The sequence below is a fragment of the Amphibalanus amphitrite genome, unplaced genomic scaffold (assembly GCF_019059575.1).
Source record: "Amphibalanus amphitrite isolate SeventyFive unplaced genomic scaffold, NRLGWU_Aamphi_draft 000021F_arrow, whole genome shotgun sequence".
Lineage (NCBI taxonomy): Eukaryota > Metazoa > Arthropoda > Thecostraca > Balanomorpha > Balanidae > Amphibalanus > Amphibalanus amphitrite.
The window spans coordinates 1,748,390-1,881,015 of NW_024881517.1; the positions used below are offsets into that span (position 1 = coordinate 1,748,390).

Sequence of the window (132,626 nt, forward strand, 5' to 3'; positions counted from 1 at the left end):
ATTTTTTCTACACCGATCGTCCGATCCGATCCGATTTGACCTTTAAGGTCAAATATTTTTAAAAAGGTATATATTAGGGAACTCGAGATTCTGACCATAGCTATCGAATGCGACCATCAGAAATCGGATCGGACGATCGGTGTAGAAAAAATTGGGGGACTCAAAATTTAAATCCGTGATTTGACCTTTAAGGTCAAATATTTTTAATAAGGTATATATTAGGGAACTCGAGATTCTGACCCTAGCTATCGAATGCGACCTTCAGAAATTGGATCGGACGATCGGTGTAGAAAAAATAGGGGGACTCAAAATTTCAATCCGTGATTTGACCTTTAAGGTCAAATATTTTTAATAAGGTATATATTAGGGAACTCGAGATTCTGACCCCTAGCCATCGAATGCGACAATTAGAAATTGGATCGGACGATCAGTGTAGAAAAAATAGGGGACTCAAAATTTCAATCCGTGATTTGACCTTTAAGGTCAAATATTTTTAATAAGGTATGCATTAGGGAACTCGAGATTCTGACCCTAGCTATCGAATGCGACCATCAGAAATTGGATCGGACGATCGGTGTAGAAAAAATAGGGGGACTCAAAATTTCAATCCGTGATTTGACCTTTAAGGTCAAATATTTTTTATAAGGTATATATTAGGGAACTCGAGATTCTGACCCTAGCTATCGAATGCGACCATCAGAAATTGGATCGGACGATCGGTGTCGAAAAAAATAGGGGGACTCAAAATTTCAATCCGTGATTTGACCTTTAAGGTCAAATATTTTTAAGAAGATATATATTAGGGAATTCGAGGTTCTGACCCTAGCTTTCGAATGCGACCTTCAGAAATCGGATCGGACGATCGGTGTAGAAAAAATTGGGGGACTCAAAATTTCAATCCGTGATGTGACCTTTAAGGTCAAATATCCGTGATTTGATCTTTAAGGTCAAATATTTTTAATAAGGTATATATTAGGGAACTCGAGATTCTGACCCTAGCTATCGAATGCGACCATCAGAAATTGGATCGGACGATCGGTGTAGAAAAAATAGGGGGACTCAAAATTTCAATCCGTGATTTGACCTTTAAGGTCAAATATTTTTAATAAGGTATATATTAGGGAACTCGAGATTCTGACCCAAGCTATGGAATGCGACCATCAGAAATTGGATAGGACGATCGGTGTAGAAAAAATAGGAGGACTCAAAATTTCAATCCGTGATTTGACCTTTAAGGTCAAATATCCGTGATTTGATCTTTAAGGTCAAATATTTTTAATAAGGTATATATCAGGGAACTCGAGATTCTGACTCTAGCTATCGAATGCGACCATCAGAAATCGGATCGGACGATCGGTGTAGAAAAATTGGGGGACTCAAAATTTCAATCCGTGATTTGACCTTTAAGGTCAAATATTTTTAATAAGGTATATATTAGGGAATTCGAGATTCTGACCCTAGCTATCGAATGCGACCTTCAGAACTCGGATCGGACGATCGGTGTAGAAAAAATCTTGGGGACTCAAAATTTCAATCCGTGATGTGACCTTTAAGGTCGAATATCCGTGATTTGACCTTTAAGGTCAAATATTTTTAATAAGGTATATATTAGGGAACTCGAGATTCTGACCATAGCTATCGAATGCGACCATCAGAAATCGGATCGGACGATCGCTGTAGAAAAAATTGGGGGACTCAAAATTTCAATCCGTGATTTGACCTTTAAGGTCAAATAATTTTAAGAAGGTTTATATTAGGGAACTCGAGATTCTGACCCTAGCTATCGAATGCGAACATCAGAAATTGGATCGGACGATCGGTGTTGAAAAAATAGGGGGACTCAAAATTTCAATCCGTGATTTGACCTTTAAGGTCAAATATTTTTAATAAGGTATGTATTAGGGAACTCGAGATTCTGACCCTAGCTATCGAATGCGACCATCAGAAATTGGATCGGACGATCGGTGTAGAAAAAATAGGGGGACTCAAAACTTCAATCCGTGATTTGACCTTTAAGGTCAAATATTTTTAATAAGGTATGTATTAGGGAACTCGAGATTCTGACCCTAGCTATCGAATGCAACCATCAGAAATTGGATCGGACGATCGGTGTAGAAAAAATAGGGGGACTCAAAGTTTCAATCCGTGATTTGACCTTTAAGGTTAAATATTTTTAATAAGGTATATATTAGGGAATTCGAGATTCTGACCCTAGCTTTCGAATGCGACCTTCAGAAATTGGATCGGACGATCGGTGTAGAAAAAATAGGGGGACTCAATTTCAATCCGTGATTTGACCTTTAAGGTCAAATATTTTTAATAAGGTATATATTAGGGAACTCGAGATTCTGACCCTAGCTATCGAATGCGACCATCAGAAATTGGATAGGACGATCGGTGTAGAAAAAATAGGGGGACTCAAAATTTCAATCCGTGATTTGACCTTTAAGGTCAAATATCCGTGATTTGATCTTTAAGGTCAAATATTTTTAATAAGGTATATATTAGGGAACTCGAGATTCTGACTCTAGCTATCGAATGTGACCATCAGAAATCGGATCGGACGATCGGTGTAGAAAAAATTGGGGGACTCAAAATTTCAATCCGTGATTTGACCTTTAAGGTCAAATATTTTTAATAAGGTATATATTAGGGAATTCGAGATTCTGACCCTAGCTATCGAATGCGACCTTCAGAACTCGGATCGGACGATCGGTGTAGAAAAAATCTTGGGGACTCAAAATTTCAATCCGTGATGTGACCTTTAAGGTCGAATATCCGTGATTTGACCTTTAAGGTCAAATATTTTTAATAAGGTATATATTAGGGAACTCGAGATTCTGACCCTAGCTATCGAATGCGACCATCAGAAATCGGATCGGACGATCGGTGTAGAAAAAATTGGGGGACTCAAAATTTCAATCCGTGATTTGACCTTTAAGGTCAAATAATTTTAATAAGGTTTATGTTAGGGAACTCGAGATTCTGACCCTAGCTATCGAATGCGACCATCAGAAATTGGATCGGACGATCGGTGTAGAAAAAATAGGGGGACTCAAAATTTCAATCCGTGATTTGACCTTTAAGGTCAAATATTTTTAATAAGGTATGTATTAGGGAACTCGAGATTCTGACCCTAGCTATCGAATGCGACCATCAGAAATTGGATCGGACGATCGGTGTAGAAAAAATAGGGGGACTCAAAATTTCAATCCGTGATTTGACCTTTAAGGTCAAATATTTTTAATAAGGTATGTATTAGGGAACTCGAGATTCTGACCCTAGCTATCGAATGCAACCATCAAAAATTGGATCGGACGATCGGTGTAGAAAAAATAGGGGGACTCAAAATTTTAATCCGTGATTTGACCTTTAAGGTCAAATATTTTTAATAAGGTATGTATTAGGGAACTCTAGATTCTGACCCTAGCTATCGAATGCGACCATCAGAAATTGGATCGGACGATCGGTGTAGAAAAAATAGGGGGACTCAAAGTTTCAATCCGTGATTTGACCTTTAAGGTCAAATATTTTTAATAAGGTATATATTAGGGAATTCGAGATTCTGACCCTAGCTTTCGAATGCGTTCTTCAGAAATCGGATCGGACGATCGGTGTAGGAAAAATCGGGGACTCAATTTCAATCCGTGATTTGACCTTGAAGATGACCTTGAAATTTGAAATGAATACGATATTCGGAATCAGCGTTCCAAACTGCATCGGATAGGTTGGGTTTAGTTGAAATTCGGACTCGACGCTGAATCCGTCGCGGAATACGACGCTAACTTCACGCACGTATCGTAAGGGCCCTCAAAAGTAGTCGTAAGGGGCTTCAGAGGTAATCGTTAGGGCCATCATAGTCCAGCGCGGCCAAACAAGCCTCCGTGGTGGCGTTCGAAGACCACTGTGGGACCCTTATAGGTCTTCATGATGCTTGAGGTCCCTCGAGCCCATCGTGGGGACCTCAGATGCCAGCGCGGCCCGTGGAGCCAACGTGGGAGCCCTCAAAGGATGTCGTGAGGGGCCCTGGAGCCAATAATGGGGCCCACAGAGGCCGTCGTGAGGGCTCTCAGAGTCAGATGCCGCCCAAAAAGTCGCTGTGTGGGCCGAGAGACCGGCATGGGGAGCACCCGACCGTACTGGACTCTCGATAGTCCCAGATCGGCTTTTGTCTCTCATCACAAGTATGTAATAAATGATTTGACGGGCTGCTTGAGGTACAGCCTACGGATTTAGGGGGGGGGGGGGCGTCTTTCCCCATCAGGATAGGGGGCATCTTACCCCAAGGTACCGAAGTAACATTAAATCAGTACAATTTGTTAGCCATAAAACTACACCCTGAAGCAAACTGTTTGGGACACAGTACAAGCATGTTAATGTATCACGACTATAGCAAGGGACGCAAAAATTATCTACCTTCTTTGATATTTGCAATGTTTTGACACCAAAATATTTTTTGAAAACAGCAAATAAAAAACATGCAATCACCAGCCAGCCGTTGCCCAACTGAGCTTCGCAAATTTTTGTGCAGTTAACAAGGCAGGCTTCCGCTTCAAGCTAAGAACATTAATTTCAAGGTGCGATTCTTTGTTTCGTCGCTAGAGGGGGTGGGGCGTCTTTCCCACCCTGGGCATCTTACCCCACTCTCCCCTACTTTTTGTTCGGGTCAGGTCAACTTAGGGTGTTGACCTTAGGTCAAGGTCAGGTCAGCACCCTAAGGTCACGAAGTTGGTCGAAAGAGGTCATATCGCATATCATTCGATTCGGCAGGTCTTCCTGAGTCCATTGGTGGCTTCCACGACTCGCTAGCTCAATTTGATCAAGAGTTATTGGCGAAAAACTAATATGACCTTGATGACGTCATAAATGACGTCACGCAAGGTCAACATTGCAAAAGTGACGCATCTAACCTTGCAAGGAGTGCATCAAATCACGATTCTGTGTGCTTGAGATAGTTGGAGATCGTTCCCGGCGCCAGAATAGCAGTTTCAATTTTTCCCCGTAGACTTATAATGGTGAGGTCACGAAAATGACCTGACCTCATAAGACCTTTAGGAAAAATCCGAGATATACAAGTTGTGAGACTCATAATGGATACTAGATCCTGCAAGTTTCATTTCCCTGTGACATCTCCTCTGGCAGTGAGGGCGTTGCGAAGTTGCGACATCTGAAGACCGTGCAGAGGTATAGACTGATATAGACTGATATAGCCCCGTCTCGGTGGACTGGCGCCGGCCCGCTATCACCGCTTACCAATGCCAACTGTCGCGGCAGCCGACCTGACTCTCCGCGGCCCTGGATTGGACCGTACTCATTTATTCTGTTTACGTTACCAGGTGGTGGTGCCTCGATTTAAGCATCAGCTTTTGCACCACCACCTGGACTATTTGCTTATTTCCATTTTATGTTTAATAAATGTGTTTTGTTGTTGTTGTTGTAGGTTCACTTATGACGTCATAGGTCAGTGACCTGACCTGACCCAAAAATGCGGTTGGTGTCAAAAGATCGGACTTGAATCAAAGGTCAGGTATGCCAAGTTTCAGCTCTCTATCGCCAGCGTGTTCGGAGCTATCGCGAAAAAACCCTATGGGGGGGGGGCGGCACCCGCCCCCCCCCCCCTCGGCCGGCGAGGGATATATATGTTGACCTCGAAAGGTCAAGGTCAAAGGTTGACCTCAGGTCACGTGACCTCGAGGTCATCATGTATATCATTCGATGCGTCTTGACGAGCTGAACACAATGAGACCATCCGCGCGGCTGTATCTTGTTCCTGTACGGATTTATTGGCAAAAAACCTTTGGTGACCTTTGATGACGTCACATGACCTTACAGCTGCCCAACAGCAAAACAGACCTGAAGGTAGTGAAGGTGGATCGTATATGAAGTCATGTATGGTATATGGGGCCATTCCGACCCGTTTTAGTGGTAAAAACAGGGAGTTTGATTTTTTCCCCCATTGACTTATAATTAATGGGGAGGTCGAGAAATTGACCTGACTTTAGGTCACCGATATCAAAATTCCGAGATAAACAAATTGTAGCTACTAATGACCTAATAACATCCTGCGACTTTCAAAGGCCTCCGACATCTACTGAGCTCTGGCACGGTGACAAATTTGCAGAAAAGTGACTTGAGGTTGGGTCATTCAAAATGACCTGGTGACCTGACCTTGAAAGTTAGGAGGTTCAAACTTGCACACCATGTGTAAAATTGATGAGAAAATAGTCGTACCAAATTTCGCGGCGCTACTCGCCGCGGTTTTCCCGCTATTCGCGAAAAACCTCAGGGGGGGGGGGCGGATATCCACCCCCCGTCGGTGCGCGTGTTAACGCCCTTTCTGAGTAATTCTCTCAGATTTGACCCAACGTCAACGGTTTTGCCTGCAGGGGGCAAAAAAAACTGAAGAAATAGCCGATTTTTCCGAAAGCAGTTTTTCTGCAATAACTTTTGACCCAAGCCTTGTACGAGCTTACTTTTACCGGCATCGTGTTCCTCTCGTCAAGACGCATCCAATTAATTATAACTTGACCTTGAAAGGTCAACTTGAAAATTTGACCTCATGTCAAGGTCATGACCTGACCGGAAAGGGTCATGTTGCATATCAGTCGATCCGTATAGTCGAGCTGAACACATCTAAGACGTTTTCATCGCTCTAACATGCCTCTATCAAAAGTTATTCGCGAAAAACTGTAAGATATCATTCGTGACCTGAGATGACCTCAGGGACATAAACAGGGGTCACGGACACCATATTCATGTTCAGTGTGTCTAAAACACTTGTAATTCAGTGTTTGGGAGTGTTTATAATGTCTTTCGTCCAAAAGAGGCGCATTTCAATTTTCTCCCATTGACTTATAATTTGGGGAGGTCGCAAAATTGACCTGACCTTAGGTCATCGATATCAAAATTCTGAGATATACATTTTGTACATGCTATTGCTCTTAGCAATCGCTGAAAGTTTCAAAGCGATCGGTCACTCGGTGTAGCTATGGCAGACATTGAAACTTGTTATGTGGTGACGTCACTTCAAGTGACCTGGTGGCCTGACCTTGAATGAACCTGGTCTGAAATTTTGACAACATGTGTAGAATTGATGTATGATAAGGTGTACCAAAAACGGCGGCGCGTTTTTGAGATATTCGCGAAAAAACACGGGGGTGGTGTTCAGACACCCCCCCCCCCCCAGCAGGGCGCGGGATATAAGATTTAGCCAACTACCATGTTCAATCTTTAATTTAACTAGAGTATGGGGCTTATTGCCCCAGGCCGTGGGGTGCTTTGCCCTGGGGTTGGGGCAAATTGTCCCTTTTGCAGCTGCTTCGCAAATCACTTCCTACCTGGGAGTCCTATGACAGACCTATGACGTCATTAGTGAACCACTTCAGCGTGCACGGTTATAAAAGTCCTAACTTCGCAACACTATGTGCCAGAAAGTCTTTTACAGGGAGATAAGACCTACATGCAGAACTCAATAACCTACCAAGTCTCTTGTATAACTCGGATATCTCTCTCGGTTTGCACCTGAGGTCAGATCGGCCAGGTGACCTCACCTAGGACCTAAAGGTCAATGGGGAAAGTGAAAATTGTTATTTTGGCGTCGGTCGTCGGACATGAGCTAGTAGGACTATCTCAAACACACTTGGAAGCGACATTTTATGCACGGCTCCTTGTAAAGTCCAGGGACTGTTTGCACTATTGGTTTTGTGTGACGTCCATCAGACTTTTTGTCAATAATTTCTGCTCAATTTATACTAGCGAGTCGGGAAAGCCAATAGGCTCAGAAGCGCCTTAAGCGGAGCGGAAGGATATGCGATATGACCTGCTTTTACAAACAAAATCACCTGAGAGGCCGTGGCCTGACCTAGACTAGACCTGAGGTCAACACACTAAGTATCTTTCCTAAACAAAAAGTAAGTACCTATGTCATTCGACGCGCCTGATCATGACAATCGACGGCGCCAGAATCGTGACTTTACGACCATTTTTGGCAAGGTTATTTAATATTTACCATAAGAAACCTGACATAAGAGTTCAGTGGTTGACCTGAAACACTAAAATCGAATACCGGTCGCTGCGTCTCGTATACATATAGGCCGACGCACACGCTCGTTTAGCTTAATATAGGTCGTTTAATAGTAAGGTAAAATCACACGTATTTCAGTCTAACTTTGGCGCAACGACACAAAACTAGCAGCATATGTTCATTGAAATATTGTCTAGAAATTGGCTATAAGCATTTATTAGCATGTCTCTTCGGCCAGCCTCCCCAGCCTTCGGAACTCGAACCTACATCCAATCACCGTTCAAGCGCACGTGCCTATCCCAGCACTCCACCCGGTGTTGAAATCCTGCTTAGAAAACTCCTTATTGCTATTCTAAAGCCATGTCTTGATTATTTTCTTGATTGCCTGATCAGTAAAGATTTCAAAGTACACAGCAGGTTTTCCGGTGGTCCAAACAGGTTGAAGTGGGACGGCGCCAGATCAAGGCTGTACTTAAGCTTTTCTGTACTGTTAAAGCAAAACCGATCCCACACTGACGCCTCGTTGGGCGTCCTTCTGTTGTTCAGTGAGCTCTTTCTGTATTAACCTTCGCCCCAGTGGGGGGGGGGGGGAGATATGTTACCACCCTGTTGCGTTTTTGCGTCTGAATAAAAAACCGTGGCGCGTAGCGCCGCGCCGCTTGGAGTAGCTTTTAGCCTTTTTTACATCAATTATGGACAATGTGTGAAATTTTTTATCCCAGGTCATGTCAGGTCAGGTCACCAGGTCAAGTTAACTGAACAAGCCTAAAAAAGTTTGCAATCATGTCCAGCCTGCAGTGTTTGGCAGAGAGGTTTTAAACTTGCATGATGCTATGGGCGCCTATAGTTTGTATATCTGGGATTTTTTTATATACGTAACCTAAGGTCAGGCCAGTGGCATGACCTTTCCATTATAAGTCAATGGAGAAAAACGAAAATGCCTCTAGATCCGTGTGTACGCATAGGAACAGTCCAAATATTTCAGAATCACAATGATTTGGACCACCCGTGACGACCAAGGTGTCTTTATTGCTGATAGCCTCTAGGATGGTCATCCGAGGCCATTTGAGGCTACAAACATATTTTTGCCAGTAACTATCGATTGGAAAGAGATAGAACGCTGAAGATGGCCTCATTGTGTTTGTCTTGCCAAGACGCATCGACTGATATCCAACATGACCTTTTCCGGTCAGGTCATGACCTTGACCTGAGGTCAAATTTTCAAGTTGACCTTTCAAGGTCAAATTATAGTTTATTCGACGCGTCTCGGCGAGAGGAACACGATTCTGGGATTAGAAATGTCGTGGCTTTTTAGTCAAAAGTTATTGCCGAAAAACACATTTCGTAAAAACAGCTATTTTTGGAGTTTTTGCCCTCTGGAGGCTAAACCGATGACCTGAGGTCATTTTTAATGATGACTCTATCAAAAGAAGCTATCGATTGCGTTTCCATGCGTTTTTCTAGCTATCATAACTCCCTGAGATAATGGCATATTTTCTGAAAAATATAATGACAATTCGCAAATTTTGACCTTTGATGACCTCTGCTGACCCCAATATTGCTCTAAGATGAAAAATAACCAATACTTTCAAACGTACGCATTGAGAGCTATCGACTGCTTTTTACCGCGTCTTTCTAGCCCTCTTAGTTTTTGAGTTAGATGTGGGTGGAAACATATGCCCCCCTCCCCCCACTAGGGCGAAGTTGGCTGAGACCGCCACTGGGGCGCGGGTTAACCTCGTGAAGACCTTGCAAATATCAAGCAATCTAATGATGCCTAGAATTGTTTCGACATAACACTTCACTCTGTAAATGAAAGCAGTCACGCAGATGCTTTGGGTCTCCATAATCAGCTTTACAGATTGTGCCAAGTCCAGAGAGGCCTGCGGGCCCTGCTCTAGAACTTTGTCTCTTACACTGCTGTGTTCTTCTTGAGATCGTCGTACCAACTGCTCACCAGCAAGCATTGCTAATGGCAATATCGTCATCAGGGTCAGCTCACTCATTTTGAGATGAATTTTGGCTCGCCTGACAAACCGGGAATTTTTAGAACGGAACTTTGCTGCATCAATGTTTTCATACCGACCGTGTTCGATCAATAAGCCAAACTCCTAAAAACAGTTTCGAAGGTTGTGCAGAAAATTTTCAAAGATTCAGATGGCATATTTTATTTTGCTTAAATTCTTCATAGAGATCAACTATGGTACATTTTACCTTACTTATTGAACGACCTAGTATATAAACGCGGCAAAACGCGAGGGTGTCCCACCACCACCAATAGGTACCTACCCCTGGGCAGGAGTGTACAGCCTACCACTAAAGTAATGTAGGGTTTTACCAATCTCAACGGTTGGCTTTGAATGGCGATTGTTTAATGCGGAGTGATCGAAAAGAAGATGTCAATAGCTAAAGTTGCAGCTGCAAGGGTGACGATACATATAAGCTACATTCAAAGTTTCATTGTAGTCTGGCTAATCGTTCTTAAGCTTCAGAAGCAGAACATACCCATGACTGAAACCCCACATTACTTCTGCTGTGGACTGCACCTAGGTATATGTAAAAGCAATAGGTCCAGCGAGGGATAAGTTCGAGGATTATTTGATATCAACGTTCTAACAATGACTTAGAAACATTTTTGTCCATTTTTTCTCATGATCACGACTTTGGGAAAAAACTTGAGTCCACCGAACTCCCTCCCCTCCATGATCCCTCCAAGCAGGACCAATTTCCGCCTGCAGGGCTATCAGAGTTCTCACGTTCCCGACTTTTCGTCCCCACGACCTGCGAAAGGTTGAGAGGCATCGGAAAATGAGATCAATCAGCTTTGGCATGCTGGTGGTGGGGATTCCGCTGTGCCAATCGTCTGGTTCACAGTAGTGACTGGCGGTACCATCAGTGGCACAATGCGCTGGGGATGGCCGTCCCAGCCATCGAATTCTCCGTTTAAATAACCCAAATACCTTCCAGAATCCTGCTCCAGATGAAGTAGGTATGCCACATGAAGTAGGAGAAATGACTTTTGATTACCATCCAAAGCGCAAATGCCTGCATCAGGCACCAGCTCCCGGTATGTCTAAATGCTCTTCTTTCGACGAAGTTATATGATAATCCGAATGGCTTTTGGGAACTCGAAACAATGGGGACTCGAAGCACTATAGATAATGCAATTAAGCTAAACACGTTCGTACTTATTGGGTTCGGGTCGAATAGCTGTTCAAAATATTGTGGCACACGTGTGTACTTTATTGTTAAATTTAGCAAGTTTTTACTTGAGCTTGTCTACAAGGTGAAGGTCTCATTCCAACCAGTGGTCGATAAAACTTCCAACGTGCCAACGCTCGTTGGAGCAAGATATTAGCAATACTTGGAAGAGCTGGAGACAGTCCGCCCGTCTACATGGATGCTTCCTTACGCTTAAAGTACAGCATTGACTTATGACTTACTAATCGTCCGGTGCTGTTATCGGCTGCTCGGTACCGCGTGTATGTTCCCTCATTCACTCCTGGTCACCCTTCGGTCACCCCTCACTGGGTCGGGCCAGTCGGCTATTTTTATCCTCTTTCCGGCTAGGCCACCCGCTGAGCTCCCGCCGTGCCGCGCCGTCTGCGAGGGACCTGACCCTTCTGCCGGCAGAGGTTTCTCCAGGTGTCTCCAAGGAGCCATCGTAGCGCTAAGGGTGTGCTCCGCATACACATACATTGATTTTCGCCCTTACTAGCAGGGCCGCTGGCACGCGTTGGCAGCGCCCTGCGGGCATTTTTTCGCTTAGGGTCATTTTGTGGTGAGGAGGATCAGAAAATCACCCTTCCAACTTTCTCCAGGCCTGGGTGTTTTATCGAGCGCGCCTGAAAACGCACAGTGGACCGAAATCACACTTCGATTGCGTTACTTCGTATTAGGTAATATGATAAAAAGTCCGCTCTTTTCTCAATCAATAAGGACAAGTGCGTTAAAGCACACATATAAACTTTTAAATTAAAAGCTTTAAAATGCTAAATTTCAACATTTCTAAGCTGATGATAATCGTTAGTTGTTTCAGACTTTGGCGCGAAAACGTAGGCATTCAGATCCACCGTGCGACCGGTCACCGTATGCAGTAGTGTGATGGTGTGAGTTGGGGAATCAAGGCCGTATGGGGAGAAGGTGAGGAGATACCGGTGTGCCGACGCGGCGGATGGCAGTGAATTTTCAGGATAGGTAGCAAAAGGCTCATTCCCAGACGTTGTGCCAAATTTTGCGGCGCTACGCGACGCCAACTTTTACGCTATTCGCGAAAAAAACTTAGGGAGGCTGCCCCCCCCCCCCGCCAGGCGAGGGCTAAGTTGGAGACAGTGATGGGACTAAGATGTTCGTTGGAGCAACTCCAAGCATTTTATCGACCTCTGATTCCAACACCGCAAACATTCAGTGCTCGTGACATTTGGCCGCCCTGTCCGGGTCACTGGAGATTGGTGTCAGATGTGAGTTCTCGTCACGCGGTTCGCACCGTCCTGTTTACGCCACGGGTCCCTGGTCTGTGGCAATGGCTCCGACTATCGGACTAGGACGGCTGAGACGGTTCCGGCGCGGCGGGAGGGCGGCCTGCCGCAGTCGCGGCTGGGACAGCTCGGTGCGCCGCGACCACGTCCACCTGTCTGCTGACGCCGCCCCGCGCGGCGCGCGGCCGACCGGCGGGTCCGACACCAGGGCCCGCGCACATGTGCGACAGCATGCGCCAAAATAAATACTAATTTATCACTAAAACGACTAGTGTCGCTAAATTATACCCCCGTAAACTCTGCTGGCTTTCATTTTATGCAGTGATTCTCATTCACGGCCGATGATCCCTGCGCCCTCGGTGCCAGCCACCTCATGCCGGAAGGAAGAAAAAAATAGGTAGAAAAAGGAATTCGGCTGAGTTTTAACACACGATTGGTGAGGTTGAGCATATTGTACAATAATGATTAGGGGAGAGTGGGGTGGGTTGTATCAGTTTTTACTCGGAGACCCATAACCTCGTAACTATCCGTGATAAACTCATTATTTCCATACTATCTCCTTCCTTGATTCTTCTGCTTTTTGTGCAAAGTAACTTTTCCGCTACCTCTACCAGTTTTTTCTTCTACGGTCTGCCGAATAGAACAATGTTTTTGATACAACTTGCCCCATGGCTTGGGTGAGTTGTATCACATGGTGGGGTAATTTGTATCACTAGGTATTTCACGTTTCAGGGAGTGTGCTTGCTACTGGTTTTGAACATAACAGCAACATTAAATGGTATTAATACAATGTATATATGCTCAAAGGCTTCACTTTTATTAGACCAAGCTTAGGTCAATGCAATCCGAACGAAACATCGAAACGAACGAAACATCAACAGACTAGATGCAAAAGTGGCCCGTTAAGAGCAAAGAAGCCAACACATTGTGCCGAAATGGAACGAGTATTGACTAGCTACCTACAAACGCGAGACAGGGCTTAGCTTTCGCGATCAAAAGCAACATACCCATACATACATACATGTTACAACATACCCCACCCGGCTCTGATACAACATGTACCTCGCCGTCATCTTGGAAAAAAACATCCTCGTGCTCAAAAGCAGCGGACAGCTGGAGAAATCCATTTTCACTCACGCAGCCTTAGAACCTACCCTCACCATGGCTGCGGAGATCTTTCAAATTCGTGCACATCTAAATGCCCAAAACACACATTTTCTTGCAACTCATTTTTTTTAGAATGACATTAAAAAACATAAAATCGGCTCTCAACTCGAGACGCGTCCACCCAGCCACACGACAGAACAGGGAAAGATGGCGCCCGGAAAACATCGTCGGCTGGTCGTGTCACGAGCGCTATCTATTGGATAAGTTTGGCACAATTCGCCCTGATACAACTTGGACATGATACAACTCTCCCCGCTCTCCCCTATCGGAATATTCTGCAGTCATTGGAGGGGATTCACTGGAGTGGAGGGGGCTATTTCATGTTACGTTACTTATCGTATTTTTTTCTTCAACTATGATGTCAATAGCGTAAGTTGTCAAAAAATGATCACTATCTAGGCATTAATAATTAAATAAAACAATGCACCAAATATCTTAGAGCTTCATGCCTAAAACCACATTGCATCGGTTTTGGGTTGGACGTACGAGCACTAACCCGATCTTCCTACACATACGTGTAGGAAGACACATACGACGTACATACATGTATACATGCCCCGCATCTTCTGCATGCAAATTCGTGTGACTTGCTTTGGAGGTGATTATTAATGGCTCAATTTTCAGCATGACAAATGAGATAATATATAAGTACACAGTTTAATTCATTCATCGTTGGCCAACCTTCCCTTCTATAATTCATGCCATGGTCTCATTTATTGCATCGTGCATCGTGCAATTAGTTTTTGTGCGGTTAACCAGACAAGTTTCACCATGGCCGTCACTGCGCCAATAAAATATCTCAATTAGGCAATTTATAGTACCGCTTAGAATAGAATGATTAACTAAACTGTGTCATATACCTATGACAAGCCTGTGCATCGTTTCTTAGCGGAGCCATATTGTAAATAGGTAGGTACACGTAGTTATGCACATCGGGTCTTCCCCCACACCTCTTCATTCATAATATTAATGCACGTGCACTGGGAATGGAATGTTTGACGACAAAAAAGGCACATTACGAGGACTTACAGAATGGATAGGCTTAATTCTAAAAGTCGTTTCTTCAAAATGCAAGAGCCACTTTCCAGCGCATCTACGTTTCCTTGCGAGATAATTGATCTTCCCCATGTCTTGGTCTAACTGGCATATAGACGGGCACCTGCAATTGAAAACAGTAGTCTCACTACCAAATACAGCGCCTTGACAAAGTCGGGATCACAGACACATGGCATGGAGGTTTATCAGCGGGATTCTTTTTCAGACAAACGAGCCGGCAGCTGGCAGGGACTCGGGCTGCTGTTATTGCGCTTCTCCATATGCGGTGGGAGAAAGGCTCAGCAATGCACTACCGTAACAGTGCATGTCATGTCCTGGTTAGGTCTCATGAATGCTGTTCAGAAACTTAAATCTCAGAGCCATTATAGCGACACTGTCAAATACGTACAGCCAGCAGCAGCTATTTGGCACTTGACTAATGGATACAATTATGTACCTACCTACCTATTATCGTATGATGATAGTGCAAATGCAGTGTAGATAGCCTATACCTAAAAAGAGTATAGATATTTAGGTACACATTCCGTGCCATACCTTTATGCATGTCACACGACCATGAAAAGTTTTTTTCTAAATTGTTTCTAGAATTTCTTTCTAGAAATCTTTTTTAGAACTAGTTGTTGAGAGCTAGCCCGGCACCGCCTGGGCTATTTCCGTACCCACGACAGCCTGGGGGGGGGGGGGTCGGATCCGACCCCCCCCCCCCTGTTATCTCGAGAACCAATGGTCGTATCGAGCCCCGCGAAGCGGCGTTCGAAAGGTCTCTACGAGACCTTCCAAAAACACTCTTAAGATTTTAAGATTGAGGTCAACTTTCGGGTCAAGGTCAGGTCAAAGGTCAAATTCTGGGGTTTTGCATGATTAGGCTTATGGACAGCGGAATCGATAGCTGCTGCTCGAAACTCACCAAAAATGACCTCAAAGACCTAGTGAAGGTACCATGTGCATTGTGCGTATAGGGGTCATACTAAGCACGGGTCAAGGTCATGTCAGGTCACGAAAGGTCACGGTTTTCACTTTCTGCTACATGGGCGTGCGACATATGTTTTATGGCTTATGTTTCTCGCCGAATCCGATGGTAATGGTTATATGTGACCCCAAGTCACTGTGCTGGTGATAAGTGTGCATGGAAAGCATAAAAATCGTTTATACCATACATAACTAAACGAGGGCCAAGAAAAAGTCAAATTTTCAACTTTTTATTTTTGACATAAAAATGCTTTTTTTTCTAGACGAGCTTTGTCCCAGGAATCTAGTGGTGCCATTTGAATTGTTTTCACATGCGATGTTCAAAAGTGCCTCTAATTCACGAAAATGATTATGACGTCACCATGCCCTATGCATGTTGGAGCTATTTTTTTTTACAATTTGGGGGTCAAAAATCAAGATAGAAAGTTGAAATTTGGGACATCAAATGTTCTAACAGAACTCTATAACATATGTTCCCGTTTTTAGAAAATTCTCAAAATTTTGGATTTCATTAGCTGTTTTCCAAAAATATAGTTTTTTGAATTTTTGGGTGAAAAACGCATTTTATGGAAAATCCGAGATAGCCATTTGAAAGAACTCGTTGAGCTGCATCTATTGATGTTCCTAATTTGTAATTTGCGTTAAACATTGATTTATGGCGATTTTAAACATTTACCACTTTTTGACTAAAAACTTCATGTAGTTACATCACTAAAATCGATATATCTAAAAAAGGGTTGCATTTTTTTTTTAAATTGCACAGAAGACGTCAAATTGATAGGCGAGAAGGTATGCCAAGTTTCAAGTTGATAGCGTAAGCGGTTAATGAGTTATTCAAGAAAAACGGAGGAGGGGGTCGGATCCAACCCCCCCCCCCAGGCGGTCGCGGGCGGCTAGGATGGGTGACTGGCATGACCAAGCGCTTTGTTTTCCATTGATCAGCACGCTGAAGCGGCAGTCGCGAGTGCAGGGACCACGGAGGTGCCCGTATAGCGCTGTTTGCTCAGCAGTGGGGCCAGTGTGCACCTCTCAGTCCCCGAAGAGGTGGGAACGACCGAACAGCACGCCTATATTAATAATGTTATATGTACAGATAGTTAGTTGTAACTCACACTTCCCTGCAGGATTAAGAAAACTTTAACCCGCGCCCTGGTGGGGGGGGGGCTATTTTTTGCCCCCCCCTCCAGACTTTTCGATATATCTCCAGAACCGCTGCGCCGATCGTCACCAAACTTTCAGTACCCTCCCGGACATCAATTTTACGCATTGTGACCAAAAATTTATCCAAAGGCTATGATAGGTTGGCCGGAAATGACGTCAGAGTGACGTCATGTTCTGCCGTTTTCGACCCAAAAAAGGGTTTCGCGGGAAGAGCTGTCAGGCCTATAGCTTTGCAAATACAGAAAAACGATAAAGACATAAAAGCTGTAAAATCAACAGGGCTACAAAACTGCTATCTCGGATTTTTGAAATTTTTTGATTTTGACTCCCAAAAATCAAAAAATAGATTTTTTTATTATAATAGCCGAAAAATCCAAAAAGTTTTTTGAATTTCGAAAAAACCGGAATATATGTGATAGTCCTTACCGCCTTCTATCTACATACCAAATTTGAGATCGATACCTCTTTTTTTGGCCAAGTTACAGCGAAAAAACTGTTCAAAATTGATGACGTCAAATTTTCAAACTCAATTTTTTTGCAATTCTAGACCTCGTAGCGCAAAACAAAGACCACCATTAGACTCCCCGTGACGAGCTGCATCGAATCAATACCCATTTTATGCAAAAATATCAACTTTGAAATTTGACCTTTTTTGACCTGACCTTGACCTGACCTCCACCAGAAAGTGGCCTAAGCCGTACCTGATAGTCTTATAACCAACACCATTGAGTTGGAAATGAAAAATTGGCCATAAAACATGCATCGCACAACCTTAGTACCTAAAGTTAGGTTCATGTGACCTGACCTGTGACCCTTGGTGACCTGACCTGTGACCTGGTAATGTCAGTGACCTCTTATAGCAATATATGTACTAGGCAACTGACGCCCTATCGCTGATTCTCGACAAAATGCGTTTTCTTCGGTGTTATAGCGCATTCCCTAGATGACCCGTGAACGGTGAAACATTGCATCTTTGACCTGACCTGTGACGTCATCGGTGACCCCGAGGTCAATGAAATTTGGTTTCCCTCGACAAATTTGACAGGCCTTTCGAACGCCGTTTGAATTTTGCGGATCCGTCCAGTAGTTTCGGAGATACGAGGGGGGGCAAAAAATAGCCCCCCCCCCCCACCAGGTCGCGTTATAAACAGACCCCACCAGGGCGCGGGTTAAGAAGTAATTCGTCGTAGCATGATCATCAAGTGATAGGTCTTGAATTCAGCCAGAGAAATATTGAGCGATGTCGAAGTCAATATACTCGTAAATAATTCAAATAGCTTCAAAGTTCTGCTTCACTTAGTAAAATATCTTTAGTTGAAGTACTTTCGTGATAAATCAGCAAGGTATCCGTTGCACAACGCCATAATAAGTAAAGGCATCAAGGATTAGTTTGTTTGTATACGACGTTTATTGGTTAACTAACAAACATCGGCAGTTTTATTACACCATACAAGCATCTTTACGCAAAACAGGATAATGTAACAGCATAACAGATGTTCAAATACCTAACTGATATGTTTCTATGCAAAGCAAGTGTATCCATACACGAATGAGTGTTGTGTCGCACTGGTAATTGCGGTACACATCCAGAGCACCGTTCGATTACGTCGACCCGTGTAAATTTAGCGAAATTTTGAGCTCACGCTGACGGCGGCGGCGCCATTTTCGCAATCTGTCAGTTGTGCGCCGGGGACCGCGGGGGCCGGCGGGGGAGTGCTGTGGCTGCAGTGCGCAGAGTGGGTTTGTCCATTCTTGTGCGATCAGTGAGATAAAACAGTGCTATGGTGTTTATCTAGTTGGATAATAAGCTGAGTAATGAGTGAATGAGTGAATAATAAGGTCATCGTCTGATAACTGCAATCAAGAACGATTCTGAAATCTGAAGCGGAGCAACATTAGAGGAGCTCATGCTGGAAATTATCCAGCTTTGTCGGAGTGCTAAGGTGGGCTTGCAATTTTTCAACTGTCGTGTTATTTTTTTTATTTTTATTTTTTTAGAAATTTTGTCCGAATGGATGAATGGATGGCTATGGGCCCGGGTGCCCCGCTAAGCAGTGCTTGTTGCGAATGACACCACGGACCCACCACCGAAATGAAAATAATGGATGCACTTTCATGCTTTTCTATGGTTAATTAGGTATAGGTATGCTAATATTTTGCCAGCTAGGCAATAGAGAGCCGATAGCTAATGAAACGAACGATAATTTTGGCACAGTGAAGTAGTGCGTACAGATGACATATTTTTCATTTATTAATTACGGGCAGTTGACGGGAAACGGGCGGTGGCTGAGGCCTGTAGCGGCGCCCATGTGTTGTGAAATATCAGCTTATGTATATGATAAGGTTATGCTTTTGCGCTGATCTAACTTTTATTTCCGTCAAATGTGATGTCAATTCTTATAAATAAACGACAAACAAACAAATAAACGTGTTTGAAGCAAGGGGTAGGCATTGAGCATCACAATGTTTCGTTCCATTTAGCTATAGCTAAATAGGCTCGCGGCTGGCGACATGAACGTCCCGCCGCGTGTCGCTTCCTTCACAAATTTAGCGGGCCGAACATTAGCTTTACCAGAAAAAATCGTTATGATAACCGTCATATTTGTGTAAATTTACCGCCATGAATTTGTGTACGATTACCACGCGAGTGTTCCTTTTGGTACTTTTTACCAAAAACACATATTTGTGCGTTAACCCTCGCATGTGTGCGGCGTTTGCCAGCTTCTAATGTGTAGGGGGGGGGGGGGGGTCGGTTGGACCCCCCCCCCCTTGCCGTTTGGCCCCTGATCGAGCTAGAGCTTCGCGGAAAAAACGAGCGTGTTGCCCGTGACGAGAGGAAGCCGATGATACCCAATTTTAAGGTCCTAGGTCATTGGTTGACCTTCCAGGTCAGGTCAATGACCCAAAGTCGGGAAAATCGGGACCTGTTAGAAAGTCGTAAAGTGTGGCTGCTAAGGGTTTTTTTGGGGTGCTGATCACGAATATCGTGTTAGTTTTGATCACAGATGATGTCTTGAAGCATTTAGACCAGGTCGGGTCAGGTCAGGTCAGGTCAACCAGTAGGCGTCGTGACGGGTATTCGTAGTACGTGTCAACCGCCTCTGACAGCTTCGTAACATGTTACGAAGTCACCAAAACTACTTCGTAAATGTTCAAATGGTTGCTAAATTCGAATTCAGCTCCAAAAACTAGCCTAGAAACATGTAAAACTCGAAAAAGTGACCCGAGGTCACCCGAGGTCACCAAAGGTCAATGACCTGATCTGACCTTCAGGTGACCTTGACACACACGGGAGTAACATCAAATCACATGTTGGAACGTTTGAAACCACGAAAAGCTTGCAAACACGCGGCTAGTGCGAGCCAACATACGCGAAATCGCGATTCCGGCCAAACATGGTCTCGGAAAAGAGGTCAAAGGTCAAAGGTCATTTGGGTCAGGGTCATGAAATTTTCAGGGTAGGTGTAAAATTGATCAATGCGAGGGTACTGAAAGTTTCGTCGCGATCGGCCGCTTTTTACGCGAGTTATTCGCGAAAAACCATGGGGGGGGTCCATCCGACCCCCCCCCCCCCTACACATGCGAGGGTTAATGTAACGCGAGATCCGTGGTAAGGTTACACTGAAAGCGGTTCTCCTACACAATAGTGAAACACTCCGAAGCTAGCAAAACACACATATCACTGTTCTTTTAGCCAGAAAACAGAGTAATTTTATACCAAAAAAATGTTCCTTTTGGTACTTTCAATTACACCGTTTTTCCGCTCAATATTTCTGTGTGTGAGGATTACTTCTGAGACTCACTGGCACAAGTTGCCGGTCCCGTAGCTCAATTGGTAGAGCGTTGGACTCCGCGTGGTGAGAGCACGCGTTCCCGGTTACAACAGTCCGGGTTCGAAGCGCGACGGGCGCTTGACATTTATGGGCCTCCTGACAGGTATGGTTGCGGTTGGTGGCAGGCCGTAGCCAGGCGAAGTCAGTGAGGGGACCGGCCGTGCGCGGCTATGTGCGCACGTTAAACTTTGGACTCTAAATTCTGCCATAGAACTGGAGTTACGCGATCGGAGGGTAGAGGGCAGGGTCACCGCAACAAGTTTCGCTTAGCGGTGGCTCTGTCCTTGTGAATCCTTCCTAGCAAAAGGTTCGGACTAAATTTATAAAAAAAAAGTTCATGCACCTGTTAGTGCTGCGGACAAGGAATGTTGTTAATAATCGCCCACTTATAGGAATTTACGTCAGGGGATGGACATTTTTTACGCCCTACAATGAGAGGAGGGATTATTTAAGCTACTCTTCACTCAACATACGTTTGCCATTCGTTTACATGATCTTGGTTTAAGCACGTTCTTTGTAATCTCAGTGCTAGCTATTTTTGTCCTAGATATGCAAAGATAATCATTATCGTTAGAAAAAAATCAAGTAGGTAATCATACATGCTTTCAATTTTAAGTGATACCACTTGCAACATTTCTCTGATAGAATCACTAGATTTTGTTTATTGGTGAGCTTTTCTTATACATCCATTAAATGGAGCTAGCTAATACCCATCACTTATCGTAATTCACCTGCTATCTTTTTTCACCATTTATCCCAAACACTTTATCCCGGTTCATTAAATTATCAAGATTCGATTATTTTGCCAGCATGACGCCTCATTTCCGATCAAGGTCAATGCGGGGCTGGGAGCGTGGCGCGACCTTGACACTGGCGTTGGTCACAGTCGGGCCGGGCCGGTCCCCGGGGATCCATCACGCAGCCGCCAGCCGGTCGGGCTGTCGGCGGCCGGAACGCAGCACTGCTGACCGGGGGACACGCGGCGGACCGACCGGCCGCTGACAGCACCCAGCAGGGGGGGGGGGGGCTGACAGACGGGCCCACCACAGGAGGCGCAGTGTACTCAGAGCACACAGCCAACAGGTGCACACTAAATGCTGGATAGCGAGATAATGAATGAGCCTTGCTGGATACATATCGGGATTTACCGTTAGTAAAGCGATGGATGAAAGCTACACCAACAAGGCCAGGTAGCAATCCAAAGAGGCACCCCAACCTCGGAACACCGCTTGGAGATAAACCCGATAAGTGCAACGAAAAAAACGAGCCGAGTCGTCTGCCTGCCGCAGCACTGGCCGCTCGTTGGCTGGGCTCTGAACGGACGCGCTATGACCGTAGGGAAGTGAGTCGAATCACGCCAGTACCGTGACGCCGGCGCTGATCTATGGCCCGATGGATCATCTCTGCGTCACGATCATATGCCGCCCCGGGCGCGCTGGGCCGTGCTACACGTCAATTTCGAACACCGGTCTGTGGTTCGACGGCTTCTCGACAGAATTGTACGTCATCTGGAGCATTGACGAGTCATGCTGTGAAGATGTGACGCGATCGATTATGTCTCGCAGTTGTGGTTCCTGTCCCTGATGACACTTCACAGCCACTCAGAGACATTCCGCTCTTCAAAAGAATAAACAATTCATACTGAAGCTGAGGCGTGTGAACTGCGATGGCAGCTGGAACGGCGCCGGAGCTATAAATAAAGAAAAAACAGCTTGTAACAATGCAAGCTCTAATCTATAGTCAGAGCCCAGCAGAACTCCATAAGCGCATTGAAACGTTCCCTTCCGACTTTTTGTGTATGAAAATAGCGACTTCTGGATAGGTAGGAAGTACATTAGGCACATTCTGCACCCTATCGTCATATTATAGGGTTTCCTTCATGCCTAAATCACAAGAAAATACAAACTGCATTTTTCTTTTAACCCGCGCCCCGTTGGGCTCTGCCGAGCAACGCGCCCGGTTGGGGGGGGGGGCCATTTTGACCCCCCTAAGATCTCGAGAACCACGCAACATAGCGACAAGCGGTAAACGGCGTTGGATAGCCCCAACGGGGAACTACCTTGTGACCCAATTTTATTGACCTAGGTCAAACTGATGACGTCACAGGTCAGGTCAAAGGTCCAATTTTCACCGTTTACAGGCATTTCAAGAAATGCGTTGTAAAATCGAGTAAAATGCATTTCATTGAAAATAATCGATGGGTTCTTCAAACACATATTTTGCTATTTGAGGTCACTGATACCAGGTCAGGTCACAGAGGTCAGGTCACGAGGGGGTCACAATATGAAAGTGTCGTGTGATACATGTTTTATGGTCCATTTTACATGACAAATGCGATTATGTGGGTCAAGCAGCCTTTGGGGCCAGCTCAGGTCACGTTTTGGTCAAGGTCAGGTCAAGGTCAGGTCAAGGTCAGGTCAAATGAGGTCAAATTTCAAAGTTAATATTTTTGCATGAAGTGGGTATTGAATCGATGCAGCTCGTCACGGGGAGTTCAATGGTGGTCTTTGTTTTGCCGTACGTGGTCTAGAATCGCTAAAAATTGAGTTCAAAAATTTGACGTCATCATTTTTGAACAGTTTTTTCGCTATAACTTGGCTAAAAAAACGAGATATCGATCTGAAATTTGGTATGTATATAGAAGAGCGCTGGGACTATCACATATATTCCGGTTTTTTCGAAATTCGGAAAAATTTTGGATTTTTTTTAGTTTTTCTAAAAACAATCAATTTTTTGATTGTTTTTGGTCAAAAACCAAAAATTTTGAAAATCCGAGATAGCAGTTTTGTAGCGCCGCTTTTTGTCTACTAGACCATATAAAGAACTTTGAAATTGCTTGATAACTGTAGATTTGGTGAGCGTTTCAAGATTGCATGTTTTTTGCTCATTTTTGCTCGAACATGACCTCAGTTTGACCTCAATAACTCCTGACCTAAGGTGACCTAAGACTTCAAATTTGGTGTGAAGGTGTCAAATTGATGCCCGGGAAGGTACTGAAAATTTGGCGGCGCTGCGCGCCGCCGTTTTCCTTGCTATTCAGGAAAAACCACAGGGGGGGGGGGGCAAAATGGCCCCCCCCCCCAACGGGGCGAGGGTTAAAGCTGGTGATGCTCAGCTAAACCAATTGGTAAGTTCATATTGAATTGCATTGGCTTTGTCATGTTTCGCTGTTCACAATCAACAATGCATGATTTGATTTAGCTCGTAAAATTAAAAAGAACGGTCAGAATAACGACATTGTGAAATAAGTTGCACAAAAGACAGTCTACTTTCATCATGACGTTGGTTTCACAGTTGAGTGTTCAATGAGAATGAGGGTAAAAAACCATAATTTTTATGAGTGTCTGTCATGGCCACATTAGTTATGCTAAAACAACAATTCCTGAATCATTACAATGATTCTTAACTATAGTTAGTTTCATTGATTCCTATATAACTGCTCTCTTGTGACCATAAGAACTGCACCGTCCCTGCGGTGCTTGTGTCACGTTAGGCCGACACCGGCCTCTCCCGACCGGGTGAAGTTCTGCCCACAATCCGATCGCCCGATGAGTCCTGTCAGCTTCTCTCTGCGCCGCTACTGCGGACTGCGGACAGGCGTCAGAGAGCTGTCATCTCGGGGGGGGGGGGGGGACGTCGGCCGTGCCCCCCCGGAGGAGCTGCGGCCGCGCGGTGGGGCGGTACCGCGCGCGACGCTGGGCGGTGGGCGCCGGTGGCGGCGGCGCGCGGCGGCCGGGCCGGCCGGGCCGACCCGCCGGTGAACGCTCAGTGTGCGCCGGTGGCTGCCGCTCGCCGCTGCCGCCGCCGCTCACCGTCGGTCGCCGGTCGGCAGTCATGGCCGAGTGCGTGACGCTGCTGCCGGACGTGGTGGCCCAGTACAACGCCACCGTGTGCGGCGGCGCCGAGCAGGGCGACGAGCCCCAGTTCCCCGTCTACGTGCGCGTGCTTGTGACGCTCACGTGCTCCGTGATCCTGACTGTCGGCATCGTCGGCAACGTGCTGGTGCCGCTGGTGATCTGGCGGAACCGCGAGCTGCGCAACTCGACAAACTTTTTCCTGCTGAACCTGAGCCTGGCCGACCTGTGCGTGCTGCTGCTGTGCATGCCGCAGGTGCTGGTGGAGGTGCACACCCGTCCGGAGGTCTGGGTGCTCGGCAAAACGATCTGTGAGTACCGCGCCGCCCACCCCGGCCCGAGTCCATGGGCGCTCGGCACAACATTCTGAGTACCGCGCCGCCCCCTCACCCGATCACCGGACATGGCTCATCGCCTGACCTGCTCACCTGACCTGACCTCACTGGATCTGGCTTTCTCACCTGACCACACCGTATCATATTATCTCACCGGATCCATCATCTCACATAAGTCGCCTTCAGACAGGTCGGCAGCGTAACACGGCCCAGACTTGCGCTTGCCTGACGGGCTCACTCGGCAGTATGGGTTTATAATGCAGCGCCGCGGGGTTTATTTTGCCTTGCGAGTGTTTGAGCTCTTGAGGACGCGCTCTGCCGACCGCAGCGGGCACGGCATTCCCCGGCGAGGTACTGATGGCTTCAGGAGCCCTGGAGAGGCCGCCCGTCAGTTACCAGATTTACTGTTCACTGTTCTAGGAGAACCCCTCCTCGCTGGCCTACGAGTCTATCAGGCTCACTTTTAGTGGCGTCATGTCGCGGCGTAAATGATGGCTCCAATATCAGTAAAACTGAGAAACTTATGGGAGAGGTGCCACATATCACAGAAACTGCCCTGCTCATTTATCACGTCCAACACATTGCCAGGATGACTTGGCAGCTTCACAGCGAGAGGACGCGTATAGGTGGCGCGAACGGTAGGAGAATCGGCGAGTTTTACCATTACCGGTGGTTCCATTGGCTAAGATTTCAGAAATAAAGGTAAAGAAGGTTTTCAGTGGTACACACCTGCAAGGTATAAGCGATAAAGTATAAACATCTATGGTGTCAGGAGCCTTTTATAAATCAACTATACCGCTTCCTTTTATCCGAATATCATTGACTACGTTATACCTGCTCATAAATAAGAGTACTTGGTGCAAAATGTGAAGGGATGCCTTGTCACCACCTAATGATTTATATTTCATTTGTGCTGCTTGTTGTTTAGCGTGACGCAATATTGTCATTTGCCCGATTGATTGAAACATTATTATATACCAACTTGCCGAGTAGCTGTCGGACAATTGTTTCCATCTAAAAGACCCTCAAGTCGAAAACAATCGAGATGCCGATCTATAGCAGCTTCTTTTCTGGTTCTAATTGCGCAATGATGCTGGTTTAGAAAAGCGTGTTTGCTAATATTTGTTTACGTTAGGCTGCTTGAAGATGGTTTTATTGTAATCCTTTTATATTTATTGCATTGGTAATTCGATCTGTGGAAGGACGCGAAGAACTTCTTTTGTGCATGTTCATTTATCATTATTTTTGCAATAGTTGTGCACTTTTGGAAATCACGATTAAGTTACTCGTGAGACAGGCTGCTTTAGACTGTAATTGAACCGAAAATTGTTTTATTATCATGCTCAGCTCCCAGAAGTTTGAGGCCTTATTTGATTGAAACTATTCGTTAATTGATTCCGTAATGACCAAACTGACCGACAAGTCTCCCAGCAACAGATAACTCCTGCAACCATAATTACCTCCCTCACAGATAAGTCATTTCTCGCGGACATTGGAGACGAATCAAAAGGCTGCTACCTTATCCGACATGTCTCTCTCACCACACATAATTTAGTGTTGCGGTTTCTAGTTCCTACGCAGTTGAATTCTGCTTCACCCCACTTTTTAGGTAAACTTTGCACCGCCACAAACTGTAGCGGCGCCCGAAGTTTCGGACGATTCTGTCCCAAACTGCAGCGTTATTTACGCCGGTCGCCTGCTCTATATCGTCACGGTCCCAGCTGTCGGGGCTGTTGGGCCCGTCTGGGGACCGGCCCGCATCGCCGGCCGCGTTCCACTGAGAAGAGACTGCCCTCCGCACTCACAGGTCGCCACGCGGGGACAAAAACGACCGCGGCACGCCGCGCCAGCCGGTGTGCCTCCGCGGCCGGCGGCTGTTTATGTTTGTTTTTGCCGGGGCATGGTCACCGCCGAGAAGTGTTCATTTCCTGACGGAGCGCAATATCTGCATATGGGGCGGCCTGTGCCGACACCCCCGGCAGTGCGATCTCAGCCAGCCCGGCTCCCGTAGGATGGTATCAGGCGGATGACGTCATCAGTCCCATCCCGGCGCGGTGACGGACGCCATTCTCGCGCGGCGACGGGGGACCGCCGTAATGGGCTGTCGCCGTATCGGAAAGGCGGCCAGCGTGCCGCGGCCGAGTCCGCCGGGCGCCGGCTAAACGCGCCATCGAGATTCCTGCGCGAGCCGCGCGCCGTGTCAATACCGCTGTGCGTGGCGCGCGCGCGGCTCATTCTGTCGCGTCGTCGCCGGCGGCGTCATCGTCGACAGTCGGCGACGGCGGAGACGCGTCGGGAACGCGTCGAGGCGGCCGCGAGCCGCCGCTATCGGTACGTCCTGACGGCGGGCCGGGAGGCTGGACGGTTCTGTCTCTCCGCGACCAGCGCAATCGCGGAGGAATGTCGCGCGCGGCGCCGACCGTCTCGCTAGGAGCGGGAGTAATGAATGGTGAGCGGGCTCCCAGGATGGCTGAATAGGACGGCGTGATTGCATAGTTCGGTATCGGTACAAAACAGGGCAGGTGATAAATGGTGGCATTATTGATCACTATTGGCGGGTCAGGGAACAATCTCCGAGCATCGTGTACTTAAAGGAAATAGTTCACTTTCACGAAATTATTTTTTTTGCAACGATTTATGATTTTTTATGTTCAAAATAATCAGCAAAGAAAATAAAACCTTTTTATAACAAAAGATTTTTTTTCTATATTTTGATATAGGAAGAACTTTTCAGTTTCTGTAAGGCACACGCGATCCAGTATGAAAAGAGCATGGGTCCCGAAAATTCTTCAGAAACAGAGAAATTATCGCAGCCACCGGCATTTGGGCGATCTGCTCGATCTGATAATGTTCCCCTGAATGTCCTAATTGATCAGTACGAGAATTTCTCTAGAGTTCTCGTAGATAATCTCTCTAGTTTCTGAAGAATTTTCGGGACCCATGCTCTTTTCATACTGGATGGAAATATATGCAAGGCACACATCCTCACCGCAAGACACCTTTTTCGGGACGAGAAATAGAATATCTTTGCCTAGGGTGATCGTTGGGCTGTAAAAGCTCCTGATTTATGCTCGTCTCAGCCCAAGCTACGGAACTGCTATTCCAGTTCAAAACCCATGTTAAAAAGTGAACTATTTCCTTTAATGAAGCGGTCAGGCTGACCGTCGCATATTGAATTGGATGGCCATGCCGTGTTGGACATTACGCGTGTAAGTGCTGTAAGGCGCTTCTCTACACTTTGATCTTAGCCAAAAGGCCGAGAAGTCGCGTTTATGGACATTTGTATATGTTACAGGCAATGTGTAGAATCAGCCATTCTATAGAATCCCTGACTGCTAAGGCATTCTATAGAATGCCTGGCTTAAGCTCCTAGGCATTCTGTAGAATGCCTAAGTATTTTGATTGTCCGAAACACACTTCGAAATATAGGAGTCAGTGGCAGTAATGCTATTTGTTTACCTAATTTTCTTCGTTGGCCTAGGCCGGTCGTCACCTCACACAGGGCAATGAGTTGAGAGGAAGCGAGGGAGAAATTGGGCTATGCCGACCACCAAATGCATATAATGCCAGCGGATGGCCTACAACTCACTTAGAAAAGACATCTCTTGATCTCTGTAATGATCATTTACTTACGCGCCATTTTCAGTAGCATGTAATGTGCCTTTTCATCTAAGTTCATTAAAAGTTTCTTGATTTCTGGTAAATGGAGTAACAGTTGTATAGTTTAGTTTTAAGCTTTCGCCTTTTATGTGACTTGATCGAAATGAACGAAATTTATTGCAAGTACGTGACTGAATACTTCAAATAATTTAGCATACCGCCTTGAAATCCACCTAATCCTTCATCAACCACTATGCAACTTCCATCTTTCTAACAAAGAGCTCCGAGGAGTTGGCCAATCTGTATGCACATTGGCATATGTAGCTCGCATGCGATTAACGTTGTGGAGCGGGACAGGTGACTTTCTCTGTGGCTCGGCCGGCGAGCCGTGTGTCGTCAGTCTCGGCCGTTAAACATCGGAGGCATGCCTGACATTCCGGTCGCCGAAAAGTCACCACGAGGTTAATCGATTGGCCCGAGGCCAGTCTGCGGCTGCCGACAAACCCCACTTTCATCTATCATGGAAAATGGCAGCCAGCACTTGACTTTCGGCAAAGGTACGGTACGGCAATATTCGAGTGTAGTTGTGTCGCCGAGAGTGTGTGTCAAAGAGTTCGCTGTGCGTTATTCCAAATGGGACGTGATCTGGCTGATAACTGTCCGTTTAAGAGGCTTGCGAGAGTAATTCAATGACACCAGACAATATATCAGAAGATATTCTCATTTTGAGTTTTGGAAGCACGACGAAAAAGACGTGTTTTCTTTATAAATCGCATTTTAGCTGGGTTTGATGTATGGCGCCATCGACCTTTCGCCTCTAGCTCATCAACTGTTTGTTTAGGAGATGAGTCACAAAGGTGAGCGGACACGACTCTCCGGGGCGGCCTCCCAGCGCCCGTTCGCGTTTCGGAAACGTTTCGGTGTGTTTGAAGTTGTTTTGAACGGCGGTGCCCGCTTCCCTTCTAGAACTGCACCGCCGGTGGGCACTACTTCCGGCCGCCGTTTCCACGAGCTGTTCTGGTGGCTGTCGCTAGCCGGGGTGGAGGCAAAAATCGAGATGAGAAGCGTTTTTGATCTGCTAGCTCTTCTATTTATTCAGGCGCTTCTAGTCTGGAAATCAGTGAGTCGTCTGGTCCGTCATGGGCCTTCATGCGTCCTTTTGCCTACATGCGTCTGCTCTGCTACGGTAAATCCAGCGGGTAAAGACGTAGGCCAGTATATTCATAAGCTGTTGAATGGTGTGGGAAAGAGAGATGAATGTAATTGATGGAAAGACCGGCAGCAAAATACATTCAAAATGTTTGCCAGTGCGATGCATTTAGCCCACAAAATTGTACGATGTTCAATGCTCATTGCTCATTGTGTTTTTTTTTGTGTGCAATTCGTTTCATCATTGTGTTTTTAGCGCAATTCATTTCATATAAAGTGGAAATCATTTTAACACAGGAGCACAGGAGAGAGAGAGAGAGAGAGAGAGAGAGAGAGAGAGAGAGAGAGAGAGAGAGAGAGAGAGAGAGAGAGAGAGAGAGAGAGAGAGAGAGAGAGAGAAAGAGAGAAAGAGAGAGAGAGAGAGAGAGAGAGAGAGAGAGAGAGAGAGAGAGAGAGAGAGAGAGGGAGGGAGGGAGGGAAGGAGGGAGAGAGGGAAGGAGGGAGAGAGGGAGAGAGGGAGAGAGGGAAGGAGGGAAGGAGGGAAGGAGGGAAGGAGGGAAGGAGGGAGAGAGGGAGAGAGGGAGAGAGGGAGAGAGAGAGAGAGAGAGAGAGAGAGAGAGAGAGAGAGAGAGAGAGAGAGAGAGAGAGAGAGAGAGAGAGAGAGAGAGAGAGAGAGAGAGAGAGAGAGAGAGAGAGAGAGAGAGAGAGAGAGAGAGAGGTGGTGGTGTCGGGTAGGGACTATAGGAGCGTCGACCTCCCTGAAACAGGGCGACCTTGGCTGGCCGTCCTTGGACCCGTCGCCCTGCCGTGGTCGGTCTCCGTTTTTACAGTCCATCGGCCCGGCTACACAGCACATCGTGTGATATTTATAAAAACATTCCTAAAATGTACCGCACTGCGTGCCAGATAGGGAAATATAGTGCGCGCACTGATCATATCAGTTGAGCTGACCGGCTGGCAACCTCGCAAGGCTCCCAGGCACGTCGCCCTGAACAAGGCGATAAAATGCGGATAAGGTTTATAGGAATGTCGACTTGGACACCAAAATTATGCAGTTTAATGGGCGTTAAATTTAAGAAGAACTACTCAATGTGGTAACGGCATTTACATGCTTGTAAAAAGCTGAAGCATTCGCGCTTTGTCTTTCTTTCGCTAACATTTCTAGCACAAAATCCCTGTTATTTATCGAGAGCATAAAATGTTATCCTGTCCAGCATATATCACATTGATCATAGCAGATGATTGCGAAGTGTTGATGTATCTAAAGCTGTTATATTGTCGGCTCCTTTTGTAAACAAACGGAAATATCAAAAGTCCGCGATAAACTGGAGTTAAATGTGACGCATCACTCACCACTATCGAACGTTGATCAGGAAATGGTCCGATGTGTTACCTCCTACATAGAACCCAGGAAGTCGAAAACAAGGTTATCAAATATCTGGACCTCAGCCCTGTCCACTGTCTGCTCGAAAACATGAGTTTCGACACCGTGATTTTGAATTTGCATAGTATTATCGGTAGCACGTCGCAGCAATGTCGACGAAGAAGCCATGCTCTAGTTGAGCTGTTTCCATATCGAGCATATCACGCGGGCACTGCGGACGCCGTATTCGGTCCTGCAATTCGTATTGTGAATATCCCTGAATCTGATGATGCTATGCATGGAACGTCTTCCAGCAACGTGCCTCATTTTTACCGGGACTTGGCTCGTCACAGAATGTAGATTTATTGGATGTGAATATGTGGACATTTGTGATAAACATCCCGGTCCTTGTTCCGACCGCTGACGGATCCCCGGCGCGCCCGCAGGCGTCACACCGTCCATCCGGGCGCCCGGTCCGAGCGCGGTGTCGCGCCGATCGGACACCGCCTGCCGGCCGTACTGGGAAGGCCTCACTCGTCATACCCGCGGCTCGGCCGATCCCGCGTCGTCCGGCCTTGTTGTGATGCAGACTCGGCGGCGGCGCCATCCGTCACGGTGACAGCGCGCACACGGCGCCCAGATTGGCGCCCCGGCCGGCACGGGCGCCGCCGACAGCTGGACCAATCGCCGACATCCATTGCACGTCTGCCGTGCCATGCGTCACCATCAGTGGCGTCACGCGGCATCGGTCTGCCGGCGGCCACCGCGGCGGCAGCGGCAGCGGCAGCGCGTGCCGCGACCTTCCGCCGGGCGTCAGTGGCCGGCCGGTACCGGCGGCCCGCTCTCCGGCCGGCCGGTACCGGCGCGGCGGCCCGCACTCCGGCCGGCCCGCGCTCAGGCCGGTACCGGCGGCCCGCGCTCCGGCCCGCGGAGGGCGGCCCGCACTCCGGCCGGTACCGGCGGCCCGCACTCCGGCCGGTACCGGCGGCCCGCGCTCCGGCCGGCCCGCGGAGGGCGGCCCGCACTCCGGCCGGTACCGGCGGCCCGCTCTCCGGCCGGCCGGTACCGGCGCGGCGGCCCGCACTCCGGCCGGCCCGCGCTCCGGCCAGCCCGCGGAGGGCGGCAGAGCGCTGCGCCCCAGACACATGGCCCGGAGATCCCTCGCCAGGTAGCCGCCGTCGGTAGGAGACCATCGCTCACGCGCTGATGAATGCTCACAGGATCGGCGCCAGATTAGCGGATCGTTAACGCACGCACTCCAGGGGCCCCGGCTGGAAGACGGAAAACGAACAGAATCGGAATATCTCGCGGCTCGGCCGGGAACACGTTCTGGGAAATAGGAGCCCCGGAGGTCTGCTGATAACGTTACGTAGAAAATGTGTCACCTGGGTGGCGCATAATGTTAACAATTGTAAAGTCAAAAGGACGAAAGTGTGCTCAATTGTAATAAGTATAGCTTATCAGTTATCACAAAATGGAAAAGTTCACAGACTTTTTTCATATCGGACATTAAAGGGACCCTCCCACCTTAACATTAGTTTTGAGTTGAGATAGCCAAATTGGTGGCCATGGCCTGCAAATACCGGTTTGGGCACTCACAACATCGATAAATGCTTTAATTCGAAGATATGGAATTTCAAACTTGCAGTTTTCGGATTCTAAGGGGCTAATGCATTGGTATGCCCCCTTAGAATTTCTGACGTCAGCGGAGATCTAACGATTTTTAAATCTTAGACTAAAACCATCGTTTACACGTGGTGGTATACGCTGCTTTGCGCGCAACGTCTGCCGCACTTTAAGGCTGCCAAATTATTGCTTCCAAATAAAGTCGCTAGTAACAGGGAGATCCCAAAAAGTAAACAAAAGTAAAAGCCTAATATCTTGAAAACCAGTGAATATTTTTCGGTGAAATTTGGTAGATATTCGTTTTCGCTCTTTCTGAACCAAGGGACATCACTTTCATGCCAATTCATTAACTTTTTTTTAAGGTGGGAGGGTCCCTTTAAGCGTCTATTGAATTTTGCTGAATCATTCAACACAAAACAAATGTTTTATTTATCAGCACTTTTTAACATTTTATCGTTAGACCACCGGCAAAAAATACCTTTTCAAGAAAGAGAAGCAATTCCGTGTCTGATATTTTCTCACTACAATTATTTTGCCGTCTTTGTACTCCAACAAATCTCCAGTGACATATATCGTCAGCTAGCGTGGCAGAATTGTGACCCTCCGCCCAGTGAAATATGCTGATTAAAACAATAAAGATGTCGTTGACACATCTAAGTGCTGAATAGTTTCTGCAAATGTCACACCAACGCCGCTTCGTCGCAGAGAGTCGGGCCGACGCGTCTAGACGCCCCCATACCTATTCCTGAGCGCGGAAGCATTCTTCTTGTCAACAAGCGGCTATTGTTCAACAGAATTATGCCTTAGTTCTTCTAGCACAGAAATTCTTCATATTATATGCTTTAACCCTCGCCCTGGCAGGGGGGGGGGTCGATGCGACCCCCCCCTAAGGTTTTTCGAAGATAGCGTAAAAACGGCGGCGCGCAGCGCCGCCAAATTTGGCACAGCCTATGGGGCAACCTTTTTACATATGACCTGAAAATTTCAGGTCCGGGTGACCTTGGGTCAGGTCACCAGGTCAGAAAAACCGGTACAAGGTCATGGTCAAATTTCAATTTTATTTTTGCACCTGTCCAACTCACAGTTTTGCACTGATTTCCTTCAAACTTTCAGGATGTGCTAAGGTCACCGAGTTGTATAACATATAGTTCGGGTTTTTTGAGGTCACTGACCTGAGGTCAGTTAGAGGTCATTACGTCGTAATGTTAAGCCTATGGGAAAATACTAAATTCGGAAAATACTGGAGATATCCGCTTCGTTCTATCACTTTTGTGCTTTGAAACCACAGTACTTAACAGCAGGTCACTTGGTGCTTCTTTGTCTGGTGTACTTATCAATGGGTCAGGTCAAATGAGGTCAACTGAGGTCAAATGACGTTTTTGCCAATAACTTGGCACATAATGACGCTAGAGCTTAAAAAATGGTATCATTGTGTTCCTAGTGATCAGCCGAATCGAATGATATGCGATATGATGCAATTTGGTTAACTTTAACTTAATTTATTAATTTAAGTTTACTTAAAATTTAAGAAAAACTTCAAGTACACTTAAGCAAGCTACAAAGTATATCATTCGACGCGCCTTGACGTGCTGAGTTCACTGGTGCTTTTCTTTTTGCTCTATCTTAATTAGATCAAAAGTTATAAGCGAAAAACTTTTGACCTGTTTTTAGCGAATTTTTTACATTTATACCCCCCAAAACCAGGGATGCGGAGCCGTGGAAATTTCAGACGGCTCCGGCTCCGGCTCCGGCTCCGGAGAAAAAAATCGGCTCCGGCTCCGGCTCCGGCTCCGGGTGAAATGTTATGGCGGCTCCGGCTCCGGCTCCGGCTCCGAGTAAAATGGTCCGGCTCCGGCGGCTCCGGCTCCGGCGGCTCCGGCTCCGACTCAGTACATCCCCTACGCAATCAATTAAATACGGGTGGAAGAAAAATTGGATTGGTTATACGCGTTACTCTTTGCCATGACCGCCTCACCGCGTCCCCGCGCAAACGCACCTCGGAGAGAACTGGCAGAACAAAGGGCTAGGAAGCGATGGCATTGGAAACGCAGTCGCCGCGAATCGGAGTTCAGTGAACCATCGTAAGCTGACACCCGTCTCGGCTGCATTGGGGGTGAGGGGTGGGGGGTGTGTGGGATGAGACGGTGCTGGGAGTCGCAGTCCACTGCACTGGTTTGAAAACAATGGCCGTCACCTGATGACTGGTCCTCATGTTCAGGGGATGCAGTAGACGTGGGGGGGGGGGGGGAAGAGCAAACAGGAAGTTGTTTGCGTACTGTGGGATACTGGGGATATTCGGATTTTTTCATTCACTTGATGGCCCATGACGTAAGTACCATATGTTTTACTGCCTTGTACTGTCAAACCGAACTAGGTCAATTATTATTTTTTTTCCTCTTCAAAAAATAAAAAGGAGCCGGAGTCGCCCCCTTTTTTGGCGGCTCCGGCTCCGGCTCCGGCTCCGGGCTATTTTGTTTCACGGCTCCGGCTCCGGCTCCGGCTCCGGGCAAAATATGCCGGCTCCGGCGGCTCCGGCTCCGACTCCGGCTCCGGCTCCGCATCCCTGCCCAAAACCCCCCTAAATATTGACCTAGAGCAACCAAATTTGCACAGGGGCGAGAACTCCAGGGAGCCCACCTACCTACCAAATTTGGTGTTTCTAAGTGCCATAGGAGCCAATCGCGAGGGGGGGTCGCATCGACCCCCCCCTGCCAGGCCGTGTTATGAAAAATGCCCTGCCAGGGCGAGGGTTAAAACGTTTACATGCAATAGGTATACCTAGGTATGCCTTCTCCCTGCCCGCGTGATTGTTACCCATTATACTCGGATCTAAGCCGTAATCGCCACGCCATATGTAGAAGGCTTTTGGATGTCAATACATACATACGTACATACATACCTACATATGTACGTCTTAGGATTTTAAAGTATGAAGAGGTAACTCGGGCAAAATAAGGATAGGTGTTTGGAGTTACATATTTTGTGTACAATCGTAGATTCGTGGTACAGTTATGGTTTAGAATGCGAGTCTAAATCACGATAAGACTATTCCTCCATAGCAAAATGGTAAATCATATGCCGCTTTCTGTACACAGGTCTTGTCTGGAAAACTACAGACAACCCGATTGACGTTGACGATTGACATGTTGAAACTGTCAGCCGTTCAAAAACTTTGACACCAACAAGGCCACGAACAAATTAACTCAAATATGTAGGCTTAGTCTCATCATTCGCGCTGTTTTACCGGCACTTGGGGAGTCAAACCCCTATAATCCCCAGCCCAGGTGAGGACAGGACAGCCGCGGCTCCGGGGCCGGAGTGTAGGACCGCGCCGTGGGGTCGAGGACCGAAGCCGAGGCGGAAGTGACCTCGGCACCTGTCGAGAGTCGGCTGACCCGTCGAGAACAAAACAGGCCGGCCCGTTTGGGTTGGCGCGCGCCGGCCGGCCATACGTTACGGTGCCGCCGCGTATCGCCAATGGCCTGTGAACGGCAGCCGGCGCGGCCGGCGCGCGGCGATTGATAGTGTTTGGGTGGGCCGCCGGACCCGCGGCCCTGCCCGACACAGGCTCGCCACAGGCCCGTCCGGTGGGGGGGCGGGCGCCTGTGCGGAGTCCCGTACACGCCTTATCGGTGATTTGATGCGATGTCTGTCCTCCGATCGAACACGAAACTGTCCACAACTTCCAGCTCCCACCGATCTTTGCGGATTTATTGATGGGATTGGAGATTGTGAAGTGGACTCTTTTCGGTTATGGTTCCGAAGAACATTTAGGTATGAATACAGTTTAGAGTCTAAGACTGGCTCAAGGTCGCTGCGGTGCAGCTGACAATATCAAAATAATCTCTCGTTTAACATTCCTATGAAAATGATTTATGGATTATGCCAGACTCGAAACATTTTTAGAAAATTATGATTCATTTGATTATGCGTAACACGTTTCCATTTCGTCAGATTTACCGTGGAGCTGTTTTCGTGCACAGTTACGATGTAGGTAAGCAGGCCACTGCAGCCAGCTGCACCTTACCTCAGAGGTTTGAGGAATGCATATACAAATGTGGTGCATGCTGAAATCAAATTTACATGGATATGCAAATGGAAACAGAAATATGGTTCGTTATCCACTAGCCAGAGGCCAAGCTGGTCCTTGAGCATTTATTCCGGCTTTGAAGAATATCATGTAATTATAAAGTGGAATATCAATCGATATAAAAATGAGTTGAGCGTGGCTTCATTTCTGCCATATTTTGCTAATGATTGAATTCTAATGAAGGGAAACCCATCTAGAAGTAACCCTTTGAACGACGTAGAGTCATGATTACTGTAAATTAATTTGAATATTCCTTGGCAGAGCTGTTATTTATTGACGGAGCTGTCAGCACCTGCAGTGACCACTGACCAGCTTCGTGATGATCTTGTCGTGTCGTGTCACATCCGCCAGGTGTTTTTCACGGCGATGTGAGACACGGTGCAGGGCACCATATCAGGTGACACGGACGTGTGGTCGGTCCGTGCACCTCTCCCTGGTCACGTGCTCACGGGCCTTGCACCGCCATCTCCCCTCGGCTCTCCTGACGTCTGACAGCTCGATCTGCGCTGTTCTTAATTTCCACCTTAGCTGAGGCGCCTCAGACTGAGGGGACGGACCCTGTCATCCCTCTGCATGCGACAGAGACAGCGTGCTGAAACTGGGCTGAGATGTTCAGCATTGCCAGCCGGACAGAGACCAGTGCTGGTGTCCACAGCACCTGAGAATAGCGCCGAGTCTTATCGCCCGGAGGCCTCTGTCCGCTGGCCAGTCGCATTTTCTGTATCTCTGAATGGCGTCGTTTGGAGGCGCGCTGACAGGTGGTGGCGGGCATTCTCGACAGTCACGGTGACGCAGCGCGGCGCGGCTGTCACACTCTGTGACGTGGGAACGCCTGGAGCCGGGCCAGCATGCATGTGGCAAATCCCAACATGGTGTTAGTTCATCAGTATCTGGGGTCTTCCGTCCATGTGCGACGTCCATGAAGTAATCAGAATTCTATTCCGCACGCTAATTCAACCGCCCTCAGCACAGGCTCCGTGCATTGCGGGTGGACATTGCGACTCTGAAAAAGTGGGGAAGAGGAACCTAATGGAGACATTTAATTACGACACAAGCCCTCAGGCGACTTTATGGCGAGTCGACAGCATTCTGTTTAAGCCACAACAAGGCAGCTGTTCCACTAATTAAATCCGGACGACGGGTTAATGATCAACGTCAGCTCAATGCCACGTTCACATCATACTGAGGGTCGTAAAGAAACCCACTGTCCCTCGACATGAGCAGTTAACAATGGCCATCAACCCAGGGCCCTATTATCTTCCATCCGAGTTGACACTTTTGAAAGCCTTCAAATATTGTGAACAATATGGGAAATTCACAAACATGTCCTTTGCATTATTCCGTCACAATGATTTGCAATCGGCTAAGGCACGTTTTATAAGTAGTTACCTTTTCCAGCCTTGTCGCTGCTGTGAGGGCCAGTCAAACGTCCACGACCACTTGGCTCGCCGGTGGCCGGCTGGTCAAGTGGGGATCAGTTCAGGTGGTCACGTGCTGCACCGCTGATCGACCAGGTGAGGCCGCACTCAGCAGCGGGGAGGTGCTTAACATCGAAACGTCAGCGCACCTGAGGGGCTCCCGGCGGCCTGCAGTAACCGGCCGCAGTCCCTCATTCGGGACCGGAGCGATTCCGGCTGCTCCCCCGACCCGTAACAGCCGTGCGTCTGCAAAGAATCCCCGTCGAGACCTCCGGTCGAGCCAGCGGTGCATCTATTAGGCTTGTTAGAGGGGCTCATAACGTGAAACACAAGTCTGGACAATGGCCTCGCATAACGTGACAGCGGGGCCATCCATTGGCCGTGCCGGTGCCTAAGGAGCGGCGCGGCGGCCCGCGCCGCGCTGACGCCTCTCGGAGGGCGCCGACCACCGCCCACCCGCCGCCGGCTGCGGCAGGCGGCCCGCGCCGCGCTGACGCCTCTCGGGGGGCGCCGACCACCGCCCACCCGCCGCCGGCTGCGTGCCGCACAGGAGCCCTCGCCGCAACGTGGCCACCGCTGTCCATGAGGCATCGATTTCCAATGGTGCCCATGAATGTCCCTCAGCGGATGCTGAAGATGACCGATGATCTCTGCTGACCGGTAATCGGGCGCCATGTCCGCCGCCGAACCGACTCCCCTTCCGACCCCAGTGGCTCTCCGTATTCCCGTCAGTGTCCCAGGAGAACCGCCGATTCCGGACCGTGCCGGATTCCGGGCCGTGCCTTACTGACTCTGGACCGTGTCCCCGGAGTCCGGATCGCTCATCGTGTCTCTTGAGTGAGGATATTCCGAGTCGGAGAGCCGGTATTCCGTTGTCGCGCTCTGGAGAGAGGCGGTGGAGGACGCGCGTGAAGTGGCCCGAGGCTATGCTGGGTGCCCCCCCCCCCTCTCCGAGGAACGGGGCTGACTCGGTCAGGAGGACGAATGAGTTACAATCTCCGGGTAACCGCCTACCGCGGACTGTCCTGCCGGGGTGACGAGGCGGCGCCTGATTCAGTGTCACATCCCGTCTGTGTCCCACTTCGATCGCTGTGTCACGTCACCTCATCATCGCGGCGTCTGTTCAGCCCTCTGTAATCCGGAGAATTCCGCCATATGTATCAGTTCCTGTCATAGGATGTGCGGTTCGTGCATATCCGAGTCCTCGGAACAGTTGTATATGACCTCAATACCAAATCTGCGCTCTGACACCACTTTTTTTTATAAATTTAGTCCGAACCTGATGATGGGAAGGATTCACAAGGACAGAGCCACCGCTAAGCGAGGCTTGTTGCGGTGACCCTGCCCTCTACCCTCCGATCGCGCAATCCCAGTTCTATGGCAGAATTTAGAGTCCAAAGTTTAACGTGCGCACATAGCCGCGCACGGCCGGTCCCCTCACTGACTTCACCTGGCTACGGCCTGCCACCAACCGCAACCATACCTGTCAGGGGGCCCATAAATGTCAAGCGCCCGTCGCGCTTCGAACCCGGACTGTTGTAACCGGGAACGCGTGCTCTCACCACGCGGAGTCCAACGCTCTACCAACTGAGCTACGGGACCGGCGCCACTTGTAACCATTTGGCACCGTCATCCTTTGAGGTGACCTTAGAACGTCACCCCATTCCGTAATCTGACGTCATCGTTAGTTCTCCGGGTCCTGACATCACTCCCCCTCTCTGACGTCACCCATTCCTCTCCCCGGGCTGTTGTTAACACGCGCACTGCAGCGGGTCTGAGCCGAACACGAACTGCAGGGGGGGGGGGGGTTGAAAACAACCCCCCCCCCTGAGATCTCGAAAACGGCGCAACGTAGCGACAAGCGGTAAACGGCGTTGGATAGGTTAAGATGAGATCTACAAGAAATACTAAGATCATTTTTGGGTCAGGTCAAAAACGAGGTCACCAGAGGTCACCGAAGACAAAATGTTACGATTTTCACAACAGGAATTTCGCGGTAGTTTTTCTTGAATAACTTGTCTTACACACAAGATAGAGGATCGATTCGAACGCCATCGTTCTTAGCTCGTCAAGGCGCATCGAATGATATATAATATGACCTCGAAAGGTCAAGTTGAAAATTTGACCTCAGGTCAAGGTCTAGGTCATGTTGCATACCGAAATAGGTCATGTTGCATATCATTCGATCCGCATTGACGAGAAAAACACGATAAACGTCGAACGGAGTCTCTATCTTTACTCAATCTCAAGTTATTGAAGAAAAACCGCTGGTGACCTCAGGTGACCTAAGATGACCTGGAGATCACCTTCCAAAGGTCATAAGTGATATGTTTCGGTGAAATCACCAACAGGGACCTGTAATACTATGATCCTGAGCGTATTGAAGTCATAGGATGGCATTCAGAGTAAGTTGAAATTTCTCCCGTTGACTTATAATGGGCCGGTCGCAAAAATGACCTGACCTTAGGTCATCGATATAAAAATTCCGAGATATACAAGTTGTAGCTCGTGATGACTTTACTATTTCCTGTGGGTTTCAAGATCATATCTCAACAACTGTGGGCTTGGTGGGATTGCAAACTTCGAAATTTACGTTTCGAGGTAGGGTCACTTGACCTGACCTGGTGACCTGACCATAGGTCACCTGGGGTCAAAATTTTTACTCAAGGTGTGCAAAAGTCGTGAGAACAGGTAGGCAAAATTTGGCTGCGCTACGCGCCGCCGTTTTCTCGCAATTTGCGAAAAACCACAGGGGGGGGGTTGAAAACAACCCCCCCCCCCTGCAGTGCGCGTGTTAACCCTGTTTCAGCTGTCGGGTACGTCGTGCGCCGTAGTCGCCGCCGCCGACGGCCAGCTGACGCGCGCGGCATCGCCAGTGGACTTGTGACGTCATCGGTGACTTTTCTGGACCGCTGTTCGGACGGCAGCGTTCGTCTGTCGTCCTCTTTCGCTGCGAATTATTGTCGAGTAGACCGTTTGATCACGGAATCTGCGCGTAACTGATTCCAGTGGTGACCTGGTAACAGCAAACATTGAGCAGCTGACGCAGGTTAGCCGGCGAAATCAGCTCGGCGCTGAGGTTGTCCTTTTTCTATTCGTTTGTCTAGCCAGTGGAAGGCTGCACTGCACAGTGCGACTCTGTTATCAAGAGAGAGTTAGCGTATTTGCTCAGCCTACGCTATGCTGTTAAGTGAACGCTGTAGAAGTGAGCAGTCTAGCAGCGATGAATTAATTAGTGTGCGCGCTGACAACAGGACGCCTGCCATTCGCGATAATGAAAGGGGAATGCCCAGAATAACTTGCCCGTCACTTGTATCTAATTACACCGTACCTACCGCTTGGGAGCAAACAAAAAGCAAATAAAAGGTAAAACTCGTGCGGGAAAAAAGTTGTGTGTATTAAGGCTTAGTTTAGGCTTGCTAAATTTAGCTCACTCCCAGGGCAAACAATGGAGGGCACTGCACACAGTCGACCTGTGACGCGAAGTGCGGCTAATTGGATTCTAATTTCGCCAGCGCCTGAGTTATAAGCACGGCGAGTGGTGGGGCTGCCTCTATTACGCAGTGTGTGCTTCTCTACTCACTCTCCTCTCTGTCCCGTGCGCTCGTGTCCCGTGCTCGCTTACACTGCTGGGAAATAATGAAATTGATAACCGCAACATTGATTCAGCTTGACCGGAAAATAGGTATTCCCGTTTTGCTATATGTGCAAGGTTTTGATTGATTAAATTATACCTTATCGAGAACTTTTAAAGAATTGTATTCCCTCAATCTCTACATTCCATCGCTTTCGACGGCTACCTCTTTAAGCATCCGCTGTCAATCCTCTGCAAATGATAATAAAGTACCTTCAAATATGTCCGCATGTCTCCCCAGATGCCGTGTATTGATGTGAGCTATCAATAGCTCGCTAACTGCCGGACAAACATTGTCGCCTCGTAAATCTGTCGCTGCCCTCGGCCCTCCGTTTGCGGATGGCTGGTCTCCATGGACGGTCGGTCGGGGCGTCGCGGCGGCAGCTCCGGCCGCACGCCGCTCCCTCGCCGCCGGCAGTAAACGGCGGCCGTCGGACCACCGAGTGGGGCCCGACCGGCGCGGCTATCACCGCCAAACGTGCCTGAAGCGGCCGCTCAGACGGCACGACGGCCCCGGCCGACCCGATAGCGCCCGCTAATGGCAACGAGTGCGATTTGATCCTGAACGGATTCCAGCCGTGCTGTCGGGTGGCGGCCCGTTACCGGCAAAAGGCCGCGATGAGCGCCGGAAGCAGTCCGCGACTCGCCATCGACCCGGCACATCGGGGGCTCCGCGCCCCGGCACATGTTGCGCCGCCCGGAATGCGGTCGCGGCGGCAGAGCGCCTGTCGCCTTCCGCGGTCTGTGCGGCGCCGTGACTGCCGATGACAGCGTGAATCACTCCCGGCGCCACCTCAGTGCCGGCGTCGAGATCGTCAGATCCACCGACTGCGGCTGCTGACGTGCCGTAACCGATACCGGCCGAGTGACGCGGCCGATTCGTTCTGGACGCTGATATAGCCACAGCTCGGGACAGAGCCATCAGTTAGCCTGCGCTCCTCAGATACACGAGAAACCCGACGACGATTGGCCAATTACAGATATAATTGTGGCGGTCTCTGCCGAGGGGAATTGCGCTTCGACGATGTAGCTTATGCCGGAGCATTAGCGACGCATAAGCCCCATGCTGTGCTGCCCGTTGGGGAGTAATTGGGGTGAATAACTCAGAGGCCCGTCGATTCTCGTGTATTAACGGCAACACAGCTTATCATAGTTCTATCACATATCATAGTTCTTACATACTCGCTTAGAAATATCGTCGATGCATTTATATGTGGTCGATTTACTTTCTTTATTTCAGGTATGGATACCTGGATCACAGCACTGGCAGCACTGCCATTAGGTAATGATATCACCTCTGCAATATCAATTGCTTTTTATGGAATCAAAAGTAATCTGAAGTTAAATGTCGCTCTTGTTCAATTGCTTTTAGAATGTGCTACACAACAAAGTTATTTTACTCCCTCATTCAACTATATGTCAACAGCGACGGGACAACACTTCATATCTACATGAATATTTTTTATGTAGGTATTTCTATTAACCAAAGCTCCCTTTCAAAACAAATCATGTACACAATAGGCACCTCAACTAAGATAAATTTAATTGAATATGTGTAATCGTATATAGCCAATCTACAATATGAGACAATCTCTTGTTCCATTATCATCAGTGTTTCGCTCGCAAAGGTTTGAATCTCGCCAGATTTGTGGAAGATCCACGAATTGCGAGGACTGCGTGCCTCTACGGGACAGTTCCTGGAGCTGCTACACACAGCAGAGTATTTCAGAGCAGCTTTAATCCGCACCAAATCAAACGAATGACTGCGATCCATCTCTCGCGGTATTTCATTTCACATTTCACTTGTCTGAGCGAGGACCGTCTCAGACTTTCACTCATGCTATTTGACCATAAATACGGAACATATTTCTCTGAACTTCATGCAGGAGGTTCCGTTTCCCTTCTAGCGTACCTTCTTAGTGCTGGCAACCATCTTGAAAGATGCATGAAGCGCGAATGAGAATTAGTGCCAATCCCTATAGGCTGTACTTATATAGTTGGTCAGTCGTATATCAATAACGTTTTTTCTGCAATATTGAATTTATAACGTTTATTGTAGGCATGTCTCATGGCTTAGTGGCAACAGACACAGCGAAGACAAAGGGGCATGGCACAAAGTTGGGTATTGGCTATTCATGTCAAGCACCATTTGACATTCTTCGGAGAATACAATTGATGTGAACACATCACTCATTGCCTTACGTCTGTCAAACATAACTTAAAAGTAGGGACAGAAATGCGGAAAATCAATTGAATTGAATGCTTTTATCGGGTGAAATACAGGATCGGACTCCTTTCCATATAGAGGCCTCGTGCATGAAAAAGAATGAAATTTAAGTATTTATCTCAGTTGATATGCTCACTTTCACACTAAACATTGGTCCATTCTTTCCAAGCGTCCTTCTCCTACCCATCCTTGGCAACTCGACATCCCAGGTGTCTGTTGTTCCGCTTCCGTCCCCGCCCCCCGGCCCCTATACCCGGCGGGAGTCCGCGGCGGCTCCGGGCCGGTTACACGGGCCGCCGGGCCTAACCGCCGAGCGCGCCGCGCCTGTTTTAGTTGGCCGCCGCCGCCGCGCCGGCGAAACTGGCGACACATCGTCACCGGTGGCCGCCCGAGCTCGCGGCAAATCGGTGTGACGGCGACGGCGACGGCCGGGGGACGCGTCCCCTCCCCACCGCCCCGAGAACTATCCGTCTGGGCTGACAGGGCAGGTCGCGGAGCCGCCCCTCCGCCGTTCATCCCTGTGAACGGCCCCGCCTGCTCGTTAAACAGGCAGTTACGAGGTTCGTGCGTTTTTTTGTGAAGAGTCAGAAAAAAGGAGTAATGATTATAACCGTGTGTAAATGTGCTTTCCGGTCCCAAGTATTGAACTATCCAATATCCATGCCACCATGCTAATCCACAGCATGACTAAGGAAGCATTGCATTGTTCTTTTTATTAAAGGGACTATCCCACCTTTAACATGGGGTTTGAGTTGAGATAGCCAAGTTTCCGGCGAGGTTCAGAAACCACTATCTATCTAGGTTGCAACCCCCGCGGCCTCTTGGTGTTGAAGAAATTCGTTCCCTTCATTTGAAAATGGGCCTTGTACAAGGCCCTATCTTCAACATGGAGCGACCGTTAGTGTGACGTCACCTCGTTTAGTCATTCTGATTTAAATGGGTTTGTTCGTTGAAAAATCGCTTAAAACTTGGTCTGAACTTTGTTGTGGTGCCTACAGAGTAAAAAGAATCAGCTTTATGACAGTAATGTGGCCTGGGGAAGGAGGTAATTTTGGGCTGTGACGTCACATATTTGAAAGTTTGTGTTTGGAATATGGGAAGCCTAAGATGTTTAATGAAAAATAAATGCCAGAACCGTGTTCCTGGTCATCCAATCTATAAAGTCGGGCACAATTTAACTGGTTTTAACAACATTTTAGAAGGTGGGATAGTCCCTTTAATTCATAGGTATGTTTGAGATTTCGTATTTGCATCGAGATCGTTGAGTTTACTGCAACTTCTGATAGCAACAAATTTATCAAATAAAAGCAGGTGTTCATATTGCAGCTACGCACTCTGAATATGACTGAAAATTAACTTTGCCGTAAGCTCATCGTCATGCAAGTATTTCTGCATTTATTTATGAAATCGCAAGAGGTGCCGTGGTGCTGTATAGACCTATGCAGTGGCGCAGCCAGGGGGGGGTCAGAGGGTCAGCTGACCCCCCCGAAATTTCTGTCAGGGGCCCGCTCGAGAGAGAGAGAGAGAGAGAGAGAGAGAGAGAGAGAGAGAGAGAGAGAGAGAGAGAGAGAGAGAGAGAGAGAGAGAGCCCTGGGTGGATGGGGCCCGGGCCCCCGTGGATGGGGCCGGGCCCCCGGGAGAACGGGCCCCGGGAGGACGGGCCCGGGCCTCCCAGAGAACTGGCCCGGGCCCCTGGGAGAACGGGCCCTGACCCCCCGTGGATGGGTCCGGGGCCCCGGGAGAACGGGCCCCGCGGTGGACGGGGCCCGGACCCCCGGTTGGATGGGGCCCGGACCCCCGGTTGGATGGGGCCCGGGCCCCCGAGAGAACGGGCCCGGGCCCCCTGGGTGGATGGGTCCGGGGCCCCGGGAGAACGGGCCCCGGGTGGACGGGGCCCGGACCCCCGGTTGGATGGGGCCCGGGCCCCCGGGAGAACTGGCTCGGGCCCCTGGGAGAACGGGACCGGATCCCCTGGGTGGATGGGTCCGGGCCCCCAGGAGAACGGGCCCGGGCCTCCAGGAGAACGGGCCCGGGCCTCCCGGAGAACGGGCCCGGGCCCCAGGGAGAACTGGCCCGGGCCTCCGGGAGAACGGGGCCCGGGCCCCCGGATTGATGGGACCCGGGCCCCCTGGTGGACGGGGCCCGGAGCCCCAGGTGGACGTGGCCCGAGCCCCCGTGTGGATAGGGCCCGCGCCCCCGTGTGGGTAGGGCCCGGGCCCCCGGTTGAATGGGGCCCGCTAGGGTGACCCGCTTGCTCCGCAACGTGAATACGGGGTATTTTCGATCGGTGGGCGTTTGGTTGGTCTTGTGTCCGTGGGTCATGTATCCATTTCGGTCGATTGCTTTTTGGCGGCTAAGCATTTTGGTTTGGGAAAAAATATCCATCGCATCGAGGTGCTCGTGTTGCCGGGACCTCGATAGCAGACAGAATCTACGTCACCACATCACCACACCACAACAAACCCGGCCCAAGGCAATACATGTCCCATATGAGCGCTTTAACCCTCGCCGGCACAGGCCATTCCAGCCATTTTGCGTCCTTCGACGGCACAAGGGGAGGGTGGTGCGACCCCCCCGCGTTTGGCCCAGGATTGAGCTAGAGCTTCGCGGAAAAAAGCGAACGTGTTGCCCGTGACGAGAGTAAGCCGATGATACTCAATTTTAAGGTTCTTGGTCATTGGTTGACCTTCCAGGTCAGGTCAATGACCCAAAAATCGGGAAACTCGGGACCTGTTAGAACGTCGTTAAGTGTGGCTGCTATAGGGTTTTTCGGGGTGCTGATCACGAATAGTTATCATGTTAGTTTTGATCACAGATGATGTCTTTATGCATTTAGGTCAGGTCGGGTCAGGTCAGGTCAGGTCAGGTCAACCAGTAAGGGTCCTGCCGGGTATTTGTAGTTCCTACGTGTCAGCCGCCTCTAGCAGCTTCGTAACATGTTACGAAGGCACCAAAACTACTTCGTGAATGTTCAAATGGTTGCTAAATTCGGATTCAGCTCCAAAAACTAGCCTAGAAACATGTAAAATTCGAAAAAGTACCGAGGTCATCATATGTCAATGACCTGACCTGACCTTCAGGTAACCTTGACACCCACCCTAATGCATGGGAGCAGCATCAACTCACATGTTTGAGCGCTTGAAACCACGAAAAGACTGCAAGCACGCGGCTAATGCGAGCCGGCATACGCCAAATCGCGATTCTGCCCAAACATGGTCTCGGAAAGTAGGGTCCAGGTCAAAGGTCATTTGAGTCAGGGTCATGCAATTTCTATAGGGTAGGTGTAAAACTGATCAACGCGAGGGTACTGAAAGTGTTGTCGCGATCGGCCACTTTTTACGCGAGTTATTCGCGAAAACCCTTAGGGGGTTGCATCATCCCCTCCCCCTGCGCCGGCGAGGGTTAAAACTTCTTGTGAGCGAATTCACGTAATGAAGAAGGATAAAAGGCACAATCTCCTACAGCAGCCAATAGATGATTTAGGACAGGCACATGGAAATACTTAAATATTGTCCGATAGAAGCAGGCAACAGCTCCGTTTACATATATGCTATGCATATTGCGGAAGGGGCGGCCTCGAAAGATTACGTATTCATACCTCAATCCTCATAGGAACATATTTCTGTCATGGTCAATTCGCGTAGAAATTGAACACCGGGTGATTACCGAGCTATTGTTCTATCAAAATTTTCCGATTCAAACTCGCTCAGGGTTATCGTGTGTAGGTAAAGGGGGGCCCGTTCAGCAGAATGCGTATGAAATATGGAAAGATTCTGAAAAATGGGTGGGGGCCCGCACACTAGGGGGCCCGCTTTGGAGGCGATGACCCCCCCGAAACGAAATCCTGGCTGCACCACTGGACCTATGGCACAGTGCAGGGACAACAACGCTGAAAATATTATCCCTGTTAATTTTGAATGTATCCATTCATCATATTGCAAAGTGAGCTGGGTAGGTGTACCTAACCTTACAAGCTGTGTGGATGGATATTCCTACATAAATTGACGCCGCATTCAGTCGCTTCTGCGAAAAATCAGCTTCGTAGCTCGTAGTCGTACCGAGGCTGATGTAATATGCTTCTCAAAAGCCCCGAAGCACTAAAGTAGCGCAGTCGCTTCTCAGATGGCAATATCGATTTTGAGGTACCCCAACGCCAATATAAACAAATCGTCAATATTGAAAGCTAATTGGATTTTGGAAAGGTAAATAAAAGTAATTTCATAGCGTGGTCTAAATACACTCAAATAATAAATGTAACTAGCTTGGGCTTATTGCAAATATGCAATATGTACACGTGACCTGTGTAAGTCCATGTGCATGTGAATAAATAAAAGTGAACTATGGCCAACACTTAACGCTGTAAACATATGTGCAGATTGCACAACACACCAAGCGGTTCACTGGCGTGCCTGCGCGCCATTCATTTACTGAAACGTTTTGCATATCACACTGTGCAACCACAGCTTAATTGTATATAGCACAGTGGTTTGATCGCCTCACGGAGCGCCGTTCCGTGCCGCGCGAACGGCCCGTGCCGTCCGTTCCGTGCCGCGCGGGCGGCCCGTGCCGTCCGCTCCGTGCCGCGCGGGACGGTCCGTGCGGCCGTGGCGTGCCTCGTGCCCAGGTGGTGGTACGCATGATGTCATGACGTGCACGCCAGCCGTGTCGGCCGGCTGATCGGCCGCCGACTGACGGCTATCGGCCCGATTTGGCGCGGGATGCCACCCGGCGCGGCGGCGCGCTGTCCGGGTGCCCCCCCCCCCCCACCGGCTGACCGCCCCCCCCCCGCTGGATGACGTCAGAGGTCACACAGCACGGCCTGCTGACAAACTAGCGGAGCCGGCGCGCCGCCACAGGCGAACCGCAACATTGGCCACCGCGCCGGCCGCCCGGCGCCGGCTCCTGCGGAAACGAAACAGGGGGCGGCAGCGGGATGTCTCCCATACAGAATCTCTGCCGTATACACATACAGCCATGGAGCGAGTTCTCAGTCTGCCGGGCATTGCGGCGATATGTTTAGCGCACTGTTCTCTTCGCTCATTGGCAAAACAAGCAAAACCCTCAGACATCCCTCAGACCTCAGACATGGGTCGGTGCGCAAGTATTTGTCAGCCCTTTTCATTTCGAATAGCGAGCTTTTACTTGCTGCTGAACTGGATGTTGCCTGCCGAGCACTAGTCGATTGGACTGAAACACGTGTTTCTTGTCTTGCAAAGTGCTCCACCTGTGTTCACGGCAGTCAGCCCGTGGCATACGTGTTTTCTTACAAGTGTAGTCGTTTGTTTTAATCCGGGCCGGAATGTCCTAATGGTTTCTATAATGGGAACAGTTTTGCTCGGCGGCTTGTTGTGCTGTGCTGCACAGTCGAGTACAAATGTCTTGTTTGCTTGCATTCGCGGGAAAGATATTACAGCACCGAGCCTGCTCTGTGGGCGATATGCCTCATTCTTGTGCAAAAATTGAACAGAGAGTGGTGCTGGTGTCATATATCTAACTTTTTCTCATGAAACGATTCTTTGGAAACTGAAGGATCGACAGGGTGGTGAAGGGCGGAGGAAGAACAGAACAATTATAGTTAGATAAATTCCAATGCGCGCAGCACATCATCCTCTGGCGCCCATCTAACATCTACACACAACAATGGACCGTATATCACGCTAAGCTAGGTCGGTAGCGGCGCCACTTCTGGTTTTTAGGACAGATAACAAACTGCTTATTGTGGCCGCGCGAGTAAGACCTCATGGTGTGACGTGCGATTAATCTGCTGCCCCGAGCTAAGCTTGGAGTGGGCGTGACGTCACGCGTCCCCGGGCGATACGATCTCGGCAGCATTGTCCGCAGCTCGGCGAACAGACGACTGTGAGCAGTAGCAGCAGAATGGCCGAACACCCGGTGTGTGTGTGTGTGTGTGTGTGTCATGCAGCAGAGAGCTGCCGGCAGCAGCGGAAACAACTAACGAACCAGATGGCCACGTGAAATGAATGGGAGAACTTCCTTCGGCGCAGTTGTATTATTACCTCACAGCTAAATCATTAAAATGGCGAAAAGTTCGAACTGAGCGAAGAACTTTCGAGGCGCTATTTGTGCCTCGTCCAAAGCACGTATGATGAACGCTTATGTTTTCAAAAGGAGTGTGTTTTTGCTAACTTAAATTGGGCGAATCATTGAGAAAACTGGATTCCTAGGTTTTCAGGTCACCCTGAGATGTTTCATTGTGTAGGGGATTTTTTTGCGACTGCCAGCAACTGCCTCAGCGTACTGAACACTGGACTGGATGTTTCACAAGCCAGCACTATTAACCCGCGCCCCGCTGGGCTATTCAGCCATACGCGCCCTGCTGGGGGGGGGGGGCAGATTCTGCCCCCCCCCTGTCTAACTTCCGAACCGATGGTCGTAGAAAGACGGGGAAAACGGCAATCGAAAGCTCTCAACAAGGTGGATCTTAAGAGCCCAAATTTTTTTGCTTAAGTAGGTCAGAGGTCAGGTCAAGGTCAGGTCAAGGGTACAAAATGCAAGTTTCTACAGTATCGGCCTTGCACCGTAGTTGCCGAAGAATGGACTGAGACTGATTGCCCAAAACGTGTTCTTAGACTACCAAGACAATATTCGTTGCACACAATGTCATTCAAAGGTCAAGGTCAAGGTCAGGTCAGGTCAGGTCAGGTCACCAAAAACAAAATATAGAAAAGGGCATGTGCGACACATGTTTTATGGGTCATTTTACTCATGGAATTCAATAGGCACACTCAATAAGTGATATGGACCACCTCTGGATGAATTTCAGGTCGAGGTCAGGTCAAGGTCAGGTCAAGTGAGGTCAAATTCTGAAGTTGGTTGTTAAGGCCTAAAAAGGTGTCTATCCGATGCAGTTTTTCACGGCGAATCGAATGGTGCTGTTTTTGTTTCCGTACGAGGTCTAGAACTTCCAAAAAAAAAATTTTTCAAAAATTTTGTGTGTCGTGACGTCATAAAATTTTGAATAACTCCCACATTTTTGAACTGATTCTTCTAAAAATTGGTATGTAGGTGCACATAGACCACTTCTTTGACATATATTCCGGTTTTTTCGATAAACTCAAAACTTTGGATTTTATAAATATTTTCCCAAAAAAGTCAGTTTTTTGGAAACATTTTGGCCAAAATCCAAAAGTTTCAAAAAACCGAGATAGCCATTTGATAGACAAAGTAGAATCACGTATAACCTTTTTTGTTACGTCTTGATTCCTTTAAAAATGAAGATGTTAGCGGCGTTTGAAATTTTGCCGTTTTTGAGGCGAAAATGGCGAACATGACGTCACTAAAACGTCAATTTCTCAAAACATTTTCCAACGGATTTCGCTCAAATTTTCAGGGAACGTGTCAAATTGATGTATGATAAGGTACTGAAAGTTTGACGTCGCTGGCGTAACGCGTTTAGAAGTTATTGGCGAAAAACGGGAGGGGGGGGCATATTCTGCCCCCCCCCAGCGGGGCGCGGGTTAAATCTCCTTGTGTAAGTAAGTACATGTAATCCGGCGCTGCAGCTCCTGTTTTTGCCGCGCTGTGTGTGCATTAGGGCCTGTAAGTACTGTGCCGGGCTCCCGCTGAGTGGCTGTAGTTTGACACCGGGGTTGAGAAGTGATCGATCCGCCGCCCTCTGCACCGGGAAATGGAGATGGATGAGGTGACTGTCGCGGGCCGAGCCGTGACCTTAGCGTGTCACGGCGGGACCGGAGCGACTCCCAGAAACATTGCGCCGCCGTCGTTATCGGCTGACGTTCTGAGCCGGCGTCTCCGGGCAACGGCAAACACCTCAAAGCATCCTGGCTGATTTCGACATGCTACAACATCCCAGTGAGACAATAACTGATGCGCATAGCACTGAAAACCTGTTAAGTCTAACAGACGTAAATGCTTTATCCTCTGTCTCTGTTATAGTTATTTCGAAACAGATAGACTAGTAATCCACGTCATTTCAACGAATCTTTCAATATGTTCTCGTGCAACATTTGACGCAGTCTGTGGGCACATCGCCTGGAAGGCTGCTGACTGGGAGTGGTTGAAGCTGTCAATATGTTGTCATCGGAATGCATTGCCGACACGATTTAATGAGCAACTCTGTCCGCCGAACACAGAGCTGACAGGGACAGGATTGCACTATTAGGGTGGGTGTAATTGAATTCCTCCTTTGTCTTGTACCGGTATTCCTGCACGTATTGGATATAAATCACGACCTAGCAGATAGACCGGCGTGTGAATCATTCTTACAGACGACCCTAGTGGCTTTCGTTGTAAGATATCATGTATAAATTCACAAACCACGGATTTACATTACCATCTCCGTTAAATTCAGGATGTGCGTTTTTCTGTTGAATCATTGGGATGGCATTGCTACGGTTTAATTATTGATTAGTGCTGTGGCTGAACACTTGAACAGCTTACCTTCTCCTGAAGATGCTTCATATATTTTGTTGAGTACTTGAGTTTATTATTGCTTTGTGCCTAAACCTGGCTGGGCTTAATTCATTTTTGTTTCAGCATCTCAGCTACTTTAATTTAGCACCAAAACGACCAAAATACCATATTTAGCACCGATACCTTATCAGCCATATTTAATTCAGCGTTTAGCAGCCTTATAGTAATCTGGCTTTACCTGGTTTGCTCTACAATCAGTTTCTTTTGCACTTAGATCCACCTTGTGGAATTCTTAAATTAGTGTTATTTTGAAGTAGTATCAAATTCGTATCGCAAGGCGGTACCCAATTTCACTTTATCCGACTATGTAGCATGCGTGACTCGGTCGCAATGACCGACCGGAGTGTGTCCCTTCAGCGGAGAACAGGATATAGCGCGGCTCGAGCGGTGCCCTCGCCGCACCGGCTGGCTCAGCGCGGCGCGGCGGTCAGACGTCGTCCCGACCGAACAGCTCGGGCTGACACCTTGTGCACACAAATAAACACGTTTTTATGATAGCTTTGTGTATCAACTATCAAAGATAGTCTTCTTCTTGACGATGTGTCATTTGATACGTTTGTGATATTAACTAACATGGCATGTTTTGCAAGTATGTTTACACAGCTAATGATTCCCAAACAAGATCTCTTAAAAGCAACCGAAAAACGCTGATCTCAACCACACTTCTTCACGCCTAAAAGAAAGTCCAAACACCTGACGCCAGCGAAGTCGGGGTCGGGGTCAAAAGCACCCACCAGCCGGCGATGGCGGGGTCGCCGCCACCCGGCACGGCGGGCGCCTTCTCTCGCGCCTTTTTGTCGCCGTCGTATCTGGACCACACGCAAGAGTCGATAACCGCCGCACGACTGATCGTGGCGGCGGCAGCGCGCTCTGGCGTCCGGCCGGGCACCCCCTGGCCGGGCCCGACCGGTCCCCTGTCACCCCGTGCCGCCAAAAACGGCGCCGACGCAAAACGGCGACACCGCCGTGGCTGACAGCGACCGCAAAAATGAACATCCGAGAAAAATTGTCACAGAGCATGTTCGACGGCCCCGAAAAACGGCCGGCTTCTGACGCGAGGATCGTTTATAAACTGCGCGGCGAGGTGCCAGTCAGCCTATTGAGTGACAACAAATGTGTCTAATTTACCCAGCAAAAACCCTCTCGCGGCGTCGGCGGCGTCGGCGGCGACTGGGGAGGTGCCGTTTTTCGACCGATACCACCGAGGGTGTTTCGTAAAAAGGTGGCGGCGGCGCGGCCTGGCGCGGCTCGGCTTAGGTCACCGGGGGCCACCGTGGCGCCGCCCGAGGACAGAGAGAGGGGAGCGGAGGAGCGGATCACGTGGTGGGCCCATTTGTGCCCTGCACAGACCCGACGGAGGCGCCATTAGCCGGCTCCGCTTCCGCCCGGAAACTGGCGACTGGTCACGTGACAGGTTACCGCCCGGAGGCGCCGTGGGTCGCCGGTGCCGGCCGAGCTAATGCAGCGCGCCGGGGGTCGGGCAGCGGTCCGGCTCCCCGCTCACCGCAGTGGCTGCTGGAGGTCACCGGTAACTACCACCCGCACCCACCAGACGGACGCGGGCACACCGGGCCCTCCCTCAGCGTCCCGAGAAGTCCGGTACGGCGCCGCTGCCTAAAAGCGGGCCCATTGCGTGCCAACAGGCCTGAGCAGTGGATGAGATCACGGCGTTTTAGCATCCATTGGCGATTGATTTAGACCCCGTGGCATAAGCAGAGCTCTGAGAACAGCCGCTGGTTTCAACTAACTGAGCAGTGGCAGACCCGCTGGCGGCGGCGGCGGACGGGCAGCGGGGGGGGGGGACGTCTGGGGGGCTTGTTTTGGAGGCGGCCGCGGTACACGCGCCGCGGGACCACCCCACCGACCGGTAACGGTTCCCAGTATTTACGGATCGCCGGGGGACCAGGCGGCGGCGACGGCGGCTTCCACAGCTCCGCTCTGAACGGCAGCGAGTGCCGGGGACGGGGGGGGGGGGGGGCAGCTGCCGAGCTGCCCTCTGGCCGAGGAAGATTTGAGCAAAGCGGCGATGAAAAAAACAAAACAAGCAGCATTAAATCTTAAGATAGGAATGGAAGAGATTTAGAAGCATGTTTTTGTGATATAATACCTCTAGCATCATTTTCATCTCATGCCAGCAGCTGACTAACCGTGGGACATGTTATAACCCATTTCCCCCTTGGGAGCTGACATTACGGTAAGGGCAGGGACCACGGGACGGAGGCGCTGGGTGGACGATGAGGACTGGTCCAAATGTCAGACGGCATCCCCGGAATGGCTGGCCGTAGTGGTACTGCCCAGGGACCCGGCGACAGACCTGTCCGGGGACCTGACCGCCCTCCGACGTCTGCCATTGAGCAGCGATGACTCCTCCCACGGCTTCCGGTCGGTTCGCCGTGCACTCACGGAGAATATAGGCTCATGTGGGGCGGAGCACAGCTCAGCGCAGTGGAGGCCCACTGTGACCCGGGCGCCGGAACTATACGGCAATGTGCCTGGTGGTAATGTGGGCAAGTTTCCGTTCCGAGGTGACACATTGAGCAATTTACGTATTTTATTGGTGGTTTGCTTGCGTTAAATTATCATGATAGGCAGTACCTAAAGACGAGCATTGGTAATATATGTTAATTGCTGTTGCAAGTGTTACATGTAAGCCCACTGGCCTGGTTTTCGTTAGTTATTACCGAAAAAGACGATTGAAATTTTAGTTGCATGATGTACCTACATTTATGCTCAACAATAGTCAGTATTTTGATGTTTCCATATAAAACATTTGAGCTTTGTTTGGCTAGCCCAAGGCAGTGTCGCGTGTTCAGCAACCGCAGAAATGCACAGCCTTAACCTAACGACGATTTCAAAACGAGAGCTCCCTTCACACATCACTGCCCACTGCAGAGACTTGTCTGCCGCATTGCAACCGGAACACACTGGAAACTAAAGCAGCGGCCACTTATCTGCCGGCTGTCGGCCTCAGGCGACTCTGTTTGAGCTGTAGCTCTTCAACTACCGAACAATAACAAATGCCATAACAGTGTGGGAGCGGTGTTTGAGGCCGTTCGGCACGCCCCGTTACTAACAGATTGGGTGCGCTCCCGGGACCGGGGAGCAGCCCGCTGCTGACGGCTGAACTGACAACGTTCAGCGGACCGTTCTGCGCTGGTGTATGACCAGCTGCGCCAATGTGTTCTGCTCTGTGCCTTTTCATTGGGCACATCTAATGAGTCTGAGTGCTTTCTGCCATCCATATTGGGTCCGGATGCCTCCGCAAAAGGTCTGAACTTGACTCTGGAAAACTTTCTGCATTTCGCTGGGCTCGAAATCACTGGCAAATTGCTCTGCCTTGTATACTGCCATCTGGACTGCTCCAGTGTGGCCTTATATCCTTATTAATTGGCATGGTCTTTATAAAAGCTCGCGTATCCAACAGCCTTTACTTTATGTGATAGGTTGACCTCAAATGAAGCTATCATCAGATTCCAATTTCATGTGCTCCATGGCGCCCGGTGGCAATCAGTGCTATCGAGCTGTACGGCCGCGGCCGATACGCGGGCGTTTTGTGCCGCTCCCCGACCCGTCGACAGATGGCACGCCGGCCCCCTTTGTCGGTCAGCACGGACCGGGCACAGTCCTGATCACGGCACCCGCACTCCTAACAGTGTTTACCGGACCATTTTCTGACCGAACATAAAAGAGACCCGACAAACAAAGGTGTTGGCGCGATGACCAGTGGAGCGGCGGACTAAAAACGGCGAATGGCCGCACCGTAATTGAGACGCCCGGTTTTTGTACGCGTTTTTCCCTGTCGCCATTTCCGTGATTTGTCCGTTTGCGCGTAGGCATGGGTCGGGTGTTTTTCGGGTGATTTGGACAGGGTCAGGCCATTAGGACCGTGTGTACCTGGCTACACTGATGGATCCTGATAAGGCTGTGCACGTGCCGAACTGCTCACCATGCAGACAGGCGTCCTCCGGTGTCCATATCCGACTGCGCCGTTTGATGATGGGACGTGCCTGGATGTGCTAATGGTGTGCCGCGGTGTCCATGCATCTGCTTTTGTATTTTTCTCACTTAGCAAGTTACTCAGGCGTTTTTTTCTATTGAACCTTCTCATTCTTCGCTCTTCGTTGAATGAGTTTATTAGCCATCCATGTTTGATATACCTACATATAAATAGTTAGCTCACCATACTGCTTTTAATATTTGATGGCAGTATTGTTCCGACGCTACTTTGACACATGTTTAGTTTTAATCCGCTTTGTCATCTTTTTGTCCATGTTATTACCTCGTTTCTCTGCCGCTCCTCTCCACTAGATGTTTCCGTTCCCATCATGCTATTTTCGCCTGTGGCACCATGTCTCGTAACCTCCGGTAGCCGAGCCTCCTCTCCTTTTCTCTGTCATCCGTCTGTCCGGTGACGATGTCAGTCGCGGAGCTCCCTCCGAGACAAGTGTCTGTGTCAATCGATGGAGCCCGTGCAGCACGGCTCCTATGACAGGCGGTGGGAAAATAACCAGGGTGTCGCCACTGGGCGGATATAGACCGGAGTGCGGTGATTTGCGCGGCGAAAATACGGCCACATTTCACCGTGTTTTCTCAGCCGTGCCCCGCGGCGGCCGGGAGGAGCCGGCGAGAGGTGGCCAGGGGAGGAGATGGATGGGTGCCGGCCCTCCTCCGACCGGGCCGCCCTGTAAAGACACCGGCCCGGCCGAGAGCGAGGCGATAAAAACCCAGCTATGCGACGGCCAGCCGGGGAGCCGTTCTGTTCGGCGGATGCGCCGCTTCCAGCATTGTTTGGCGTTCTTCCTGGAGCCATTTGTCGCTCTCAGGTGACTGTGAGAGCTTGTTCGGCTACTGAAACTGTCCCAGAGGTGAATGAACCCCACCGGAGAATGTGGTGTATGCAAATTGGCCTCGCCGCCACACCGTACTTAACCTGAACGCCCGCAACAGACTGTCTCTGACGGAATCTTCCGAGGTTCGCTCGGAATACGGACGCATTTCGCCACTTTGACATTAGCTGTGACTGAGCATTGACAAATATCATTGGTGAGCCTAAAACGAGATACATAATTTGATTCATTGGCTAGTGTCGGGAACGACGATTTTAACATATACCTGAAATAAAGCAGTTCTAGTGGCTACTTTAATTAGAAAAAAAACGTAACTTGTAAGTAAAAATTCGAAACGTAAAATGTAAATAAAATAACAATAAAATGAAGGATGAGTAGGTAAGAAGCATTACAGTGATGAAAAGAGCAGAACTAAGCATGCGTTTTGGACACATTTTATGGAAGAGAAAGCGAGAAAGTAAAGGATGGAGAGAGAGAGAGAGAGAGAGAGAGAGAGAGAGAGAGAGAGAGAGAGAGAGAGAGAGAGAGAGAGAGAGAGAGAGAGAGAGAGAGAGAGAGAGAGAGAGAGAGAGAGAGAGAGAGAGAGAGAGAGAGAGAGAGAGAGAGAGAGAGAGAGAGAGAGAGAGAGAGAGAGAGAGAGAGAGAGAGAGAGAGAGAGAGAGAGAGAGAGAGAGAGAGAGAGAGAGAGAGAGAGAGAGAGAGAGAGAGAATAGAGGGAGAGAGGGGGAGAGGGAGAGAGGAAAGATAGAGAAAACTAGCGAGAGGCGAGAGGAGGGGAAACAGAATGGACGTCTGAATTACGTTTGAATCAGCAGCCAATGTTCTGTGAATCGATTAGAATGTGTTGCATAGATATACAACTTGCCTCTTTATGTCATCTCCAAATCGAAACCACATCATGCATTGCAAATCCTCTATAACGCCTCACACGATAGCATCTGACAACTACCATCGCCTTTGACAGCATAATCTATCTACGATTACGAGCCCCGATCGCTACCGGCGGGGCCGTGGCCGCCGCCGCCGCCACCGTTTCACGGAGATGCTCCGTCACCCCACGACGTCTCTGTAGAGCCCGGTGTTCTCAGCTGTCAGCCGGCTCCTCAGCGTTGTTGACTGCTGTCAGTTACGCCGAAACAGCCGCCCCTCAAACGGCGCAGTACGGAGACCATGACTAATTTATCCTTGCCATGCCAGTCGAAGCACATGTCCACAGGGCGAGGGGTTTTAAGAAGGGGTCTGGAGTCGAGACTCGAGCCAGAATCATTTCTCGCACTTCCCTCACTCCACCGTTGGAAGGCATTCCTGACTGCCACCCCCCCCCCCTCGGCGACTGACGAGACAGTCACTGAGTCGTTACCGTCACCCGGCGGTGGTTGGCAGCACATTCAATCGGTGGCGGGAGCGACGGGAGAGGACCTGTCGTCAGTGCCATGAGTGGCCGACACACGGCCGTCCCAGTGGCTGACACACGGCCGTCCCAGCGGCTGGGGTAGCTGTTGGCCGTCCCGAGACCGGGGCAACCGTCATCGGCCGGCGCCTAGTGCCCTGATGACGGGAGGCTCGCCGGGCGCGCGGACCGCCGGAGCCGGTGACGCCCGCGGGCACGGCGCCGGCCCCTAATCCCAGCCGATCCCTTCCTGGCACCGCCCTGTTGTCGAAAGAAACTCAGCCGTGTAGGCTATTCACGGAGTGGACCATCCATCATCTGACGCCCGCTACCGAGAAGCCAACAGGTTCTCAGGCTGCGCGGCGCACCGATGGCCAATAGTAACAATAGTAAAGATGTTATAAATCTTGCATTCACTTACGTTAATCGCTTCGTTTCTCGGCTAATCAGAGTGAATGTCTGAATAACTGTTATTTAGCCATTCACTAACGCCAAGTCATGATGCCGATGTAGTCATTCGCTGTTCAGTGCTCACCATTAGAGATGCCAATCCGATTTCTTCTCAGAACGATGGCTCTATTTTGCTTTAGCTGCCTGTTTGAATGCATATGATCGGTCAATGTCAACTCTGATGCTTTCGTTGATGTGTAACATCTCTAACCTCGGCTATCAAAGTCATTAATTCGTGCGTTTGTGTGTGTGCGTGTCATGTGTGTGACTTGTGAGTGGATGTTTATTCACATCTTTCACACCTGTATGTATTGACTATCATCGTCTTTGCGCCTTTGAAAAGGCGGGGTTATGTTGGCTCTGTGAAATCAAATAAGTCTATTATGATGGTAGAAAATGACCTTATGCTCATGATACAATGAAATGATATTAAAATAAGTTCAAAAAGTATTATTTGAACTTATTGAACTTTTTGAACTTATTTTAATATCATTTCATTGTATCATGAGCCACCATGAGCATAAGGTCATTTTCTACCATCATAATATTCATAATTATGCTCAAACTAGCCATAGCTCACCTCCATCAAATAAGTCTCTTAGATTTCCGTCTGCTGCCGGGGCTCACCGAGGTTTTCAGATCCTTGGCATCCTTGTGAGTTTGACGTAACCGGCTGGAGAACAGGGAAATTATTAAACTCCTCGGCAGTCAGCGTCTGGTTGACATTTGGTCTGTGGCCAATCTGCATTGGGTAATACCCAGGTGCAAACCACCAGCTGACGTGCCAATCATACCACTCTGAGAGGGTGAGGGTGAGTGACAGTGGCGGCGGTGGGATCTGTTCTCCGACAGCAATATCACAATTGCAGATCAGCTGACGTGGGCGGCGCTCCCTCCACCCCCGAGGTGCCAGTCCGTAGGAGCGCCGCCGTTCGCTGTGTGCACCGATTCGTAAACAACAGAGCGGCGGCGCGGTGGTACCTCACAGACAGCGCCCGTTCGGATCATTATTTACTTTATCAGATCGTTTAGGTGGTTTTACCACGTCAGTTACGTAACATCCCAAAGTTATTGGACTTATTGGAGCTGGAAATTGCGGCGTCTGAAATGTTTGTAGGCTGTGGTGTCTAAAGTTGTTAGGCTGCTAACACGGGATGTGGACAGCTACCCCACGGCCTTAACTAATGCTAAAGGGCCGCAACCAGTAAAATGTAGTACGATAAAAAAATGGTTAGCTTTCACTGCTAGCGTGCGCAAGCAGTGTTTCAAGCTGACAAGAGAAGAGATAAATATGAGACGCTCAGAACCTTTCTCCGTCGGTAGTCCCAGCTCCCGACTCCCACTCATTCAATGAAATACATCACCCCACCTGTCGCTTCAGTCGCTGAGTTCTGAATGCGAGGGAGGGATTCTCGCAAAATATCCCCAATGCACAGTGGGGATTTTTCCGATCTAGCACGTATTTATTCGTAGAGGGCAAACCATAGGTAGAATTGTAGCCAGATTGTGCACATATGTTGGCTGGTGTGTCCTGGTGAGAATTTTACCTGTAAATGTGCATAATCAACATAGTATAGGGGGTTCAATTGCACCCCCCGCTCAGCCGTTTGGCCCCTGATCAAGCTAGAGCTTCGCGGAAAAGTCAAGCGTGCTGCCTATGACGAAATGAGGCCGAATATATCCAATTTCAAAGTCCAAGGTCATAAGCTGACTTTCCAAGTCAGTTTAATGAACCAACTAAAGTTGGGAAATCGAGACCTCTTGAAACTTCGCAAAGTTAGGGTGTTACGGGGTATTTTGGGGTGCTGATCACGAATTTCATGTTAGTTTTGATCACAGACGATGTCTTTATGCATTTAGGCCAGGTCGGGTCAGGTCAGGTTAGATCAACTAGTAGCCCAGTAAACATGCCGACGTCGGCCCGACGTCGGGCCGAGGCTCGGCCCGACGTCGGCCCAACGTCGGTTCAACCTCGGACCGACATCGCCTGGACGTTGGATATGCCCGCATGTTCCGACGTCCAGCCGAAGTCCAGCCGACGTCGAGCCGACGTCGGGCCGAGGTCGTTTGCCGAGATTGACGAGATCGTTTGTCGTTGGACCGACGGGGCCGACGTCGGCATGTTTATTGGGACAACGCGCCAAAAATATCAACCGGCGGCGGGATTCGAGCCCCCCAGTCGCCGACGTCGGCATGTTTACTGGGACAACACGCCAAAAGCATCAACCGGCGATGGGATTCGAACCCTGTGTCATGTGAACGCGAGGTTAGTGCGCTAACCACTACACCACGCAGCCAGATAGCGAATTTAGTTTGTGACACTTATTGGAAAGGGCGACGCCACAATGGATTCATATAGCCACTCTTACACACCTGCACCAACGTTTCCCAAAGTGTCCCTTTGATAAGTGGCACTTTGGCAAAGTGACACTTGCCGACTGGCCTTTCTATATGAACTGGGCCCGGCCCTGGTGAGTTGCCGGGGCTGAGCCTGACCAAAGGATAGGCCGAGCAGCCCCCAAGCACTCACCGCACCCGGCTACGGGCGAGCTCGGCTTACGGGCAATCCCAAATGGGATAAAGTTTCCCGTCCAGTCCGGATCAGGGGGTTGCGGCGTGGAGGAAGATTTGAGTTTCCTGAGGATATTTTGAATACAGAAGCTCGTTATGAAACATGAAACATGTATTTTATATTATTTTAACGGTCAAAACAGCGGCCGATGTCGGTCCGACGTCGCCCCGACGTCGGCCCGACGTCGGCTGGACCTCAGCAATTGATCTCGGTCCGACGTCGGCCCGACGTCGGCTGGACCTCGGCTGGACGTCGGAACATGCGGGCATATCCGACATCCAGCCGACGTCGTGCCGAGGTTGGACCGACGTCGGGCCGACGTCGGCATGCCGATGCCGAGTTGCCGACGTCACCCCGACGTCGGCCGACGTTGGGCCGACGTCGGCATGTTTACTGGGAGGCGTCCTGCCGGCCATCCATAGAAGTGTCACCTACTACTGATAGCTTCGTAGCATGGAACGAAGGCACCAGAACTACTTCGTAAATATTCAAATGGCTGCTAAAATCGAAATCAGCACCAAAAACTACCTTAGAAACAAGTAAAACTCGAAAAAGTGAACCAAGGTCATCAAAAGGTCAATGACCTTGACTTGACCTTCACGTAACCTTGCCACCCACCATTATGCATGGCACCAACATCATTTCACATATTTGAACGTTTAAAACCACAAAAAGACTGGAAACCGCGGATAATGTGAGCTGGCATACGCCGAATCGCGATTCCGGCCAAACATGGTCTCGAGAAATATGCCACAGGTCAAAGGTCAGTTGGGTCAGAGTCATGAAATTTTTAGGTTAAATGTAATATTGATGATCTCGAGGGCACCGAAAGTTTCGGCGCGATCGGCCGCTTTTTGCGCGAGTAATTTGCGGAAAACCATGGGGTTTTATCCGACCCCTTCCCCCTCCCCTCCCCACAAGTGCGATGGTTAATAAGGTTACGGTATGTATAATTTACGCTTGTCATCCTATTCCTAATGAATGTGTCTCAGAAAATATGCATCATATAAATCACGAAGTAAAATTATTCGCCTATGTCCGGAACATACCTATATCGTGCTGTTTACCCTAGCGCTCCTCGAGTGGGGTGTTAAGATACTCTAATGTGAATATTCCGTGTTCAGGCAAGTTTCGGCAGCCAAACTAGGCAATGTCTTGTGCAGGAGAAAGTGGCAAATTCGATAGGATATATTTCGGAGTGGAAAAGTGTGGAGAACATTGTTGATTTCCTACATTTATTTAGAATACCATTCCTTCAATATGGTGTCTGTAAGGGTTTTTTGTAAAGGGCATTTTAGTGACCTTAGTAAGGTTGTGGCATACTTTCTGTTTGCCATTCCATTCCCAATAAAGGTGCCTTTCAGACGATATGCAACTTTAAGACCTCGCAAGATTAAAACCAACAGGACAGGACAATGAAATTGAGCTATACTTTCGGGTCTTGCTGAGCCCATTGAGTAATCACGCATGAGTGTGAACTTTGGGCGCATTTTTCCTAGTTTTGCTGTAGACATACAGATAAAACAATGCCATATATGAAAAATTCAGACATTTCTTAGCCCCACTGACACAAAAAATAAACAAAAATCCGAAAAAGATTTTTTGAATTAATAGGCGCTAGATCGGAAAAATCCCCACTGTGCAATGGCCTGAACAGGTACTCAGCTGCACACCCGCTATGCCTATCATACCTGTGATCGCATGACATTTCACACCGTTCCCAGTCATCCTGTGTGTATACCGCGCCGCGAGTAGTCGCGAGTAGTACGTGGAGTGCCCTCTCCATCCCACCTTGTCACCTTGTCTTGTCACCTCCGGCCGCCCCCCCCCCCCCCCCTCCCCCATCATAACACCGGCACCGTATTACGTACCCCCGGCGACTGGCGCACCGCGTAATAATGAGTTTTTGGGCCGCATCAACAGCGAAAGACCGGCCGCCTCAGAGAAGTGGATGGTGACTCTCATATGGCAGTACTAGTAGACATTGGGATCAAGTATGCTGTCTATTACCACTCAAATAACTGATTATCGGACAAACATAACAAAAACACAAAGAAAAAGCGTCATCTTCAGAAGCTACATATTTAGAAATCCGTAAGCGAGAAATTGAGTCACTGCACTTCATCATGTCGCATATTGATACATGGGGTACATTTTTAGTATAGACCCATGGGATATAGTGCTCGGTATTTTTCAGCCGGGCAAAGCCAGCGGTGGCTGTTCTTTATATCATCAGCGAAAGCACAACAAAAGCTCGTAACTCAGTTCGTTCAGCTGGTAATTTACAGCCAGCCGGGCTGATAAAGCAGTGGCCGCTGACACTCGGTGCTGAGAGGCTTCTGCAGACGCGGCGGGCGACCGAGTCGTAAACTGTGAACCGCTCGGGTTCCTTTTAAGCCGGGAAACCGCTGCATTAGTGGCGCCATCGCGACCGTTTTCCCCTGGAAACATCCGCCGTGCCGATACACAGGGCCTTTCCGGGAAGTCGCCACTGTTTACCGGTGGGAATATGCCCACTGAACGACTGTCTGTCTGGTGCCGACCGGGTGGGTGGCGTCCCCGTCTGCCGCGGGCCGCGGGCGCTACTCAGTGTAGCTCGCTGACGCGCCGGGGGCACCTATGGTGCTAGGTGTCTTGTGGCGGTGAAAAGGTGCGAGTAATTGCATTGTGTGTTTGTGTGCTGCCATGTGTGCATACGCTGAAGTGCGAATACATACAGTAGGCATATAAAATTGCTTTGGAACTCTAATATCATTACACAATTTAAATATCATATAATTTTGGTAACCTGAATGTTCATGTCATTGAGGATTTATTACCTTTTGTTATAAGATAAAGTCAGACAACCGATATAAAAACATCGTTGTGCAAATTACATAAAAAAACATAATATTATGTCCCATTCATCTCCATTATACGAGAAATAAGCTTCATTTTTTATTACAATGCCGACAGTAGCTAAATTTATCTTCATCAATGCAGTAAAACACGAATTCAATATTGAAAGGACTGCAATATTGCCACCGACCCGTCACATGACTGCTCATCATTTTAATCAATTGCCTGATTTGCATAGTAACGTCCAACGACTGCTGGCGGACGGAGTCACTTTCGTTTCTCGGAAGTCTCGCTGATGTCGACGAATAAATCTAGATGCGGGCCATCGAGCGTCGCCGGGTCGCCGAGCCATGCAGATGTCACAGCGGATAAACTGAGACGAAAACCGACCTCCTCGGGTGGCGCCGAGATTTCGGAGGAGACCGGCTGCAGAGAGAGCCGCGCGCAGTAGTTTTGATCGGTGGTGGTACACAGGGGACTGATACAGCGCTCACTGCTGAACCGTCCGCGGGGCGGGAGTGTCAGATATACGCGTCTAACAAATAGCCGCGGGGTTGCCGGGGGCTCAATCATGTGGCCGCCGCTGGCAGTGTGCGTCAGAGGAGGTCCGCCCTCCGCCGCGACCGGCCAGCAGCGCCCCACGCATGATTACGTCGCTCCACATTGGTGTTGGGGCCGGGCGGCGCGGCACATTTCCCCGAGCTGCGATAGCCGAGATGGTCCCGGCGCCGGGGACACCAGAGACGGCCTCCCTGGCGGCTATAGTGCGTCGCAGTGCGTGCCGCGGGGCGGGGAGGTGGCCGTCGGCAATGGAGAGTGGCTGGGGTGTGTGGCGCGCACCCATTGTGCTGCCGCCAGCCCAGGACGTGACCGGTCGGCTGCCGCCGCCGAGACGGCGCGTCACGCTGACTGGTGGCCCGTCGTACGGCGCGCCGGTTCGGCAGCGACAAAAACTCGGCACCGCTACCGACCGTTGTAATGAGTGTGCTGTCGCCCGCGCGGCGTCCCTGTCCGTCCCGAGCGACCCCCGAGTCCCCCGTCCGTCCCCGGGAGAGTCTCCCGTCCGTCTGTCTGACGGTCGGACCTCCCGATTGCAGAGGACTTGGCGGCGCGTGGGGTGACGCTGGTGACGGCAGCATTCATCAGCCGCGATGGCCGCAGCCCTCCGCTCAGCTGGCGAGTTCATGGCCGCGCAGCACGGCGACGGGTCGAAAGCCTGATTGGTTGACTGGTAAATCGTGCCTGGATGGGACTTAATCGTAGTTTACACCTAGTTAGACGCTCGTAATTTGTTGTCTGTCGTCCTAAGTTAACTTTGCAGCTTCCGCCCATTTTCCAGATGAACTTCTGCCTTTCCCTTCGAAGAATTTGACCTCCATCTTCCACGCCATCGGCCGAATTAACGAGCGTGATGCAGCCCTTCCTATTTGAGCCAGCCGCTCCGACACTTCCTTCCATTCATCGCGCTTGGAACATTTTCTCTCGTCCGACGTCCGGCGCTGCCATCATCCGACATGGACGTTCCATGTCTTTCTTCTTGGATCGATAACGCCGTTATGTCCTGATGACGCGCGACGCTGTCGCCGACTTCTGATCGGCCATTCGTCTTGCCGGCTCCGCCCAGGCGCGTGTCGTTTCAACAGATCACACCTGACAGGAGGGCGCACAAAAACCCACCGTCGGCTAGTCAGCTTCCGCGGGAGCCGCGCTCCGGACCGCTCCGGGTAGAGACGTGCCCTGGCCGCCCAGGACCACTCCGGGCAGAGACGGGCCCGCCCGGACCGCTCCGGACCGCTCCGGGCAGTCCGCGACGGAAGGCACCGGACAGACGCCGGCGCTCCGGCAAAAACTCCTCTCCCTTGTCTGCGGCGGCTGCCGGCGGGACCTGTTGGACGCCTGTTCAGCGAGCCGCAGACAGCGCCGACGGCTGCGGATACATCCGCCTGCTCTCCGGGAGGGTCCCAGCAGTCCTGTCAGAGTCGCCGCAGCCGGATGCCCGGGACTGGGGCGGGTCAGCACTCAGGGGTGCGTGGACAGATACTGAAGATGGGACGGAAGGACAGGTACTGGAGGCTATTTTTGCCAAATGGCCAGACACATGCCGCTCCGCCTTTTTCCTGTTCTGTCGAACCATCGCTGTGATGTATCGAATAATCCCACAACGAGCCTGGCATGCAGAGGCCCGAACATACAGACTATCGTTGCCAGGACAACTAGAGCCCGTGCCCCGTAGGAGGGGGGGGGGGGGGGGAGCGAAACGGCCCCCTGTCCTTTTCCTTCAATACAGTGGCGCGGGAACTTCTTCCAGACTGGGGGGGCTGAACCATAATAGAAATCAACCTAGGGTACCCCCAAATCTAGTTTTCTCACCGGTTTTAGGCCACTTATTTTTCAGAACTTGGCCTTTTCAACAAAAAAAAAAAAACGAACATATTTTCAAAAAGGTGAGGTATTCCGTCTCAGCTGAGTGAAGAAACTACCGTTTTGGCAACCTGGAGTAAAGGTTTTAATCTGCCAAATGAGATGCCGAGCCAGTGAAATAGGTGGATTTTTCACTTACATGCTTTCTTCCCTTGTGACCCACAACCCCTAATTTGGGGAGGACAAGCTGCCCAACGGTTCCTGGCCTCATGAAACGTTGTGGGGCACCGCCCCCACGGCCGCAGAGTTGTGGGGGCAAGCTTCCCCCACTGCCCCCTCCCCCGGTTCCCACACCTATGTATGAATCTATGAAATTATGTTGGTAGATTTCCGATTTCGATTCCTCCAGCTGGGGGGGGGGGGGGGGCTCAAATACATTACGAGCCCCCCCAGCCGAAAAGCTGGGGGGGCTCAGCCCCCCTAGCCCCCCCGGTTCCCGCGCCACTGCTTCAATATCTCCTAAACGGCTGGTGATATCGCCACCAAACTTTCAGGACCCCTCTAGGTTGGCCACAAATGACGTCACTGCCATTTTCGACCGAAAAAAGACCTTCGCGAGAAGAGCTGTCATGCCTACAGCTTTGAAGATACAGAAAAATGATCAAACATAAAAGGTGTAGAATTGACAGGGCTACAAAACTGCTATCTCGGATTTATAAAAATGTTGAGTTTTGACCCCCAAAAATCAAAAATGCGATTTTTTGGATATATTAGCCAAAAAGTCCAAAAAGTTTTTTGAGTTTCGGAAAAACCAGAATATATGTGATAGTACCTACCGTCTTCCATCTACATACCACATTTCAGATCGATATCTCGTTTTTTGGCCAAGTTATAGCGAAAAAACTGTTAAAAAATGATGACGTCAAATTTTCAAACTCAATTTGTGACAATTCTCGACCACGTAGGGCAAAACAAAGACCACCATTAAACTCCTCCCGACGAGCTGCATCGAATCGATACCCATTTTATGCAAAAATATCAACTTTGAAATTTGACCTAATATGACCTGACCTTGACCTGACCTTCACCAAAACGTGACCTTAGCTGGCCACAAAGGCTGCCTGACCCACATAATCGCATTTGTCATGTAAAATGGACCATAAAACATGCATCACACGACACTTTCATATTGTGACCCCAAGGTGACCCCCAGTGACCTGACCTCTGTGACCTGACCTGGTATCAATGACCTCAGATAGCGAAGTATGTGTTTGACGAACAATATACCATCGATGGTTTTCAAAAATTTACAAATTTACTCGATTTCACAACACATTTCTTGAAATGCCTGTGAACGGTGAAAATCCGACCTTTGACCTGACCTGTGACGTCATCGGTTTGACCTAGTTCAATGAAATTTGGTCACAAGGTAGTTCCCGGGTGGGGCTATCGAACGTCGTTTGAATTTTGAAAATCGGCCTGTAAATTTCCGAGATCCTAGGGGGGGGGGCGTGGTAGGGTCCGCCGTTAGCCCTACGGGGCGCGGGTTAATTTACAGCGTTATCTTGAATAGGGGAGAGTGGGGTAATTTGGCCGGTGGTGTAAATTGGCCGCCCCCACCTGTACGATGTCTTATAAAAGTGAGTGAAATAACTCTAGTCTCTATTCATTTGTCATGGGTAGAAATAACTGGAGGACAAATGTCAAAACTTTGCCCCTCGTAGTTTTATTCAAAATTAATAAAACGTTCATTTCATTAGAAAATGGTAACTTTTACTTCTGTTTACAAAGTTGTATAATATGTAGTATTTGGGCTAAAAACGAATTCAGACATTATAGCGCCATTCTTGGGGGTGTTCAGCGGTTCCGAGAGCAATTTTAGCTAATTCCGTAAAGCCGTGATGACTTTATAGACATAAATTTTCAGAATGGCAATATGGGGTAATTTGGCCGGGACTAGTGGGGCAACTTGGCCGGTGCGCTCATGGTCACTATGCTGGTACGGCCGAGTTTTCATGGTCAATTGTACCATAAATGACATGATTCATGACCAACTTTGACTACTTTGATGCCTTACTTCCGATTGGTCAACTGTAAGAGCATGTGACGTCATCAAAGGTTACCAAACGTTTTTTGCTAATAAATCCTTACATAAAAATGGTACAGCCGCACAAATGGTCTCATTCTGTTCAGCTCGCCAAGGCGCATCGAATGATATGCATGATGACCTTGAAATCACGTGACCTTGAGGTTAAGCGACCTGATGCAACGTGACCTGAGGTCAACCTTTGACCTTGACTTCTCAAGGTCAACACATATATCTTTCGATGCGGACTGACGAGAGAATTAAGATGGTGTTCAAAGTTTTGGCCTAGCTTGATTACTTCAAAAGTTATTCGTAAAAAACGGTGATCGCATCTAGAGCCGCTAATTTGGCTATTTTGACCCCTGTGACCCCCGAGCCAACCTCCAAAATGCAGCAAATGCGTCATAGGACACACGTCATTGCTGAATCTGAAGCTGACTCGCAATATAACAGAAAATCCCGACCGCAAACTGACACCGGCCAAATTGCCCCACACCCCCGGCCAAATAACCCTGCTAGTGGGGCAATTTGGCCGCCTTGCAGACCTTTGTAATACGTCACAATTTCAATATAAGTAATTGCTCTATCATTTCAAGTTCACTGTCCAGTAAAGTAAAATGAATGCGACACCTGCCAGCGTTGAGTAAATGCAGAAATGTGTCGTCAATTTTAAGTTATATCGTTTTCTAAAAAAAGCGGCCAAATTACCCCACTCTCCCCTACCACACAATGTGAGCAATACCCGAATTCTATAGGTCTACGAATTGCTTTGAACGTACCGACTATACGGGTTATTTCTGAAAATCCTGTGTGCTGTAATTTGTAAAAATAATTCAAGTCTGTCATCCTAGCCGCAAAAACAGCAGCGCTCAAACTTTACACCATTTGCATGCCAGTCTGCTAACATTTAGTAATCTGAGCTTGGTGCAGGCTGCTGAACTTATAAAATAAGCTTTCTGAGTGAAGCACAGCCAGAGCCAGACAGGGCATATTTTAACCAATTTTTACTGCGTCCCAAAGTTGAACAGAGGGCACGTGCTACGACTAAGGGCACAGGGCAAGGAACAGAGTAGGGCACTGAGGAAGGCAGAATGTAGGGCACGGCAGGTTACAGGGCATGGTACAGGACATTTTAGAGGGAAGGGTACAGGTCAGGGCACACAACAAGGCACAGGTCAGGGAACCGGACAGGGCACAGGGCAGGGACGCAGTGGGTCAAAGCAGCAGGGGCTATGTCCCAAGGCGAGGGGGCTGCGTCCCATAATGGGACGCAGTAAGTGCCTTAACCCTCGCATGTGTAGGGGGGGGGGGGTCGGATGGACCCCCCCCATGGTTTTTCGCGAATAACTCGCGTAAAAAGCGGCCGATCGCGACGAAACTTTCAGTACCCTCGCATTGATCAATTTGACACCTACCCTGAAAATTTCATGACCCTGACCCAAATGACCTTTAACCTGTGACCTCTTTTCCGAGACCATGTTTGGCCGGAATCGCGATTCGGCGTACGTCGGCTCGCATTAGCCGCGCGTTTGCAAGCTTTTCGTGGTTTCAAACGTTCAAACATGTGATTTGATGTTGCTCCCATGCATTAGGGTGGGTGTCAAGGTCATCTGAAGGTCAGGTCAGGTCATTGACCTTTGGTGACCTCGGGTGACCTCGGTTCACTTTTTCGAGTTTTACATGTTTCTAGGCTAGTTTTTGGAGCTGAATTCGAATTTAGCAACCATTTGAACATTTACGAAGTAGTTTTGGTGCCTTCGTAACATGTTACGAAGCTGTCAGAGGCGGTTGACACGTACTACGAATACACGTCACGACGCCTACTGATTGACCTGACCTGACCTGACCCGACCTGGTCTAAATGCTTAAAGACATCATCTGTGATCAAAACTAACACGATTTTCGTGATCAGCACCCCGAAAAACCCCTTAGCAGCCACACTTTACAACTTTCTAATAGGTCCCGATTTTCCCGACTTTGGGTCATTGACCTGACCTGGAAGGTCAACCAATGACCTAGGACATTAAAATTGGGTATCATCGGCTTCCTCTCGTCACGGGCAACACGCTCGTTTTTTCCGCGAAGCTCTAGCTCGATCAGGGGCCAAACGGCAAGGGGGGGTCCAACCGACCCCCCCCCCCCCTACACATTAGAAGCTGGAAAACGCCGCACACATGCGAGGGTTAAAATATGCCCTGGAGCCAGAGCACGATGATTCCACGGTACCTCTGCTGCCGGTGAAGCAGAGAAAAGGAGGAGACGGGGAGCGAGGCAGGCGAGAGAGAGAGAGAGCGGGGTCACCCCGCCGACCTCAGTGCCTTACCGAGGCGCCTGTAAACACATTCCAGCGCAATTCTCCGCGCCGTAACGCCCGAAAGCAGCCAACAATCACATGGGAAAGGGACAATAACTTGGTTGCTTTTCAGGTCACGCGTGACCCCTGACCCGTCGGTGTCCGGGCCGGGTGGCGCGCGACACGGCTGGCCGGCGGGGGGCCGGCCGGTGCAGGCCGCGCCGCCGCCGCGCCGAGCGGGGTGGGCCGATCGGCAGCGCCGGCCGCCAACACTCTGAAGGATGTCTGGGAGGCATATAAAACTGGGGATTAGTGGCGACGGAAGATTTGTGCGCTGCAGGCGGGCGTCCAATAGATCACCGGCCGGTGGCATCAGCCTGCTGTCACTGCCAGCTCGTGGAAATGGCCCGCCCGACTCCCGCCGCCTGACGCGCGGCAGGCGCCATGACCTGTTGGGTGTGGAAGATGGCAGCACCCGCTGGCTTGCGGATGACCTGTTGCATTTTGGAAGACGGCTAGCCTTTTAACTTGAGGAATATATCATGACCTAATAAGACATTCATAGACTGTCAGCTCACTCTTATAGCTGCGGCATGTCACATGAATTGTGACTGATGTGACCTGTCAAGTGTCTTGTGGAAGTGGCACACTGTCACATAACCTCCGATGCCTGCAGCTGTCACAGGACTTGTGTCTTGTGACAGCTGACACTTTTCAAACAAATCAGGTAGCCAAGGTCTGTCACATCATGTGGACATGTGTCATGTGAGTCACTCACATGACACGTGCTACTGCAGCCTGTCATATAACCGGTGACAGCTGTAGCCTGTCACGCCGGCGCGCGGTAGCCGTGTGACCTGTGACGCCGGCGCGCGGTAGCCGTGTGACCCGTCACCCGGCGCGCGGTAGCCGTGTGACCTGTGACGCCGGCGCGCGGTAGCCGTGTGACCTGTGACGCCGGCGCGCGGTAGCCGTGTGACCCGTCACCCGGCGCGCGGCAGCCGTGTGACCCGTCACTCGGGCGGTAGCCGTGTGACCCGTCACCCGGCGCGCGGCAGCCGTGTGACCCGTCACTCGGGCGGTAGCCGTGCGACCTATCACGCGCACAGGTGACCCATCCTATCCCCGCCCTCGGTGTGTGGCACTGAGGAGGAGGCGGCCATCTCGACCTGACGAGGTGCGGGCAACGTGCTGTGCGCTGTTTATCAATGAACGGAGAGAATGTTGGCGCTGTCGAGGTCGCGGAGATGAGTCACCGTCCGACTAACTTTCGGCATTACCACTACTTGCATTCACGATACAACCGGCATTATGTTAGGAGGCGGAGCTCGATCATACGAAATAAAGACACCTTATAAATTAAGCATTCCCTTCTTGAGCATATCGCATAATTAAGCAGAAATGAAATTAACAAAATGGGTATACTCTATAAAGTATTGCTTCTTGTCATGGTTTCAAGTCTCGCCCATAAGTTTGCTTCCCCTTCAGTTAAAAAAAAAAAAACTAGTTCAAGAACTCATGATAAACACTACTAACGTCCACGTTGTCCTGCGTTGCTTCGATCAAAAGCGGATTCATTCGATTTGCATTGCAACTGGGTAGGAACGAAGGCTCTAATATATCCCTCTTTGATAAAGTATATTTTTTTCATTTTAGCTGAGCATGCAGTGTACTTCATCTTTCACTATTTTGCGAAGCATCTAAGATTTTGATATCAGGCACTGTTTCCTTTCAATCAAATATCCCGTCAAGGTGCACCTTTCTTCCATCGATTTAGAACCGCCTGTTTGATGCCACTAGGGCTGAGATTTGAGACTTGAGAGGTGCCCCAGCATTGCAAATATGTGCAATGGCCGACAATCACGGCTCATTAGAGCGTTTGATTGCGAATTAACGATGAGCTACTAAAACAAGAACTAGACTAAGCAACTCTCTCTGACCGGGCTACGAGTATGTTTGACATGAAGTGCATTGCTTTGATGATAATGCGGCATTGTATCAGCTACATTTCAATACAAAGTACCTCTCGTCGCCTTGGCACCACGCACCATAACATGCATTCATCTAAATCGATTTTACAGTTACAAGCATTTAAAGGCAGTGAAACGGCAGGTTTATTGTACTAGCGTTGTATGCAAATCGGCAATAAGACATCTTCGCACCACATACATCAGGGCGCTGATAGCCCTTGCATGCATTGGCCAAATCATTCAGCCATAAAGCGCTGTCGGCGGGCACGTCGGCCAAACGGCCCGGCCGTCATTCATCTCAAACAAGGCTGCCCGTGGTCGTCGGCCGTGTATAAGGCCGCCTCGAAACACATGCAGAGAATCCGACCTATTCCAGTTCGTGAGAGTCGCTAAGAAGAAGGCTATGCGTGCTTATATATGTCGACTTATAGTGGCTATATTATATCGTTTATCGATTGGTGTCAGTTGAAGCTGCGCTGACAGATCCTGAAGCGCGCACGGAAACGGCGCACTTTTTGCACTGATAAACTTCAGCTCGATGCTATTTGCGGAACCTGTATGTAAAGTAAAATGAATTAATGAAAATGATTGGACTGAAAACTAATGGTTGCGTGACAGTGAGCCTTTAAATACCTTTGGTTACCGCCACCGAGAGGTAGGCTTCGTGATGTTTCATGTTTAGGAGCTTGTCATGGTATGTAACCACATTTTCAACTCACCTACGTATATGGTAAAACGTTTGCATCTTTAAAGCTTTTCAGCAATTAAACTTCGGTCTAATTGGCCTCGAAGATAATCCTTGTGAACGAAATATCTTAAAAACGTCGAGTGATTTGTAGCAGTGCAATCAAGCGCACCGTTTTCATTTCTGAAAGACTCTTATGTCATTTATGATGCTCGCCGCAATTACATTTGAAATTATCCATAGCCTTGTTCAGTAAAGCAATATGAGATTCTCTAAGCAAAAAAAAACAATCTATTTTTCCGCTTAACTATGCAGTCAAAGCTAGTTCAAACGACTCTGGCATGCTTTTGATGATGCCGCCGTCATACTGGTGTGTCCATAAAACCAACAACGCCTTTAACCTTCGCCCCAGTGGGGGGGGGGGGCATATGTTACCACCCTGTCGCGTTTTTTGCGTGTGAATAAAAAACCGCGGCGCGTAGCGCCGCGCCGCTTTGGGTAGCTTTTGGTACATCAATTTTGGACAATGTGTGAAATTTTTGACCCCAGGTCATGTCAGGTCAGGTCACCAGGTCAAGTTAACTGACCAAGCCTAAAAAAAAGTTTGCAATCATGTCCAGCCTGCAATGTTTGTCAGAAAGGTTTTAAACTTGGTGGATTGCATGCTGTTATGGGCACCTACAATTTGTATATCTCGGATTTTTTATATCCGTGACCTAAGGTCAGGTCAGTGGCCTGACCTTTCCATTACAAGTCAATGGAGAAAAATGAAAATGCCTCTAGATCCGTGTGTACGCATAGGAACAGTCCAAATATTTCAGAATCACAATGATTTAGTCCACTCGTGACGACCAAGGGGTCATTTTTGCTGATAGCCTCTAGAAAGGTCATCCGAGGTCATTTGAGGCTACAAACAGTTTTTGCCAATAACTCGCGATTGGAAAGAGATAGAACGCTGGGGATGGTTTCATTGTGTTTGTCTTGTTGAGACGCATCGACTGATATGCAACATGACCTTTTCCGGTCAGGTCATGACCTTGACCTGAGGTCAAATTTTCAAGTTGACCTTTCAAGGTCAAATTATAGTTCATTCCACGCGTCTCGGCGAGGGAAACACGATTCTGGCAATAGAAATGTCGTGGCTTTTTGTAGTCGAAAGTTATTGTCGAAAAACACTTTTCGTAAAAACGGCTATTTTTGGATTTTTTGCCCTCTGGAGGCTAAACCGTTGACCTGAGGTCAATATTGATAATGACCTTTCCAAAAGAAGAGTTCAAAAGCTACCGATTGCTGTTCCATGCGTTTTCCTAGCTATCATAGTTCCTGAGATAGCGGCATGTTTTCTGAAAAATATCATGACAATTGGCAAATTTTGACCTTTGATGACCTCTGGTGACCCAAATATTGCTCTAAGGTGAACAATGACCGAAATACTTTCAAACGTACGCATTGAGAGCTATCGACTACTTTTTACCGCGTCTTTCTAGCCCTCTTAGTTTTTGAGTTAAAGGTGGGTGGTAACATATGCCCCCCCTCACTAGGGCGAAGCTGGCTGAGACCGCCACTGGGGCGCGGGTTAACCAGCGCCGAACATTTGCAAGTTAGAGCGGTTAACAAACTGATTTATCAATGACTTCTCGTGGCGGGCAGAATGACATCTGACAGTCCATTCACTGGTGAGGCATGCCGCTCGTCATCACGGGAGGATGCCGCCCGTCATCGTGCAGTCCCAGGCGTCATCGGTCTGGATGTGAGTAGATGACGGGATGGCCGTCATCCAGTCCCATGCTCGCCGCTTCCTGCCGGTTTGGTTGCCGAAGGAGGTCTGATTCTTGCCACGTGTATGCGTGAATATCGAAATTCTGGCTGATGGGCCGACGTCTCGTATTGCTGAAGCTGCGCGTATACAGTTGAGTACACACTTGGTATTCCTCGGTGAAAGTATTTTCATTTTTTTTTACAAATAAATAATGGCAAAGCCGGTAACCGAATTTCTTGCAGATCAATGATGGAGATTAGATAATCGATGCCATGAACTGATAGTTACCGTGTACTTTACATACGCTATAAAACCCAGTTTAAGCCGGGGATTGTATTCAGGATAAACTGTTCTCCCATGGTAATTGCGTTGTTGGCTGAAAATAATAAATGACAGTCATAATCTGTGGCTGCCATCCGTCGGCCGCGATAAAACAGCAGCCTGGCTGGGGGGCGCCATGAGCGCTATGGCACGGCGTTTCGGTGCGCGGCTCGCTGGGCCCCGATAAGCCACACGATCGGTCTGGCGCCGACCATTTCGGCGGTATCAAGTCCTGACGAGCTTGACGAGACCACCCCATGACATGGTGATAGGGAATTCATCGCGGCTCCTGATCTAGCCAATTACGACCCAAAGCCGGTGGAATGGCTAATCATTTTCGCACATTTCCTCGCTAGTCGCTAATAACGTTGAGACCACCCAACTAATACGAGGAATCCATTTGGCATTCTGAGCCAAGCGTATTTAATGAAAACTGACAAAACATCCAGTTCTTGATGAGATTAGCATGGACGTCTGCTGTATCACTTGTCAATTTTTAATCTTCACAAAATAAGCTAACATATCGAAGAGCATCAAACAGCGAGACAGCAGAATGTTGACGAGTCGACCTTCATTTCGTCTGACGCATGGGCTCCGGGCAGTATTGGCTCTCGGACATCGGGGTCTCACTGTGAAAACGCTATCAATTAATACGTCACCAGAAAGGAAGTCCATCTCCTTGCGTGAGACAGGTCAGCGGGGAGGGACTGGATCTGGCGCGCGGTTCATAAAGGCAGCAACCGCCCCAGTGCAGTGGATAGTGGATCCCTTCCTGTGCCGACCGTCCGATCCTCCGCCCCCTCCTCCCTTCTGAAGAACAGGAACAAACGGCCTGACCAGCTCGTCGGTCGGAAGGTAGAGTGCCGGCCGAGCGGTGGACGACTCAACAGTGAACGTGTCTCTCTCCAGCGCCACTCGCTCGACTAGACAGCCACGCCCGACCGGGCTCGGACCGTCATGAGTAGCCAGGGAAAAACAAATTGGCGAGAGTCGCTCAAACACTGATGACTTTCGACAATCTAACCATCTAAACCACCACTCAGTCTTCTTACTGCTGGTGTTCCACCAGGTTTTGGGGCGTTTCATTGAATCTTTGAGGCTGTCTAGATGGGAGGGAAAGAGAAAGGGAGAATGGGAGGGATAACATAAAAAAGCAGAGGAAAGGCAGCGAAAATGGTAGAGCGTGAGAGACCTGTTTCTTTTATTCGGGGATGGTGGACAGGATTGAGCCTGGTTTTAGGGCTTCTTTTGTGTCATGTGGGGCATTTATGACCTACCCGAAGGCGAAGCTGGAATTAGGATGTAGATCTCAGTGTGCCCTGATCCGTAACGGAGGAGGAAACGCGCCAACGACGCTGCTTTGCCCGATCGCATCTTATCTTCTCGACAATGCGCTGTTATGATGAAGATAATTAGAATTATTGTGATGTCTAAATACAATTAACTAATACATACAATGTCTAAATACAATAAATCAGCTATACTTCAGTAGGCGGAACTATGGTCATGAGTACCCAAATATAGGAACGTTCCCATTTTTGGGAACGGAGTTCCCAAATATGGGAACGGGCGTTCCCATTTATGAGAACGGAAGGCAATTTTTCGGCCGTTCTCCCACTAAAACTCAAAAGTGCATCACGTCTCAAAAAAGTGCACGCTGATTTAAGTATCTACTAAATCTCCATAAAGCTATCTTTAATCTGACCGTGGAACAAGGAAATTGACCGTGGAATGATATTTTTAATGATTTTTTGAAAATGACAGAATGGTGGAAATATGGGTTATACGACATTTAACATGCAATTTTAAGGAAAATGAAGCATTTTTTAGTTTGAGGTAAAGTATAATAATTTTCGCCTGGTTATGAACTTTCATACTATCGACACCAGATGCTGACAAATGCAAGCGAAGACGCGGACGGTCCCGAGGTAATATTGTTGACTTTTGTGTCGGGGCGGACGACCGCGTGGAACGTGAGTGAATTTACCGAGCTACTGTTGTAAACTCAGTTTAAGCGGTTGAAAATTATCCAGCTGTATTATATCTTCCCGGAAAGACATATTTTATTTGGATGCTAGCTGTTTAGAGTTGTTTTATAAGGAGCGTCATGAGCGTGGTTTTTGTCTTCCGTGTTTCTAAGCGTGATCGTTTTGGGGGAATTTCTCTTATATAGCTCGCTCTGTGTGGCTTATTTATAATTTTTATGCTGATTTCGATAATTCCTCGTGCCCATCCTACCAGGCCTTTTGCCACTTACACTCATCAAGAAAGGAAAAAACTAGATTTTCATTGGGACTAGGTGTTTTGAGGGTGTAACATATTCAGCGTTCCCATTTTTGGATACTTCCTTGTACTCGTCAACTATCGGTGATAAACAGACAGGTGCTTGACATGTCTCCACCCTCAGCGCGGACGGTGGATATAGGTATGGAAGACCTTGTTGAACATCGCTGAGCGTTGTGAATTACGTAATCCTGCAGAGGGGGGTGTGCCCGCTGCGAGATCGACGGGAATAAAAGCGCAGAAGACCGGGCGAAACATGCGACGGTCTTGCCGGAAAGGTCATCTGATGATTGTTGCGTTAACAATAATTTGCGGCGTTGGACGTGATGCTTGTTAATGAAAAGAGTCCCTGAAAGGCGTCAGTGAAATCGTTCCCAATTTTGGGTACGCCGTTCCCATAATAAGGAACGCTTGCAGCGCCAGTGTACGAGAGCGTTCCCAAATTTGGGCTCGCGGCCCGGATGATGGACTGCTTTAGAAATAGGGGAACGATTTGAAACTACGATGGGCCTTACAATATCAAACTCTTTCCCAACAATATTGAGACAAATATCAGGCGGTTCACGATCGTTTTATATTTTTTGGACGTCATTTAACGGTTCTTTTTCTTGTTTTAAATAATGCCTACATGGCGTTCCCATATTTGGGTTTATCGTTCCCAAACATGGGAACGAAAATGCGTTCCCGAAAATGGGTACGCTTGACCATAGTTCCGCCTACTGACTTGTATAATGTAGGTATAACGCACGTCGCACATCAAATGGTTTGTGCCTTAATTGAATTTATTTTGGAAGAAAAAAGTGAGGTAGATACCTACAGGGTGCAAAACTTATTGTTTTCCGCACCGGTTTGGTTCATGTTATCTATGCACCTATATTCATGTTATCTATGCACCTATAGGGCGCATAGATAACATGAATCTATGATTCATGTTATCTATGGTTTTAGCAATCCCAACGTGGAACAGTTAATTTAAGAGCACCCATATCATGGTCCCAGCTCACGCAAGCACTTACAAATGCGCGCGAAAGCCATAGCCATTCATTGTTCTTCCGGCATCTTTGCGGCCCTGCGCAGTTCCATGCAATCTGGAACAGCCAGCCACTGGAGTCCAGTCGGTGGGCTACTTGGCCACGCCACAGACACCCCCACCCACCTTCCGCCAATTTCCGAGTCCGGTAACTTCCGAAAATAGACGGCAGCCGCGTCACGCGTGCCGGCAGTGCCAGAGACGTCCATTTCAGAAGTTCCTCAGAAGATAAGTGTTAATTAACAGCTGTGCAGTGTGTGTGTCTGGATACTTTTGCCATTTATCTTAGGGCGCGTTGTTGGAAGACATCAGTAACGCGTTGGCGTCGCGTCTAAAGTAGAATATCTACTGATACAGGCAATCCTGATGGGGTTTATCGGTTCACTTCTCAGTAGCTATTGGAAACCTCATTCAACACTAGTGGGGATAAAAGCTGGAGTGATGTATTGGCGTATTGTATGGGCATGAACAAGTATTATCAATGAATCATCAGAGCTATTCCGTGGAATAGGTGAATACTCTGCTAATAAAGATCCGAGAATTGGGCGAAAATGTCTACAGTTACACTACAAAGACCTAATAATAGCCTTCTACCATGCGAGTTTGCTGATTGATTCGCTTGGTAAGATGACCTTGTCGTTTACCTATATTTTCTTGGAATTAATGTGTATGCAAATACACATGCACATAATACAGCATACTAGCTAGGAAACTCAACAGGCAACAAAAATATAATATCAGCCAGGAAAGTATGATGAGGGGCTGTTGGTGGCGACGCAACACCGCGAACAGCTAATTTTCATTATCTAACAATGCCACACGGACAAATACAAAGTCCCATTCACTTGGATAGAGCCACACAGGGGATGTTTTGCTGCATGTTCCACTTCCGGTTTCAACCAAGCTTCATTGTTTAGAAACAGAACTAACACGGTAGTCATCCTGTTTTGAGCAAAATGTCGCTTTACATGTGGTGAAAACTGAAAATATCCAGTCACATTGGATTGTGAGAGCAGCAAGTTTGCAATATTTACCAACTTCAAATAAACATTTGACTCTGAAAACGTCAAATAACAAACCTTATAAGGTTGCAACTAGAGATGTCAATCGGATACAAACTTTTTGGTATACCGATACCAAACCGATACCAACTTGGTATTTGGTATTTCAATCGTAATGTGTTTGGTATTTTGTTGGTATCATAAACCCTCACTAATGTATAAGAGGCTAATAAATCGGTAAAAAGTTGGTATTTCCCTCAGTTTCCCAAGTTGGTTTGGTTTCGGTATTTTCCCTTGGTTTTGGTTGGCATTTGGTTTGGTATCGGTATTCCGATTTTCCGTAATTGACATCACTACATAGTTGCAACCCTCTTCCGGCAAATAGATTATTCCTACAAGTGATGCATATTTTTCCTGCACGACCAAAATTGTGAACATAAAGGTATTTTATGCTGATTTCATGATTCATTGCTATTTTAATTAACATTTCTTTAAAATGTTAAATGATGTAAAAGATAAAATAAACAAGCGCGCACCACAAACACTTTTTCGGATCGCACCATCGAATACGGAAAGGGCGGCAGCGACGGAGCTTTCCACAGACCCTTGAGCTCATCATTTTTCTCATTAATTTTACATTGGTCATTTTCATGACTGTCTATCGTCCTTATTTTGTATATTGTCCGCTCAAAAGCAGTAAACGTGACTTTTCACATGATCCTCCTTGGAGTGCTGATGTGTCTCACTGTATTCTGATATATTCAGCTCGCTGTCGGTCGGTGTCACGGGGACTCAGCTGTGGCCATTTCCTCCCCATTCAGCTGTGTCCCGTTCTATTAGACGCCAATGTGCGGCTCTGCTGATAGGATAGCCTATAAACGGGCCGCCGGGCGGCGCGCTCTCCGTCTGACCGGCTGCGCTCCCCTCCACCCAGGCATGACGGTGCCGTTCCTGGAGCAATTGGTGGCCAACGTCTCAGTGCTGACCATCATGGCCATATCGATGGAGCGGTACTACGCCATCTGCAAGCCGCTGCGCGCCGGCTACACGTGGACCAAGATGCGCGCCCTGGTGGTCATCGTGGTCGTCTGGCTGACGGCCATCATCACCTCCAGGTGAGTCACCTGACGGCCATAATCACCTCCAGGTGAGTCGGCTGACAGCCATCATCACCTCCAGGTGATCCAGCTGACCTCCAGGTGATCCAACTGACCTCCAGGTGATCCAACTGACCTCCAGCTGAGTCAGCTGACCTCCAGGTGAGTCGGCTGACGGCCATAATCACCTCCAGGTGAATCGACTGACCTCCAGGTGAGTCAGCTGACCTCCAGATGAGTCGGCTGACGGTCATAATCATTAATCACCTCCAGGTGAGTCGACTGACCTCCAGGTGAGTCGACTGACCTCCAGGTGAGTCGACTGACCTCCAGGTGAGTCAGCTGACGGTCATCCTAACCTCCAGGTGAGCCCGAGCGGAGCGGCCAAGGGAGGGGTCAGTCGGGACTCGGGATATTCGGCGGCGCTGGGATGAGAGGAAGGAGCTAGAAGTCTGATGAGAGGAGGATTGGTAGGGATAGATTATTTTGAAACGTACCTGTTGATCTTGCAATAATAAAAGAATAAAACATAACTTTTAAGAAAAGGAGGAATAATTTCCTAGCCTTTAAAATGGCTATGCAGAGCAATTTATTGTGACAGATGGGTCAATTCGTCAATCAAAAGAGCACATTTTTGCTCCGTTAACGACCTGACTAGTTAGGCTATATGACCCGCCGATTGACCTCTTCCTCAATAGTCTCAAGCGGATTGAGGAGCGCAAGTAAATCAAAGTCTAACGGAATCCTGAACCCGGCTGAACATTGTTGCAGTGCAAAATCGGAACCTGTTAAACTCTAGATAAATGGTCTTATTGAAAATATGTAAATACATGAGTCATCACTTTTCTAGTCCGAAACAAGAGATCAGCAATAAAATTAGCAAGTCTCTCGGGTAGATAATAGCTGTGATTTTTTATAAACTACAGTGTTCGGGTTCAGGTAAAATGAACTGAAGCCCATAGGTAGCGCTTGATGCAAGGTGCTCGATGCAATCGAGGTTTCTTTATGTCGGCTAAGACGGGTAAGCATAATATGTATGTTTTATGGAGTAAGGGAACACAACGCATCCAATGGAAAGCGTGTTTACTGGAGAGACAAACTTTATTTAATATTTTTTCCCGATGCCGTATGATACGGAGGCGCTTGATCATGGAAATGAAAAGCGTGATGCCACGCAATCGTGTGTTCTTTTAACAGAACATGCCCTCTGACCTGACATCAAATGAGCCCGAAGCACCTTCGCACCCGGTGGCTATGAAGAATGCCCACTGCCGTAAAGGAGGCTCCTGACGGGCAATGCAGCCCGTAGGTGGAGATTTATCGTTTACGGCGAACCTCAGGGTGGGGCGCGGCTCTTTATTGCGGCCATATTTAGACGTAAGTGTCCCCGTCCGACGTGACTGGCACGGGAAGACGCTCGTGCTGGTCACATTCCGCGACGGAAGCGATCACTCGGAGGCGGCGCGATCTGTCCGTGCAGGGTGCGCCAGCCGCCCTGCCGACGCCGCGACGACAGCTATAAATCAAAGCGCATTGTCTGAGGCAGCGCGGCGGCGCGTTGCATCAGGCACAGCGGCCAACTTACCGCCGGTTTGTCTGTGTGCTTTGCAGCCCGATCCTGTGGATCGTGCAGTACTACATGACCGACTACACGACCGGCTCCCAGAAGGTGCCCGTCTGCGTCACGGCAGCCAACACCACCCTGAAGCAGATGTACTACATCGCCAAGGACGTGGTGTTCTTCTTCATGCCGATGCTGGTGCTGCTGGCGCTGTACTCGGTCATCACGCTGCACCTGATCCGGGAGCCGCGCACCGAGCGCTCCAACTTCCGCATCTCGCGCAGCCACGACCCGCGCAGCGGCGCCGAGACCAGCAACTACCGCGCCCGCAAACAGGTGGTTGTCATGCTGATCGCCGTCATCGTCTGCTTCTTCTGCTGCATGCTGCCCGCCTGCGTGTTCCGCCTGTTCGTCATCATCGCCGACGACGCGACTGTCATCTCGCTGGGGCCGGAGCTGTACCACAACATCCGTTTCTTCATCCGCATCATGGTGTACATCAACTGCTCCATGAACCCCATCCTCTACAACGTCATGTCGTCCAAGTTCCGCGAGGCGTTCCTCAAGGTGCTGGGCATGCCGCCGGCGGCCCGGCACCTGAGCCGCCAGAGCACCTTCAACACGGCCTCGTCCACCAACAGCTCGCGGCTCAACAGCGTGCTGCGGGTGGAGGCGCAGCACTCGCCGGCTGCCACCTGTCGGTACGGCCGCCAGAGCAGCTGCGCCTCGGTGCTCAGCCGGAACGGCGGCAGCCGGGCGCACGAGCTGGCGCGCGGCGGCTCCTGGCAGCTGGAGCGGCTCCACAGTCTGGACCGCACCTCCAGCGTCATCAAGGAGGTGAACGGCAACACCGGCAACGGTGCCGTGGACTGCGTCTGAGACGGCCGCACCGGCACTGCTCAGGATGCGGATCGGTGTTGTGATTAATGTGTGTGCTAAGGTTGTGATCTTCAGATTCTGAAGGACTGATAGTTGAGTCAGATCTAAGTCGCCGATTGGGGATCAGAGTGTGAAGGGTGCGATCGGGGGAGATGGTGCACCACAGTGTCGACAGTGGGGATATGTCTCGGTAAGAAGGCGGCGATGCGCGGTAATTGATGACAGGCCGTTCAGGAGACGCCGCCGATGGATCGGATAGGGGCGGTGACTGAGCGTGGCTCCACTGGGACGGCGTCCCTCCTGGAATTCCAAACAGCCCGCCTGGAAGTCCTTGTGAAGGGCGAGATGCGCTATCGGGGCGGCGGACGCTGTAAAAACCGGGCCGGCGCGCCGGCTGACCGCCGGGGTCGGGCGACGCACCGGCTGACGACCCCCGCCCCATATCGGCCGGTCCGGCCCGACCCGCGGCCGCAACGCCTGGGAGCTGCGCAGAGGGCTGGCTAGACTCCGCAGTGACCTGAGCTCACGGCCCCCCGTTAGGTGTTTGGTGTCGGCTGCCAGATCCCGTGGTTTGGTGTCTACTAGCGAGTTGGGCTGGACAAGTGGCTGAAGACAGAGTCTATCTCAACATCGTACTTGTGTTACCCGTAGATGTTATTGTTCTCGCTGGCTCGTTGCTTCGCTCTGAGCGGTGGCTGATGTAATGGTGTTCGTAATGTGACTGAACAAGAGAGTAGTAGTGTAGAAGCCAAAATCCCGTACCCACCATGTGGTGACCTTCCTAAGCAGTAGCGTAGAAATAGATTATATATGCGATGCCGGCTATATAAAAATAGCTAATTTAGTCGCATCCCTTCTTATGAACTAGTGTAGGTACAGTGTACAGTCATTTCAGCTCACATAATATTATCATATTTATGAACTGCGAGAGATCTACCAGGGGAGAAAATATAGTTTCGATTATGACTGTATCATGCCATTCAGCATTTTTAGAGACAACGGTGACACAAAGTTGCTGGTATTAATTGCATCTAAATTAATTGCATCTAAATGGGATTCAGAGCTGTAACTTGAAACTTCCTTCATAACAGAAACTACAACAAAAAATACAAATCAAATGCATGTTAAAAAAATGGTCTTCGTAACACATTTCTATTAGATTTTAAACAAAATTTACAATATCATGTTGCAATGCCAGCATTATCAGAACAAATTATGCTTACCTACATATATGTGCTCTTGATTTCATTCTACTGAACTTGATCATTTATTGTTTTGATCTAACTGAAGTCAATGTCGCAAAGTATTTATTTATCTGCCAATGAAAACAGCCCTTAAATAATTATCTGGGCCGAAATGTGTCCCAATATTTATGGAATCGTTCCAGGCCTGCATCGTTTACACGCACCTAAGGTGACGTGTTCACTTATTCACTGTCATAAATGAAACGGGAACCTTTAATAAACGACCTAGGACGAATGTTTGAAGCAGGTGACATGGGCTGTGTCACATATCAGTCAGAGAGCATTTTCTTAATGTAATGTAATATCCCTTTAATATAAGGCTGACCGTGCATCATTCATAGCTCGAAGGTCATGGCTCACGTCGCAAAACTGTGTGTTGTGCTGCTGTGATGTTTCATATGTGTACCTATGTTAAGATCACGTGCAGAAGTAGGTACGAGGAGAATGGTACCTTTGTGAAGTTTCTTCATTGTTCCTATCTGTGACCGCTGGCGTGTAAGATGCTTGAATATGTCATCTATCGATTTTAAGTCAAAAGTGTCGCTTTTGTCGCTTATACCTACTACATAGTACATACGTTATCCTCAAATGCGTACATACACCATGAAATTAATGCACTGAATTTTGCAGTGCAGAGAAAGGTAGTGAGAGTGGGCCAGTGAGAGTTGAGAGTGTGCAGAGAGGGTGGGCGTGGTTATTGTAAAGTATATGTTGCATGGTTGTTTGATGTGAGCTGTCAAGCTTTGCATTATTTTTTCAGATAGTACTTTCTCTGACCTTGAAAAGTGTATAAACCCTATGTATGTACCTTTACCTACATAAAGTGTCTCACTGTGTTTTATGTGGCACCAGCTCATTCATCTATAGTGTTTATTAATTTTGCAGCGCATTTTTTAGTTTCATACAATACTGAAATAAACATCGCCGTCTTTACTGGCCTTTCTGTTTTGCATCAATCCCAACAACTGCAGTCCTGGTGTCCCCGACTCGTCTCATCCTGTTCAGGCGGCCGGGTAGCGGAACTCCCGGCTCGCGTATGCAGCCGGCGCCATTCAGACATGGCCCCGGTCAGATACCTGCAGTCGCCGCGACACCGACCACCGGTGCAAATGCTCCGGCCCACCCGCGATCGGACGTCGAACACGCACCGTGGACTCGCTACAGACGCGGTCACTGGGCCGCCCTGTCACAGACGATAGCATCGACAAAACGGCCGGCCGCCGGGTGACGACAGGACATGAGCGCTGCACGCTCTGAGATTACACACGATCAGACGTACGAGAGCTTCTTTTACATTGTAAAACGGCGTGATGGACAGCCTCGGTACGATCCAGTGCTGAGGTCGCCTTTTGCAGTCGATAGAATATCAATCCTTCGGAGCTCAATTTTTGCATCCAAGCCAACAGAAATATTAACCGATCTCCGTTATGCCGAATCGAATGATCTTCGCCGCGCTGTACTGCATTTCGTCCACCCTTTCAGCCTTCTCCAGCAGAGCTGTCTCCCAGATCAGGTCAGACGCGCTCTGCCGCCGCCCGACCAGCCCCAGCGCACTGGTGCCGTGCAGCGCTGCGACCGCCACCGCTGATCTTATCCCATCGCCGTCCCCGGGGAGCGGGTCCTGGATAGGTCATCCTCCGGGAGCCACGGCCGACCGAGCACCTTCGATTTCTGCCCGGCATGGAGCGCCGCCCAGCCGCAGATGCTAATATACATAAGCGCTGCTCGGGAGAGTCGATCTATATTAGTGACCCGACGAGCCATGTAACTATGCGGTAGCGAACGAAAACTGTCAGTGATTTGCAAAAAAGAAGAAGAAACAACTGTCAGGATTATGAGTTGCGTGGCGTTACATTCATATTACTGCCGTTTGCCATTACGTTTACGCCTTCTCATTATTGATTTGCATATATTTTAGATGAAAGTGTCTCTTGCATTCTTATTGGAGTTGAAACGTTGTTTGGAAGACACTAGATGCAGTCTGTTTATTTGAAGTCACCCAGCCTGTTTTTTTACCATTTCAAGCTACCAAACTTCAACATTTCATTTGCAATCACTCTGATGTTATTTCACACGTTAGCCTTCCTGCCCGTCCGCCGCCGCGATCTGTCCTCTGCCGGTCTCCCTCCCCTCTCCCTGTGTTCAGGTCGCACTGCTGGGAGTCTGTTGCACAATGCACAGGATGCCCAATGACCCGTGCTACCAATGTACCCTGTAAGCCAGTGTCGGGGCACGGCCGTTCCATGTTATAGACGGTCCGGGTGCTCGAATTTTTCAGCCTTGGCTGCAGTTTGTGAGAGCGTAACGAGTGCATAGAATGACGAAGTTCGGCATCAACACGGTACCAGTCGCCATGACTGTCCTGGATGTCCACTACCGGCAGAGCTATCCTCACCGGCCGATTTTTCGACACAGTGGAACGTTCGAGAGTCCGGCGGCCGACGGAGATAAGGAGAGCCCCGCTCCCGACCGGGGAAATGAGTGGAGACAGCCGGCGACGAGCGGGCACAATTTGACGGCGCGGCGATATTTTCGTCTTCCAATATCTCCGGGACTGCTGAGTGGTCGGCTCGGTGCATAAACTGATGAAAATGCTGCCGCAGCGAGTTTCGCAGAAATGTGGTGGGCCGCCGCCGACGTGAACTGTTTACGATGGCCATAGCGCGTCATAGTCGCCCTCGACAGCTGGGAAATATTGACACGTCCCCGGCCCGGGGTGGAGGGCCTTCCCTGGGACACCGCTTTGTGTTTAACTAGTGCCTATCAGGATAATACGGATCACCCACATTCCCTGTAGTAGGCTTAAAGTCTCGTCAGATAGGCATCAAGCTAATGCGATTATCCTGATGTTTCCTGCATTAAAATGTTGGTAGACGATGATTTATTGGTAAAAGATACGTAAATAGAAATTATAATCAGCCGAACATTCAAGGTATTCACATTCCTATTCCTGAAGATCCAAGAAATAACGTAAAATGACGGTAGTTAGAAGCTAGAAATTGGGTAAGCATATTGCGTATCCGGATAGCATTACCCATCATTTTCATCTCCATCTTGTTTACAACATTTTACTGACAATATCTAAATAGTTACATCCGAATTCCAATGCTCAATCCCTCGGGGATGCGCATCATATTATGATACCGCATCCGTCATATTCACCACAAACAACCCAACTTCTATCCTTTCCGCGTCGATCACAAAAAATGTGAGCTGTTTTACTCTCCGCATGAAGATACGTCTGTCATCTCGTGGCACAGATAAGATCTTACATCTTGTCGTAGATCTTATTCCATCACCTCCACGGCTGCTGGCGCCGCGTGGCGCGCGCCTCTCACACCAAATACGCCGACAACCGAAATACATCGTCTGATCTGCGGCCGTCTGATCTGATCCTGTGACTGACCTCGCACGCACCATCTCCCTCTATTCATATCTGTCGACGGGAGGGCTGGCCACCAGGACTGTCCTACGCACCCCGACAACACGGCACGCACAATGGAGCCTCTTGGGAAAACTCGAGCCGACTGCGGTCCTAAATCGACACGAAACGAGCATTCATAGAGGATAGATCCATAGAGGTCCCGATAACTTTGGAAAGGTAAGTTAGATAACTGTTAACGTGGGACCTTTGCTAGAATGTTCGCTGGTAGAGTTTAAAAGTAGGACTGAAAACAAACACTTAATTTACGCTCAGTGTATTCAACGGCTGCAGGACATGTCAGTCGGCAATGTAGCACAATCAGCTGGCCGGCAAATGACGTAATGACCGCATTCAATGTCTGCAGTGGGCTTAACAAACACCCTAGGCCACATAATGGCCAGGTTTATTGCGCGAGTTTCTGTTACTTAGCTTATAATTTGACGGTTACGGTCCATGCAGGATTCAGATGAAGCCAAGGTAAGCACATTAGAGAGGCCATGATAATTTGAATATTTTTCAATGTGTTGAAGTTCATAATGCTCCGTTTTCACTTTTCTGTCAATATAAATCACGGATATACACCAATTCGGTGTTATGATGTCATTAGTGTCAAATTTGCACATTATACCGTAGGACATATTCAAAAGATGATGCCGAATAACACCAGATTTAAGCTACTGTTTCTAGCGAAGAAGTGATACAGTTCCATCGTCACTCATAGAAACCGGGCGAAACTTATCACGACATAATCCAATCTGCGGAAAATTCTTTGATGAACAATGGACATTTCTTCGATTCATGGGCAATGGATCTTGCTACGGTTTTCCTGCTGAATTGAGTCTGTGTTAGAACTGTCAACTGCGAGCTATCCCTCCCGCCGGCCGGTCCAGAACTGGCGGACGTTTGGCCAGCGCCAGCTTGGCGGACAAGTTTACTGCATCAACTGTGAATGATTGGAGCGAGAACTGGGGCAGAATTCGCAGGGAACGCCGGACGGCTGTACCAGACAGGGATAGATCGGAATCCAAATGGGACTGGAGTCACCTCCAAAACGCCGGAATGGCAGACTGGCGTCATATTCTCTCCATTGCGTCAATCCTTTTCAAAGGTTGACTCACGTGGAATCTATGCGCACCGTGCCCATGTATCGCTAGTGCAAAATGGAAATATATTTTGCCGTTTGCCAATAGGTATAACCAAGTTTCATAATCAGTCAGATGTGTTAAATCAAGTGCAGCTGTCTCAACCACTTAGGAGATGAAAGTATTTTTCCTGGAGAAAGGGTTTCAAAACTGAACTTTTAATTGCATGGTGAAATAGAGCACATGATGCTCATTGGCATCATATCCCGTTAAGAAAATATTAAACGGTACAGATAGAGAACATTTCTAAAAGACTAACAAATTATTTTTGCTCTCCTTAGCAAAAAAGCAGAAATGTGCACCTAGCCGCATCTTACTTTCCGATGACTTACGTAAATACATGCCTCAGACGATCACGTGCTGACTTTGCCAGCTCCCTGAGACACTCGTGGTCACGGCGTGTCTCGGGGGGGGGGGGGGGGCCCTAACAGGATCAGCGCGGCCGGCTCCACACGAGTGCGTCCGAGCGCCGCACTCTCGACCAATTTGCCAATCGGGCCAAATTGGAGGGCGCTGTGCGGCCGTGTCCGCGGATGGATGGCCGCGTCCTTCTGACCGGCTGCGTCCCGACTGAGACCGGTCTGACCCGACCTGACACCACCTGACGCGACCTGACACGACTTGACCCGACCTGACCTGACCCGACCTTTGCTTGCTCAGACCTTAAGTGAGACTCGAATGCTGATGGAACTGCAATTTAAGCCAAGGCCGGAGGTTGCATTTATCGACTTAATTAGGCGGTCCAAAATAGAGATGTCCTGCCGAGACACATGCCTATTTTATTGAATAAGTGAAACATCACCTCTTTCCCTCTCTCTCTCTCTTTCCCTCTCTCTCTCTCTTTCCCTCTCTCTCTCTCTCTCTCTCTCTCTCTCTCTCTCTCTCTCTCTCTCTCTCTCTCTCTCTCTATCTCTCTCCGCGTGTTTCTCCCACGCTCGGAACAGCACCAACGACGGTCTCTCGTGCGCGGGTGGAGCGGGCGGGTCGTGTTTTCTCGGTCCCGGTCCTCCGAGACACGCACGACTGAGCGGACATAACTGGCTGCGCGTGTGGCGCTGCGCCACCTCCTCAGATTGAGTGTCACGACTGAGCGCCCCGGGCGACTGGAGAAGCCGTTTACCGAGCCCACAAATCAACCTGTCACGGACGCGCGCCCAGACGGTCTCAATTCAACAGCGCGCCGCCGCCGCCGGCAGCAGTGGGTCGTGAGCTGAGCCGGTGAGTGAGTGAGTAAGTGAGTGAGTGAGCGAGTGAGTGAGTGAGTGAGTGAGTGAGCGATCACGACCTCCGTATCTCCGGTCTCTCTCAGCTGCTGCTAAGACTACTTTCGATCCCCAATGTCCATGTCCGCAGGTTGTTAAGTTTGAACGCTCGAGTTTCTTTTTCTAGGATAATGCAGCGATGGGGACCTACAGGCACAGCACCATTTAACGAAAACTACATAGTTTTCACTTCATTCACACAGTTTCACTTAAGTGTGAATGGTCAGTGGAGTCTAAGCTCATGACGTCATTTTGTTAAAATGCGTCAGCGGTAATGTCTTCTATTTCATCATAGGGGATGAAATGCGTTTCGGTTTCACGCGTCGCACGTATGTTCTAATTTGTTGAATGGAAAGGCTGAAAGAAACGCTATATCCAAACGCCTCACCATATCAGTTTTCGTTCAACACTCCACAAGTTTTCTCTGAAAAGATGAAGTTGTTTCGCCCGCTGCTGTTTTTACCGCTGCGGGGTGCATCGTGCGGCGACTTTCTCCGATTTCATAACAACGTTAGGATATTGCGTCTCTCTATCCTGTTGGACCACCGGAATCACCTTACTTCAGTCCCGTCTCCGGAGAGGCATTGAGGTGTGGGCGCTGAGGGGGAGGTGTGGGGGCTCTGGAGGCTCGTCGGTAACGACGTTATCTGACCGGCCCTCCGAGAGTGTCGAGCGCGGTGGGCGGCGGAGCTGACCGCGGTGAACTGGGAGGGTCTCCCACCCAGGCGGCCGGATCTGCCCAGAGTGACGGGCGGCCGGATCTGCCCAGAGTGACGGGCGGCCGGAGCTGCCTGCAGAGTGACCAGGGCGGCCGGAGCTGCCCGGAGTGACCTAGTGACCAGGGCGGCCGGAGCTGCCCAGAGTGACCGGGGCGGCCGGAGCTGCCCGGTGATCAGAGAGGGCCTCTCAGCTGGGACACTCCACTGGGCGAGAGGCTGTACGGAGTCCACCGAGGCTGTACGGAGTCCACCGAGGCTGTACGGAGTCCACCGAGGCTGTGCGGAGTCCACCGAGGCTGTGCGGAGTCCACCGCGGCTGTGCGGAGTCCACCGAGGCTGTGCGGAGTCCACCGCGGCTGTGCGGAGTCCACCGAGGCTGCGCGGAGTCCACCGAGGCTGTACGGAGTCCACCGAGGCTGCGCGGAGTCCACCGAGGCTGTACGGAGTCCACCTCCGCCGAATGGGCTCGCAGCGCCGCTGGCTTGTCCGCATACCGATCAACTAGTGCCTTAGCACATAGGCTGCAAGCTTACGTCACTCTAAATCCAGACAGTCCCGAGCCCTACGAACCACTTTGCGCTGTGCTGTGCACTTTGGTATCAGCTCTGTTTCTATTGCATATCGTCATGAGAATTATGAGCCATTGTCCCGGTTCATGCCCTAAATGGGGGCCCTATATGTGAGAGTAGCTCATATTCATCGCGTGTTGTGTACCTACTCGAAATCATCGACGCAAATATGAAATAACAACGCATTATTTAGCTCTGCTCTGCTGACTTTCTACATAGGTGGGGCCTTATACCTAACATGTTAGGACAGCTGAGGAATGGGACCTTTTTCAACATCCCCCAGTTATCAGGGCAGTTGAGCTCAGCTTATTTCCCGTCACAGAAAAAGTGCCAATTCGTCTCTTACGAAGAAATTGAGCAAAATGAAGTACAATATGCCATTTGTTTGCCACCGGTTTCAATTTTTCATCAAATAGCCGCCTGCTGAGCGGTCGAGTTCCCTCTCGAGGAAGTAATTTCACCCAATCCTCAAGCTACGCAATAACTTTGAGTGTTGATTTTCCGAAAAACAAAATAGCAGCGATAGCCAATTTTCAGCTCCCCAACACTGCTATCGCTGCTATCCAGAAACGTTGCGAGCCTGATCAATGGCCCAGATAGACCGGTTGCCATGGAAACCGGTCACCCCACGCACAACCAGATAATGATCGTAATGAGACACTTCCGTCATCATTAGAGGCCAAATCTGCGTGAGCGAAAGCTGCGTGGATATTTGCGCCGCACAGTACTGGCTATATTTGGGCACGCCGCCGGTACGAACAGAGAGCGCTAGCGCTCATTTTTACTCATTACGATGAGCTTGGTGCAGGCTAATATTACTTCTGTGTCTAAATATACCCAACGCCACGCACTTTCTGCTGCTGCCTGCCCAGCACACATCAGTTGCCCTAAGATCCAGGGAGATTTTATTCGAATGGGAGGCATTCAGTCTAAATTCAAAGTAAATGGTCACTGGTCAGGCGTAAAGTTTATAGATGGTTATGAGTTCGGAGAATATGAAGTGGTTTATTTTGATATTTGATGTTTGTTTTAGTGTTCAGATAGTGATTTTTTTGTGTTTTGATCAGGACTACAGAGTCAATGGATTTTCATTGACTCCGACTCCGACTCCGGACAGTAGGTACTGTCCACTCCGACCGACTCCAACTCCATCTCCTACTCCGCAGCCCTACCGAGTCTGCGGAGCCAGTTGATTTTCGCCGACTCCGACTCAGCCTCTGGCTCCGATTTCCAAAATGGATTCCGACTCCGACTCCGATCAGAACTGTCGACTCAGACCGACTCCGACTCCGACTCTGACTCCGACTCCGACTCCGACTCTGACTAAGCAGCACTGGACTTTTGATAGTGTTTGAGCTCATAACATGACGATGCAACTGTACCATGACGATGCCCTTATCTGTTGGACGTCACCACTTCCGAACACCAATGACATAGAGCGTTTGTCGAACGCCTATCGATTGTTACAGGGAGGGAGGGAGGATTCCCACATAACTGACTCGCAGGATCTCGTGGCTGGTCTCCTTAACCGGCGTTCGAAGTCAGTATTCTATACTGATTCGTCTCGCCAGCCAACTATGTAGTTGTTTTAATTTAATTTACCAATTAAGAACCTGGTTTCCGAGGATCCCAGTTTTCCCCCTGCATCCAAAGCGCGAACCAGTTTTCTTTGAGCCCCTTAGAGTTCCGTATTGAGCTGTGACAATGCCAGACCGATTAAGGGCGGAACCGAAGCCAGTGGAGTGAATAGATGTCATTCACGGCATTCAATGCTCGCTCTGTCTGAATTAGGCCGCCCTCAATTCTCTGAGAAGCTCCGAACGAAGGAGTTCAATGTGCTTGTTTTATATCGTTGTGCTAGTTCCAATTCGCAGAATCACCGTACCATTTACCAAAATGTTTGTGTTCGCCGAATCTACCGATCGTAGCAATTTATCTACCTTTGTCGTTACTTGAAAGGCACAAAGATTGACTCGTATTGCATATCGCAATGGCGACCAACAATTTACTGGAACACGGAATCCTCATTAGGTGTCAGTGCAGGTGGTATCTCACCTACACGGGGGCCATGTATCGTGCCGTCAGACGGCGGCTGCGGGCTGACACGGGCCCATTTGGCGACACCTCCCCCCCCACACTGACAGGTGGCTGGTTCGCTGCAGCTCGGGTATTCCCGCCCCCTCACCTTCAGTCCGCGGTGACCGCCTGCTCCCTCCCCCCCCCCCCCTCCAACTGTCGACACCGATGGACACGCTCCGAGAAACTCGGGCCTCCAGGGGTCGGCACACACTTCGAGGCGTGTCCGGGACTTGTCGGTCAGATTAATGGCAGACCAATGCATTGTTTCGACGTGACACCTGCACCCATGGGTGGAGAACCTGCCCCGGCCACCCCGGCCGTGGCCGGGGTAACTTTCAGCCTACCCCGGCGCGGCCGGGGTAACTTTTCCACTCTTGTAATTCCTAGAAGCTGTCTCGAAACGAGAAAAGAAAACTCGTTCTTCAAATGCTCACTGCCATGGGCGTAATCTTGCAAATCAGGTAACTAACTATTTGCTTAACATACCATAGGGGAAGTTGGGGGAACGCCGAATACTTTTTTTCTGACGCCCGTAGCACGCAAGGTAGACAACATAAGCTATTCTTGTTGGCGTCATTCGAGAGGCCAGTCTTTTGCCTTTCAAACATACCAGGCGTATTTGATGAATTCGCATACCGTTAAGCGCACAAACTAAAAATATCAAAGAAGTGACTTTTTCGGCGTTGCCCCGGACTGCGGGGAAAGCCGAAAATGGGAGAAATGATCTACGGGGAATGCCGACATTGATGTTTTGCCACTTTATCTCAAACTTTATCCAGAATTTATCAAAGCTGACACGCGTTTTAAGAGCTTGAGGACGCTTGGTGCACACTGGAAGTTATAATTGTGTGATATAATAAGAAAATGCCAGGTAAATAATTCCTTATAGGTAACAGGCCGTTGTGTCGGTTGAAAGTGTAATTTGTGTGACTAAAAATTCGCGTTGCTATTCTACAGCAGTAAAGTCCACGTAGCGTGCTTTAACGTGCGTAATTGCACGTTTTCGGCATTACCCCAGCCAGCCATACTTTCATTTGCAGGCCCATAACTTTTCAACGTTCCGTATAAATGTCAAATAGGCAGCACACTTATGCAAAGACATGCTGAAGATTACTTGACCGAATTGGCCAGACAAACGGTAGCATAATGAGTAAGAAATGCAGCTTCAAAGGCGCATGTAGTACAAGGAACGCTTACCTTGAAAACGCTCTTGGCGCCCTCACAGCCGACAGAGCATCACTGACAGGTGGCATCCATGTCTTACGGTTTTCGAAATATCTCGAATTTCGGCTTTGCCCCAACTCCGGCATTGCCCCAACTTCCCCTAATCTCCAACCCCAGGACCCGCGTGTGGTCGCCAATGCCAAGCCTGCTCTCAAATCGGGTTTAGTTTCGAAAATTTGGCGCGTTTTCGGCGCACTTTTTCTGAAACAATGCTTGACCTCGCTGCCTTCGACTGGCCTGCCAGTGACTGCCAAAGACCGCAACCATACCTGTTTAGTGTTTATAATAGCGTACTCGTCAGGATGCTCATAAACACCGAGCGTCCGTTGCTCGCTTCGAAATCGGACTGTTGTAACCGGGACGCATACTCTTGCCACGCGGAGTCCAACGCTCTACCGACTGAGCTGCGAGACCGGGACCAGTCGATATTCCTGGATCAACTCCCTGTTTGTTTTATAGGAGGTTGAGCTGCCCAACATTGAAGAAGGCTGCGTAAGGGGTTTGCTTATGATGACTGTTGACAACAATGTGAGCATATCGTCTTTCCGACTATTGGTCGCCGGCCGGGGTAACTTTTTCAAACATTCTCCACCCATGCCTGCACCTGCAGTCGTCGTGCGAAGGGAAAATACCAAGGGCACCCGTTTTCGCAGTGGATAATCGAACTGGACGACCGATCCTCAGCGGAAACTGGTAGGAAAGCTTGTCTATCATTGTATGGTACCTAGGTATTCACTATGCAGATAGACGAGGCTCATCAATACCTACATAATGAACAGCATTCACGTAAGGTACTTGTAACTAATACCTATGTTGTGCGTCGGTCTTCATTTTTTATATAGGTATTTTCCTTATTTTTTTTTTTACAGAAATTTAGGTAAAAGACGTAAGTGTCTATGAGTGTGTGAACACAGACAATGCTGGGAAGAATAATAGCTAAGCTACTTACCGCTATCTGAAGCTGAAGCGCTGGAGCAGCTGTCGTCCATTTCACTTCGTTTTCTTCGCTTCTTTCGTTAAAAAAATGGCACTAAGACACAGCTGTGCAGACTGCAGACTACGCAACAAGGCTGAGGATTGTAGAAGTCCTATTCGTATATCACTCGCGAAAGTGCACTGCATTTATCGCAATAACATGTTGAGCTCGACGCCGCTCCATGGAACGGCATTCGGTCACTGCTATCCCCGGCCGCCCGAGCCCTGACTCGACCCGAAGGTCAGTCACGTGACTATGTGATGGCTGTCCAGACCCACAGGCGACCAATCGTCGTATTCCGGCGGGACGGCGAAGGGAAGTGGGCGGATGTGTCTGGTGGACGTGCAAGAGAATTTTATCCGGAGTGCCAAAGTCGCTATATACGGGGAATGCTTTGTATTTGAGTTAACCTTCGCCCAGTGGGGGGGGGGGGGGGCATATGTTACCACCCTGTCGCGTTTTTTGCGTGTGAATAAAAAACCGCGACGCGTAGCGCCGCGCCGCTTAGAGTAGCTTTCCGTACATCAATTTTGGACAATGTGAGATTTTCGGACCCCAGGTCATGTCAGGTCAGGTCACCAGGTCAAGTTAACTGACCAAGCCTAAAAAACGTTTGCAATCATGTCCAGCATTCAGTGGTTGTCAGAGGGGTTATAAACTTGGTGGATTGCATGATGTAATGGGCGCCTACAATTTGCATATCTCGGATTTCTTATATCCGTGACCTAAGGTCAGGCCAGTGGCGTGACCTTTCTATTACAAATCAATGGAGAAAAACGAAAATGCCTCTAGATCCGTTGTACGCATAGGAACAGTCCAAATATTTCAGAATCACAATATTTGGACCACCCGTGACGACCAAGGCGTCGTTTTTGCCGATAGCCTCTAGAAAGGTCATCCGAGGTCATTTGAGGCTTCAAACAGATTTTTGCCAATAACTCTCGATTGGAAAGAGATAGAACGCTGGGGATGACCTCATTGTGTTGGGGATGACCGAGACGCATCGACTGACATCCAACATGACCTTTTCCGGTCAGGTCATGACCTTGACCTGAGGTCAAATTTTCAAGGTGACCTTTCAAGGTCAAATTATAGTTCAATCGACGCGTCTCGGCGAGAGGAGCACGATTCTGGCAATAGAAATGTCGTGGCTTTTTTTTAGTCAAAAGTTATTGTCGAAAAACACATTTCGTAAAAACATCTATTTTTTGCGTTTTTGCCCTCTGGAGGCTAAACCGTTGACCTGAGGTCAATTTGGATGATGACCTTATCAAAAGAAGAGTTCAAAAGCTATCGATTGCTTTTCCATGCGTTTTTCTAGCTATCATAGTTCCTGAGATAATGGCATGTTTTCTGAAAAATATAATGACAATGCGCAAAGTTTGACCTTTGATGACCTCTGGTGACCCCAATATTGCTCTAAGATGAAAAATGACTGACATACTTTCAAGTTTCAAACCTACGCAATGAGAGCTATCGACTGCTTTTTACTGCGTCTTTCTAGCCCTCTTAGTTTTTGAGTTAGAGGTAGGTGATAGCATGTGCCCCCCCCCCCCCCCCCACTAGGGCGAAGTTGGCTGAGACCGCCACTGGGGCGCGGGTCAAGTGAATTATGGTCTGGTGATGTATTTGAGTTTTGCAGATTAGTCGAATATAAGTTCGAGCATTTGTCATTAATGAGGTGGCTTCTCAATGAAACAAAATAGCTTGAAGGCTAGGCAATTTGATGAATTGCGCATAGAACTTACATCAGTGTGATTGTGGTAATTAGGAATGATGCCAAATTTCGTTAGAATGTGCAAAAGTTCTCCAAATCTTTAATCAACAGTTTATTTAAATGCTATGACGTCTTGTCTTCCAAACATTTCCCATAGGTGTGCATACATTTATAAAAGGAGATACAAAGCTTAATTGATCATTGTTTATTCGATATTAACAATCATTGAATGTCATTATGTCCCGTCACCATAAACACAACGACCCTAGCATTGTTTATGCAAACCACCGGTGGAAATACGACCGTCGCTGGTCGTAACTACACCCGGGCCGTATCTGTTCTGTTTGATTTGACGGGCCGGCCGTCAGTCGGCGGCTGCTGTGGCGTTGATGGCTGCACCCCGTCTGATGGCGGATGGCGGCGGACCGTGGTGGCCCCCTGTAAACCGACCGACCGGCTGCCGATGCCTATCGCGCCGCGGACCGTCCAGCTGCAGTGACCCGCGGAAGGGGCGCTGCTGAGCGTCTGATGCAATCTGTACAGACGTCCGGCGGCCGTCCTCTCCGTCTCCGTCCCTCCTCCTGACGACGCGAAGACGCGCCGTCGGACCGCTCGAAGCCGGCGGAAACGAGCCCACTGGAGCCCACATGCTGACCGATGGCTCGTTTCGGCCGTGGAGGGTGATACAGCTCGAGTTGTAAGTGCCGGCCGGGAGAACCAGGCGGGCGTCCCCAGACGGTCATGGGCCATTCGCCGGCCATCAACACCCGGAGAGGGCGGTATTAGCGGCACAGAAAACGGCTCGACCAGCAACGATTCGCGTTTATCACCATAGAACACAAATGGCCGAAATGTTTTACAGTCAGTGCAAAACAAAGTTATGTGGTGATATACACTTGTGCAGAATTATCTAAGCAGTCCTACGAAGCACATACAATTGGACTGAAATGCTAAAGGAGCGTGACATTTAAGAATTTGACGATATTTTTATGCGCAACAATACGTTCGTCCTATATTGTACCTTCCTACTTGGGGATGATATTGGCCTAGAAATACACTAGCAGTGATGTTTCCGCTGACTTTTGGTCCCATTCCTTTTCGTTTTTGGCCTTCATTGTCCTCATCCTTTTCCGCCTCGGTTTTTCAGAGCACGCTTCTAGGGAACCTTCCGCCCTAATATCACATCGATTCATTGTTTCATTCGTTGTTTCATTCGTGTCATTTCTCTGCTGCCATCAGGAGGCACACTGCAGTGTTCGGGTATGAAGTCATGCCGCAGCCCAGATACAATCGGGCTCTATTGATTCACATGAGGAGGCGCTTACAAGTCACAAACGCATCTGCTTATTATCCTATACATTACACGGTCTTGTGCCTACATGATCCACGGTCCGCGCGGCCGAATGCCGTTTGGAAATATGGGCGGCTGGACTCGCCCACCCGTAGATCAGAATGTCAGGAGATCAGACAGCAACAGCATAATTATGCCGGATCGTGGGGCATGGAAGCGTGGCGTGCACGTCATCAGAGTCCGGATTGGCCGTCGGCGCCGCGGTATGATGGATGGCGCCCGTCTCACTAAGAGGTGACCAGCACGCCCTGCACGCGGTGATCAGAGATGACCTCAGCATCGCCAGCGCTCCGGCTCGCAAATGACGCGTCTCAGACTCGTGCATTTTTAGACGCTGAGCCATATGACAGCAGCGGTGCAGATAAAATACTCAGCCGCATTGTTTGATAGGTACACGACTTTTCCGAACGGCCTGCAAGGACGTCAGTTGTAGCGTCCTGACAGCATGGCTTGCACCACTACGTATAACGACCATTGCCTATATGCATTCATAAAGAACCGGCAAACTAACGGCAATAAAACGGCAGGACAAACTAATAATAACCGCAGGTTGTTTGAAATAGACGAACACTATTCGTTAGAATTGTGTTTTTCTATTGATAGAGTAGCATGTGTTATTATAGTCTCGTATTCACTATCACGTCAACTTAAAAGCCAACTGAAAAACTGTGTGTGTGTGTTGATGTTATTCGCCTGAAATGAATAGGTATGTAAACGACGAGCAGTGTCTAAATGATTAGCGCCTGAAGCATATCAAAGTAAGGTGGCGACTGATGATGAAATAGGAGTAAATAATTGCTCCTGGCACGGCCCTTCATCGCTCATGTCCCGTGAAAAGACCGTCCCAGATTATGCAGATCGCACTAAGACCACCCTAACGTGGAACTACGCTCCGTGTACGACCTGAAATACGACCGCCGATCAGCGGGGCGGCGGCCGGTGTCCAGGGGCGGAGGCGGCGGTACCGTCAGTCCGCCCGAGCTCCGCCCGACCGCGCCAGCAGTGCCAGCTGACGTCCCCGGCGTCCACTGAGGACCGCCTGACGTGTGTCCTGACACACCCCTTCGGAGCGGACACACACCGACCGGGTCATGGGCGCGCCGCACAGTGGACTTGCAAATCGGCCCGGCGGCTGCCGCTGCCTGGAGGGGCGGTGAGTGGCTCCGACGCGCCCGCTCCGAGCTGCCCGCCACTTAGCCCGCTAATGAGCCGGAAGGTCGCCGGGCGCGCAGAAGTGCTCACCTCAGGTGACTGGGCCCGGCCGGCCGGCCGCTGCCATTCTGGAGACACGTGTGTCAACAGAGGCGTACTCTCATATACTGTCTCCAGAGGCGCAGGTAAACAAAGCCGGCTTCTAAGCATTGGCTGGCACACCCGGGAGGCCTGATCTGATCCAGCGCTGATGCGCTTTCATGTAGGTAAGGTGAAGATGACATATTTTATCATGCCAGGCGCTCTAAACATGCAAGGTTAGTCAAACTCCAAAGACGTTCGCTGCTGGCCTCTGATGAGTCAAGCCTTCGAGTACAAAGTACCATAGTGACACTTCCAATATGCCTATTGTTCGGATAGTCTTAATGGTTATTTCCTCGCGTTGTGTTACGCTTAGCTTTGTAACTTAATGCTTTATTTATCTTAACTTCGCTTAACTTTCTTAAAACAACTTAATGGCCTCGTTCTCATTTTTCTATATATTTTTTTCACCCTCGTTCTCTCGTCTTTTTCGACCTCAATACGATAATCATCACAAAACATATGTGCACGCGACATGTGTGATAAAAGAACCTCTGTAACACCTATGTATGTACATACCAAATAGTGTAAGCTAGTACCTAATACGTATAGAGACATACATGGGGTGTATAATACTATATCTATGCATATTTGAGTGTTTACAAATAGTATAACGACAGTTCGCCTCATATAGCAGCCTGTTTTCACTGAGAAACATCACACAATGGCTCGAGGCAGGCCGGCAGAACAGCAGAAGCCGACAAGGACCCTGTCTAGGAACAATAAGGGACAGGAGCCTTCAGGAGCGTGATTCCGTCTTATCGGTGCCTTCCCACTACAATTAGGTGAGATAACATAAATATTTTTATTAGGTCCAGTGTTCGTGAAAGAAAACAGGCAAGTTTATATGTGTTATATAATAAAGCTTCTGTCTTTCTTATGGAAGATGTTAAATAACAGATTTCGATATCAAAAGTCGACAAAAGTCGAAAAATCGTCACTTCAAGAACAATACATCCATTCCACACACCCATGGCTAAAAAGCACCCGACCATTTTTACGCACTGCTGGGCGCTGATATAGATAAAGATTCCAAAATGAGTTTCATTATGAAACACACTTCAGCAACCAAGCACATTAACACACAACACCTACTCGCACATGGGTCCTGCATCGGAGTTTGGTCACTGTTCGACCCGCTCCCATGCTCACATGCGATTTGGTAGGTATAACAAATAACAATTAGGGACTGCACTTTATGCTCTCGTTTCATATTTTCTTCTTTCTGCTATTGACTTGAATCTTTAATATACTTCCTTGACTGAGAAGCCTTCGTTTGAATCGCTTGATCGACATTAACTAGCCCCGGTGCTGTCTCTCATCCCCCTGAGATCTGATGTAGTTGTAGCCAGCGCTTATCCCTCTGAAATTCGGATGTAGCGTTGCTGCCTCATCTCTTTGACATCTGGTTGTAGCAATTCCTTGGACAACTGAGTGTAGCGGCACTCATCCCTCCGACAACTGGGTGAAGCTGTAACTCATCCCTCTAAATATATCTGGGTGTAACTGGTTGCTGAAGCCGCGCTCATCCCTCCGACATCTGAGTGTAGCTGAAGCTGAAGTTCAACCCTCCGACATCTGCGTGTAGCTGAAGCTGAGTCCGTCCAGGTCAGCGATGTGCGGTGCGCGTCTCCCCCGGCCGGTGAGTGGCCGAGTCGGACAGTCCCGCTCCTGTGAAGGCGGTCACACGGTCACATCCGAGGGGTCGGCTGGTTGTGTTCTAGTCACACTCACATCCGAGAGGTCGGCTGGATGTGTTCTAGTCACACGGTCACATCAGAGAGGTCGTCTCGGTGTGTTCCAGCCACACGACCTGTACTGGGGCGGGCCGCTGTGTGTGTGTTGTAAGTACTGCTTGAATACCTAGTGGGTGCTGGCGCCTGGCGGACGGAATATAGTCGGACCAGTATAGAGTTGGCTGAACCATCTACGTTTTCATACACTTTGTGAGAAACAAAGCGGAACACCGAACACACTGTGGTTGAGTGACTTGTCATTTTGACAGGTTCCTGTTTGGGAATATTTGAGGTTTGAGTAGTAGGTACCTCGTATATCATAGAGGAGCCACCCGCTCTAGCGAGGGTGGTGCAGGGTAGAACAAGCGTGACAGTACGCAATGTGATCAAAGATATAAATGCAAAGTGCATACTCGTATTTATAACTGTCAGGATGCTGGCATCACAAACTACAGATATGCCCGCAAAAGTGGATGAACGATTACTTCAGGCTGATAGGAATTCATCGTTTGGACTTTGATGCAGTACAGCACGACTGGCTACGACAGATGATGACTGCGAGCATCCTACACCACTGCGGCATTCGGTGGTCACGCGCCTCTCAATCAGCAAGACGCGCTGAGCTATCGCCGAGCGAGAATGCCGAAAAAGCGTATAGAAAAAGACGGCTGTTACGATGCAAGAAATCGTATTTACTAATAAACGATTCGATTGAAGCAGTCTGAGTTGAATTATTCTACCGTAGAATACAATAAGTACCAGAAAAAAATGAAGCAATAAAAGTTACTCTGTATAATTGTCCTATAATATATCTATAACAATCGTCTTATGATAAAGGGTCAGATAATAAAAAAAGAAATGAGAGTTATCCCGATGCTCAAAAATGATCCACTCTTCATTTGCTGAGCGCATATATCTGATGAAATAACATAAGCACGCATATATCTTACTAATAAGCTGGCATGCCATTTTGCTGCTCATCCCGCCGCAAAAAGCACATGAATCGCTCATCAGCCGTCCTGTTAAATTGACTTTCAATGGCTCGATTAGGGCGTGATTCGGGTTTGCATGAGCGATGAGCTGGCCACTATTGGATCTTGATTAGATGTTTGATTTCATATTCAACTTCATACATTCTCTAGCGATCGTTCGTCAAAGCAGCTACTGAAAAACTCATCTGTGCTCCATCAATCATCACTGCATGTCGAACAGAACAGACGGGTTTGTAGCAAATGTCCCGGCACGAATTAATCGATCATGGATGTAAGCTGCTTATTGTAGGTATCTCCAGCCACTGGGTGAAATGTGGGAGCATTTATTGCGCTTTTTTAAGGAAAAACTTCGTTTTTTACTGGAGGTACTGACATGGCCTTTGGGTTTTGCGTTGACTAAAACAATATCATGATGTAAACTTTTCTGTGTTCTCTATGGTATTCGGACCGGTGCTTCCATACTTTAAAAAAAAAATTATTTGTGTTTTGAACGTAGCGTGCTGCTAGTAAGGTATAGAGTCTACGTTTGAGTGAACCGACTCTTAGACCACCTACACTTCTCCTCTTTTTTCGGCTCGATCGTCTCTCGATAATCAAGGACACGAAAGTCTTATCTTTAGACAGCCACGCTGGCCTGGGTTGACATCAGGGAGATAATTAAATAACAGCGAACCGTGTTTCCGGCCTGTGATGTCGCCGTCCTATGTGAGGGACTAAATTTACCTCATTTGAGCAGCAGCTACATGTTTCACCTAATTAGCGTAACGCTGCTTTTTCGTGTTTTGCGCAGCATGCCCCGTCACATTAATTATTCCAACAGCACCAGCCACTTAACTTTGACCTACAGTGACGTCAAACACTTCGTAACGCCATCACCTCAGCATCGTACACGACACACTCCGGAAGTAATTCAACTTCATAAGCAGTGCAGGTATCTATGGAAACGCGCACTTGCTTCTACGAGCAATTCCTCAGCAACATGCGAGTACATTGGTGGGGGAAGTACGCATCACAACGTAGTAATTAGCTTCTTTGTTCATGGAAGTTGCATCCTAGTTGAAATAAATGACGCAGCGGCTGTAAAAGCTAGCCCCGCATTCGGAGTCTCTCGGACGACGTAAAATCTTCGTCGTCCGAGAGACTCCGAACGCGGGGGGTAAATGTCCCGACCGCCGGGCCGGGCGGGGCGCCGCTGGTGGACGGTCACCTGGTCAGAGTGGAGCGGCGCCGGCAGCTCGCGCAGCAGCACCAGCCACGGTGTGAACAGCAGGTTCAGCAGGCCCAGGATCGCCAGCAGCCAGCCGAACCCGACGCTGCTGGCCAGGTAGCCCCCGACAAACGGACCTGACAGCGGTCACAGCCGGGTCACAGTGAGGTCACCGTGCAGAGGTCGTGGTGAGGTCAAGGCGGGGTCACAACTGATCACGGCGGGGTCACAAAGGGGTCACGGCGGGGTCACGATAGTGTCAAGGAGAACGACACTGTTAGCTTCTGTACAGAACGGTAGCGTCATAGGAGTGGATTTGCAGATCTACAGGCTGGCAGAACATTGCGTGCGGTATATTGGACACTGAAGACTGCTGTTACCACTAGTTTCAAGAGTTTCAGTAATTAGTTCCGCAGCAATTCATTCATATAACCTACAGAACTTATCATTTCCTTTTTGCCTAACGAGCACATTAAAACTAACTAGAAGTTATTCAGCGTCTGACCAAACAACCTGCTCAATGAATGTGAGGGAGAACGATCACACTCCAGAGCGCAGCGAACTGAGCCAATTATGGAAACAATAAGCTGAAATAGGAAATGAGCTCAAACTTGTGATAACTCTTACATAATATACAAGTCATTTAATTGGGTTTAACACGCACAGTGGAAGGGTTGCGAGTACTATGCCCAGTGGAAGGGGGTGGGGGAGTTAACCCGCGCACCGACGGGGGTCTGCGCCAACTTAGTACCGACGGGGGGGGGGGGCGGATGACCGCCCCCCCCCCCTGAGATCTCGAGAACGAAGCAAGATAGCGACAAGCGGTAAACGGCATCGGATACGCACGGTCAAGATCTACAATTTTTACTAAGGTCATTTTCAGGTCAGGTCAAAGATGACGTCACAGGGGTCGAAAAAGTCAAAATGGCGGCGCTAAATATGGAGAGAGTTTTTCTCGAATAACTTTCGAATTAGTCAAGATAGGAACAAACTAAGGGCATCATCGTGATCCTCTCGTCAATCTGCATCGAATGATATATGTTGACCTCGAAAGGTCAAGGTCAAAGGTTGACCTCAGGTCACGTGACCTCGAGGTCATCATGTATATCATTCGATGCGTCTTGACGAGCTGAACACAATGAGACCATCCACACGTCTGTATCTTGTTCCTGTACGGAGTTATTGGCCAAAAACCTTTGGTGACCTTTGATGACGTCACATGACCTCACAGCTGCCCAACAGCAAAACAGACCTCAAGGTAGTGAAGGTTGATCGTATATGAAGTCATGTATGGTATATGGGGCCATTCCGACCCGTTTTAGTGGTAAAAACAGGGAGTTGATTTTTCCCCCATTGACTTATAATGGGGAGGTCGCGAAATTGACCTGACCTTAGGTCACCGATATCAAAATTCCGAGATATACAAATTGTAGCTACTAATGACCTAATAACATCCTGCGACTTTCAAAGGCCTCCGACATCTACTGTAGCTCTGGCACGGTGACAAAGTTGCAAAAAAGTGACTTGAGGTTGGGTCATTCAAAGTGACCTGGTGACCTGACCTTGAAAGGTAGGAGGTTCAAACTTGCACACCATGTGTAAAATTGATAAGGGAATAGTCATACCAAATTTTGCGGCGCTACGTGCCGCGGTTTTCCCGCAATTCGCGAAAAACCTCAGGGGGGGCGGATATCCGCCCCCCCCCGTCGGTGCGCGGGTTAATGTCGCCCCCAACCTAACTTAACCTAACCTAGCCTAACCAAACTTAACCCAAAGTGGAAGCTAAAAAGACGAAATTTGGAGGGTAGGTTGTGGACCTGGGGAACTCTGTTGTGTGTGAATTTCATGACCCTAGGTCATATTGACCTATGGTCAATATCTTCAAGGTCAAATGAGGTCAAATCTGCCGTATGAGCGACTTGTTTGCGTTTACACGCCGATAACTCAAAGAGTTATCGGCCGATTTTCCTTTTTCTTTCACTCTACGAAAGAAAATACATTTTTTAATATGAATGGTGAATTTCTAGTTAATCTAACAATAAAGATGACAGCTAGAAGCTTGCTAAGAGTAAGATGTCAACGGATGAGGGGGATCGGCCGAAGCGGAAAACGCGGCAATCACAATTTTGTGTTCGCACGCTCATAATTCAAATGCTTACTGGCCGATTTTCAAAATTCTTTGACCATAAGATTGTATGTACATTTCTTAGTCTTCTAAAAAAAATTGACGCGAATCGAATATAATCAGCGGTAAGGGGCGCGATGTAAAGACGGAACCATCCCGCCCCGGCACAGTCTACAATACAGGCGGAGCGAAACGGCCGGCGCCGGCTGCCGCGTTGACTTTTCACCGCTTTTCTAGAAAAGTTGCGACCCGATCATTTCTTACACGATACGACCCACAATTCAATTATGGACAGGTAGCCAAAATTTCACATCAATGTCATATTTGCGGCTTGAGTTATTTGCGAAAAAGAGGAGGGGTGGGCGAAATTCGCCCCCGTTCCACTGCGCGTGTTAAAACATTTGGATTTCACCAGAGGGCACATATAGTTTTGATAATTAACACGAATCAATTACACTGCAGGGATCTTTTGTTGAAATTTCACAAAAGTGTGAGCTGTAGAGACGATTGGAAGCAGTCGAAACTCATTAGGAGCTGGGACTAGGAGTTTGGATCCATTGGAACCAATAACTCCAAATAATGCAATAAAGTCACGCACCACCCAGTCGAAATTGTCACCCGTCGTTGATCTGGCGCCCCACGGTATGACGGCCATCATGCTCAGTTTGCAATTCCATTCCGGACTGCAAAGGTCAGCAGGACACCGCCACAGCACGTCCTGCCGAGCCGGGGCAATATCGCGGACCTCTGAGACCCGACTGTGTCCCGACCGCGGCACCTCAGGAACGGGTCGGGCTGCAGACGGACCGTCAACACCATGGGGTACGTGGAGGACGGTCAGGTCAGGTCAGCTCTAGCAGTCAGCATGCCTTACACGGAGGCATGCTGACTGCTACCCACGGAGTGGGCGAGGAAGACGGCTGTCTGGGCAGACCTACCCATGGAGTTGGTGAGGCAGACGGCCTGCAGATATACACTTACACACGGAGTGGGTGAGGCGGCCGGCCGTGTAGGACAGACTTACCCACGGAGTAGGCGAAGTCAGGTCGACCTGCAGTATACACGTACCCACGGAGTAGGCGAGGCAGACGGCCGTCTGGGAGAGGGCGTAGACGGCGCCGTAGCCGTCCATCAGGCCGTGCCGCTCCACCAGCCGGGCCAGCAGCGGCATCAGAGACGCGTCCACGATGCCGATGCCGAGCCCGATGCAGAAGTGCGGCAGGATCAGGTGCACCATCCGGGTCGACTGCGGCAGCTGCGGCCGACAAGGACCGTCGGTTCGATACCGAGTCGTTACTTGTTTGTCATGTGTTAGAAGAACAGAAACACAAAGTCGCCTGGAGAACCATCCCTGTTTGTGATCCTGCCTTAACAGCCTTTTCCGTCTCTAATAAATGCTCCGTTACAAAGAGTTACAAAGGATAGATCAAACGTGAACTTTGTGCGGTTACTCTCGACAACTTACGCACAGAAACATACCTCAATAAAGATTTACCATGGCCTTTGGCTCAGAAGTCAATATTACATCACTCAAAAAGCAAGAAAATTTGTTTCAAGTCGTTCTATTATCTATTTCTGAGAATAACAGGCTGAATTACTCATGGATCAACAAGCGCATTGCAAAGCGCACTCGAAGGCGACTTCACGATGACGATTGACAGTTGATGCCTTTGTCCTTTCAATTCCTCTGAGCCAAATTGTGATACAAAATAGTCGGTACACGGACATGCAGCGCTGATACAGGCAAATCGGCGCTTATCAGCCGGCGCCGCTGAATCAGCAGCTGCAGCCGTCAGGCTGCGCCGGCTCCCTCCGCACACCCCGCTCACGACTTCTCACAGGTGGTACATCGTTTTCCACTCGCATCTCGCTGACAGGCGGTCACGAGTCGGCTGACGGGCCGTCACGATTCGACTGCCCTCGGTGACGTTTGTCGGTGAAATGTGACGAGACCGATTCGGTGTGTCGCCGGCCTGTTTGTGACGCCGCACCATCATGTTCCGACGGACAAAAAAGGACAATCGTATGCGAGAGACGGGCCTCGCAAACTGAAAATATTTAAGAGTAAATTTACGCTACACTATGCAGCCTTGACCCAGCTGAGCCAGAGAGCCAGTTTATCTCACATGCGCATGCACAATGTGCATCGCAATAGGCTCTAAAAGAAGATGCTTGTGCACATTTTACCTACTACAGGCCACGTGCATTATCTTACTTTTAGGTCACCTGAGTTCTGGCTTGTAGCCGGAGATGCATGTCTGCCATTAGAACTTGGTTATCACCTAAACCGGCTGCTATTATCTGGAGACACTCTGCGACCACCCAGACAATATTTATGACTCCTATAGGAAATATTTCATCGCAATCCACAAATAGCTACCTAACTACTCACGTCCTCGACGGCATGACAGTCACAGAATCATTCTCGTATGTCAACGACCTCAGACCACGCTGATGTCCAAGCTCCAAACCGGATCAAACCTCCCTTTCGCCGCCTCTACACGCTCTTATCACCGTTACACATGAACATCGTTTGCCTCGCAAGTTTCGCTTGGTCTTACCAGCATGGCGGCGGTGCCGACCGTCATCATGGCGGCGGCGGCCGTCCGCCAGCGGCCCAGGCGCAGCGCGATCACGCCGAAGCCGTGGGTGCCGATCAGGTAGCCCAGGCTGTCGGGGATGAATACCGAGCCGAGCTGCCACTTCTGCCGGCGGTCAGAACAACAGTGGTATTGTGAGGGCGCCACGTTGGGTGAGAGCAAGGCCAAGATTGGTCTATGACCAATGACCATGAGGAAACAAGATATTGAAGTTCGGAGTCTGAACCTTTGGCCCTTGAGTGTGCCGCTGTGCAGGTTGGAAGGGAAGTGGTGCCCAGGATCTACCGCCGCCCACCTGCGGGTGCCGAGGAGCTACCGCCGCCCACCTGCGGGTGTATGGTGCCCAGGAGCTACCGCCGCCCACCTGCGGGTGTCCAGGAGGTACCGCCGCCCACCTGCGGGTGTATGGTGCCCAGGAGCTACCGCCGCCCACCTGCGGGTGTCCAGGAGCTACCGCCGCCCACCTGCGGGTGTATGGTGCGCATCAGCCAGGCCGGCAGCGTGGGCTCCAGGATGGCCATCACGGAGGTGGAGATGCCCACGGCGGCGGTGACGATGCAGACGCGCCGGTCCCGCAGCAGCCTCCACCAGGCCGGCGACGAGCCCTCCTCCTCGCCCTCCTCCTCCTCCGGCAGCTCGGTGACCGGCAGCGGGCGCAGCTGGCGGTACTGGATCACTGGATAAGGGCCACGGTCTCAGATACTGTTCCGTATGTCCTGGGACACGTGTCAGAACCGTATAAGATACTGCAACACTGCAATAGACAGGGGGCACGGAAACGTTCGACAAGAAATGTCTTGTGAGGAAAATAGAGATAGTGCATGTTTCGCATCCTACAACAGGTAACACAAACTCAATAATTCACCATTCAACAGCCACACGGCTCACCTAGCAATCCGATGAGTACGAGCGTCAGGAGCCAGAAGGGCGGCGCCTTGCCCATCAGGTCGTAGCTGAGCCCTCCGAACGGGTAGCCGATGAGCACGCCGACAGCCATGGCGCCCAGCACGCGGCCCATCACCCGCGACCGCTCGCGCTCGTTCGGGTACAGGTCGGCCACGGTCGAGAGGCCTATCGGCAGGGTGGGGGTCGGAGCCGGCGACCGGCGGGAGGGCAGATCGCTCATTCTGATTTGTGTCGGCCAGTCGTTCGGGACAATTTGAAAGTGGCGGTCGTGGAGCGCTATGGTAGTTCGAGTCCAATGTCAGGAACACTGAGATATATTTGTGTAGAGGCATGGATCGTTGGTTTTCGGGAGCATTTGCGGCGCGAGTTATAGCCAACAGTAGTCGTGTCCCTCAGAGTTCCCGGCCACGGCTGTCAGTGCCTCCAAAGAAGCCATGACACATATCGCAGTAAAGTACAGTTGGTTCCGAAACGAATGCCAACTGCAAAACGAATGGACACAAATCGGTTTTCTGGGGAGCATTGGCTGCTTTGGTGATGGCGAACTTTGGTACAGCATGCAGTTCTGTGTTGGATATCAATAGCGAAAGATCAATTTAACCAGTTGTGTAATTGCTTAAGATCGCTCAGATCGTGGATCGAGAATATAGAACATGGATAGTCTGTAGGCACAAGTTTTTACGTTTATGCTCCTTTTTCAATTAATAGGTGAGCGACATGGCGCCTACATGACACCTTCTTTATGCATTCTACCAAACCGTCGCGTTGATTGGATTGTAACTGGCATTCCTTTACGGTGATATTTAATCAAAGACCCACCAGCTGACCGAAAAAAGCATTACCTACTTCTCGATAGCCATTTAACGTTGACCGCTCTGGTAATTGTTTCATCAACAGTGCATCATGACTCACCAAAGAAGCAAAAAAGCACGATACTTATTATACGTTTATAATTCCTTGCTGTTGTCCGTCCGGGAATAGCAGCAATTAGTGCCGGCGAGCGGTTCCGCCGCTGGCCGCAGTGCTGTATGTATGAGCAGGAGCTCAGCCATTGATCGGCGGTCACTGACCTGACACGGCGATGCAGGAGGATCCCACGCCCTGAATAGCGCGCGCCAGAAACAGGGCCGAAACGCCCGAGGCCACGGCGAACACTGAAATCGGAACACGCCTCTGTAGACCAAATGCCTCATACACATTTCACAGCAGCTAATGCATATCCTACTTGAAGATAAGGTCAAACGTGGTTCAGTGGTAACGTGTTAATTAGTATGAACAATGACTAATGAGCATGCATAGCGCTATAAAGTCTACCTTTATCTTATTCGCACATACCCATGATACTAAAAGTGAGTACGATTTATTTAGTTGTTTGGCCTGCCTTTGAAGCCCTTTGACCGCCAGTCCTGCTTTTGGAGCACAGGAGCAGCCGCGCCTTCGAATGTTATCGATTGGCTCGTCACGGCTGTCAGAGAGCTCGCTGCGAATTTCAGAGGCACTCGGGCGGCCCTTTGAAGGTCGGCCGGCCGGCCCTGCGCGCCGTCTTCTGCCCGGGACCGGTGCGTGCGTCGGCACTAATCCCCCGCTCCACAGCGCGGCGGCCCAGATGACTGGAAAGCTGCGTAAAATGACTTTCATTCATCTGGGCGGCATAACACTCGTAGAACCCTTACCAACAAAGCTGAGGCTATTCGCCCTTCGGTCGCTCACATATTTCGCTTTTTACCAAAACAAAGCAGCTGAAATTCTTTTGATATGACGAAGGCAGGCATTGTTTAGAACAGTTGAAGCGATCTGTTGTTGGATTATGCTGACTATTGCTCATGAGGAATGTAGATATGAGAACAATGAAAATGCCCTTAGGGAAAACGCTTATGACATTTCTAAATAGGAAAGAAAATATGAGTCACAGCTCTAAGAGTTCAATATCTTTAAATTAATTAGCTAAACTTGCCAGCTACGTCATTAAGCTTTGCCTAGCGTCTTTCTACGAATTATAATTTACTTTATCAGGTATAGCGAAAAACTGTACAAGAAATCGTCAAATGCATAGCTGCGTCTTCCCGCTGCGTCGGTGATACTTACAGAAGGCCGAGAGCGCCAGCACGGCCACTCCGAACACCAGTGGCAGACGAAAGCCGACCCGGGCCACGGCGGCGCCCACCACGCCGTTGGCCAGCAGCTGCACGAACGCCTTGGAGGAGAGCAGCACGCCGATGCGGCCGTCCTGCCGGCGCGCCAGCTCCCCGGCCAGCTCCCGGTCCCCGTCCGGAGCGGTCGGGGTGACCGGCGGCTGCCCCGGGTCCGGCCCGGCCGGGGCAGCGAGCGCGGTCGGAGGACGAGCCGGGGTGAGTGTCTCGACCGCTGCCGAGACGTTCGGCTCAGAGCTGGCGTCCCGGTCCGGCGGGAAGTAGTCCGGCAGCACGGAGGTGCGGCTGCGCAGCATGGTGCGCCCGTCGCCGCTGCTGGACAGGTTGCTGAAGAGGTGGGTGAAGAGGAGCGTCTGCGCCGTGTGCGCCGCGTCGGCGCTGTCGGCGACGCTCGGAGGCGCGCCGCTCAGCTCCGACAGGAACGCCGGCATCATCGGCACTGCGGGTACAGTCGGAGAGGTGAGGGACTGCGGGCACCATCGTAGGGGATGCAGTGAGAGACAGTGAGGGACTGCGGTCACGGTCAGAGGGATAGAGGGGACGTGAGGGACGGACAGTGGGAACACGAGGAAAATGCGGGATGACACGATGAGGGAATGGTTAATGGAACAAAAACTTGGCACCATGATAAAGTGATGCAATGGGCAGGGGAAAAAACTTTCATGTAAAAAGAGACGCTTCATATACACGAAGTAAAACAAAACAGAAATGAAAAACAAACAAACAAACAGCGATTGTTGGCGCACCTAATTATCATTAGGTACATTTACAATTACGTTCCAGAATAACTTAGGTAGGTACATTTCTTTACAAATAACCAAATACAAATTATTTAACTTCTCTCTACCAGATAGGCACTAGTTGGGCCAAGGCGGAACTAACCGTGCAAACAAAGTTGCCAGGGCTTCATACAAGCTGGCGTAAAAATAGCTGCAACATTGCCACTTGGCGACAAACGGCGCTGCAAAATCCTTTTAGATATGACGTTGTGTTTGAAGAATAAATGGCCCCAGATGCATCTGGAGACATGTGGTCCAAATGTGGTGCCACTGCTGGCTCGAAATGCGGTGCTGAAATGGTATATTCTCTCAGTGATGGCGCTATACCCTGTGGAAGGCACTCACAGAGCAATACGACTTCGGTTGTAGGGCTAAACATGCAATCCTTACGCACTATTGGTATGTTCTTGCACCAGTGCTTAGGACCCATTTGCCGAATACCTGCTAATTTGTTTTGGCTTTCGGAATATTGCAAATGACATTCGTCATTTCAAGAACTTTACCTTTTAAATGTGACAACTATCTTATAGACCACTAAATCAATCAAAACAAAACAAAATGGAGTTGCCTAGTTTTCCAGTGTCCTTTCACGATTGATAGACAAATTTGAATACCCATTTCATTTCAATGTCTGCCGCGATGCGCTGACGCAGCTCTACATATATCACGTCCTGTAAGTCCACTCGTAAGAAGATTTTCAACTAAGTCGCCTGGCTCCTCGACGGGGGCAGGATCTTAGGAAGACAGAAATCTAATCACAACGAGATCTCATTTAGACGGTCGAGGCGGCTGCCGTTTTATTGGAGCGGCCGACTGTCGTGAGGAGGGTGTTATTCTCGACTCAACGACGCTGAGAGGACGCTAGATTTCCCCCGTCTTATCAACGGTTGCAGCAGGACGCGAGCTCTTCATATCAACAGTTGAGAGGAAGGCAATGCCCTCATTTCAACAACTACATAATGCGAGATGGGTATTGTCGTAATCTCACCGACTATAAAGAGGACTCAATAGTTCCAGCGCCCCGTAGGGGGGGGGGGGGGCCGAAACGGCCCCTCCCTGTCCTTTTCCGACGATATCTCCTAAACAGCTGGAGATATCGCCACCAAACTTTCAGGACCCCTCCGGGCATCAATTTTACACATTGTGACCAAAAATTTTTCCAGAGGCTATGATAGGTTGGCCACAAATGACGTCAGAATGACGTCATGTTCTGTCATTTTCGACCGAAAAAAGACCTTCGCGAGCAGGGGCGGTCGCAGACTTGGAGTTTGGGGGGGCCAACTTGTCAAAGGGGCCCCTGCGCTGACCCGGGGGGCCCGGTGCTAGCTTAAAGGGGCCCACGGACGTAGTGCACGGGTGCAGAAATCCAGGCCATGGCCGGTGAAGCGGGGGGGGGGGGGTAGTGAGCGGCACCCGAGAGGAGGCTCATTGCGAAATGCGAGCTTTGAGGGTGTACCATGTCAAAAAGGTACCGATAAGTACATTTTGAAACATTGATATTGTCAATAATTCACGTAACTGTGAATGGACTACCGCAAAAGTAAAGGCGGCGCGGCTAACTTTGCCATTTTCTAAGATCATCGTGCTAAAACTTTTGACGGTGGGTCATCGGTATCTGTTCACTGTTCAATCACATGTGTTCCGTTTCATCTTTTTTTGTTTTTACTTGAACACAAATGTAAGTTTTGAAGGCCAACACAGTAGCCAATACTTCGGAAGATGGATAGTGGGCCAAATATCTTAAATTCGTCGTGCTGCATGGAAAGTAGTGTTGCTGAGAAAAGGGGTTTTGTTCCAGATTACTGTGGATGCAGAATACATTGTCTGCACCCACTGCAGAATTATTGTTGGTGCAACTGCGCCCACTGCACCCATGGTTCCTACACTTATGGGCCCATCGATAGCGCTTCGGCGATACCTATCGCCTAGAGGCTGCAATGGGGCCCTTAGAGTACGGTGTCAGACCCTCCAGAGGCCGGCGTTGGACCCAAGGGTCAGCGAAGGGCCTCAAAGGCCCCAGGTAGGGCCCCAGAGGCTGATGTGGGCCTTCAGAGGCAAGTGCGTGACGCCCAAAGGTAAGGCTTGAGCCCCCCCCCCCCCAGAGAACATAATAGGGCCATCAAAGGCCGGTGTGGGACCTTTAGAGGCTGGTTTGGGCCCATAGGGGCCAGTTTAGGGCCATCAGAGACCAGTACAGGGCCTGCAAAGGGCAGTTTGAGACCATCAGAGACCGAATTGGGCACTCAAAGGCTAATGTGGGTCCTTACAGGCCAGCATAGAGCCCTCAGAGGTTACCGTGGGGCTCTAAAAGACCGACATGGGCCGGCGTTGGACCCCAGAGGCCAGTAGAGGGCCGTCAAAGGCCAAGATGGGCCCTCAGAGACCGATGCGGGCCCTTAGAGGCCGGCATCGGGTCTTCAGAATCCAGTGTGGGGGGCCCTCAGAGGCTAATGTGAGCCCTTACAGGCCAGCATGGGGCCCTCAAAGGTCAGAATAGGACCCTAAAAGACCGGCATGGGCCGGTGTTGGACCCCAGAGGCCAGCGGAGGGTCCTCAAAGGCCAAGATGGGCCCTCAGACGCCGATGCGGGCCCTGAGCGGCCGGCATCGGGTCTTCAGAAGCCCGTGCGGGCCCTCAGAGACTAAGGTGGGTCCTTACAGGCCAGCACGGGCCCTCAGAGGTCAGCGTGGGGCCCTAAAAGACTGGCATTGGCCGGTATTGGACCCCAAAGGCCAGCAGAGGGCCCTCAAAAGCCAAGATGGGCCCTCAGAGGATGATGCGGGCCCTTAGATGCCGGCATCGGGTCTTCAGAATACAGTGCGGGGCCCACAAAGGCTAATGTGTGTCCTTACAGACCAGCATGGGGCCCTCGGAGGTCAGTGTGGGGCCCTAAAAGACCGGCATGGGCCGGCGTTGAACCCCAGAGGCCAGCGGAGGGCCCTGAAAGGCCAAGCCATGGGCCCTCAGACGCTGATGCGGGCCCTGAGCGGCCGGCATTGGGTCTTCAGAATCCAGTGCGGGGGCCCTCAGAGGCTAATGTGGGTCCTTACAGGCCAGCATGGGGCCCTCAGAGGTCAGTGTGGGGCCCTAAAAGAACGGCATGGGCCCGCGTTGGACACCAGAGACCAGCGGCGGAGGGCCCTCAAAGGCCAAGATGGGCCCCCAGAGGCCGATGCGGGCTCTTAAAGGCCGGCATCAGGTCTTCAGAATCCAGTGCGGGGGCCCTCAGAGGCTAATGTGGGTCCTTACAGGCCAGCCAGCATGGGGCCCTCAGAGGTCAGTGTGGGGCCCTAAAAGGCCGGCATGGGCCGGCGTTGGACACCAGAGACCAGCGGAGGGCCCTCAAAGGCCAAGCCATGGGCCCTCAGACGCTGATGCGGGCCCTGAGCGGCCGGCATTGGGTCTTCAGAATCCAGTGCGGGGGCCCTCAGAGACACTTAAAGTCTAGTCTTGGGACTCGAGAGACAGAAATGAGGCCACCAGAGGCCGGTGTGAGGCTCTCAGACGCCGGTTGGGCCCTTGAGGCCGGTTAAGGGGCCCTCAAAGGCCAGTGGAGGGCCCTCAGAGGTCAATGTGGGTCCTCAGCGGTCAATGTGGACGCTTGACCGCCACTGAAGGGCCCTCAGAGGTCAGTGTAGGATCCTCAAAGACTGGTATGGGAGCTGTTAAAGGGACCCTCCCACCTTCAAAAAAGTTAATGAGTTGGCATGAAAGTGATGTCGCTCGGTTCAGAAAGAGCAAAAACGAATATCTACCAAATTTCATCGAAAAATATTCACCGGTTTTCAAGATATTAGACTTTTACTTTTGTTTACTTTTTGGGATCTCCGCTGTTCCTAGCGACTTTATTTGAAAGTGCGGCATTTGTTGCGCGCAAAGCAGCATATTCCACCGCGTGCTACAAAACGTTTTAGTCAAACATTTAACGGACGTTTGAAAGCCTGATGACGTCATCAGATTCCCGTAATGGTTAAGAGATAGGGACCACGCTGGTCCCACCCTGCAAGTAAAGGGAAGAAATTTCTTGAACACCATAAAGCTGCGGGGGTTGCGACCAGGATAAATGGTGGTTTCTGAGCCTGGCCGCAAACTTGGCTATCTCAACTCAAAACTAATGTTAAGGTGGGAGGGTCCCTTTAATAGCTGGCGTGGGTTTCTCGAGCCTCGTGACAATCGAATACGGGCAAGGGCCCCATACGGCCATGGGGGCCCATCGGTTGTTTGGGGGGGGGCCAAATGATATGATGGCCCCCCTGAATTGGCTTTGGGGGGGCCATGGCCCTGATGGCCCCCCCCCCTGCGACCGCCACTGTCGCGAGAAGACCTGTCAAGTGTCAGGCCTACAGATTTGAAGATACAGAAAAATGATCAGGACATAAAAGGTGTAGAATTAACAGGGCTACAAAACTGCCATCTCGGATTTTTGAAATTTTAGAGTTTTGACCCCCAAAAATCAAAAAAGCATTTTTTGGATATATTTGCCAAAAAATCCAAAAAGTTTTTTGAGCTTCGAAAAAGCCGGAATATATGTGATAGTACCTACCATCTTCTATCCACATACCAAATTTCAGATCAATAGCTCGGTTTTTGGCCAAATTATAGCGAAAAAAAAAACTTCAAAAATGATGACGTCAAATTTTCAAACTCAATTTTTGGCAATTATAGACATCGTAGAGCAAAACAAAGACCACCATTAGACTCCCCGTGACGAGCTGCATCGAATCGATACCCATTTTATGCAAAAATATCAACTTTGAAATTTGACCTAATTTGACCTGACCTTGACCTGACCTTCATCAAAACGTGACCTAGGCTGGCCCCAAAGGCTGCCTAACCCACATAATCGCATTTGTCATGTAAAATGGACCATAAAACATGTATCGCACGACACTTTCATATTGTGAGTTGTGACCCCGGTGACCTGACCTCGCTGTGACCTGACCTGGTATCAGTGACCTCAGATAGCAAAGTATGTGTTTGACGAACAATGTACCATCGATGGTTTTCAATAAATTACCAATTTACTCGATTTCACAACACATTTTTTGAAATGCCTGTGAACGGTGAAAATCCGACCTTTGACCTGACCTGTGACGTCATCGGTTTAACCTAGGTCAATGAAATTTGGTCACAAGGTAGTTCCCCGGTGGGGCTATCGAATACCGTTTGAATTTTGAAAATCGGCCGGTAAATTTCCGAAATCTTAGGGAGGGGGGGGGCCGAAACGGCCCCTCCCCTACGGGCGGTAGGGTCCGCCGATAGCCCTACGGGGCGCGGGTTAACCCTATTAGTGGCAGGGGGGTTGTTTTTATCCACCCCTCAGGTTTTTCGGGAATATCTCCGAAACCGCTGAAGCTACGATGCTGAAATTTTCTGACTTTTCCTAAAACTAAATTGGGCACATTCCCTGAAAATTTCAAGTTCATAACTTTACCAGGGGCGGCTCCAGAGCACTGGGAATTGGGGGTCCTATTCGTGAAGCGAGTCATTTGGGCGAAGATCACGATGCTGCACCAGTTTTACGAACAGTGAATGAAAGGTATCATGTGATAACATACAAAGTTATTGTGCATCCTCTTTTGACACGTTTTTGCTATAATAGGCGGATCCAGGCGTCCAAAAAGGGGGGTTATTTTTTACCTCCCAACATAGGTGCCCTGACACCGCCTATGCATGACCAATACAATTTTAGTCGTTCTCTCCTAAGAAAATTGTAACATAACAAGACCATTGCCACCCTTTTTAGAAACAGTACCAACAAAAACCTTATTTACTATACTTTTTGTGTACCCCCAATCTCAATGATCTGTATCCGCCTATGATTTTTGAAAATGCATATTTTTAGGATCCATGTGAATTCCTGGTTCATTCTCTATCGATCGGCAAAAGTTGCGTTAAGATTGGTTCAGAAACCTGGCCGTGATAAACAGTCTAAAATGTATCTGCAATTTGCCCGTTTTTACCCCCCTCTACCCCCCTATTGACATTTTTTAAGTTTTTTTTTTTAGAAATGTAGATCTCGTTGAGCCAAATCGAATGCCGTTTGAATTTTGAAAATCGGCCGGTTAGATCTCGAGATATCAAGGGGGGTCGTAAACAGCCCCCCCCTGCCACTAATATGGGGTAGCCAGGAGCCTGCCACTAATAGGGTTAACTCAAAATGGTCAGATTGATGTTATACTCGACTCATCGACGGCAGAGGGGAGGACAGTATACTAACAAAGCCCATAGGACGGTATACGCGACTCACCGAGCCGATAAACAGACTGTTTACTCGACTCACAGAGCCGAGAGGACGGTATACTGGACTCACCAACAGCCGAGAGGACGGTATACTCGACTCACAGAGCCGAGAGGAGGGTATACTCGACTCACAGAGCCGAGAGGAGGGTATACTGGACTCACAGAGCCGAGAGGAGGGTATACTGGACTCACCGACGGCCGATAAGAGGACGTTGTCCAGCAGCAGCGAAACGTACACGAGCGACGTGACCACTGATCGCGTCGGACTGGCCTCGGCCTCATCCGACTGTTCCGCCACCATAGCGCCGTCCCGAGTCGGACCGACCTGACCTGACCTGACCTGACACCCGTCCCTCACTGGGGACGTCCGCTCTGTGACCAACTGCAGCGGCGAGTGAGCTCCGCTCCGATCGGTCCGAGAGCTCGTCGCATCACCTATCTGACGGCGGCGGCACAGGCGGCCGCGGAGGGCCGCGCCCGGTTATCGAGGCCGTGCAGGCCGCCGCGCCGGCACATCACTCTTGTTTGGCGGTGCGGCCGGGCCGTGAGGCGCACTATCTGCGGTGGCCATACCGCCGGCGTCGGCACGTCACCGGTGGGCCGCCGCCGCCGCCATAAGTCGGTGTCGATCCGAAGGGGCCACTCGGCTGTCGGTGGGCTCTGCCGCAGAGCCGCGCCGGAGCCAGCCGTCACTGACACCGAGCTCCGTGGGAGGCGGACGGGCGACACCGGAGATCTGGCGTACCCGCTCAGCTGCTCACTGTTGATCAGCACGGATCTTTGCGAGGCGCACTGCCAGAGAAGACATTTTAAAACCCATGAACTAATTGACCGATAAGAATGTAAGGAATAGCTTTGTTAATGCCTTTCCTTGTTTTCACAGTCGCAGGGATACCTAATCATTTATTCGACATTGGCCAGTCCATAGGTGATTGGGATGGATTTTAACTTTTCGATATAGTCCAAGACGTCCGTAGTTAACTTTTATAACTATTTTACGAATTATTAAGCTCCAATCAATCGTAATCGTCCGCTTCCATTCATAGTAGTAAGCTTTGACCCTCGCCCGTGGCCGTATTGGTGTTTTTCCAGCCATGAACGTATAAGGGGGGGGGGGGGGGGGGGTCCGTTGGACCCCCCTTGCCGTTTCGCCCCTGATCGAGCTAGAGCTTCGCGGAAAAAACAAGCGTGTTGCCCGCGACGAGAGAAAGCCGACGATATCCAATTTTAAGGTCCTAGGTCATCGGTTGACCTTCCAGGTCAGGTCAATGACCCAAAAGTCGGGAAAATCGGGACCTGTTAGAACGTTGTAAAACGTGGCTGCTGTGGGGTTTTTTCGGGGTGCTGATCACGAACATCATGTTAGTTATGATCATTGATGATGTCTTCATGCATTAACCCGCGCCCTGGTGGGGTCTGTTTGTAACGCGACCTGGTGGGGGGGGGGGGGGCTATTTTTTGCCCCCCCCCCTCATATCTCCGAAACTACTGGACGGATCCGCAAAATTCAAACGGCGTTCGAAAGGCCTGTCAAATTTGTCGAGGAAAACCAAATTTCATTGACCTCGGGGTCACCGATGACGTCACAGGTCAGGTCAAAGATGAAATGTTTCACCGTTCACGGGTCTTCTAGGGAATGCGCTATAACACCGAGGAAAACGCATTTTGTCGAGAATCAGCGATAGGGCGTCAGTTACCTAGTAGATATATTGCTATTAGAGGTCACTGACAATACCAGGTCAGGTCACAGGTCAGGTCACCAAGGGTCACAGGTCAGGTCACATGAGCCCAACTTTACTAAGGTTGTGTGATGCATGTTTTATGGCCAATTTTTCATTTCCAACTCAATGGTGTTGGTTATAAGACTATCAGGTACGGCTTAGGTCACTTTCTGGTGAAGTTCAGGTCAAGGTCAGGTCAAGGTCAGGCCAAAAAAGGTCAAATTTTAAAGTTGATAGTTTTGCATAAAATGGGTATTGATTCGATGCAGCTCGTCACGGGGAGTCTAATGGTGGTCTTTGTTTTGCGCTACGGGGTCTAGAATTGCTAAAAATTGAGTTTGAAAATTTGACGTCATCAATTTTAAACAGTTTTTTCGCTATAACTTCGCCAAAAAAAGAGGTATCGATCTCAAATTTTGTATGTGGATGGAAGGCGGTAAGGACTATCACATATATTCCGGTTTTTGCGAAATTCAAAAAACTTTTTTGATTTTTCGATTATTATATGCAAAAAAATTATTTTTTGATTTTTGGGGGTCAAAATCCAAAAATTTCAAAAATCCGAGATAGCAGTTTTGTAGCCCTGTCAATTCTACAGCTTTTATGTCTTTATCATTTTTCTGTATTTGCAAAGCTATAGGCCTGACAGCTCTTCCCGCGAAACCCTTTTTTGGGTCGAAAACGGCAAAACATGACGTCACTCTGACGTCACTTCCGGCCAACCTATCATAGCCTTTGGAAAAAAATTTGGTCACAATGTGTAAAATTGATGTCCGGGAGGGTACTGAAAGTTTGGTGACGATCGGCGCAGCGGTTCTGGAGATATATCAAAAAGTCTGGAGGGGGGGCAAAAAAATAGCCCCCCCCCACCAGGTCGCGGGTTAAGGCCAGGTCGGGTCAGGTCAGGTCAGGTCAACCAGTAATGGTTTTACCGGGTATTCGTAGTAGCCTCTGACAGCTTCGTAACATGTTACGAAGGCACCAAAACTACTTCGTAAATGTTCAAATGGTTGCTAAATTCGAATTCAGCTCCAAAAACAAGCCTAGAAACATGTAAAACTCGAAAAAGTGAACCAAGGTCATCAAAGGTCAATGACCTGACCTGACCTTCTGGTGACCTTGACACCCACCCTAATGCATGAGAGCAACATCATATCCCATGCTTGAACGCTTGAAACCACGAAAAGACTGCAAACGCGCGGCTAATGCGAGCCGACATACGCCGAATCGCAATTCCGGCCAAACATGGTCTCGAAAAGTAGGTCACAGGTCAAAGGTCATTAGGGTCAGGGTCATGAAATTTTCAGGGTAGATGTAAAATTAATTAACGCGAGGATACTGAAAATTTCGTTGCGATCGACCGCTTTTTGCGCGAGTTATTCGCGAAAAACAGAGGGGGGGGTCCGATCGACCCCCCTATACGGGCGAGGGTTAAAACTGAGCTAGCCCATTCAACTTTTTTAATTTAGCTTCTTTGAACTACTCCAGGCAGATGAAACAAGCTAAGATATTCGAATAGGGTCCTTCTTCATACCACCAATCATGTAAGAAATGTTGCACAACGATCATTAGATCACGTTGCCAGCCACCGACAATGCCTACCTACTTCTTCGAGTACCTAATTGGCCTACTGACGATGTTCAACCCATTATTTCACATACATTCTCGCTTAGAGACAATTCGGATGATAAGTGTAATGGCAGGAACCTTTTTGAGCATTTTCATGCCGTAGACGCTCCTCCAAAAACGTTGAAGCGAACAAAACTGCCTTCCTATCAACTTCGTGTTGTGCGGCACAGCATACATTCAGGCGCTCACTGCTACTGTCATCTAGCGGCGGATTCCACAACTACTGTACAGCGCCGGACGCCCGTGCATCACGGCTCCGACGCACGCGTCAAATCCTCTCAGTCGTACACATAATGGTCTCTGCTCGCAGCGTAGAACCAGATTTTGCTTTCCTAGCCCATTGTTTCAGTTGTCTAGCATACCTACGTCTATGCGGTAGTGTCTAATACCAGTAAAACGCCTTTTGGGCGAAGAACGAGCGAGCGAGATAGTGAGCCCTGCAGGCTGCACGTGCGGAAGGGCGACAGGGTACTTCCAACGGGCTTGCGCAAAGCACCCTTCTAACCGGTCGCTAGCGGTGTGCCAAATTTGAACGCAATCGGCTCAGCCGTTCCTGAGATCTGGAAGCGGCATTCTGCACGTGCGCACGTGCAAGCGGGGTCCAAACTGACTTTTGCACGGCACCCTACTAACTGGTCCCCGACCGTGTACCAAATTTGAGCGCAATCGGCCCAGCCGTTCTCGAGATCTGGAAACGCCCCCTGCACGTGCGCACGTGCAGTAGCACCTTAACCGCAACACATGGGAATGCATTGCCTGGTCACTGCCCCAACAGACGGTAAATAACTTTTGAAAATACCAATTTCCAATTTTAGTGTTTTCTGGACCAAAATTTTGCGAGAAATCCGATGGTGTGGTCCCCGAAATCTGAAAAATTTCCATTTTGGAGATAGCACCTATTTTTTGAAAAATAAATATTCGTCAGGCTTAGGGGAGAGTGGTGCAGGAGGCCCCCCCTTAAGCTCAGTTGCTATTTTTAGACAACTGATAATATTTAAGAGCTAACGTGTGCATGCGCTGTGAGCATGCATCATTTTCCCATACATATTTGCATTCAAAATGAATCTAGGGGGTACACAAACCGTAAACTTTAACATTTTGGAAAAAGTTGCAAAAGGGCCTCTTACACTATGGGTATGGTAAGACGCCCCCCCCCCTCGGGCGTTTTACAAGTCAAGTCGACTTGTAAAAGACGCTTTGCGAACACAGCTGCAAGGCCTTTTATTTCGAAAAGCTAAGCAAATACGGTGTTATCGAAACCAATAACACTTCCAAAGCGCTCGAACAATGCGAAAACTAGCACAACCAAACGCTGATCACCAACGAAAATTGTACCTATTACCTCTAAGAAAAGAAACATAAAAAAGAAACAAAAACAAACTCCTTGAAAAAAGAATGCCACGCCTGCCGCAGGTGCAGGCGTTTTAGCATCGGGGGCGTTTTTTTTATCGGGGGGCGTTTTATCATCCTCGAAGGGAGGGCCTCTTAAAAAAATGCAGTGTTTTAACGTCCACAATATTTATGGTTTATGAGACATTTGCAGCGCACCAGGACATGGTCTATTCTGAAGGCAACATGTGACAATTTCGATGAGATAAGATTGCATTTGATAGCCATTGTTTTTTCAGATATATAAGGGTGATAAAGTTGCATATATCTAGCAAGTAAAGGGGCAAAAACAGAAACAGGCTTACCAAAAGTCGCTGCGACGCACCTGATACCTCAGGTTTCGTGAGTTGTTGTTTCAAGAGGGCTTCTGCTTTACCAGAACATTAAAAAATAAATAACATTATTGGTTTGGTAAAAAAAGCGATGGGGCCTCTTACCGACCCTGGGCGTCTTACACGGATCTCCCCTAATAGTCAAATAAATTGGAAATATAATGAGTTAAATTTTGTAACAACACTAGAATGTGTCGAACATGAATTAGAGATATATTTTAGCTGAGATGATACTATATCTGCGCATACATGTACATGAACTATTACACTAACCCTCGTCGGCCGAGAAGGGGTGGGGCGGGTGCCGCCTAATAGGGCTTTTCGCGATAGCTTAAAACTCGCTTAGGGTAGACAGCTGAAACTTGGCATACCTAATCTTTTATTCAAGCTGGATCTTTTGACCTCAACTGCGTTTTCAGGTCAGGTCAGGTCACTGACCTATGACGTCATAAATGAGCCTCTGCGAGGTCCTCAGATGTTGCAACTTTGCAACGCCCTCAGTGCCAGAGGAACTTTCACAGGAAGATGAAACTTACAGGACGTAGTATCCTTCAGAGGTCTCACAACTTGTATATCTCGGATTTAACCTAAATGTCACATGAGGTCAGGTCAGTCACGTGACCTCACCATTATAAGTCAATGGGGGAAATACGAAAACTGTTATTTTGGCGCCGGTAATGATCTAAAACTATCCCAAGCACATGAAATCGTGGTTTCATGATCGGACCTTACAAAGAGTACATGAAACCACGATTTCATGTGCTTGGGACAGTTTTAGATCATTTCCGGCGCCAAAATAACAGTTTTCATATTTCCCCCATTGACTTATAATGGTGAGGTCACGTGACCGACCTGACCTCATGTGACATTTAGGTTAAATCCGAGATATACAAGTTGTGAGACCTCTGAAGGATACTACGTCCTGTAAGTTTCATCTTCCTGTGAAAGTTCCTCTGGCACTGAGGGCGTTGCAAAGTTGCAACATCTGAGGACCTCGCAGAGGCTCATTTATGACGTCATAGGTCAGTGACCTGACCTGACCTGAAAACGCAGTTGAGGTCAAAAGATCCAGCTTGAATAAAAGATTAGGTATGCCAAGTTTCAGCTGTCTACCCTAAGCGAGTTTTAAGCTATCGCGAAAAGCCCTATTAGGCGGCACCCGCCCCACCCCTTCTCGGCCGACGAGGGTTAGTGTAATAGTTCATGTACATGTATGCGCAGATATAGTATCATCTCAGCTAAAATATATCTCTAATTCATGTTCGACACATTCTAGTGTTGTTACAAAATTTAACTCATTATATTTCCAATTTATTTGACTATTAAGCCTGACGAATATTTATTTTTCAAAAAATAGGTGCTATCTCCAAAATGGAAATTTTTCAGATTTCGGGGACCACACCATCGGATTTCTCGCAAAATTTTGGTCCAGAAAACACTAAAATTGGAAATTGGTATTTTCAAAAGTTATTTACCGTCTGTTGGGGCAATGTGTGGTGGGTGCCTACCTGTATGCCAAGTTTCAGCGAAATCGCCCCAGTTATTACCGAGTTATTAAAATGGGAACAAATTCACTGGCGGATCCAGACTTGCGTTTTGGGGGGGGCCAACTCGTGCAAGGAGCCAAACCTAGGGTACCCCCAAATCCTGTTTTCTCATCGGATTTAGGCCACTTATTTTTCGTCACAGCCCTGAAACGATAATTTTTTTAAACTAAAAAAAAAAAATAGAGAGAGAAATGGTAGCCCACTCAACCCGTGCCTTAATATTACTTTGAAAACACTTCAAATTGCTTTTGTCGACCACCGCTCCGGGTCGGTGCTTGGCGCAGCCTTCGCGGGCTGGGAGGTGTCGGTTGAAGCTCTCTGCCGTTCGGCCCCTGATCAAGCTAGAGCTCGCGGAAAAAACGAGTGTGTTGCCTGTGAGTGACGAGAGGAAGCCGATGATACCCGATTTTAAGGTCCTTGGTCATTGGTTGACCTTCCAGGGCGGTGTTTCACGGTCGCGCTGCCAGCCGCTGCCAGCGCATTCCGCGAGCTAAGGTCAACCTTCGGTAGTGTTGTAGGTATAGGCTAGTTGATGTCTCCATGGAAACCAAAAGTGCCAACAGCGCTGGTAGCGTGCCGTGAAACACCGCCCAGGTCAGGTCACAGACCCAAAAGACGGGAAAATCAGGGCCTGTCAGAATCTCCTAAAGTAAGGCTGTAATATATTTTTTTGTGCTGATCACGAATTTCATGTTAGTTTGGATCATAGATGATGTCTTCATGCCTTTAGGCCATGTCGGGGCAGGCCAGGTCAGGTCAACCAGGTCAACCAGTACTTATGGGCGTCCGTGTAGCAGGTGTCCGACTACCACTGGCAGCTACGTAACATGATACGAAGGCATCAAAACTACTTCGTAAATGTTCAAATGGTTGCTAAATGCTAAATTCAAAATCAGCTAAACGAAACTATCCTAGAAACATGTTAAACTCGGAAAAGTGCACCGAGGTCATCAAAGGTCAATGACCTGACTTGACCCTAAGGTGACATTGACACCTACCACAATGGTTGGGACCAACATCATTTCACATGTTTGAGCGTTTTAAACCACGAAAAGACTGTAAACGAGCGGATAATGTGAGCCGACATACGCGGAATCGCGATTCCGGCCAAACATGGCCTCAAACATGGCCAAACATATGGTGCGTTCGGAGAGGCACATTCCACGTGGAATCCGTGGAATACTCCATGCGCGCGGAACATTCCCGGAGATTGGCCGTTCAGAGAGATACGCCTCCGAACGCGGCACGGGGAATATTCCAGGGGACGGTGAATATTCAATGCTCTCCGAACGCACGGATAGTCTCGAGAAATAGGCCACAGGTCAAAGGTCACTTGGGTCAGGGTCATGAAATTTTCAGACTTTGCCAACATGAGGGTGCTAAAGTTTCGTCGCGATCGGATTCATGATAACTTACACGATAACTTCACGCGTCGATCGAGAGGTAAAGTAGGTATGCAATAAGAACTTCTTGGGTGAAGACGAGACCAACACTCAAGCTCACATATTTTTAATGATACGGTAGTTTCTACCTACTACGCTACTTTCTCACATTCATATTTCTTAAGTGTTTTTGGGGGCCAAAATACATGTTGCCCCCTTTCAGGTTTGGGGGCATGACCCCGTGGCCCCCCTGGATCCGCTAGGCCGAAACTAACTAGGCCGTTTTCAAACGGTCTGATATTTCAGGTCATGGTTTGCAAACGGCCGGTGTTTTCAGGCTGTTTCATATGCCCTGACTGGGCCAGGCCGTTTGCAAACGGACAATTTTCATACGGCCTGTAACATATATTCATATTTCACCATCTGTCGCAGCATCAAATGCTGATGTGGTGCACTCAAAAGCCGGAATTGGTCCTTGGATGCCGTAAGGACCCTTTTAAGAAATAAGTGACCCGACTGACCCCTTAGAGATTGGCCTGAGCTCTGACCGAAATAAGTCTTTTACCGTTTCACGGGAAGGGACAAAAAGGTCCCTGATATGCTTCTTGTACAATTACCAAACAAAACAAGCTTTTCAACGCCAACTCAGTGAGTGTTCCTAAAAAAATTATTGCGCATATTCCGTGAATGAAAAATTGCCGGGTCATGTCAGGTCAGGCTGCCAGAGCAAGTTTGTTAACTTGACAGTTCAATCGATATGTATGCAAAAGACCTTCTCGGGTGACCACAAGACATGACGACACTTTATGAAGGAAGCTAGTAAACCAGGTAGTTTCTCCATAGGCGCGGGAACCGGGGCAGTGGGGACAGCTTGCCCACCCCCCAACTATGGGGCCGTGGGGGCGGTGCCCCCACAACTTTCAGACGGGATACCCAATTTTTTGCAAATGTTTTCTTTTTTTGTTGAAAAAAGCCAAGGGATGAAAAATAAGTGGCCCAAAACCGGTGAGAAAACTAGATTCGGGGGGACCCTAGGTTGATCTCTGTTATGGTGTGCCCTCCCCCCCCCCCCCAGTCTGAAAGTAGTTCCCGCACCCCTGAGTTTCTCTACGCTATTGAATCACGCCGGTGATTCTAACTTTTAGGTATCTACTACGCAACCTTCTCACATTAATTTTTCTTCAAGCGTTTTGGGAGGGGGGCCAAAAGATATGTTGGCCCCCCTTTCAGGCTTTTGGGGGGCCATGGCCCCGGTGGCCCCCTCCCTGAATCCACCAGTGGGGGGCGGTGCCACCACAACTTTCAGACGGAATACCGCCCTTTTTGCAAATGTTTTCTTTTTTTGTTGAAAAAGCCAAGAGATGAAAAATAAGTGGCCTAAAACCGGTGAGAAACTAGATTTGGGGGGACCCTAGGTTGATCTCTATTATGGTGTGCCCCCCCCCCCCCCCAGTCTGAAAGTAGTTCCCGCACCCCTGACTTTCTCTACGCTATTGAATCACGCTGCTGATTCTAGTAGGTATCTACTACGCAACCATCTCACATTAATTTTTCTTCAAGCGTTTTGGGGGGGGCCAAAAGATATGTTGGCCCCCCCTTTCAGGCTTTTGGGGGGGGCCATGGCCCCGGTGGCCCCCCCCTGGATCCGCCAGTGAACAAATTTAACACCTCTTATTATTGTATTTTGCACGTGCACTGGGGGTGACCCACATTCATCGAGAGTATCCTATTTTTGGGAGAAGGGATGTTGCTACCCTACAAAAATTACCGCAAGTCAATCGCCCAAGCGGCTGCTGAGATATTAGCCTCTCAAAATCACTACTTTTGCAAAACAGCTTGAACACCCTTGACTTTTCACGTGGCACGTGCCACGACGGTCACTGAGGTGTATCAAAAGTAGTCAATTACGGGGTAGAAGGGACGGGGCTGCCCAGCAAAAAAGACCGCAGGCCAATCGGTCCAGCGGTTGCTGAGATATAAGCCTCTCAAAAGCGTTACAGGCCGGGCCGGGCCGGGCCGCTCATACTGAGATTTTTCCGTTATATTGAAAAGACTCACTTCGCTCGCTGCGCTCGCTCGCTCGTAATTAAATATATGTACAATGCCTACATACCCAGCTACAATGCGTGTTTAGTGCGATGATCCACAACGAATCTCGAGAGCTGTCTGCCCACTCTGACCAGTGGGCACTTCTGGCCGCAGGGGCGACTGAGCGCCACCCAGCGCTAGCCCGCGACCCGGTGACCAGCCTCGGCGGCGACCAGGTGTTACCTACGAGTACCGCGTCTGCACATGTAACAGATGGCCAGCGGCGCCCAGATGTGGCCGGCGATGACGTGTATCGGCGGCCATCCGGTGTACCGCCGGCAGCTGTGACCGGTCACCGCCGGCAGCTGTGGCCGGTCACCGCCGGCAGCTGTGACCGGTCACCGCCGGCAGCTGTGACCGGTGTACCGCCGGCAGCTGTGACCGGTCACCGTCGGCAGCTGTGACCGTCCAGCCGGCTGTGACCGGTCACCGCCGGCAGCTGTGACCGGTCACCGCCGGCAGCTGTGACCGGTCACCGCCGGCAGCTGTGACCGTCCAGCCGGCAGCTGTGGCCGGTCGCCGCCGGCAGCTGTGACCGTCCAGCCGGCTGTGACCGGTCGCCGCCGGCAGCTGCGACCGGTCACCGCCGGCAGCTGCGGCCGGTCACCGCCGGCAGCTGTGACCGGTCACCGCCGGCAGCTGTGGCCGGTCGCCGCCGGCAGCTGTGACCGTCCAGCCGGCAGCTGTGACCGTCCAGCCGGCTGTGACCGGTCGCCGCCGGCAGCTGTGACCGGTCGCCGCCGGCAGCTGTGACCGGTGTACCGCCGGCAGCTGTGACCGGTCACCGCCGGCAGCTGTGACCGGTCGCCGCCGGCAGCTGTGGCCGGTCACCGCCGGCAGCTGTGACCGTCCAGCCGGCGGTGACCGGTCACCGCCGCCCGATACACCGCCCCTCCATCTCCGGCCGGCGGCCGAGGACCGCCACAGCCGGCGGGGTACCGAGACAACGCGACGATAGAGGCGAGATAAAGCCCACGCGGGCGGAGCGGGACGCGCTCCCGATTATATCAAAAAGTCCGTCTACTGAATTCGGTTAGAATTATTTCTACACAAATTCCTTCATCAAATGAGACTAATTACAAATATGAACGGTGAATTTTACTGCTGTTGATTTATTTCATTCTCAAACTGAGTGACAGTTATTCGCAGGTCTTCCCAATCATGATCTCTCCCAAACCGCTTCGACCAAACAGACTCTGATGGAAGCATCTTTATTTACCAAACTATTACAAAACAAAGTACAGTAGGCAGTTCCCGACATTAGTAAGCACTACGACGATAAATAATGGTCAAGCAGCGAGGCCCAACCACGTCATTCACGACACGAAGTATTGCTGCGTGGCAGTTCATATTTACACAGCCAAACGAACGCGAGAACACAACGGGAAGCATACACAGTGACAACACTCATATTGTCATCCCACTTTCAGTAAATGTATAAAAATCAGCACATCATCCTACTCAGGAATGCCACGCGACAGTCCATTTCTCAGCAGTTCACCGTCGCCACACACCACGATCAGACGTCCAACAAAAGCTCTGAAATAAATATACCCATTCTAAGTAGCAAATTAAATTAGTGTACGATTCTATAGAAAAACAATCGCACATACATATACAAATACATTTGGCGTTGGGCCCAATGCAGCCGGCCGTTATTCCCCGCCTCAGCCGGAGGACCTGAGGTGACCTGAGCTGCCGCGGCTCTGATGAACCGGCGTGACCTGGCCTACCGCACGGTCTGCGACATGTGGATCGGCGTGAGCATCAGGTCGAACGCCGTGTTGGTGAGGTTGGCGCCGCGCAGGTTAGCCTCGTGCAGGTCACTGCCCGACAGGTTACAGTTCTGCAACACATCGACACGGTCACAGGTCAGGTCACAGGTCAGCACAGGTCACTGCCCGACAGGTTACAGTTCTGCAACACACCAGCACGGTCACAGGTCAGCACAGGTCACTGCCCGACAGGTTACAGTTCTGCAACACACCAGCACGGTCACAGATCAGGTCACAGGTCAGCACAGGTCACTGCCCGACAGGTTACAGTTCTGCAACACACCAGCACGGTCACAGGTCAGGTCAGAGGTCAGCAGAGGTCACTGCCCGACAGGTTTCAGTTCTTCAACACACCGGCAGAGTCAGAGAGAGGTCAGCTCACAGGTCAGTGTCGGGTCAAACGACTGGACCACAGCGTCACCAGGCATTCACAGCTGGGCAGCGTCCTGAGGGAGGCCCCACCGCTGTGTAGACCGCACCCCGCTCAAAGTCGAGCAGCGGACGCTCTGAAATGATCAAAGCAAGGCGGGCGGAGAACGAGCTCGCGAACCGACAAACAAAAGGACTCAGCCGCCGTCTAACACGCACCGAGGTCTCCTTAGAACACTGGATATGCAGATCGTGGGTGTATCCGTGTTGTGGGGCGACTCTCGCAATGGTAAGGCCCACCATCCAGTTCCCATTAACGGTTTGAAAGGCCGCTCCAAGCCGCCTCTCCGCTCAACGGCTTTCTGCTGCGCGCAATTTTCAATACAATAAGCTGGTCGTACAAGAACAGCTTTTCGCAGCGTGCGCTGACTGGCTGTACTCTCTCCGAACGAGTTAAAAGCAGAACGCCAGCGCCCGCGGGGCGTTCTCCGTCCGTATCGCTGCCCTCCTAAAGCGCAGTGTAACGACCGTTAGCAACACGGACTGCACCGCACAGCAGCCGTGCGCTGCGGCGCAGCCTATGTAGAGCACGGCGGACGGACGCCGTGGGGAACCGGCACAATGTAGGACGGACACGGTGGATAAATGATACGGCAGAGGACGAACAAGGTGGAAGACGGACACAGTTGATAACTGATACGTTGGAGGGGATATGGTGGATAACTGATACGGCGGAGCAAGGACAGATGTATAACTGTAAAACGGCAGAGGCCGGACACGGCGAGAGGACGGACAC

The 132,626-nt window shown here is 49.5% G+C and overlaps 2 protein-coding genes across 2 annotated transcripts; one reads left to right on the forward strand and one right to left on the reverse strand.

The window, feature by feature from the left end:
• The first annotated feature begins 24,441 nt into the window (after nt 1-24,441).
• On the forward strand, nt 24,442-86,037 carry LOC122391183 (growth hormone secretagogue receptor type 1-like). Its single transcript, XM_043384863.1, has 3 exons — nt 24,442-24,852; nt 81,258-81,438; nt 83,032-86,037. Exons 1-3 carry the CDS (start codon nt 24,522-24,524, stop codon nt 83,858-83,860), a joined length of 1,341 nt encoding a protein of 446 aa, XP_043240798.1. The 5' UTR covers nt 24,442-24,521; the 3' UTR covers nt 83,861-86,037.
• Nucleotides 86,038-102,404: 16,367 nt separating this feature from the next.
• On the reverse strand, nt 102,405-119,969 carry LOC122390663 (synaptic vesicular amine transporter-like). Its single transcript, XM_043383822.1, has 9 exons — nt 119,791-119,969; nt 112,512-113,015; nt 111,497-111,580; nt 110,409-110,591; nt 109,985-110,196; nt 109,482-109,625; nt 107,989-108,175; nt 104,796-104,932; nt 102,405-102,531 (listed from the first exon to the last, which is right to left on the reverse strand). Exons 1-9 carry the CDS (start codon nt 119,897-119,899, stop codon nt 102,424-102,426), a joined length of 1,668 nt encoding a protein of 555 aa, XP_043239757.1. The 5' UTR covers nt 119,900-119,969; the 3' UTR covers nt 102,405-102,423.
• Between the last annotated feature and the right edge of the window lie 12,657 nt (nt 119,970-132,626).

What these genes read in the sequence shown, in the direction of transcription:
- LOC122390663 (XM_043383822.1), bottom strand. Translation starts at nt 119,899, where the DNA reads ATGGTGGCGGAACAGTCGGATGAGGCCGAGGCCAGTCCGACGCGATCA. An exon ending in GCTGGCGCTCTCGGCCTTCT is followed by an intron (nt 111,581 to 112,511) that starts GTAAGTATCACC and finishes TTCCGATTTCAG; the next exon opens with TGTTCGCCGTGGCCTCGGGC. An exon ending in TCGGCACCGCCGCCATGCTG is followed by an intron (nt 108,176 to 109,481) that starts GTAAGACCAAGC and finishes TGTCGGCCGCAG; the next exon opens with CTGCCGCAGTCGACCCGGAT.
- LOC122391183 (XM_043384863.1), top strand. Translation starts at nt 24,522, where the DNA reads ATGGCCGAGTGCGTGACGCTGCTGCCGGACGTGGTGGCCCAGTACAAC. An exon ending in GGTGCTCGGCAAAACGATCT is followed by an intron (nt 24,853 to 81,257) that starts GTGAGTACCGCG and finishes CCCTCCACCCAG; the next exon opens with GCATGACGGTGCCGTTCCTG. An exon ending in ACGGCCATCATCACCTCCAG is followed by an intron (nt 81,439 to 83,031) that starts GTGAGTCACCTG and finishes TGTGCTTTGCAG; the next exon opens with CCCGATCCTGTGGATCGTGC.